Source organism: Pituophis catenifer, unplaced genomic scaffold (assembly GCF_029215685.1).
Source record: "Pituophis catenifer annectens isolate HBS135680 unplaced genomic scaffold, rPitCat1.0.hap2 SCAF_7, whole genome shotgun sequence".
NCBI classification, from domain to species: Eukaryota; Metazoa; Chordata; class Lepidosauria; order Squamata; family Colubridae; genus Pituophis; species Pituophis catenifer.
Window position 1 is genome coordinate 14207620 of NW_027256887.1, and position 144179 is coordinate 14351798.

The window sequence follows — 144179 nt, forward strand, 5'->3', positions numbered from 1 at the left end:
CAGATAGAAATCATATTCAATGTTCCATTCTAGATGCTCCTGCAGGATTGGCCTAAGAAATACAAAAGCTGTTTTTCTCCAACCTACATACTGCATGCTATTTTCACACTTATATTAAATCTTAAAATGATACTGTGCCATTCCTGCATTCTGAAATTTGTTTTATCTCCGGTGTTAACATTTAGACGACTGGAAAAAAAAAATAAAAACCTAAACAAGACAGGACCTAGCAAATACAGGTAGTCCTCAACTTACGACCACAATTGAGTCCAAAATTTATGTTGTTAAGTGGGAAATTTATGAAGTGAGTTTTGCCACATTTGTTAAGTGAATCACTGCAGTTGTTAAATTAGGAACACGGTTGTTAATTGAATCCGGTTTCCCCGTTGACTTTGCTTGTCAGGTCACAAAAGGTGATCGCATAACTCTGGGACACCAGAAGTGTCATAAATGTGAGTTAATTGTCAAACATCCGGATGTAATTCAGGTAACATTACAATGGCCGTGTGAAAAATGGTCATAAGCCGCTTTTTCCAGTGACGTAACTTTGAACGGTCGGTCACTAAATGAATCGTTGTAATCAATAAAGGAAAATGTTTGTAACTCAGGGTTGAAATGAGATGTCCTTCTTGCTGAGTTTACTTGTTTTCTTGCAGACGTTTCATTACCCTAACTAGGTAACATCATCAGTGCTAGTGAGTGCTGTTTGCTGTCAGTATATATATATGTATGTATGTGTGTATATATATATATATATTAACTTTAATCTGAGGCTTCCTCACGGCCTCCCATCCAAGTACAGGTAGTCCTATAATTTACAGCAGAATATACAGAATATATATATTCTGTTGTAAATTATAGGACTACCTGTACTTGGATGGGAAGCCGTGAGGAAGCCTCAGATTAAAGTTAATAAAAATAAACCAAAAAACAAAAAAAAACTAAAGAGGTAACAAACCAATTCTGTCCAGAGGACGGTAGGGTTTATTTCAAGACCAATTCAAGGGAGCAAATTCTGCGCTACTATTTTATTTTATTTTTTTATTTATTTTCTATTTTTGGTCAAGCATGTATTTTATGACAGATAACAAGTGTAAACATAATTATAAATACATGAAAAGGATACGAATAAAAGAAAACATTAGGACAGGGAGGCACGCCGGTGCGTTTAAACAACATTAATTAAGTTCCTGTTTAATTAATTTAAATATATATTTTTTTTATTCCTTGCGCAAACGATCTGGTTCGATTAACCCGCGGAGAGTTCGGTCCGAATCGCGACGATTCATCCTTCCTTCCTCCGCGCCCTCCTCCTGAGGGGAGCGCGGGCAAAACGAAGCCCGTCCGCCCTCCCTCACAGACGGCCGGCGGGCCCAAAAGAAGCGTCTCTCCTCCGTCCTTTCCCCCGCCGGGGACTCCCGGACGGCTCCCGGCTCGAAAAAAGCCTTGCCCATCAAAATGGAAACAGGCGGAGCTGAGCGGCTTCGGAGGCCGGCCCCTTTGCGCGCTTCGGATGCTGCCGACGCCGGCGATTGAAGGAAGGCGAGAGCGGTGACGGCAGCGGCGGCTGCGCAGGGTTTCTCGTCACCGGCCTTGGCTGAGGCGTTCAGGCGGGCGGGCAAGGCAGGCAGGCAGGCAGGCGGGCGGGGGGGGGAGGAGGGGGGGTTGCCTGGAGGCCGGAGCACCTGCTGCTGCTGCTGCTGCTGCTGCCGGCCCCGCCGAGGCTTTGGGAGTCCGGCGTTGAAAACGAAAAGCGGAAAAAAAGCCGGTGGCGCAATCCGGCCGAAGCTGCGGCAACGAAGGGATTCCCGGGGCATCGCGACGGTGGAAGAAAGGGAGGTGAGCGAGGGCATCGCCGGCTTGGCAGCGTGGATGAAAGTTTGGTCTGAATTCCGTGCAGGGTAAGGAACAAAGCCTGCTGCCGTCCCCGCCATCCCCACGCCCGCCCTTGTCGCCCGCCTCTTCCTCCTCCTCGTGGCCCACGGAGAAGCGCGGGAGCCCCTTCCCCGCACAACGACTCTCTTCCAGCTTCGCTTCCCTTCGCCTTCGCTTTGGGCCTCGGCCATCCTCTCCCCCCACCCCATTCCCCGATGGAGAAAGGACTTCCTTCCCTCTCCGTCCCGTCTCGGATCCCCTTTTTGCTTAAAACTTGACCCACTCCTTCCCCCCCCCCTTTTTTTTGTTGCCTGCTTGGAGAGAGTTGTCCCCCGCCCTCCACTGGGATTTTTGGAAAGCAGCCCCCCCCCCGCTCCGCAACCCACCTCTGCCCCTCCCCCCCTTCAAGAAATTGCAATAACCTTTTTTTTTCTTTCCTTTTCTTTTTTTTTGGGAAGTTCCTTGGACGTTTTGGACACCTTTCACCCCCCCATACCCCCCCATCAACCCAGGGGGCTTATTCCCAGCTGCCACTTCGGATCCTTTGAAGTTTCTCAGCTTCAGGAACAGTAACAAGTGTTGGACCTTGGAGGTCATCTAGTCGGGGTGGGGGGTGGGTGGGGGTCGGCAACCTTTCGGACCTCAGGGACCACTAAATTCATAATTTGAAATCCCGCGGACCACGAATAAGAATTTTTTTAAAAAAGAGAAATAGTATTTAGTGCAATATAAAAAAATGCAAATAATTTTTTTCTGCGGGCCACCAAAATTTTCTCACGGACCGCCGGTTGGTGACCGCTGATCTGGTCCAACCCCTTGCTCACGCAAGAGACCTATACTAGGGATTCGAACCACCGAACTGCTGACTTTTCTGATGGACAAGCTAGCCAGTCACCTTCCTTGGCTCCTGTTTGGCACACTCCCTAATCCCGTGCGGTGATCTTCTCCTATGCCCCTCCCCCCCGGAAAGGAAGACACCCCCCCCACCCTCCCCAAATCCTGAATGTCTTTGCCAACTGGAAGGAATGGAGGCTGAGCAGCAGCAAGTTCCAGGGATTCCTTGGGAGGAAAATGTTACTTTTGGGGCCTCTTTTTCACCTCATTTTATTCTCCACGGGTAACCTTCCTTCTCTTAGTTGTTGTTTCTCCACCGCCCACAAAATATTGAGGGACAAAACTTGCCCCTGAACTTTCTGACCCTGAAATGATTGCTCTGTCTTGCATTTCTTCCTCATGCTGCGGCATTCTTTCATAAATAGAGGAAATTGTTTCCTTGCTTGTGTGCCCTGATTTGACCCGAACTTGTGATAATTATAGGTAGGCATCAAGGTAGTTTTCTTGGCGACAGCATGGAAATAGTTTGTCATTTACCTTCTCCGAAGGTGTGTGCTTGATTTTCCAGTCTCCTTAACAGACAGAAGGATTTCCTGGTGGTGTCCTATCCAAGGACTAATCGGATCAAATCAGCCAAGGTCAGCTACTGATTGCTGTGAGTTGCTTTCCCATAGGTTAATATTAAGGTTCTTTTGGAAGAGGTGGCTAGAAGTGTGAAAAAGTGAGTTTCTTTTAAATATTGTCCTTGGGACTGGTGAATAAATAGAGCTATTGAGGAGGCTGTTTACTTTTTGGAAAGTTTTGTATGTTTTAGGTTTGGTGGGGCTCTGACGGCTTGTTATTTAAGCTCGGCTGCTGGAAGAACCAAACTACCTCTTATTTGTTTTCTCTCACTGAAACATGTCTTCAGTTATAATTTGTAGTACCCTCAACCTACAACCATTCATTTGAAGTTACAACAGCACTGGGGAAGACAGGATCATCATGGTTGGCAGATGTGGTAGCAGAATTTTATTTATTAGCTAGTAGAGTTGGGCTGTGCTTTCACATTCTGTCTTGGAGTATATACGAAGTGCCTTTCTCTAATAAAGTGGCTGCACCTTGAAAAGAGGCACCTAGGCTTTAATCTGTTGCATAGAACAATTAATCAGTGGAATAACTCGCCTCCAGAAGTTGTGAATGCTCCAACACTGGAAGTTTTTAAGAAGATGTTGGATAACCATTTGTCTGAAGTGGTGTAGGGTTTCCTCCCTAAGCAGAGGGTTGGACTAGAAGACCTCCAAGATCCCTTCCAACTCTGTTATTCTATTCTATTCATACAAGTCCTCTGCTATGAAGAAACTTTCGGAGACTCAATCTAAAGCATTGCCCTGACTTTTAAATAGTGTGTGTGATGTTTGGATCTAAAATGTGCTGGCAAAGTGTTGGCAACTCCTCAAAGAAGCCACACCCTTTTCTGGGCGTGTGTGTGTGTGTGTGTTCAAAGATCTTATGAAGGCATGACAGAATGCGATCACATGTCATTCCCTGTTGTTGTCTCCTGAATTCCAACGTGTATTTTCCTAAACCTAGAAGGACCTGCTTACAGGTACAGCAAGGATACCCCATGCTACAACCGAAGCATTCTTGCTTGCTTTAGATTTTAATACTGCAGATTGCTAGGCTCTACCTTTAAACTAATAGATGTCTTACATTTGCTTCAGAAACCAGTGGTATGAAGTGGAAGATTGCAATTGTTTTATTTTAGTCATGAGAGACAGTTCCTGAGAGCTGGCTGTTAACAAAAACATTGGAGACTTCTGGTATCAATGGTAAACAGAACAGCATTCTCCAATCTGGTTTGCAGATATGATAGACTTTATTATCAGCAGGGCAAAAGAACAAACATTGGATAGACAAATGTTGAAATGCAACCCTCAGCATCTCAAGATAGAAGGAAAAATTATAACTACAGTCTATTGCCCAGGTGTCTGCAATACTGGTTTGATGGGCCAGTAATCTGATTCAGTGGCTTGGTGCAAACAGCATCCCAAATCATCATGTGGTTTCTTAATGTGTTGGATTAACTTGCCAGATGTAGAGTAGTCAAAAAACGGTAGATTAAATAAATGCAGTGTTGTTTTTCTGGAAGGCACCAGATTATGGGATTTGGTATAGTATTTGGTCTGCTTTTTCTTCTGCCATTGTCCCTTGAGAATGGAGTTTTTCTGGTTTATTTACCGTGTTTCCCCAAAAATAAGACCTTGTCTTATATTTTTTTGAACCCTGAAATAAGCACTTGGCCTTATTTTTGAGGAGGTCTTATTATTTTGGGGTGCGTGGAGCAAGACGGGGCTCCTCTTGCCGTCTTACCTGATTTCCAGCTCTGTCTCCCTAACCCTAACCAGAGGAAATGGCAGGGACTGGCTGCGCATGTGTTTAAATATTTTCAGGGAGGGCTTATTTTTTGGGGAGGGTTTATTTTCAGGGGAGGGCTTATTATCCAGGGAGGTCTTATTTTCAGGGAAACACGGTAGAAAAACTCAGCTCAGATCTGAAGAAGAATGAGTTAGACAGATGTGGTATTGGTTTGCCAAACTTATTTTATTGTCGCAATGATGTTTTAGTCTCCTTGGAAGCAAGTTGGAATAATCATGCAATAAATGCTTATTATTAATCCCTGTCTGATTTATTACTCTTGTTGAATGTATTGGTATGATTATAGACAAAACAATTCATTTCTTTTACATTGCTGGAGAGAATTTGATTTTAACTTTGTAGTAGGAATGGATGACATCATTTGTAATGTCTTTTTCTTAGACTAGTGTAATGGTGTGCTTAATGCACTTTAGAGATTAGCATAATATTCTTAACAGATTTCCATTAAGCTTTGATGGTAATAATTTCCATAATAACCACTGTCTGCAGCAAGTTCTTGTCAAACACAGAATCATCACCCACCCTTATCTAAGCTTTGCTTTTTGAAAAAGCATTTAGGCAGGTTGTTTACAGTGTTTGTGGAAGGCCTATGAAACCAAAATTAGACTCATTCACCTGTACAGCTAAAATGAAATATTATCATACACTTTTGTTCAGGTAGTAAGAAGAAGTGAAAAGCTTGTTAAAAGAAGCAAATAAATTCCTTTGAAGTCATACTTCAAGTTGGACTTCATGTCCATTCGGGAAGAACCTACTTGCTTCTTTCATATCACATGTCTTATGCATCTCTTTAGCAGGGAAAGATGAAGAACAGAGGAAAAACCCTTTGATGGAGATCGAATGGGAGGAGGGGGATGGGATATAAATGTAACAAAGAAATTGGGCCAAAGCTCCATCATGTTCTGTGTTCTGGCCACTAGTTGCTTCTGGGAAACCCATATGCAAGCTTGAAAGTGAGAGAAACAGCTCTGCAGATTTGTGTATTTCACTATAATTCAGCGTAACCAAAAATAGAATCAGAATGAACTTTTACTTTCCTTCTACCCAGTGGTGGGATCCTGCTGGTTTAACAACTGGTTTGGTGATTGCGCACTTTGTGCGCGCACTGCACATGTGTGCACAGTTTTACAAAAACTTGCCTTCCGTGTTACTGCTGGGGAGTAACACAGCTGAGGTGCGGCAATTCGCTCTGCCGCTTGAATCAGCTGTGAAGTTATAGGTCAGTAAAATGCAGGGGAGGGTGGACAGGCCCACTTGATCGTCGGAGTGAACTGGTTCGCTCCCAGCTGATCATCGGAGCTACCGGTTTGCCCGAACCGGTCTGAACCGGTAGAATCCCACCCCTGCTTCTACCTGCTATTTGTAATGTACCCCCTTGCATGCCCCTCAAAGATAAAAAAGGATCATTGCCATGAAAACATGATGTTGCTCTGAAGTACAGAAATCCTGGTGGATTTGGTCTCAAATTGTTAAGGACCATCCTGGCAAAGATTTTCTTCAAGTGAAAATCGGTGATTCTGTATCACCCTTAGAGATATGTTGATTCTGCAGATTGTGTAACCTCAACCTTCATTATTGTGTAGTAAGGTAAAGGTAAAGGTTCCCCTCGCACATATGTGCTAGTCATTCCCAACTCTAGGGGCTGGTGCTCATCTCCATTTCAAAGCCGAAGAGCCAGCGCTGTCCAAAGACGTCTCCGTGGTCATGTGGCCGGCATGACTAAATGCCAAAGGCGCACGGAACGCTGTTATCTTCCCACCAAAGGTGGTCCCTATTTTTCTACTTGCATTTTTTTTATGTGCTTTCGAACTGCTAGGTTGGCAGAAGCTGGGACAAATAACGGGAGCTCACCCCGTTATGCGGCACTAGGGATTTGAACCGCTGAACTGCCGACCTTTCAATCGACAAGCTCAGCATCTTAGCCACTGAGCCACCATGTTCCTATATTGTGTAGTAATATAATGGTATTGTGCATGTATCCAATGTGAAACACCTATGATTCCCATCGCATAGGTTCTTTTTGTGCTATAAACCGAGAGGGAATCTGGGAGGTTGATCGAAGGATGGTCTAAAACTCTTGTGTACAAAAAGCATGAAGAAACCTTGATTGAAGCTGGCCTGGAAGTCTCCGCTGCCTCTCACTTGTTTGTTTATCCTGACTCTTGTCTTTCACAGGCCTCATCATGTGAGGTTTCTTGCTGCTGTTAGCATTCCTTGCTGTCCTTTCGTTTGAGCTTCTGTTCTTGTTAGAAGTCAAGGAGAAATGGACACTTACATAAGAGCCTGGTAGAGATGCATGCAGACGAAAGAGAGAAACTGCAACCTGATCCAATCAGAGAGATATTGACTGTTGCAGGAATTAAGGGATGAAGGGGGGGTGGGGTGGGGTGGGAATAAAGACATCTGTCTTTATTGATGCCTGTTGAGATATTGCAAGTTTGTGACAATGAATGTCCAGATGCATTGTTTTTGTTTCAAATGCAACAGTACAGTTGAGATGAGTGAAGCACCCCGGAGTTCTCCCCTTGGAACAATTTTCACGAAGTCGCCTTATTTCAAACCATTATTACGTCTGTATTATAGAATAGGGACGTGGTGGCTCAGTGGCTAAGACCCTGAGCTTGGCAATCGAGAGGTCGGTAGTTCAGCGGTTCGAATCCGTAGTACCACGTAACAGGGTGAGCTCCCATTACTTGTCCCAGCTTCTGCCAACCTTAGCAGTTAGAAAACATGTAAAAAATGCAAGTAGAAAAATAGGGGGCACCTTTGGTGGGAAGGTAACAGTGTTCCATGCGCCTTTGGCGTTTAGTCATGCTGGCCACATGACCACGGAGAAGTCTTCGGACAGAGCTGGCTCTTCTGCTTTGAAACGAAGATGAGCATCACCCCCTAGAGTCAGGAACCACTAGCACATATGTGCTTTACCTTTACCTTTTTACCATGGATCAAGAATAGTGAACAGAGAGAGAAATGGAGCAAAGAAGAATACAGCGTTTTGCTGTATGTGAATTGCATGCAGTAAATTCCATCTTTGAGTCTCAGTATCTGGAGCTTCTTATTTTTCTTTGAAGATGTCTCGCTTCTCATCCAAGAAGCTTCTTCAACTCTTCAAAGGAAAAAAAAAAACACCTCTCCAAAGAAAAACAAGGAAGTCCAGTTGCCTCTTGAAAAAAGCACCTTTGGGGAAATCATGACCTGGATGACTAAGAATCTCCATAGACATTTAGAGAAGAGGTAATTAAAAGAGGACCCACGCTTGTTTTTTCAAAGTGAAAAAAGAGATGTGTCCGTTTCTCACAAAAGGTAATTGAGGCCAGGCTGCTTTTCTGTCTGTTACATAAAACACTTATCTTTTGTCCCATGGTAAATTTAAATGGCTTTTGCATCTGTACATGCTTTTACAGTAAAATGAATGCTTTGGCAGCTGATACAGAAGCAAGCCCTACAACCACTTTACATCCTGGGTAATCACATCAGTTGTAGAAGCATTGTTTTGTACATCACCGATACTCTTTCCATTTTATTATGAATGGCAGCCTCACAGAAAATTGAGGCCAGCGTTTAATCATTTTGCTTGTGACTGGTCAATCCAGATGAATTTTGGCTGGTCATGTCTCAGGCCAGCCCATCTCTCAGGGTTGTTTTTGTGGGAAAAATAGGAGGAGGAAGATACGTTAGTCCATCTTCTTTTATGTATAAAATAATAAAGATGGGATAATAAATAAATAAAAATACAGCCCAGCACCCAGGCTTTCAATTCCTTTGTAGCAATAGCAATGAAACTTATAAATCACTTTTCAGTGCTTTATAGCCCTCTCTAAGTGGTTTATAGAGTCAGCATATGGCCCCCAACAATTTAGGTCCTTATTTTACCCACCTCAGAAGGATGGAAGGCTGAGTCAACCTTGAGCTGGTCAGAATCGAACACCTGAAGTGAGCAGTGAGTTAGCCTGCAGTACTGCATTCTAACCACTACAACACCACGGCTCTTGTATCTTCAATAGCCCTTCCAGATAATTTTAAGTTTGATGAGTTGCATTCAGTTTGATAGAGTGTTTTTGTGTGTGTGTGTGTGTGTGTGACAAGTACTAGAATTGGATTAGATTTTCTTGTTCTTTTAGGGGGGCTTCCGATTGAACTATTTGATCAACTCTCGTACCAATTCCTTCATGCCATTTTGTATTAAGTAGTAAGCAGTTTGTTCTTCTATGAGCTATTTGTAATTATGGGTAGATTTCTAAGCATGTAAATAATTTGCATTTCTACAATCAAATGCTTGACGTCTGTCTATTAAAAGGCATGAATCCATTTCATTGAGAAGCATAGTATTTGAAGTCAAACTGGTTGAAACAAAAGCTCCATCCATGTGTTTAGATTGATGGTTTAGAGATAATCATATGAAATTGTAGGGATTAAGTGCTTTATAGCACTTATATATAAATTTTCATTACTTAATCCCTATACATATATATATTTCAAGCTTCAGACAGTGTTACATACTGCTACTGTTGAAAATTGGGACACAAGTGTGATGAGGATTTTTAGGACTTGGCATTGTTGACTCATTTTATAATTGTCAGCAAGTGGCAGACTTGTTCAGAGGAATAGTTTCATTTCTGCCAACAAAGGTGCACAGACAGTGTGCAGCTCTTAGATGAAGAAGATGAGAAGGAAGAGTTAAAAATCAGTGGCAGAAGCTGTTATTCAGATGGTACTACTGAAGTTACTTTCCTGACCTATGAACATTTGGATTGTTTAAGACAATGCTTCTTAAAAGTGGGACAGAGGGCTTCAGGAGGCCTTCAAGACCCCCTCAGGGATCCACAAAATAGCAATTACCAATAGCATTTAGACTTATATACCGATTCACAGTGCTTTATATCGGGGTGAAATTTACTTCCCTTCCCTACCGGTTCGCCAATGTGTGTGTGAAGTGCGCGAGCGGAGCGCGTGCACGTTGTCCACACATGTGCAAAGCCTTCTGCACATGCACAGAGGCTTAAAATGTTGGAAAAAAATGATGTCTGCACAGGTGGGCGGAGCCTCCTGCAGCTGCTGCTATCGGTTTGCCCGAGCCGGATAGAACCAGCTGGATTTCATCCCTGCTTTACATCCCTCTCTAAGCGGTTTTACAGAATCAGCATCTTGCCCCCAACAATCTGGATCTTCATTTTACCCATCTTGGAAGGATGGAAGGCTGAGTCAGCCTTGAGCCTGGTGAGATTTGAACTGCCAAATTGCAGGCAGGCAGAAGTAGCCTGCAGTACTGCACTCTAACCACTGCGCCACCCAGGCTCATAAAATCAAAATTGTTTGCCAATCTACATTGAAAAATACATTACAATTTTACAATAATTTGCAATAAGTGGAATATTAAAATCCCACCAAACAAATTGTGAGACATAGCAGCAGGGAATGCACCAATTTTAATTTTGAATACAGTAAACATCAATAAATATAACCCATATAGACAAAAGCTCTTTTAGGGGCCTCCATAATCTTTAAAAGTGGGACGATTCTTGAGAGAAAAAAAGTTTTAAGTAACATTCTTTCCCCAGTTCAGTTCAAAATGCCAGTATGGGCTTCCAACCTCATGAGAGTTAGAACCTGAATGCTGAGCCTTGTGGTTTCTTGTCTGATCCTAGGATGGATATATGTGTAGGTAGGTGTGTGTTGGCCGAGGAATTCTGGGAGTGGAAGTCTGCACATTTCAAACTCACCAAAACTGAGAAACAGTGATCATTACTCTAGAGTAGTGTTTCTCAGCTTTGGTGAGTTTAAGATGTGTGGATCTCAAGAAAGAGCCTGGTGGCGCAGCAGACTAATAGCCTGTTATTAACATCCAGCTGCCTGCAATTACTGCATGTTCCAATCTCCCCAGGCTCAAGGTTGACTCAGCCTTCCATCCTTTCTAAGGTAGGTAAATTGAGGACCCAGTTTGTGGGGGCAATAGGCTGACTTTGTATAAATATACAAAAGTATGAAGGCTATTGCTTAACTCATTGTAAGCCGCCCTGAGTCTCCGGGGAAGAGCGGCATATAAATCAAATTAAAAAAAAAAAAAGTCCCAGAATTCCCTAGCCACATGTCTTAAAGTCGCTTTTGCGGTTGTGAAACACACCGCTGTAGGACATAATGTGACAGAGGTTTGGAGATACTATTGAAAGGGGCATTTTTTAAAAAGTTAAGTAGTCATTTAGTTTGGAGGAATATTCAAGTGCGCACTTTTTAAAAAAGAGAGGGCAATTATGTATTCGTTTTTGTGTTATGTTTGTCTATAAATGACACAATGGATGTGAATTTGAGAAAACTCCAGAAAACAGTGGAGGACGGGAGTGGGGGCGGCTGGTGTGCTATGGTCCATGGAGTCATGAAGAGTCAGACATGACTTAGCGACTGAACAATGACAACTTTGTATAAATATACAAAAGTATGAAGGCTATTGCTTAATGCATTGTAAGCCGCCCTGAGTCTCCGGAGAAGGGTGGCATATAAATCAAATTAAAAAAAAAAACATCCTTAAATGGCTGTACTTTAAAATTATACTTTGTTATCTTCAGTGAACTGAAGGAATGATGATATTTTGCTCCCTGAGGGAACCCTTAAGTTTAGCTTTCCTCCCATTTGGAACTGGTTGTTTACCTTTTCTTATTGATCGTTGCTTAACAATGGGCCTACCTGGATCAGACTTAAATCTTCACAGAGGTAGATATCTCCTAAAGAATTGTATGTGATGTCAGTGTATGTGATTTGTGCAAATATATTGCTCCATGTTCCTCTTCCTTTAACAAAGAAGGCCAAGAAATTGGTTTGGCGTGATCTCTCTTGTGTAAAATAGCTTAAAGGCTGAGCCAGAACAATTCACATGATGTTTGCAAGGCAGCTAATATTTTAAGTAGGTAGATAGGAGATTGACTACAAGCTTGGCCAACAAACAAGAGTGCTATTTTAATTTTAATTGGATGGGTCAGATGTCACCCATATTTATATCCAATTAAAAGGGGGGAAGAGTTGCACTGCTGGATTTGTTAGTAATTTACTTAGTTTTGTGTGTTTGTGTGTTAGTATTCATTTTTAGTTTTATTAACAAATAAAAATTAGAGTCATGAATCTCAATTTGTAGAAAGAGCTTTCAATATAAAGCTAAGTAGTGAAGAACACAATGGAAGGAAAGAGGATAATGTTTCATTTGGGGATGAAGACTAGAGGATTCAACTTTAGCCCAATGGGGGAAAGTTCTTGAGAGCTTCAGCCAAAATACTTTCCCCCTCCTCCTACATCTCCTATGGGTTGCTCTAGAAAGGATTATGGCTAGAGCAGAGGTCCCCAAACGCTTCAGCTCATTGACCCCTTTATAAAGTTTCAGATTCTTTATCAGCCCTCAATTTATTATATGAAAATAATGTAATAAATATCACTTTAACTAATGAGGAGGAGGATAGAGAGACAATTCAAGGCTGCTCTTGCTGCTGGATGACTATCCAACTTTGGATACTACCAGCTACCTCATCTTTCGGACCTAGAGACTAACCTGCAGCTCTGCAGAGACCCCTAAGCTTAATTGACCCCAATCGACTTTCCATCATTTATCAACTATCTATTGACCCCCACTCCCAGCCATTTACTGACCCCCTTCAAATCCCCAGACATTTTTCGACCCTTTGTATACTTCCATCGACCCTTGGAAGTTGATATTGACCATTATAAGAAACTCTGGGCTCGAGGAATGACGTTAATGGCCTTCATTTTGTTTGTTGCCTTGAGTGTTTCTGCATATGAATATAACTAATAAATGGGTACATGAATAATTAAATGTAGCATGAAACAGGAGACAGGGCTGATCTTTTCTACTGAGACATGAATACCTGTGGGTGATCATGGAAAGTCAATTTAGAGTTAAGTTTTTTGTGACCGTGTCTAAACCAATAAAGAGAAATCTATTCTAGAGTAGGGCCTTCAATTTATAATTCCAATGCCATTTAGAGTTTCCAAACCTTTTAAAGGCTTCCAGTGCCGCCTCTGACTATTTTTTGCTGAAAATGGACAGTCCACTGTTTCATCATTTTGAGTCTTAAAAACAAAGGCCTCTCCCCCCCCCCCCCAAATTCCCAACTGTGCATTTGACGGAGTTGTCACAGTTCCCGCCCACACTGTAATTCTTGCCTCCCCAAATATTAAATTTGACCTTTGGCCGTCCAAAAATTGCAGGCTTCTTTTCTAAAAAGGAGTCAGGGTGTTCTTATTTTATAATTTATCTTTCTACAGCAAAATGGTGTTAAGATACCCTGCTGTGTTGTTGTTCTTTTGTTCTGTGCTGTAATGTAGGAGCTGGGAAGAACTGTTGTTTTATCGGCTACAGCTGTTCCATATGGCATGGGTTTTTTGTTTTCTTTCACCAAATGGTGTTATTGGCTGTAACATCCCAATTGTTGGTTTTTAGCATCCAGTTATAGTTCCCCATCCTTTGAGGTGTAGGAAACCAGTGCCAAGAAACCAGAAGTGCTAAAATCTTTCCAAAAAAGTGCTTTTAAACCTAGAGTCCCATTGTGACCAAAATAACAGAAGTGTGTAATTGTTTAGTTTCTGCTGCCATATCTCCTTCCCGGGTAGCATTTTTCTTAATAACTTCAAGCCCTGCATATTGTATTGTTGGAAGAAATATCCATCTGGTTCAGTTCCAGGCTGGGAGAAGGACATTGGAAACGTGGAGGCTGATTGGAAAGATGGTTTAATGATGAAGCAGAACCACATGTAATTCTGGGCAGCTGACCACATTTATACCTTCTTCTGGGGTTTGCACTTTTTTTTTTAATTTGATTTATATGCCGCCCTTCTCCGGAGACTCAGGGCGGCTTACAGTGCGTTAAGCAATAGCCTTCATACTTTTGTATATTTATACAAAGTCAGCTTATTGCCCCCACAAACTGGGTCCTCAATTTACCTACCTTAGAAAGGATGGAAGGCTGAGTCAACCTTGAGCCTGGCAAGATTCGAACTTACATTAATTGCAGACAGCTGGTGTTAAATTACAGTGCCTTTGTCTGCAGAGCTATCCAGGCTCCTTGAGCTTCCTGTTCAAGAACATGTATTCTAATGGCTGTTGTCAGACTCCCATGGTGCCATGTACAAATCCTAGGAGTTTGTCTGAGCTGAGTTTGGTTGAAGTTTGGGCTGATGCAATGAAGGGACGTTGAGCAATTCCTATTGTGGCTGAGGGTTAATCCTACCTTTGTTCAGACCTTGTCACCTTGTGTGACCAACCATATGCTAAATAAATAAATCAGACCTTGCTGCAGGGAATCTGCTTATGAATAGAGCTATCTATCTCTTTATCTCTTAAATGCTGACATCAGCTGAGGGCTATTAAGAAAGTTGGGGTCTGCTTTCCAAGCATGTTTCTCCATTTCTCATCCAGGGAAATATAATATTCTGCCTTTTTAATATTTCTCAAAATATTTCATTCTTCTAGGAGAGAGGGTGGGTGCTACAGTATATTGGACAAAAGAAAGAGACACGTAAAGAGACACATAGAGTCTAGTCTTGTAATAGTAAGCCCTTCCTTCTCACTTTGTTTTAATTTCTCCATTTTATAATGTTGTTTTAGGTTTGTTTTAATCTCTCCATTTGATAATGTTGCAAAAAAACCCCAAACCCCTAGGTAGAAGCTTGGTTTAATACACAGCCTGCAAATAAGAACAATTTAGATAAATTCTTCTGAAATAGTTTTGCATTGCATCAATAATTAAATCCACTTCCACTGTGCTTGGACAAATTTCAGGCGGGTGGAATCTATTTAATTTTTTTTATTACAATCCAGTGTCTAGAAGCCTCAGGTAAAAGACCTACATGTAACCAGCAGAAAATTCTGATTCTAGGAGTTGGGGTCCAAGAATCAGATGAAACCACTGATTCACAAGCATGCAGAGATACCAAAATAGTCTTCATTTCACTAATACCGTTTTGAATGTTTTGGAACAGTGCTTATGTTCTAAAGCTAAAAACAAATAGACTTCAACATCCTTTGGGGTTTTTTCGGTTTTTTGTTTTGCAAATCAAATGCAGGCTTTTTTTTTCTGCACTAAAATCAACCTTCTGCCCTTGGTAGGTTTGCATAAACACAAATGAAGTACAAAAAGTTGTCATGTATGTACCCTAATGTTCAGCCAAAATGTTGGAGATGTGAATGTTTGGATGCTACGTATTATCATGTTTGGTGGACCTGTAGGAAAGTTAAGGCTTTTTGGATAAAAATTTGGTGGGTCATGCAGAATGTTTTGAAGAAAAAAATTCAATTTTCTCCACAACTGTTTTTATTGGGTATAGTTAAGGGTTTTACATTGGGTGAAACAAAATTGATATTGTATATGATAACAGCAGCAAGACTGTTGATAGGTAAATACTGGAAGAATGAAGCCTTGCCCACTATTGAGGAATGGACTTTGAAGATGGCCAGTTTTGCAGAGATGGCGAAGATTTCAGCATATTTAAAAGATTGTTCACAAGAGACTTATGAATGGGAATGGAAAAGGTGGATAGAATATGTTCAGAACAAATATCAAATTAGAAAGTATCAAATAGCTTTTATTTGAAAATAATGTATTAGAAATTTTTTAATGTAATGAGATGAAGAGAAAAATTATACAGGGGAGGGAGGGGTTCAGGTTTACATATAAGTGTTATATTAGGGTTCTTTATGAGTATGAGTATATTATAGGGAAGTCTGGGGGGAGGGGAGGGTTAGGGAGGGTTAGGGAGGTTGGGAAGTTTGGGGGGGGGCGGTGGGGGGGGGGAAAAGGGGTGAAAATGTAATTGTAAAACTTTTGCAATAAAAAAAAAACAAATGAAGTAGAAAATGGCTTGGCTGCAATTGATGTGGCACAAGTCTTGCAGTGTCCCTCTTTCTAGACTGATTATCATGTGTGTTCTCAGTGTTCTGATGGTGCACAGAAGAAACTTGTGTGGGATGCAGCTCATTTCCTGGAATCCATACCTGCAGAGAATAAGGCCAAAGCAACTATCTCTTGCATTGAGAAATTGGCTTGTTGATCACGGTCCTGTAATTGCAGTGGGTGAGAACTAGCCTATGCCCTTATTGTTTTTTGAAGAGAGAGGCAAGATAGGGGCTTAGGACATTCAATCTAGAGTTTGAGTAGTTGTTGGGGTAGAGCAGAGGTATCAAACTCAAGGCCCGCGAACCAGATCTGGGCCACGGGGTGCTTAGATCTGGCCCACGGGGCCGCCCTGGAAACAGCGAAGGACCGGCCGGCAGTGCCAGTGAAAAGTAGGGCCAGTAGGGCCACGCACAGTCCTCTCGACCTTAGTTTTTGGCTGTGACAGCCTCCTGCAACCACAGGTGCCCCCAACACGAGTGACATCGAGCTGGCCACACCTATCCTGGCCATGCCCACCACCCCGAGGTCAAACACAATCATGATGTGGCCCTCAATGAAATTGAGTTTGACACCCCTGGGATAGAGCATTACCAGATTTTCTTTATTAGACAACACATGCATTGTAATATATTGCTCTAGTGCAAAGAGCAATTTGTACTGAGTAAAGCAAAAACTTAATTGCACCAAATTACTCTATGGAGATTTGGGATTTCTTTTAAATAAGACAACCATCTCATTGTATTACTTCATTGCAGTTTACTACAGGATAGCATTCAGTTACTTTCGATTGAGATGCTAATGAGATAAATGCAACCACAGGCTTCTCACAAACAAACTTGTATTAGCATATTGCAGTTTTCTGGTATGAAGTCATTACTACATTTTCTTCTTATAGCCATAAAAGTTATTCTTGATGGTATTAAGTACTGGTTTGTTGGTTTGTTTATTGATTATTAAATTTATTTGCTGCCCATCGATTTTGGGTGGTTTACAGCGTAAAAACATTAAAATAATCAAAAATAAATATTCCTAACCCCATAAAAATAACAATACAATCCAAATAAAATCATTGTCCCACGATGGAGGAAACTGGATGTATGAGGGGGGAGGGGGGATTAGCTCTTAATTAATCAACCATCTCCAGTGAGATGTTCTCCCATTGGGGCTTCAAACGAACTGGCAGAACCAGCTTTTAAAGGCTCTGGCAGAAGGTCAGAACTGTGGGAGCCAATTTTACCTCAGAGGGAAAGAGCCAAAGGACAAGAGCCACATCAGAATAAGCTCTTTTCCTGTACCCCACCAGTTGAAATTCCTTAAGTGACAGGATCTGTGTAATCCCCCCTTTACCAGTGTGGGTGGGGCGGTTGTGTCCCATTTGGGCAGGGGTGAAATTCAGCAGGTTCTGGAAAACCGGTAGCGTAAATTTTGAGTAGTTCGGACAACCGGTAAATACCACCTCTCGCTGGCCCCAGAGTGGGATGGGAATGGAGATTTTGCAATATCCTTCCCCCAGGACTGGGTGTTGTGGTCCGCCAGCAGCCTGCGGAGCTGGCAGCGGAGTCGGACAACGATGAGGCTGAGGAAGAACATGGGCCAGTCCTTGAGGCTGGAGAAGGCCCGGATGAGGGCTCTGCGTCAGAGGCAGAGATGAGGCCAGGGCCATTGGGGAGTGAGGTGCGGACTCCAGAGCCTCCAGAGACTGATAGGAGTGAGGCAGAGGAACAGGAGGAGCCTGTTCCTAATGCACGGATGAGAAGAGCTGCCAGAAGGCAAGAGCAGCTCAAGAAAAGAGGACAACTCGGGAGTAGGGCCAAGAGATGATTGGCCCCTCCCATAAGGCTTAAAACAGACCAGCCACGGCGTTTGGGCTTTGCCGGAAAACAATGTTGGTAGCTTCGTCTTCTTCTTCGTCTACATCTTGTATTTATTTTTGTATCTGTGACTTCTGAACGTTTGCTAAGAAAGGCCTTTGGCAGTTTGCCTAATTGGACCAAGATTTGCGATAGGACTGAGGAATTTGTGTTGGAGGAATTTGCTTTAATTTAACGACGGTGGGAATGAAGTAATTCTCAGCTGTTTGAATGAAGTTTGTTTTTTCACTGACTGATTTTCCTACTACTTACTTGGGCCTGGGTCACAACACTGGGAATGGAGATTTTGCAGTATCCTTCCCCTGCCACGCCCACCAAACCACATCACACCCAAGAAGCCACGCCCACAGAACTGGTAATAAATTTTTTTGAATTTCACCGCTGCATCAGGTTGAGATGTTTCCTCAAATAACCTGGACCCATGCCATACAGGGCTTTAAAGGTGTTAACCAACATCTTGAACTGTACACCAAAGTGAACTGGCAACCAGTGCAGCCCTCAAAACAGTGGTGTAACATGGGCCACTTCAAGAGCCCTAAGATCTGGCTCCACCACAGAACTGCTTGTCTGTCCAGCTGCAGCTTCCGAATGCTCTTCTGGGGTAGCCCCACGTGGAACCCATTGCAGTAACCCAAATGTGAGATGACCAGAGCTTGAGGGACTGAGCGCGTGGACTCCTGATCCAGGAAAGGTTGCACCTGGAGCACAAGACAACTGCGACTGCCACCTGCTCTTTGAGCAGAAGTCACAAGGCCAAGAGAACCCTTAGGTTGAGGATCTGTCTAAGGTAGTGCCACCCATCCAGAACTAAGGATGGATTAAAGTCCCAGATCTTAAAGCTCCATGCTCCTAAAGCCACTTAATTGTTCTCACCGGCAGGACATTTCTCCTTAGTTCTAAGTTGGCTCTCCTTGATTAGTTTTCATCCATTGCTTCTTGTCCTCACTCAGGTGCTTTGGAGAATAAATTTACCCCCTCTTCTTTGCCTCATCTATCGTTTTTCATTAGATAGACATACCCAGTTCTCACAACTATTACACAATCATAGTCAAGGATACAGCCTCTTTCACTTATATATGTCCATTTCTATATTCTCAGTGACAACCTTGTCTAAACATTCAATATAGCCATGTGAACCCAATGCATGTCACCGCATTGACGAACCATCACAAATTATCGTTTATGAAATCATTTCTGCCAATAGAATTTGCTGCCTCGATGCTCTTCAGTCTGTTGCTGAGTTTCATGTTTCAACTCTGAACGGAAGACTGCTGCTTACCCTTTTTTTCATCTACATGCTGAACTTTATCAGATTTATTTCTTTTGCCCTTTTCTTTCCTATGCTTTTTCTGTAGCAGATGTTTCATCTCCATGTTCTGAGTCACCCTTCTTTCACCCACACTATGTTCCATGTCAACCTTTCCCAAGCTTAGCACTGTCAAGTTGCCTGTTTAGAAGTCCATCTGTAATATAATTGGGAGATAGGAGTGAAGAAATGTCTTGCAAGATTTTCCTAGACAGGAAACACTGCCTGATGAGTTAATTCTACTTTATTCTTGATGAACGTATCTTTTCTTTTATGTACACTGTGAGCATATGCACCAAGACAAATTCCTTGTGTGTCCAATCACACTTGGCCACTTGAATATAAAAAATTATATTCTATCTATTCTATTCTACTTTATTGTAAGGCTACATTTACAGAATCTTGCAAATCTCCCATCAAGAGTCGCGGTGGCGCAGTGGTTAAGAGTGCAGTACTGCAGGCTACTTCTGCTGATCATCGGCTACCAGCAGTTTGGCAGATCGAATCTCACCAGGCTCAAGGTTGACTCAGCCTTCCATCCTTCTTTTTTTTTTTTTATTGCAAAAGTTTTACAATTACATTTTCACCCCTTTTTTCACCCCCCCACCTCCCTCCCCAAACTTCCCATCCTCCCTAACCCTCCCTAACCCCCCCCCCAGACTTCCCTATTACATACTCATAACTAATAACACTAATATATAAACCTGAACCCATCCCTCCCCCTATATAATTTTTCCTCTTTGTCTCTTTACATTAAAATATTTCTAATACATTATTTTCAAATAAAAGCTATTTGATACTTTCTAGTTTGGTATTTGTTCTGAACATATTCTATCCACCTTTTCCATTCCCATTCATAAGTCTCTTGTGAACAATCTTTTAAATACGCTGAAATCTTCGCCATCTCTGCAAAACTGGCCATCTTCAAAGTCCATTCCTCGATAGTAGGCAAAGCTTCATTCTTCCAATATTTACCTATCAACAATCTTGCTGCTGTTATCATATACAATATTAGTTTTATTTCACCCCGTGTAAAACCCTTAACTATACCCAATAAAAACAATTGTGGAGAAAATTGAATTTTTTTCTTCAAAACATTCTGCATGACCCACCAAATTTTTATCCAAAAAGCCTTAACTTTCCTACAGGTCCACCATACATGATAATACGTAGCATCCAAACATTCACATCTCCAACATTTTGGCTGAACATTAGGGTACATACATGACAACTTTTTAGGATCCAAATGCCATCTATAAAACATTTTATAAAAATTTTCCCTCAAATTCTGCGACTGTGTGAACTTAACATTCTGAACCCAAATTTTTTCCCATGTTTCCAACATCACTGGTTCTTCAAAATTTTATGCCCACTTAATCATACAATCTTTAACTAATTCAGTTTCTGAATCCCTTTCTAACAAAACATTATAAAGCCTTTTAATATGCATTGGACCTTTCTCTCTTATATGTCTAACTAATTCTTCCTCATGCAGTATAATACCAATTTTTTGGTCCTCTTTCCATCTCATTTGTAATTGATTATATTGTAACCAGGTTAAATTAATCCCTTCGTCCAACAGTGTCTGCAATGTCTTCAGCTGCCATCTGCCCGCATCTGTAAAAAGAACCTCTTTGTATAAAAACCCCCCGAGTGACATTATATTTGTATTCCACAAGGTATGACCAAGATCCAGCCATAGCGGTATTTTATAATCCCATTTGAGTCGGTGCTTCTTCCAAACTCTCATCAAAGAATCTCTGAGTATATGACTTTTAAATACTTTATCAACTTTATCATCATAAAATAAGTAAGCATGCCATCCTAATTCAAGATCAAAACTTTCTGCATTCAATATTCCAGCCTTTTTATTTCCAAACCAATCACTTGTTAAAGTTAAAGCTGCTGCATCATAATATAACTGTAGGTTTGGGAGTTTAAGGCCTCCTCTTTCCGGAACATCTTGCATAATTTTCAATTTCACTCTCGGCTTTTTCTCGTTCCAGACAAACTTATTCACACCAGACTGCCAGACTTTCAGTTGTTTATCACTTTTAAGCACCGGAATCATTTGAAACAAAAACAGAAATCTTGGCAAAATATTCATCTTAACTGCTGCTATTCTTCCAAGTAAAGACAGTTGCAGCTTTTTCCAAGTCTCCATGTCTTTCTGAACCTCTCGCCACAACACCTCATAATTATTTTGAAACAATTTCATATTTGATTCTGCAACCTGAACTCCAAGATATTTTACCTTAGGTACAATTTCAAAACCTGCCCTCCTTTCAAGCTCATGTTTACGATCTTGTGTCATATTCTTAACTATCATTTTAGTCTTTTTTGAGTTCAGTTTAAAACCTGAAACTCTACCATAGTCTTGTATAATGTCGTTCATCAGGATTATTGATTCCATTGGTTGTGATAGGGTAACAACCAGATCATCTGCAAATGCCTTTATTCTGTAATCCTCTTGCCTTATCACTATACCTTTCAAAATTTTTGAGTCCCGTATTGTATTTAGCAAGACTTCCAATGTTAAAATAAATAAAAGTGGGGACAACGGACATCCCTGTCTTGTTCCTTTTTCAATTTTAAACTCTGTCGTCAAACTTCCATTAATAATAATCTGTGCTTTTTGCTCTTGATAAATTGCTGAAATCGCCTGTATAAATTGGTCCCCAAAGCCCATCTTTTTTAAAGTCTTTAGTAGAAAGTTCCAATCCACTCTATCAAAGGCCTTCTCCGCATCCAAAAAAACCAGCACTGCAGAAATCTGTTTATTCTTATCAAGATATTCCAATAAGTCTATTACTTGCCTTACATTGTCCTTCATGTGTCTGCCCTCAATAAATCCCGCTTGGTCCTCATGAATCACTTTTTGGATTACTGGCATCAACCTGTTGGCTAATACCTTCGCATAAATTTTATAATCTGTGTTCAAAAGAGATATTGGTCTGTAGTTCTCTGGTTTTTTAGGACCAACTTGTTCCTTTGGTATCAAAGATATATAAGCAGTTGTCCAAGATGGGGGTATTTTACCCCCTTGTTGAATATTGCAAAATAAATCTCTAAGTTGTCCCACCATTTCAGCTTGTAAAGTTTTGTAATACACTGCAGTCAAACCATCCGTGCCAGGAGCTTTGGCTGTTTTTAGCTGCTTAATTGCTGCTATTATCTCCTCCTCTGTTATAGGATAATTCATTCTTTCTTTTTGTTGATCAGTAATTTTTGTAACTCTCTTATCCTTCAAATATTTTTCTATAAGTCCATTCTGCACCTCTTCTTTGGCATATAATTTAGTATAGTAATCCACAAAAGCTTCTTTAATTAATTTTTGTTGAAAGATTTCTTTCCCTCCAATGTCAATACTATCAATAGTCCGTATACTTTGTTTTTTCCTCAGTGTGTAAGCCAACCATCTGCCCGGTTTGTTAGCATTGCAAAATGTATTATGCTTCGCGTATTGTAAACTTGTTGCAACTTGTTCCGCCATAAGCATTTGAAATTGGTCTTTCAAGAGTTTTATAGCACTTCGTATTCTTTCATCTGTTGGGTTTTTAATAAGTAACTGTTCTTTATTCTTTATTTCCATTTCCAACTCAAATCTTTTCTTTTGTCGGAACAGTCTATGTTTAGAATTCATGTAGATAAGTACCCCTCTCATATAAGCTTTACTAGCGTCCCAAACAATTTCAATTGGGGTACCTTTATTCAAATTTATTTCAAAAAATTCTTTCAAATGCTTTTTAAGTTCTATTGTATTTTTTTCATATCTAAACAAGTTCTCATTTAATCTCCAAGAACGTCTCTCAACCTTATCCATCTCAATTTCTATCCATACAGGGCTATGGTCAGTCAAAGTTCTTGGAAAAATCTTTGTTCTTTTTGTCTTAACAAGTAGATCATTTGACAACAGGATAAAATCAATCCTAGAAAAAGATCTATGTCTATCGGAAAAGAAAGTGTAATCCAATTCATTTGGATTATGTATTCTCCAAACATCTTTTAGTTCCATATCTTCTTTCATATCAAAAAAGGTCTGCGGTAGTCTAATTCTAGACTTTGCCAAGCTCTTTTTGTCTAATTTAGAATCAATTACTCCATTCCAATCTCCCATAAATAAAATAGATCTATAGTCCCATTGCAATATTTTAGTATGTAACATCTTGTAAAAATAATCCTGTTGTTGGTTGGGAGCATAAATTCCAATCAAAAGAATTTGACCATTTGCTGTGAGCAATTCAATTGCTACAAACCTACCATCTTGATCTACTTCTATAACTTTTGCTGTTAATTTTTTATTTACATAAATAACCACACCATTCTTTTTCTGCGAAGTTGAAGATATATAATGTACTCCTAATTTTGGATTTATCAAATATTTCTGATCTTGAGTTGTAATATGCGTTTCTTGTAAACATATTATATCATTATTAAATTGTTTCAAATATGTAAATAGTTTCTTCCTTTTCTGTGCTGAATTCAACCCATTAACATTCCAAGATAGACACTTAAGGGTCATCAGCCTGTTTCTGGAGCGCAGAGCAAAATATTTGAAGTTCATCCAAGAGCTTCGATCTTGCTCCTCCCATAGCTCCACTCTCTTGTGGGGTACTCTTAGCTGCCTTCTTGTCTTGTCTTTCCTGTTGTTGTTGTTGCTTTTGTTTAAGTAGCTTGGATTGAGCTCTAGTTATACGTTGATCTTTAACTTCAGTCAACTGAATCAAATCCAAAATTGGAGAAGAATCCAGCAAGGGCTCACTCAGAAAACCTCCTTCTGCACCTTGCACATTTTCTAATTCCTGCTTAGACTGTTCTTCCAATTGCCTCTCTTCACTCTCCTTAATCTCCAAAACTGTAGATGTACGTGGAGATGGTATTCTTTCCTTAAGAATAGTACTATAAAAATGTTGTGCCTTCTCCACGGTATTCAATCGATATCCTTCTCCCTTATATCTAAAAATTATCCCAGCTGGTGCATCCCACCGGAAGGGTACCTGTAAATCTTTCAATTCCTTAACAAGAAAACCAAATTCTTTTCTAGCTTTCAACATTTTAGGAGGTAATTCTTTAAAAATTACAAGTCGTGAGCCCCCCACTTGTACAGAGGTGTGAAAAGATTTTTGGAGGATTTCATTTCTAATTTCTCTCTCAGTAAAGTATATGACCACATCTCTAGGCAGTTGTCTTTGTCTGGCCACCCAAGAGTTCACTCTGTAAATTTTATCTATTTTGTGAAATACCAAATCAGGATTAACTTGTAAAATCTTAGCCAGGGCTTCAGAGCAAACTTGTCTCAAGTCCTGTCTCTCCTCCTCTCGAATTCCCCGAAGCCGTATGGCAAATTCCATCGCCCGGAATTGTATCATGACAATCTCATCTTCAATTCTCTGCATTTTATTGTCAGCTTCTTCAATTTTATAGTCATTATCTTTCATCCTAACATTAACTTCTAATTTGAGTTCTTCAACTTTAAAATCAACTTTCCCAATAAAATTTGCCAGGCCAGACGCCACTTCTGATATTTTTTTGGTCACCATATTTTGATTCTGTTTCACCATATCTTTAACTTCATTAATTTCCTGCAAAAATTCCTCATGTGATTTTTGAAGTTTATGATCTATTTCCTGTTGAGATTCTTGAAATTTTTCATCCAAAGTTTTAGAAATAAATTCTTTTAAATCTCCCACATCAAGTTCTTTTTTCTGAGTTTGTAGCTGTTGAGCAGGGGGAAGTTGCGTTTGATATTTGTGTGTGGGGGATCCCCCCCCTGATGCCTTCCCTTCCTGCTTCTTTGAAGCCATCGTGCCACGTAAGCTAGTTTTTCTAAAGAGGGAAGTTCTTTTTCCTTTCCCTCTTCCACAGAAGCTTCTAAAAAAGTCCCCCAGATTTGATCAAGTAAAACTGAAATAAAGCAAAGTCAAATTTTAGCAAGAAAAATTTTTTTCCTTTAGGTAGAACAACTTTGTAGCAACTTTTCAACTTTGTAGCAAAGCAGAGAGGCTTCGCAAATCACTTTCACTAGCTCGTTCACTAGCTCGTTAACTCAAGTGCTGGACGCCATATTTTTTCAAATCACTTTCACTCGCTCACTTTCTCTTTGATTTAAAAAGTCAATAAAGCACTAATACTTGCAATTTTCAGGTTTCTGGATTCAAGTTGATATTTCCGCTATTTATTAGAATTAGTTCCTCTCACTTTAAAAGTTTGCTGCTATCGACTTGTTCTGCTGAAGGCAGAATCGTCCCACGCCGCCCGGAGTCTCCGCAGGTTGGAAGGGAGCCGCTCCTGTTTTCACCCCCAGAAGCGATTCCCTGGGGGGGTTACAGGGGCTCAACCTGTACCCTGCTGTCTCTGCTCCTGCAATCTTCAAGATTTCGGAGTTTTCGAGCCGCTCCTCGTTCGCGGGGCGGCTCTACAGGCGGCGGGGCTGGCGGTCTTTAGAAAATCACCGCCGTCGCCGAAGCTCGCAAACCGGAAGTCAGCCTTCCATCCTTCTGAGGTGGGTAAAATGAGGACCCAGATTGTTGGGAGCAATAAGCTGACTCTAAACCGCTTAGAGAGGGCTGTAAAGCGGTATATAAGTCTAAGTGCTATTGCTATCTTTTTTACAACTTGAAGACTAGGCAAGTTCTTTTCTGACTCTTTCTCTGCCCAATATGCAGCTGTAGGCTGTGCCCTCTCTTATCCAATTCTTGTCTAGGCAGCATCTCTTCTCCCATCTTCCAAGGTCATTCCATCACACCATCACACTTGTCTGTAGTGCGATGCCGTTTTGATAAATTAGTATGGGGTTTGGGTCACATTTTTTCCCAGTTTCTTGCTGAAGGGGAATGATAAATTATCTCCAAGATATACAAAGGGTGTGCCCACATGTAGAATACACATGCAGAGTGCTTTATCAGAATTTGCTTAATACTTTCAGTTACAAAAAAAAGCAATCTGCAAAAAAAAAAGGCCTTATGTTTTCAATTATGGAAAACAACGTTATGCACTAAAGCATTTTTTTAAATAGCAATTGCACTTTTACTGTTTAGAAAGTCTTTGGTAATTCACTTACATCACTTTTTAATAACCTCAGACTCACCATTTTGTGTAGACTTCTAAGACCATGTTAAAAGATAATGTCAATGTTTGTTTAATTTAAATTAAGGAGGTACGATCTTTTCAAGTTTTTTTGCAACATTCGTAGATTGGGAGATTTGCTCATAGTCACTCATGCCCTCGATGTCTCTCACCTAGACTATTGCAATGCACTCAACATGGATCTGCCCTTGAAGAGCATTCAGTAGCTTCAACATGTGCAGAATGTGACTACACAGGTAGTAAAAGTGTGTTGGGTATTTGACATATGTAACATCATTCCTTCATGAGCCAGTGTGTTTCCAGATACAATTCAAAGTGGTGGTTATAACCCTTAAAGCCTTACATGGCTTGAGGCTGGGTTAGCTAAAGGATTGTCTTCTCCAAGTTGTTTCTACTCATCCAATTTGTTCAGGCAGGTTGGGTGTGTTGCAAGCCCATCTGCCAAGGAATGTCGGCTGGCAGAAAGGTGTCTTCCCTGTCGTAGTCCTTGCCTCTGAAATATTCTCCCTTCAGATATCAGGATGATCCCAACCTATTGACCTTTCACAAGGCTGTGGAAACTTGGTTGTATGCCAATGCCTGGGACCCAATCACATTAAGGGCCCCACTTCCTGGCTGTATCCATACTATCATTTTTACTCGGTGCCAATACATTTATTTTGTACTGTTTAAAATTGCTTAAATTGTTTTTATATTTTAGGATATACATTGCCCAGAGTCAGTTGTTGAGATGGGTGGCTGTATTGCAGCGATTCAAGATTAAGAATTAATCTTATTATCAGCCCCTTGCTTAACCTGGCTGATCTCAAAAGGCTAAACAATGCCAGTTAATACTTGAATGGGACACCTCCAGAGAGTGCCTGATAGGCGAGACTGGAAAATAAAACAAAATATCTTAGAAGACGTCAATAACAAACCAATTTTGTATTGCTTTCTATAGGCACGACTGTGTTAGTCCCAATGATCAACCCAGCTCAGTTTTGCTCTTTGCATCATGCCCTTGGTTGGTTGGTTCCAAGTAGAACCAACCTTCCTTCCTTCCTTCCTTCCTTCCTTCCTTCCTTCCTTCCTTCCTTCCTTCCTTCCTTCCTTCCTTCCTTCCTTCCTTCCTTCCTTCCTTGCCCGCTTGCTTGCTTGCTTGCTTGCTTGCTTGCTTGCTTGCTTGCTTGCTTGCTTCAGTTAGCCTTGTTTTGGAGCTGTGCTGGCATTGGGTTTTTAATTTTAATTCTAATTTTCACTCTTTTTTTTTTAACTGAACATTTCCCTTACTGTTACCTTATTAGCTCATAAAAGAAGTACATGGACACACAATAAGCTCCTCCCCTTGAAGCAATTAAGCAAGTAATTAAGCAAACTTATGGATGCTGATCTAAAGCATAGTAGGCACAATCCATCCACGTCCCTAGACAGCTTTTAACAGACAGGATCATTAAGCACTAAAATTAATTTAATCAGGATTTAAACATCAGGTAACACAGCATTGAATTCAGTATTGTTTACATCTGAGTAGATATACTTAGGAGTGCCACGTGTTTCATGTTTGATTTTTGATTGGCGAAAAGTTAATATGCACCTGGTTTTATGATGACTTTACTAAGTTATCCAGTGGTGTTGGGGGCAACCAATAGTTTCTTATGCCGAATTAATCACTCTCTGTAGTGCCTTCTTGTCCGCTGCTGTTAAACCAGCATACCAATTCATACCAATATTATTTATGTATTTATTTTGCTCTGGGCATTTTGAGAGAGTTGTTTCTGACAGGCATGCATACACAATTATACGCCTATGTATTCAAGTGTCTTATACGCACTTGTGGAAAGAGGAGAATCCCCCCATCTGCCTTGCCTGGTTTGCTTAGGAGGGAAAGATCTTGATATTCATCATTTTGCTGGCTTGCGAAAAGCACATTTTAATGCTGCTTTAACCTAGATGAAAGAGAAACATTTTTGGTTATAGCTATGCCAATTAAATGACATTTGCATGAGTTGCTGTCATCCTGCTTATGGCATTGCAAGGCAGGATGGAAAGAAGCCCTTTAATCTGACCCATTATTGCTGTTTGGTGTTCTTAAATTTAGAACCTGTGTGTTATTTTGCATGACCTTTACAGCTAAAAGTAAAGGTAAAAAGTACCGTATATAGTAAAAGTTACTGTTTCTGAATACCAGTGGTGGTAGACCCTCAATGTAAACAGTACATTTGTTCTAAATAATAGAATAGAATAATATCTTTATTGTCACTTTGAATGTACACTAACCAGCATACGTTAAAATGAAATTTTGTTGCATACAACTCTCAAAGGTTGACTACCTCCAATATGTACTACATAAACATGAATGAATAAATAAATACATACATACAGTACATACATACAAAATTATGTATATACCCACATATAACATATGACACAGAGAAACAACACAGTCTGGTTCGGATGTATACATGTACATGGCGAGAAAAACGAATCATGTGAGTTTACCAGGCGGATGGCATAGGGAACAAAGCTGTTACAGAATCTGGTATTTCTGTTACTAGAAATACTTCGAAACTTCCTCCCAGAGGGGAGCAACTGAAACAGACCGTAAAGTGGGTGTGTGGGGTCTCTAACAATGCTTTGAGCTCTAAGCACATAGCACTTATAAGCAGTATCCTGGATAACAGGAAGAGAGCTTCCTATAATCTTCTCGGCTGTCCTTACCACTCTCTGTATGGACTTTCTATCTGAGGCACTGCTGCCACCAAACCAAACAGTGATGCCGTTTGTTAAAATGCTCTCAATCGTGCCTCTGTAAAAAGTCGCCAGGACAGAAAGAGAAAGATGTGCTCTTCTCATCTGACACAGGAAATGCAGACGCTGGTTTGCACGCTTTACTAAGAATGACGCATGGAGAGACCAGTTCAGGTTGTTAGTTATCTGCACCCCCAGATAAGAGTTTGCTGCTGGCTGAGAACAGGATGCTGGACCAGGCCAATCTTTTTCTTGATTCTTGGTATTAGTTTTAGGAGGTCCTCTGAAAGAAGAAAGGTTACCCAAGGCTCTGTTTTGGGTTAATCTGTAGATCTCTTATCTCCTAAACGTTCTGGTGGCTTTCTCTTCATAGGTTTTCTACAGAAAGGCATGCAGATGGTTTTAAGGTGGCAGGAAAGGTGGTATGTGTGATTTACAGAAACTCACTATTCTTTCCTTTTGAAAGAATTATTGCCAATATGATACCTTCTAGATGTATTAGACATCTGGCCACACTGGAGATGGTGAGAATGATAGTGCAGCGTATTCTAAGGCCAGCAAGTGTGTTCCAAGTCTTCAGATACATTTCTTTGTGAGCTTACTGTATTTAATATGCAACTGCTGTTTGTAAATCCTTTTTTTAAATGAGTCTGGCATGCCTTGTGCCTTGTCTAAATCATATGCCCAACAACTTATCTGGGTATTTCTAAGTGTTGGCATTCATTTGGGTTGCCCAGCAGTGGCAAAGTGAGATACTGGCATGTGATTCAGCGACTCCAATAGAAGTCTGTGCTTCCTATGGTTAATATAGCAGAGCATGCTGTTATCTGTAAAAAGGTAAATGATTTTTTCTTGGCTTGACTCAGAGAACATAATAGCTGTGGGAATGACTGCTGAAATCCCAAGAGCCAACCAGTGATAGTACCCTTCTAATTTTGATAGACTTCTGCAGGCCCAGCTCTTATCTTGTGGTCAGCATTCATCGTAATTCATGAATTATGAATTCTATGAATTCTTAAGAATCCAGCACACGCATGTGAGCTCAGAAAAAAAAAAATCTTGAAAAGCCGAAACATTTATTTTAGGGCCGAGACTTCAGTACAGCTGCATTAAATTGTTGCATATGTAAGGATTTGTCTCATGTTTTGAAACTGGGGAAGGGAGCAATTTAAGGATAATGACAGGAGACAGTGACAGGGCCTAAAGGAGAGAACCAGTTTGGTCTAATGTGTTAAAGGTGTTGGTCCAGAAACACAGTGTTTGTGAGTTCTAGTCCTGCTTTTGGCATGAAAACTGGCTGGGTGACTGGGCCAATTCCCTCTCTCTCAACCCATAGCATCAGGCTCAGGCGACAAGCTGGTTGGTCAATTCCTTTCACAACCAATGAATCAACATTCAATTGATTTAAAAAAAGTAGACCGGGGTGTCAAACTCAATGCCTGGGGGCCGGATCTGGCCCACTGGGTGCTTAGATCTGGCCTGCAGGGCTGACCTGGAAACAGCGAAGGACCGGACTGTGGTGCCTCTGTCAGCGAAAACAGAGCATGTGGCGCTTCCAAACTCCGTTTTCACTGGCAGAGGGTTGCAGGAAGCCGTCGCATCCGAAAACAGACCTCAGGAGCCTGTTTTCGCTGGCAGAGCACTCGGGCCACCACAGGTACCCCCGACACGAGTGATGTCAAGCTGCCCCCCCCCCCCAAGGTCAAACACTATCCTTATGCGGCCCTTAATGAAATCGAGTTTGATACCCCTGAAATAGATTGGGCACTTGGGGGAAAAATGCTAGGAAAAAAAAAAGAAATATTAAAATATAAAAGAAATATTAAAAGAGCCTGGTGGCGCAACAGACTAATAGCCTGTTATTATCATCCAGCTGCCTGCAATTACTGCTAGTTCGAATCTCCCCAGGCTCAAGGTTGACTCAGCCTTCCATCCTTTCTAAGGTAGGTAAATTGAGGACCCAGTTTGTGGGGGCAATAAACTGACCTTGTATAAATATACAAAAGTATGAAGGCTATTGCTTAGCGCATTGTAAGCCGCCCTGAGTCTCTGGAGAAGGGCGGCATATAAATCAAATTAAAAAATAAAAATAAAAATATATCCCTAAAGTATAGGGATTCTGATTTTTCAGCGGGGAGAAGATATTCATGACTTTCTGAAATGAGGAGTTTTGTGTTAGCTCGTGTAAATATTTATTTTTGAGATTGATAATGATTGAGTCAGTTTAATTCAATAAAGCGTTAATGCCAAGAGGTCCATGTTGTCAATTTTTTTTAGGAAGACTATTGCACAACAGTATGTTTCCAGTAACTAACAAGAAAGGGAGTTATCATCTTCAGGAAGAGCAAATATTCTTGTCCCAGCCAAGACCTTGAATTTGTTGCATGGACAACTCTGCGTTGTAGACAAATGATGCAGAGCCTAAATACTTGGGTGGCTTCCTATGAATCGTTTATGTAATTGGGATGTTTACTAATAATGTGTATATGAAAACCAAAATAGACTCTGTGTAGGTAGCTGGTGGGAAGACATAAGATAATTTAAAAAAAAAAAATTGAAATGCCACAGTTTTTGTTTTTCTCTTTGTGCTGACAAAAACTGTAGAAGCTGCTCCAGAAAGAGTTTTCTTTTTTAATTAATGTTATTCCTTTGCATTAAAAAAAACCCAGAAATAAGAACATGGTCATAGAGGCTCAAATAGGGCTTTTTTTTGCAGATCTGCTAGTATGCCACTGTTAACCTTCATTCTGTTGTTTTTATAAGGCATTACATCAGGTTTTCTTAATATTAGAAAGGGGAATGTTCATTTCTTTACACAGCCTAAGTTAGAAAAATATATAACAATTGTAAATATCTATATGAGCTTGAGGAATAGAAATGTCCTCCATATTTAGTATATTGATCCAAGATGATAGTTTTACAAACAAGGGTAATCTATTATGGAAAATATCAATACAGCTAATAAAAGGTGACCAAATTTGATTAAATTTATTCTTCATTGTAAGTTTATTTCTAACTTGGTTGTGTTAGGTTTTTTAAAAAAATATAATTTGTCACCATACCATGGTATGGTAATACCATGAAAGTAATGAGATATATGTTCCAGTTTTTCAATGAATCTAACAGTCCACACTAACAAAGAATCAGTTTCTTAATTGTTGAATCAGTTCATATGCATTAGGGAGATATGGGCTATGAACTGATACTGGATTTATTGTAAAAGATTGGTAGAAAAAATTTCCCAAGTTCTTCAAGAATCTTTTCAATCAAAGAAGCAGTTCATTCAATAATAGAATGAACTATTAATAGAACAATCAATCAGTGGAACAACTTGCCTCCAGAAGTTGTGAATGCTCCAACACTGGAAGTTTTTAAGAAGATGTTGGATAACCATTTGTCTGAAGTGGTGTAGGGTTTCCTGCCTGGGCAGGGGGATGGACTAGAAGACCTCCAAAGATCCCTTCCAATTCTGTTATTCAATATGTAGCAATTTCTTTATCATTTTTTTTTTGAAAGAAATAACAAAGCAATTTAAGTTAAAATATGGACAAGAAAAAGGATTTTTTAGCATTTTAGGGGTTTTGTTTGGATAATTTTTTTAAAAAATTTTTTAAACAAACAAAACAAAAAATCTTTTCAAAACGAAGCTTTTGCTCCGGTCACAAATTAAAACAAATCATTAACAAATCTTATTTTCAATTAACACTACTCAATATTTTAAACAAATATTTCCCTCATATCTATCTATATAACTATGCCATTATCCCCAAAAACCCGTTACTTAAATCTTAAATCCTAACTGATTTTTTAGCATTTTAGTTGATGTTTCTATCAACCATTATTTATGGTCACAGACCAGAATTAAAAAATTAAAACATTAAAATAGAACAGAACAAGACATAATAGTATATTACAGTTAGTGGTGAGGTCATTGATGGACACCAATGTTTTTTGGAATTATTTTGCACCACCAATAAATTTTCAGTCTCCCTTCCCATTTTCCTTTCCCCTTCTTTTCTTTTCTTAAAAATAAATTTTATTGTTATATTGTCTGTTTAATTTATGTATGTAATTTTGGTTCCAGTTAGCTGATACAATAAATAATTAAATATACATAATAAATACAATGAACATATGGATACAAACAGGTTATACAGTAAACTGTTTAAGAGGCTATTGTAAGGATTGAAGGAGAAAATCTAGACCGGAGTAAAATCCTTAGAAAACAGATAAATGTGTAGTTTATGACAAAAATATTTTCCTAACCTTCATGGAGAGTTTGTTCCATGGGGTGAATATCACTAGAGAAAATGCTACTTCTGTTCTAGAGTTTAATGAGCACCAGTAATTTATGATATAGTTAAGTAGACATTCTCTTCAGTGACATAAAAAAAATCAATATTAGTTGGCTCTTTTTTCATCCTCTCAATATCTTTATGCTGGCTGACTCCCTTCAGGCCTGCCATTTTTATTTAGATGCTCTGGGGTTGTTGTTTTTTCCCCCATTTTTTAAATGTATCTTCTGGCTGCTGGCAGCCAGATATCATCCATCCTCTTCATAGTTGTTTACCCTAGAACAGTGATGGCTAACCTTTTTGCCGTCGCGTGCCAAAAGCGGGGGAAGTTTGGGGGGTTGCGTGTGCACGTGGCCACACCTATAATTCAATGTGCCCCATCCCCCCACACATGCATGTGCGACCCCCAACACTCACCCCGCTTTTGGCATGTGATGACCCTGTGGGCCTGGTAGGCCCATTTTTTCGCCCTCCCCAGGCTCCAGAGCCTTTCTAGGAACCTGCGGAAGGTGAAAACGACTTTCCCTATCCCCCGGAGGCCCTCTGGAAGCCGGAAACAGACTGTTTCCCACGTGCCGGAGCTGAGATAGGGCAACGCTCGCGTGCCCACCGATATGGCTACGCGTGCCACCTGTGGCACACGTGCCATAGGTTTGCCGTCACGGCCCTAGAATCACAGATAGCCCTCAACTTACAACAGTTCATTTAGTGACTGTTTGAAGCAGTAGTGGGTTTCAAAACCCGTTGCTACTGGTTCGCTCGTGGGCACGTGCGACACTTCTACGCATGCACAGAAGCGTTCGGGTGGGTGGGCAGAGCCGCCCACCACCTTCGCTACCGGTTCGCCCGATCTGGAGTGAACCGGTAGCAACCAACCACTGGTTTGAAGTTACTGGAAAAAAATGATTTACTGCTTTTCACACTTACGACCATTGCAACATCAAGTGATGAAAATGCAGTTGCTTGGCAACAGACTCCTATTTATGATGGTTGCAATATCCCGGAGTCACGTGATCCCCTTTTACAACCTTCCGACAAGCCAATGGGGAAGCCAGATCCACTTAACAACTCTGTTATTAACTTAACAACCGCAGTGATTCATTTGTGGCAAGACCGGTCGTAAAATGGGGCAAAATTTACTTAACAACTGTCTCACTAAGCAACAGAAATTTGGGCACATTTGTGATTGTAAGTCAAGGTCTACGTGCATATTCTCCTAGTAGGTTTTCAGTAAGATATTGTGTGCACATCAGACTGCTTTGTTGTCTAGGTTTGACTTTCCTGCTTTTTCTTTTGTAATCTCCTCCTACAGCTTTGTGTTATTATAATGGGTGGTGTTAGTATCACCATATGTGTAAGTGCCAAAAATCTCATGCCGCCTTCTAGGGCGCCCATGGGACAAAAGAGCAGTGTTGCATTTTTTACATAGTTTTCTTATCCTCCAGTGTGACTTAGGCTGCCCTTTGGCAGAGTAGCTGCTCTTCCCCATTTTTGGTTATGTTTTTACTCAGTGTAAGTCAGTTGCATACAGTCTAGCTAATCAGATTTGAAATTATTGCCTGTACAGGATAGTCCTTGACTTACAACAGTTGCTTTAGCGACTGTTCAAAGTTTGTTTGTTTGTTTGTTTGTTTATTTATTTATTTATTTATTTATTTATTTATTTATTTATTTATTGCGATTTATATGCCGCCTTTCTCCCTAGGGACTCAAGGCGGCTTACAAAATGACAACTTCAATACAAATCACAATACAATACCAAATTAAAATCGGTAACCCAATTAAAAACGATTTAAAATTATACCAGTGTACCCCCAAACGGATCAGTTTAATTGGCGGAAAAGTTACAATGGCATGGGAAAAAGCAATTTATGACTGTTTTTCACAGTTACGACCTTTGCATCATCCCCATGATCATGTGATCAAAATTCAGACGCTTGGTAACTGGGTCATATTTATGACCATTGCGGTGTCCTGAGGTCATGTGATCACCTTTTGCGAACTTCTGACAAGCAAAGTCAACGGGGAAGCCAGATTCACTTAGCAACTGGATTACTAACTTATCAGCTGCAGTGATTCGCTTAACAACTGAGTCAAGAAAGGTTGTAAAATGGGGCAAAACTCACTTAACAAATGTCCTGCTTAGCAAATAAATTTTGGGTTCAGTTGTGGTCGTAAGTCAAGTAGAGGATGTTCAAGGTGACAAATGAAATAGAGAAATCTATGCAAGTTCCTATGATTGATGAGGAGGAGGAGGAAAGGAAGCTATCCAGTAGAAGCTTTTCGGCTTCTGTAATTTTATTTTTTATTTTATTAGTCATATTTCTATGCCGCCCACTCTCTGAGGACTTTGGGCGGCTTACACCAAAGACAGTATACTAAATAGCATATTGCCCCCAACAATCTGGGTCCTCATTTTACCCACCTTGGAAGGATGGAAGGCTGAGTCAACCTTGAGCCGGTGAGATTTGATCCACTGATCTGCTGAACTAGCAGTCAGCTGAAGTAGCTGCAGTACTGCACTCTAACCACTGCGCCACCTCGGCGCTTTTTCTTAGGAACTTTTCCAGAAGGAACTTTACCTCTTATTACATGTGATGCTTAGGAAACTTAAGCAGGTTCCAGCCCTTTGGATTGGTAGATTTTCTGTCTGTGAGCTGGTCATGTCATGTCAGGAATCCATTCATTGTTAAGAAACTTTCCGTTAATTCCATAAAATTAATATCTTCTACATTAGCGGTGTCAAACTCACATTGTCACGGTGGCATGATGACTTTTTTCCCCTTCACTAAACCAGGATTGGGGGTGGCCAGCACTTGAGGCATCCGGCCCATGGGCCGCGAGTTTGACAGTCCTGTTCTACATCTTCTAGATGTAGAATAAAGCCTTTCCATGATCTTATCTTTCTATCCAACTCTTCCCTTTTAACATAAAGGTAAAGATTCCCCTCACACATATGTGCTAGTCATTCCCGACTCTAGGGGGCAGTGCTCATCTCCGTTTCATAGCCGAAGAGCCAGCATTATCCGAAGACGTCTCCGTGGTCATGTGGCTGGCATGACTAAATGCCAAAGGTGCACGGAACGCTGTTACCTTCCCACCAAAGGTGGTCCCTATTTTTCTACTTGCATTTTTTACGTGCTTTCAAACTGCTAGGTTGGCTGAAGCTGGGACAAGTAACGGGAGCTCACCCTGTTCCATGGCACTAGGGATTCAAACCGCTGAATTGCCGACCTTTTGATCGACAAGCTCAAATATTTAACATATTTGACCCTTAATCGGGATCATTAGATATTCTTCTCTTCACTCATTCACTTGCTTAATGAGTTAGTTTGGTTAGTTACAATTAAGGGCTATTTGTCTCCACATGACACTAGGCCCTTAAGACTTTGAAACTTTTAAAAACACAAGATAAATAAAATTAAACAATAAAATCAAATCAAAGATCATACACACCCAGAAAGAAGCAGTACAATATATGATAGTCAAACAAAGGGTCATCGCCTTGTTTGTTTTCCCAAAGATCCAATGCAGCTTTTGCACTTCTTTTAGGATTGAAATATGGATAAGTTCAATGAAAATCAGTGTTATAATTAAAGAAACTGAGCCTTTATTATTGCAGCAAAAGCATATTTTAAAATTCACAGCAAGTTCATTGGGAGCAAAAGAAGCATTAAGAGATACTCTTATTTTAATAAACCAACGTTTAATACGTCTTAAGTATATTAATATTGTTGGTGATTGAAAAATTAAATTAGAGGGAGGTTAATCAATGTGTCTTGTGCTGAAGGATAAAGGCATGCCAAGACCTGTATTAATTTTACTAATTTATTTCATCAACTGTACGTTAATGTTAATAAGAAAAGTCTCTCTTTTAAAAAGGGTAGCATGTTCCACCTTCTCTGGTTGTTCAGAAATGATTTTTTTTGCAGTCCCTTTTATCACTTAGCTTCTTTGTGCATATGAAAAACATAGCTTGAGGGTGGGTGAGGCGGAAAGCGATTTATCTTATTTATAATGTCTGTAATCTTGGTTGTCAAGTCATGGGAACCGCCTGAAGTTTAAAAGTATGGAAAATGGTGGCTGGCCTGTTTTTACTTTCAGAGCTGCCCTTTTAAAGCAGGAGGAACATTTGGGGGGTGGGTGGGCTGTTTCCTTTTTTAGTGGCACCTCTAAATCTGTTCTGATGGTATCACTGAATTTGATGGTATGATTTCTGACAAGATTTTCTGTCATTTTAAGTGGGTGCTACATTAACACAGGAGTGTCAAACTGCCAGCCCGCGGTCTGGATGCGTCACGTACAGGCCACACCCATCTCCGTGACAGCAATGTGACACCGTGAGTTTGACACCTGTGCATTAACACTTCAAACCTGAAAATAGTTGACAAGCCCTCACCATCCAGCATGGCAGGATTGGGGAGGGGGAAGCAATTGTGGGGAGAATGAGGTACCTTAGTGGGTTGGGGAAGTCCTTAGGTGGTCTGTTCCATCACTAGCCCCTCCCCCACCCTGAGATACCTCATTCACTTAACAACCTATGCATTCGATTAGTGAATGTGTGGGCGAAAGCAGGGATTTTTCACTTTCATTTTATGTGATTCACTCCAATGAATCCTCAGGTTATGAATGTAATTGGCAGGCTCTATTACATTTGTAACTCAGGATTACCTGTATTCAGGGGTGGTATTCACTTACCTTCCCTACCCTACTGGTTCGCAAATGTTCCATCTTCCATCTTCCGTGCATGCGCAAGGCCTTCTGCGCATGCAAAGAGCCTCAAAAACGTGCAAAAATGGCACATCATAATGTCCGCATGGGTGGGCGGGGCTTCCTGCAGTCGCCCCTACCGGTTCGTCTGAACCGGATGGAACCAGTTGAATACCACCACTGCCTGTATTACTTTTTATGATAATAATTGTAATTTTTTATAAAATCACTACCTAAAAAAATTAAGGGTAGTCCACAGCTATTAAAAGGTTCCTTATTCCTGTTTTTGAGTTCCCACGACTCGAATGGCTGATGGGATGATGGGCATTATAAGTAAGATAAACGTTGGCCCACTTTTAACACTTAGCTGGGAGAAAAATGTTTGAAGCTGTAAAAAAATAAACAGGCACAGGAAAAAAAAAAAGAGTTTTAGGAAGAGCCTGTAGTACATTGGACTAAAGCACTGTTATTAACATCTGCTGCTTGCAATTACTGCAAGTTCAAATCTCAGCAGGCTCAAGGTTGACTCAGCCTTCCATCCTTTCAAAGGTAGGTGAAATGAGGACCCAGTTTGTGGGGGCAATAAGCTGACTTTGTATAAATATACAAAAGTATGAAGGCTATTGCTTAATGCATTGTAAGCTGCCCTGAGTCTCCGGAGAAGGGCGGCATATAAATTAAAGCAAAAATTAAATTAAATTTAAAAAAAAAATTAAAGTCCCCAATAAACCTCATTTATTCTGAAAACTGAAGATAGTTTATAAGTGATTGAAGCAACTGGTGCTTCCCACACTCTTTCCTAATTGAGACCATTGATATTTGCAGCAATATTGATTGAGCTATCTGGAAATTATGTGAGTGCTTCAGACTGAGCCAGCTGAATAGACCTATTGCTTGTAACAAGTTTTTTTCCCCCTTCAACTCTTCCCTTGTTTAATAGTGCCAGCTGGAGCTGTTCTGTTCCTTGTTAGTGGCAGTGTTTTCCTTACAGCTCCTACTGAAATGTGTTTATAAAGCGGCTGTGTGGCCTTTAGACTTTTTGTATGAACTAACTGAAGTATGTAATCACAAGCCTTGAATTCCTGCGCACTGGCAGTCTTGCAATCTGGATATGGTTTCCGATTTTGAAAACAGAAATAAAACCTGGAGGCTAATGAAACTTGCATGGAAGTGAACAATACTAACTATGAATAGATAGGAGAAATTTTCCCATCTGTTGGCTTTTATGTTTTTCAATATGAAATGCGCATGGTTTTTTGTTTTTGTTTTTGGCTTTTGTGTAAGTTTTACAAGCCAGTCTTCCCAAACCTGTTACTTGCAGTTGGTAAAGGTAAAGTTTCCCCTCGCAAATATGTGCTAGTCGATCCTGACTCTAGGGGGCAGTGCTCATCTCCGTTTCAAAGCCGAAGAGCCAGTGCTGTCCAAAGACGTCTTTGTGGTCATGTGGCCGGCATGACTAAATGCCAAAGGCGCACGGAATGCTGTTACCTTCCCACCAAAGGTGGTCCCTATTTTTCTACTTGCATTTTTTACGTGTTTTCGATGTGGCAGACACTGGAGCAAGTAACGGGAGCTCACCCCGTTATACCCCGCTGAACTGCCGACCTTTCGATCAACAAGCTCAGCGTCCCTCCTTCAGTTGTTAAGCAAGATCTTATTATAGTTTGTGATTTTGTAAAAAAAAATTTATTAAAGTCTTAAGTATTTACTGCTGATCCTTTGAACTGGTGCTGTGCTGAAAAATTCCTTGCATTTTTATCATTCATCATCATTAGGGATGCTGGAAACAAAACGGCTTCGGATTATTTTTCCCAAAAGAAAATAAAAATTTGATGAGATTCTCATGGGTGAGAGAGATGTAGGGAGATATGCCCGTTTTTTGTTACGTCATTCTGTCTTGGCTTTCAACAGCCACCTTCCCTGACTTTCCATTGTTTTCCATTCAGTTTCAAGGGAAATTGTCAACAATAGTTTTTATTTAAATCGTAATAAAAGATAATATGAACTACAAACATACAGTATACAAGAATACAATAAAAGAGCTCTTCCAGAGGGTATTTGCTGGAGTGATAGCCAACTTAGTGCCCTCTGCTACCTTAAAATAATAAAGTAAGCTCAGTAAAGTATCAGAAGAATTACATCTCAAACCTAATACTACCCTGTTTCCCCCAAAATAAAACATCCCCTGATAATAAGCCCAATCAGGCTTTTGAGTGCATGGCAATAAGGCCAAGCGCTTATTGCAGGGTTCAAAAAAATATAAGACAGGGTCTTATTTTTGGGGAAACACGGTAATACAATAATAGCAATAAATTATGATGGATTTAAAAGAGCCTACATTTATTCAAAACCAAAAGAGGGAGAAATAAATCAATAAATCTTAGAATTATAGGGCTGGAAGGGACCTTGGAGGTTTTCTAATCCAACCCCCTGCCCAAGGCATAAAAACCTAGACCATCCCAGACAAATGATTGTCCAATCTCTTCTTGAAAACCTTCAGAAATGTAGCACCACAACTCCAGGAGGCAAGCCATTCCATTGATTAATTGTTCTCACTGTCAGGGAATTGCTCCTCATTTCAAGGTTGAATATCTCTCTGATGAGCTTCCATCCTTCCATCCTTTCCTTCTGCTCAGGTTGATCCCCTCTTGACCCCTCTCTTCCCTGTGACAGCCCTCAAGTCTTCCCTGAGCCTTATCTTCATCAGGCTAAACATACTTAGTTCCCTCAGCTGTTCATCATAAGATGTAGTGACCCAACCCCTTATCGTCTATGTTGTCTTCTGTGCACTCTTTCTAGGGTCTCTCAACATCTTTTTTGTATCATGGTGACCAGAACTGGATGCAGTATTCCAAGTGTGGCCTTGAAAAAAGGTGGCCATTTCCACCCTTGAAAATGACCGAATCAGTATGGACTATATAGGAAGAACAGAAGCTTCCAGATTTCCCAGGAAATTGCCGATACTGTTAGTGCAGTATTTTGACATTTTCAAGCAAAAGGCACTTAAAGAATCTAATAGTGGGTGCCTAAATTACTTTTTGGGGTAGGGGAAAAATATGTATCACTAGAAAAAAAAGCCCATGATGAAGTACATGCACTTATAAAGATCTTAATGATTTAAAAGATCTATAACTATTAGCTTAGTAACCAATAGTACATAACGGGTCAAAAAGAATGGAATCAGGTTTATAGCTTGTACTTAGATTTTCTGAGACTTAAAAAAGAACTTCAAAAAAGAACATAATAAACATTTATATTTTATTTCACTAATATGTGTATCTTAATTTTGATGGTACATTATTAATGGTACAAGAAAAAACTTTTTACAATGATCTGGATGAAGCATGCAATATATATGAAATGTAATAAGTTATGCAGTTCAGAAACTTTTTTCCTATAGAAGTCATTTCAAAATGTTTCCCAAACTTTAATCCAGAAGGACAGTTTATATTGAAGAGAAAGAAGTAAAAGCATAGTAGTGCATTTGTTAGAGAGCCAGCCCCACTATGTTTAGGAAAAGCTACTTCTAAATATCCATAGATTTTCTTTTTTAGCCTATATGGATTTGTGATTACAATTACTTCAAACTACCTGGTTTAGACAGCTTGAATGTTGGAATATATCTATATCTATATCTATATATCTATATATCTATATCTATATCTATATCTATATCTATATCTATATCTATATCTATATCTATATCTATATCTATATCTATATCTATATCTATATATTACATTTCTGAAGTTCCCACCTGCCTCGAAGAATTCTCCTTCAAACTTTTATGTCATGTAAGGATATAAAAAGGTAAAGGTAAAGGTTCCTCTCGCACATATGTGCTAGTCGTTCCCGACTCTAGGGGGCAGTGTTCATCTCCGTTTCAAAGCCGAAGAGCCAGCGCTGTCCAAAGACATCTCCGTGCTCATGTGGCCGGCATGACTAAATGCCAAAGGCACATGGAATGCTGTTACCTTCCCACCAAAGGTGGTCCCTATTTTTCTACTTGCATTTTTTATGTGCTTTCGAACTGCTAGGTTGGCAGAAGCTGGGACAAGTAACGGGAGCTCACCCCATTACGCGGCACTAGGGATTCGAACCGCTGAACTGCCGACCTTTCGATCGACAAGCTCAGTGTCTTAGCCACTGAGCCACCGTGTAAGGATATACTGGCCTCTTAAATGTTGGCAGCTAAAGAAAATCTTCATAGTTTACAAGATATTGGGGTGTGCGTTTCTGTGAACCAGTGGCTGCTTTGTAAATGCACGAGCTTAAAAGTATATATGTGGAAATCAAAATAATGAGAAAAGAACTCTTAAATGGACAAAGTTGGAAGTTGATTTTTGTTTTTGTTTCCTTTTATAAAATAAAACTATAACCACCATCTTTCTAAAAACCTTTTTTATGCCTTTGCTTTTTTTATTTTAGGCTCATCTGCTATGGCATGGGTTGGCTAAAAGATAGATGTTGCTTAGCTCCTCTGTGGGCCAAGCAAATGGGCGGTAGTGAGACGCATGATGGAATGGTAGCGTTTTTGATATTTTCACTGATCTTGAGGTCTACTCATGAGCCGAGGTGGCGCAGTGGTTAGAGTGTAATACTGCAGGTACTTCAGCTAACTGCTAGTTCAGCAGATCAGCAGATCAAATCTCAGCGGCTCAAGGTTGACTCAGCCTTCCATCCTTCCGAGGTAGGTAAAATGAGGACCCAGATTGTTGGGGGCAATAAGCCAACTTTGTATAGAACAACACCGCTTAGGGGGGACCGAAAGCCCCAATAAGCAGATATTATTTTATTATAAATATAATAAGCAATTATATTTTATAATTGAATTTGCTGGATCGCTTCTGCCTAACAAGTTTCTTTAGTCGGCTCCATAGACTTTCAATTGGGTTAAGGTCTGGGCTATTGCCAGACCATTCCAGGAATATGATTATCTTCAAATTCCAAAAACAACAACAACAAAAAAGTGTTATTAGCCATCAAACCTCAAAAATACACTTTTCCCAAAATATTTCCACAATTTTGGCCACTACTGTATCTATGGCTGTGTTTATGTGAATAGGAGAATGCCATAAAAGAAGAGTCAGCGACACAGAATATGTTATCCCTAGGAATGCAGATCTGTATATTTTATGGCTTGTTTTAAGTGTTTGAGCTGTTTTTGCTCTTAAGCAATTTCTAAGATTGCAGATATGAGGATTTTCCTCTTCTAATTCGTACAGCATGTTCCCAGCTGTAGATTTTTTTCAGTTCAAATCATACTTTGGTTTGAGGTCATAAGCATGGGACAAGAGCATTATGTTCTAGTATGGTAGTATTGGGGGGTCTGCTACTGTCTTTGATGTTACAGCCTGTGAGTTTCTTCTGCAAATATTGTCTATGGAGGACACTTTTAACGTGGTTCTCCTTCCTGAGCAGATTGTTACAGATGATGGCAGTGGGGCTAGTAGGAGTGGGTGAGTCTGTGGTTTCTCTTTTGTAGACTGCCATAGGGCTCAACTCTCTCCCCTACCCTAATATCCACATGAAGCCAATGAGAAAGTAATCTGATGAGATGTGTGAGGTTTCATCAATATGCTTAGATAGTATATATCTCCAAATAAGAGTTGCATTTAAGCTTTTGTTCCCGTGACTGTCAATCTTGGAATGGGGAGAAACAGGTTTAACTTCAATCCCAGCAAGATGGGCAGCTGTCAGTATGGAAGCTTATGGATTCCAGCAGGATTTCATCTTTGATCCTGGATACGTTTATGCTTATTTTGCTGCGTGAAGGACTGACTGTGTATTACTGTGATTCTTTTCGTTTGTTAGGTAAATAATTGTGAATTTCTTGTATTTTAATCTTATTGGAATGTTGAATGTAAGCCAATCAAAGTTACTGCACACAAATCTTAAAAAAAAAAGTAAATTAACATATCTGGGCTATTTTTTCCCCTCTGTTGGCCTTTTTTGGCATTTTTGTATGCCAAATAAAACGGTAATAGTTATATTTTTCTTTGGTATATTTCTTAATTTTGCACTGATGCTAGCTTATTAGTATTGCTTCTATTAATAATATTAGCAATATTAATACTTTTATCTCTGTACCATGCTGGGGCCAAGGATAAGTTTCCCTAAACTTATGAGAATGAAACCTAGAATTTCTTAGCTCATACTGCACACTTAGAAACAATACATTTCCAGATCTTCATAATGAATGATATATATTCATATTCTATTAAGTCAACTAAAATTTTATATTGGTGTAATGTATGTTTAATTAGATAAAATACACACACTTTGACCCAACAGTCATTTTCATTATGTGTCTAGGGGAAAGGAACGTGGTTTTGATATAGATTTATTTAGTACTGACTTATTGAAATCAGTATAAGTAGCTGATCTAATATATCCCATTGATTTAGTGTATCAGGTCCAAATATGACTGAATCAGAATGCAGTCTGAAAAAAAGCCTCCAAACAGAGGTTCAGAAAAAAAAGCCTCAGAAACAGAGCTTCAGAGGCTTTTTTTCTGAAGCTCTGTTTCGGAGGCTTTCAGAGGCAGAAAAAAAAGTTTTTCCCTGAAACAGAGTTTCAGAAGTTTCAGAGACAGAAAAAAAAGCAAGGCACAGAGCTCACAACCAACAAATCTTTTGCTAAAATTCACCTCAGGGAACAGCTGATTGGGGGTATTCCAGGAGACTGATCCACCCGCCAATCAGCTTTTTTCTTATTTTCCTCCCCAAAAAACTAAGGTGCGTCTTATACTCCGAAAAATACAGTATGTTAAATACATGTCCTGATAATAATCTTATGCTTTCCTTTCCTTTTCCCCTTTGTGTTCTTCAGGGACTCCAACCGTCATGTTAAGATAAAGCAGAAAGGTGCAGTGCTGAACATGCTAAAGAGGCTGGACAAAATAAGGTTCAGAGGACATAGGAGAGATGAGTTCCCGGACTTAGCAGAATCTCCCAATGCTTCAGATACTGAATGTGGAGATGAAATCCCTATGAAAATACCTCGTACATCAGGTTACGATGAGCTGAGAGACCCTGTAAGTATTTAAGATGTTTGCACGTTTTATTGCTGTTGCCTATTTTGAAGAAACCAGCCTGAGCAATCTGAATGGATGGAGAACCTGTGGCAGAAGAAGTACACATTCAAAACTTTACTAGGCCTATAGCTGTGATGGTGAACCTATGGCATACGTGCCCGAGGTGGTACACAGAGCCATCTTTTCGGACATGCGAGCTGTTGGCCAACTCACCTGCAGCTGCGCATGTGCGCGTGCCCCAGCTAGTGTTCGGGCCTCCAGTGCGCATGCGTGCAATTCAGGGGACCCAGCTGGTCTTTGGAGCTCTCCTGCAGGTGCGCGCATTTGCACATGCGTGCGAGAATACTGGCGCACAGTGCACATGAGCAGATGGAGTACCTGTTCGACACTCGGTGAGTAAAAGGTTCACCACCACTGGCCTATAGCATGGAAAGCAAAGATGGATGGAGCATTTTTGCCTTGTCACCTTTCAGCGGCATTCATTTTTGGAGGGAAGAAGGAATTTATTAAATATTCTTTCCATTAATTCTCAGGATAGCTGGGTGTAATATGAGTGCTTTGGAACTGATGGATACGAGGTTTTTTTGACTAAGGAAAGCCATTTCAGATGGCTTCCTTTTAGTGCTATGAAAAACAGCAGTGATGGATTTTTTTCACTGAAACTATGACATACATTTCAAGGGCAGAATATTTTCCTTCTTGACTTATAAAAATGGAACCCACCAAAATCCTATGGCTCCTTGTGCATCCTCCCTGAGGCCATAAAATTAAATCCTTACAAAATAATTTAAACTAAAATTGTGTTTCCTAGTTTAGTTTTTCTTGTTGGTCCCCAACTATACATTATGCTTAGCTATGTTTTGTTTTCCTGAAGAATTCATGAATTGATTGCCCATCCAATATTAGTTGATATTATTGGGAATTATATTTCAGTATATCTGGAAATTTTCTTACAGAGGGATATATTGCACTCAGACTAGGCTATGTCTATATCTTTTGATTTAATTTGGTTTTTTAAAAAATAATTATTGATGTACTCACAAATTGTGAGGTGGTTTTATAAATTTCACAAATAAATAAAACAAAACAAACTAAAAAATTGGGCTGCATACTCTATGCATGCAGTAATATATTCATTTGTATCTAAATATAGTTATAAAGAATTTGGAATTTGATGCAAACAGTTGTTAGGAGGAGGATGGCATATTTTATCTTTCTTGCTGCCTATATACTGATGAGATCTGGAGATCCCCTGAAAATCAAAAATGTAAATGTAAAGGGAAGTGACTTTGGTCTTTCCATATCTCATCTTTCTGAGATAGGAATCTATATTGAAAGTCTGTATTGGATCTTGAGAGAAGAGTTTCTTTGCCAGAGAGATTACAGCCAAACCTGATTTTTTTTTCTAATTTCAGGTTTGAAGAATAATGAAATGTAAAAACATATCTTTATTATGTTTAAAGATCATTATTATTATATTTATGTTTTAGTAAAAACGTAATATCTTTACTTTAAAATAAAGTAATATCTTCATTTTATTTGAACCAACATGGACTTTTAAGTCTGGAGCAGCCAAAGGCAGCTAAATTGTACTAATAGGATACAGGTTTTTACATTCAAAGCACGGTGAAAGTAACGAGATCTTTCTAGTGGCTGTTCTAAAATGTTGTGGACTTGCTTGTTCCAAACTCCTTAGTTAAAAATAACTTGCTCTCTGCCATGTCATGAAAAGAAAAGTGGATAGATGAGCTCTTATATTGACTCCAATGAGGTGACCTTGAAAGGTGAGTTGGAAGGTTCATCAAAGCAAAGCATTCTCAAAGCTGGTATTGTTATTGGTATTAAGTTTGTTTTCCCTGTTGGTTTTCTCACAAAACTAAAAACATTTTATTTCTTTCTGTTTCTTTTGTATGTGTTTTAGGTTCATGTTTTATTTTTATTTGTTAGCTTTGAGATTAGTTAAAATTCTTGAGTGGTTTTTTCCCCCTTCCCTAAAGCTTTATTGCAAAAACTTTATGGGTGTTAAAATGTTTCTTTAAATGACCCTGTTCACAGAGCTCCCTACATTTTTATTGAATAAGCCACAACTGCTGGGTTCGCATATCACCATATCTCATAAACCAGGTTTACCAAACACAGTGTCTGAATTTATTTAATGATTAAGCCAAAACCAGACAACTCATGACAGACCCAAAGCACTGAACACAGGAAATATTTTATTTATTATATTTATATTCCACCATTCATCCAGGACGTTTAGAAAGTGCTATATTATTTTTTTCTCATTTTCCCCTACAATAATAACCCTTTGAAAAAGGTTCATCTGAATTAATGACTGGCTCAAAGTAATCAAGTGGGCTTCCAGACATTTGATTGAATGTGAGTCTTATTTGTATCACTCCAGCATCTTAATCATCACGTGTCAGAAGCTTTTTTTTTTTTTTTTTTTACATTTCTGGTATAATCAGATCTGTTCTTAACTTTCAAATCTCTTTGTGGCTAAGCCTCTGCGTATCTCCAGAACCAGTTCTCTTATTTTCAGCACTCATTTCTCTTATTCTCTGCATCCATCTCAAGAAGGTAAAAGCCAGGCTGGGCTATCAATATAAAGATTTTAATTGGTTTTAAATGGGATTTTAAATTCGGGGTTTCATAAATCGGGCCTATTATTTAATAATTTTAATTATTTTTAAATATTGTCTGTCTTTGTGTTTTTAATTAGGCTGTACACCGCCCTGAGTCCTTCAGGAGAAGGGCGGTATAGAAATAAAATAAATAAATAAATAAATAATAAATAAATAAATAAAAAGTCCCACCTATTTGAGATGAGGCTCTGAAAGCATTCCTTCCCAATAGTGGCCTGAAAGAGTGTTCTATAGTTTTGTAGTTTCTGGAAACTGCATATTCCATTAAAAATTTGGTGTTGATGGGGGATTCAGGTTAACTCTGTTATATTTTGGGGATTTGTTGCGTTGGGGATTTTTGTTTGTGTGGGAATTGTTATTTTAATGGCCCCAAGTCTCTGAGGTAGGTGGTATAAAAAGTTTGTATGTGTGTATAAACAAATATATGTAAAAGTAGATACAGATACAGATTAATAGCAGACACTATGCCGTTTCTGACAGATGGCTGTCCAGTCTCTTCTTGAAAGCTTCCAGTGATGAAGCTCCCACAACTTCTGAAGGCAAACTGTTCCATTGGTTGATTGTTCTCACTGTTAGAAAATGTCTCCTTATTTCTAGTTTGAATCTCTCCTTGATCAATTTCCATCCATTATTCCTTGTCTGGCCTTCAGGTGTCTCGGAAAATAGGTTGTTCCCCTCCTCTCTGTGGCAGCCTTTCAAATATTGGAAGACTGCTATCATGTCACCCCTGGTCCTTCTCCCCACTAGACTAGCCATGCCCAGTTCCTGCAACCATTCATCATATGTTTTAGCCTCCAGTCCCCTAATCATCTTGGTTGCTCTTCTCTGCACTCTTTCTAGAGTCTCAACATCTTTTTTTATAGTGTGGTGACCAAAACTGGATGCAGTACTCTAGGTGTGATCTTACTAAGGCTTTATACAGTGGTATTAGTACCTCACTTGATCTTGATTGTATCCCTCTGTTAATGCAATTTAGGATTTCAAGTATTTCAAGGAACATTGCTTTTGTTGTCATATCTGGATGCTAGTAAGATAGCTACATATCAGTGAAATGAGTGAAATTTCTCTTGCAGCTTTTCTGACTCCCCCATTTTTGCAGTCTGACTGTTGAGAATCATTGCATAATACGGTGGGTGGATGTAACTGGAGAAAAAGATTTTTGCACCAAATATAGAATAGAGGCTTGTTAGGTATAGAAGCTTTCCAACATTTTGCTGAAGTTTAATTAATGTTGGTGTTGCTAGATTTAATTGTTCCTCTGTCTCTTAAAACTAGGTGTTGCATAATTTCCTCTCTGACAATTTTTAACTGAAGGATAGAATATTAATTGTTGAAACACTTCTCTTTTGCCTTATAGCACATGAAGTGCTAAAAAAAGCTCCCCAATCAGAAAAAGACTGAAATTTATAAAACAGTGACAGTTGCAGGGTTAACTTCTACGGCAGTATGTCACTTGGACTTGAGGGACAAAAGGGCATTTGGGTAACATATCAGGATGTTAATTTAGCGCTTGCAGACAGTTCATTAAAGCAGCTGCATCTTTTCTTGGGATTTTCCTCTGCAGTTGAAGCAGTGTCAGGAAAAGACACGTCCACGGTGTTGTGAATAGTAGAGGTCCATATGCATCCTGGCATGCTTGGAAGAATGTTTTTTGTTTTTAATTCCAAATGCTAATCAGCCCTACCAACTTCTGATTTGAGCTGCTGTTGGGAAACACTCAGCCAGGAAAGGGGGAGGCCTCAAGTGCAGAATTAGTTTTGAGTCTTTAGGTAAAGGTTCCTCTCGGACATATGTGCTAGTCGTTCCTAACTCATCTCTGTTTCAAAGCTGGTGGTTTTTGTTTATCTCTGTTTCAAAGCTGGTGGCTTGGTGGGCGTGGCTTGGGCATGGCAAAGGAAGGATACGGTAAAAACTCCATTCCCACCCCACTCCAGGGGAAGGTTACTGCAAAATCCCCATTCCCTCCCGATCAGCTGGGATTTGGGAGGCAGAGAATAGATGGGGGCGGGGCCAGTCAGAATTTTTACTACTGGTTCTCTGAACTACTCAAAATTTCCACTACCAGTTCTCCAGAACTAGTCAGAACCTGCTGAAACCCACCTCTGGTGTGGTTGCTTTGGCCCAACAGCTGTGTTAAGTGTAGACAATAAAGAGAAATGTAGAGAATAAAGTGTAGAGCCTTACAGAGAGGGGAGATCCATTACAAAGGCAACAAGCAAACATTGCTTAAGCCTAAACAACGAAGAAAGTATGTGTAAACATCTTAGACGTATGTCCCCCTAATTCACATGAGTATAACGAAGAGAAGAAATAAAACAGTCAGACTTGGATGATTCTGTTTCTATAGCCAATCTTAATAAAAAAGCCATTTTAGTCTTAATGTGGATTTGATTTATCGAACTGATCTACATCCTGAGGCTGACATTTTTTTTCAATTATTTATTCATTACAGCATTAAGATTCCTGTTCCATTCCAGTTCAAACTGGTTTTGACCAGCATACAAGAAACCACACGCAATGCATTAAAAATGAACGAAACATAACATAAATAATATAGTAATAGTGCCGTCTGTCAGGGACAGGCCCAAACCAATCCCAAGGGCTTGAAGAGACCTTGGAGGTCTTCTAGTTGAACCCTCCCATGCTCAAGGCAGGAGATCCTAGATGATCTTGGACAAATGGTTGTCTAGTCTATTCTTGAAAACCTCCAGTAATGAGCACCCACAACTCCTGGAATCAACTTGTTCCATTGATTGTCCTCACTATCAAGACATTTCTCCTTAGAAAGTTCTAAGTTTCATATTTTTTTAACAAGCTTCCACCCATTAGTTCTTGTCCTGCCCTCAGGTGCCTTGGAGAACAAGTTGACCCTCTTTTCTCTGTGTTAGCCTCTTCTCTTTGATAGGCTAGACCTACCTAGTTCCCTTAACCATTCATCATATGTTTTAACCTCCAGATGCCTTTTCATCTTTGTTGCTCTTCTCTGTGACCTCACTTGTGCAGTATAAAACAGTATTATCACTCCTCATGATCAAGACGCTATCCTTGTGTTGATACAGCCTAGAACTGCATTGTATTTTTTGGCAGCTGCAGCACATTGCTGGCTCATACTAGGTGGTTCACTAAAACACCTAGATCCCTCTCTCAGTTACTACTGTTGAGTCAGTTACTGCCTATTCTATACCTATGCATTTCATTTTTCATGCCTAGGTGCAGGACCACTGAACTGCATCTTGTTGCCCAGTGTTTTAAGTTTGTTAGGTTCTTTCTGAATCTTGAGTTTATCTTGTTAGCAAGATAAGAGCCTTGGTAGTACAGTGGTCTAAAGCACCCTGTTATTAAGACCAGCTGCCTGCAATTACTGCAGGTTCGAATCTCACCAGGCTCAAGGTTGACTCAGCCTTCCATCCTTTCTAAGGTAGGTAAATTGAGGACCCAGTTTGTGGGGGCAATAAGCTGACTTTGTATAAATATACAAAAGGATGAGGGCCATTGCTTAGCATATTGTAAGCCGCCCTGAGTCTCCGGAGAAGGGCGGCATATAAATCAAATGAAAAAAAAAATGTCGCTACCTCCCCAGCTTAGAGATTTCTGCAAATTTGATGAATTTGCTTTATAGCTCCTCATCTAGATCATTTATGATAATGTTGAAGAGCACCGGGCCCATGAAGCTTGAGGTGCCCATGCTTTCCCCCTATAGGTATGGTTCCATCGAGGCCTACATGTTGGGTGTGGGTCAACCAACTGCAAATCTATCTCTTGGTGGTTCTGTCTATTCCACATTGTTCTCTCACCAAGAAGTAGGCTCTGGTCTTTTTTGTCAAATGCCTAACTGAAGTCCAAATATACTACATATGTCCACAGCATTTCCCTGATCCAATAATTTAGTCAAAGAAGGCAATAACATTTGTCTGGCATGATCTGCTTTTAACTAACCCATTTGTTCTTCTTGTAATTGCCTCACAAATTCTCCACTTGATTATTTTTTCCCAGGATTTTCCTAGGTTTTGATATCAAGCTGACTAGTTTTTTTTTTTTTTTTTTTTAATTTGATTTATATGCCGCCCTTCTCTGGAGACTCAGGGCGGCTTACAGTGCGTTAAGCAATAGCCTTCATACTTTTGTATATTTTTATACAAAGTCAGCTTATTGCCCCCACAAACTGGGTCCTCAATTTACCTACCTTAGAAAGGATGGAAGGCTGAGTCAACCTTGAGCTTGGCGAGATTCGATCTTACTTTAATTGCAGACAGCTGGTGTTGATGGTTTCCAGGATCCATTTCCCCTCTTTTAGTAGATTAGAGCAATATCAAGTACCAGAGTTTTCTGGTAGTTCCTCTGTTCTACAAGAGCTTTGAAAGATTATATTCTTTCAACTATATGTAGCTCCGAGATGACATCTTCCAGGCCCTTAGACCCCTGGAATGTAAACCATTATTTTTTGGGCCGACCTCAACAAATGAATAATCTAAGTGTTGCCTTGGTAGTGGCCCATTCCTTCTACCTCTCAAAGCCATTCCCAATACCCATTACCTCATCTCACAACAATCGATTAAAGCAATAGAATAAAAACAGAGCAATCCTTTTCACCAGGCATCAGACCAACCAAACTATTAACCTTCTGACTCAACCCCCCATTTTAGCCTAATGCTTATGTAATGAGCCTGGTCCTCATGGCTTCTGAAAGGCTAGAAGGGTGAGGACTCCCTTAAATTTCAGATGGAAGGCTATTTCAAAAGGCTGGGACAGCTAAATGGAAAGGGCACCTCCAAGGCCCCGTTTGGGTCCTGATAGATAACATTGTTTACGTAATAGGAACCCATAATAGATCAACTCCGCCAGCACTTACAGGCTTGGGAGAAACCATAGGTTTAATTACATAAAGCTTTATGTAGGGCTTGCATTGCAGTTTTTATGTGATTCCTTTCTCAAATTATTAATAAATTGTGCAGTTTTCAAAATTAGAAGAGAGAAGGTGACTCTGGAGGAACGGATTGTTCCTGTTAAATAGTCTGGCTCAGAATTAAGCTTGACTGAGTTCCTTGAGTCCTACTCCTAGATAAATCAATATAAAATTCTAGCTTGGGAAGGCACCGAACCCAGGATACTTACTTCTGAACAGGCATGCTAAATGTCCTTTTCCTCAGTCATTATGTGAAACCCTTGCCTTCATTTATAATTTAAAGTCATTTCTGCTTCACCTTCTAAGAACTGTGCGTTGACATGTCTAAAATACTGTGCAGTTAGATTAATATCTTATGGGGACAAAGATAAGTGCTAAGCAAGTGTGACTTTCCATTTGTGCGGCCGGGTGTGTTAATAAGAAAATCAGACTGATGGGAACATAGGAATTTGGGGTTAAAATAAAAGCCCAAAATACAACTTGTTTCATCATTTTTATTATTAAATCATTGCCTCTTGTAGTTAATAGGGGACTGTGGAATTATTCTGTTATATTGAGTCTAGATTATTTTGATAGTGCCTCAATCTGCGTACTTTTAACCCTGATTTTAGTGGCAGAAATACTTGTGATTCCTAGTGGCTGCTTTTGAAGTATCGCCATTTCTCAGAACACAGTAAAAGCATTGAAGCAGATAATGGAGTGCAATTTTAGCCTTTCAAAATGACACTAACCTACCCGCCTATTTACTGTTAGGTCAGCTCTTGATGACACAATGTGATTTTCCACAGATGGTTGCATAGCTAATCTTCCAGAAAACAAGAAAAAAGACAAAAACAGGAGTGATTTTGATTTTCTTTTTAACATACAGATGCAAATAAAAGGATTGCATAGGAATTCATATTCCTACAAAGTTGGGGGGGGGAAGGGATCAATTTCTAGATATATGTATATTGAATGCATCGAAAGAAAATACCTCACTATAAAATTAAAAGCTCTTAAATTTGAAGTTTTTGCATTGCATCTGAGATAAGCTTCACTATACTTAAATATATGCTATTCCAGGGGTGAAATGCTCCCGGTTCGGACCGGATCCCCCGATCCCCCCCCATGCCCAGCTGAGCCACGCAATCATCAGAGGCTTTTTTTAATTTATTTTTTAAAAAATAAAACCTCTACATCCTCTTCAGCCGAAAAAATGCTTTTAAAAGTAAAAAAAGCCTCTGATGATTGCACGGCTCAGCTGGGATCGTCAGAGGATTTTAAAAGCATTTTTTTTACAACCAGAATTACAGATTAACAGAGTTGGAAGGGACCTCGTAAGTCATCTAGTCCAACCAAATGGTGTAGGTCTACACCATTGGTCTACAGAAATGGTTTACACCAGGAGTCCCCAACCGTTCGGACTTCAGGGACCACTAAATTCATAATTTAAAATCCCGCGGACCACTAATATGATCTGCCTAATGACAGGCTGGGTGGGCATGGCTAGGTGGTCATGTGACTGCGTGGTCATGGCCAACTCAATGTCACTCGCGTCGAGGGGTGCCTCGCCGGCCTCTGCTCCCCCTCCCATCCCAGCCACTCCTCGCCTGCCCACCTGGGCTCCTTAAGGCCCCAACAGGAAGCAGTTGTTGGAGCTAAGTAGCCACCAGGAGAAAGAATTGGCAAAACAGCTGGCTCAGTTCAAATCGGATCTGACCGAGAAGGAGGCTCAGCAGAAGCACCTCACTGAGGACTACGAGCATAGGCTTTCCAAACAGAGGGAAGACCTGCAGGAGTGCAAGGCCAGGTACCGGCACCTGGAGGCTCAGCGGGCTGAGATGGTCAGCCAGTTCCAGGCCATGATGCAGTCCCACTGGAACAAGGGTCTCAGGCTCTTCGCCACCAGCGGCACTTCCCTCCAGCCTTTGCCCAAAGCCCCGCACCAGGAGGCAGAAGCAGACCCCAAATCAGAATTTCTTCCGCCCTCCGACCCACACAAGAAGACCCCGAAGGGGGAGACTCTCTGCAGCAACACAAACATTCATTGCAGATATCTAGCCCAGAGGCCATAGTTTGAGAACCCCTGATTTTAGGGCAAGCTTTTCCATCGGTTGATTGTTCTCACTGTCAGAAAATTTCTCCTTATTTCCAGGTTGAATCTATCCTTGTTCAGTTTCCAGCCATTATTCTTTCTCTGGCCTTCAGGTGCTTTGGAAAATAGCTTGACCCTCCTCCTCTCTGTGGCAGCCTCTCAAATATTGGAAGACTGCTATCATGTCTCCCCTGGTCCTTCTCTTCACTAAGACTAGCCATGCCCAGTTCCTGCAACCGTATAGCTTCTGTCTTGCTTGGAAATTGATGCACACACAAACACGGGTGTTAATTTATATTAACACCCCAATAATTTATTTTTATTTGTTCCCAAATTTACATGAGCATATAAATCTCTTTGCAATGCTGCATTATCTGTCCTATTCTCTCTCTCTACGTATCTTTTTTTTTAAGTTAATCTCTCAAGGATATTACAGTGGTAGGAATCTTAAACCTTACAAGTTTTTTTCCCCCTCTCCTCACCCTCCCTGCTCCCCTTTCTCTTCTTCCTTGCCCTGTGCTGCAAACTCTTCTTGCATATGCATGAGAAAGGATTTATCCTGAGTGCCTGCACACTTCAGTTTACAGACTTCGTAATTGTTTAAATGGCCCTTTTGAAACCATGGCCCATAATTGACTCTGAAGGATCCTTATTTGGAGCAGGCTTCTAGCCAATCAGAACGGAGTTTAGATAATGACGTTTCGTGCTGCAGAAATCAAAGCATTTGCTGTAGAGATCTGAGCAGGCGCAATGATGCGAGACACGCTATGAGAGAAATACAGTTCCTTTCATAAGCTTCCATTGATTCATGTCAGCAGCCTAATGCTGTGCAAAAGGTTTGTGGCTCTGCCCGGCTCTTGTAACTAGTAAATAAAAATAACCATTGCTTATGTACTCCTTTATATTTTCATTTTGGAGTGTGTGTGAGAGGGTTGTGTGGATGCTCTTGCTTTTTTTTTTATTTCCTTCAGAGATTAGTTTCTGAGCTGCCAGCATCTCCTCTCTTTTCTTATAACCCCCTCCCCTTCCTCCCTCCCTCCGTAGGCTGGTCCTGGGACTGTCATCATGGCTACAGGAGTTCCTGATTACAACAGAACAGAGTCTGACAGATTAAATGAGATCAAAGGCCACTTGGAAATTGCCTTGCTGGAAAAGCACTTTCTCCGTAAGTACAAAGAAATTGAGTTTGTTTGTTTTCCCTCTCTCCCTCCCCCCCTCTCTCCCTCCCTCCCTCCCCCCCTCTCTCTCATATCTATCTCTCATCTATCTCTCTATCTCTCTATCTCTCTATCTATCTATCTATCTATCTATCTATCTATCTATCTATCTATCATTATTAGTTGACACTATGTTTTTAATTGACATGATCCTGTCATTCTGGCTAAGGTATATATTTTAAGTTTCCCTATTTATAATTTGAAGTCATGATTAGAAAGAAGTTTTCAAGAATAGCTCAGGAGAGAAGATTACTTTGCTTAGTCAGAAGTAGGCACACAATAATCTCCAAACTAGTTTGCTTTCCATTCAGTATAAGTTCAGAATATTTTAATGATTGAATAGAAGCAGGAATTGGGTTATGATTAAAAAAGCCCATTTTTAGAATTTGTTATTAACATAGTTCTTTTAGTAAGGGTAGTAAGGGTTTTTGTGTAATGGTTTAAGCGTTGGGGCTTAAGACTAGTTTGGCTTTGTTTAGATTGTGCATTTAATTTCTATTTATCAAATTTATTGGTCCTGGCACACACAATGAATTCATGTATTTGATATATTTTCAAGTATACTCTTTTAATTATGTACAGTATAAAATTAAGCTATAAGTATTAAAAGACAGAAAAGGACTGCACTAAATATCTAAAACTGCTTGCAAGACAAGTAACACAAGGAGATGCTATATTGCTATAACATTTTGGATAACTAAGCGAATTGCAACTGAATTAAGTAAAAACTCTTTGAAGCCAAAGCAGGATATTTTTGGAACGTTCTCCCAAACACCATAAATCTCTGGTTCCAATGTACAAATAAACAAGGAATGGCATCTAAGTAATTATTGTTGAAACTGGAAAGGGATAGAGCATTAGTTTGTTTAACTATTTTGTGGCAAGATATAATTGATGTAAGGAAAAAATGAAAAGTGTACAAATCTGCTAAATAGAAGGAATAGCAGGATTGATATATTTGATTCCATTGTATCCCTGAAAGTAACATCTACAGTATACTAAGAACTCCAAAATTTATAAAATTTTGCTGCTGGATAAAAATCCAGCAGCAATCCTTTATCTGCCCATTTGTTGTGAAGAAGGGATAGTGCGTCGGCCCTTCGAGGTAGTTCAAACGGGAAACCCAACCCATCTTCTTCTTCTTCCTAGCATATTCCCACAGGTGCAGGGTCCGCTTTTTGGATCATTGAGCGTCACTTTGCACAGTCAGCTGTGTCTCCAGGGCGCAGTCCTGCAGTTTGCATATCTTTGTTAATGGCGTCTTGCCATCTCTGTTTTGGACGCTCATGAGGTCGCTGGCCATTGACTTCTAGTTGGTAGGCAGTCTTGGCAATGGTGGGAGATGCTGTTATCTGGATGGGAAACTCAACACATGAGTACTAATATTACATTTATTGTAAATTTACAGCAGGGTGGATTTGATTCAAATCAAGTTGATTTAAATCATGATTTAAATCACTAGTAAAAAGGCTTGATTTAAATTTAAACTTGACAAGCTCAGCATCTTAGCCACTAAGCCACCGCATCCCTATAAGAAGGAGGGGGAGGTAAAACACAATCAGACTTGGAAGATTCGGTTACTATAGCCAGCTTCAATTTAGCCTTCCTCTGGAGCTGTTTTCTTGGTCTACATAGCAGGGTTGACATCATTATTCTTTATAAAGAGCTACAGTGGCACTTAATCTAACACACACGATTGTTTTATGAGACAACACCTTGTTACTGAATATGGCACCTTGAAGAATGAATCAAAAAGACTCCTTTGTATCAGAACTTTAGGAAACATTGTGGAGAAAGTAACACAGGCAGTCTTCTACTTAAGACCACAATTAGCCCCAGAATTTATGTTGCTAAGTGAGAAGTTTGTTAAGTGAGCTTTGTCCCATTTTATGACTTTTCTTACCACATTTTTTATTATTATTATTATTATTATTATTATTATTATTATTATTATTATTATTATTATTATTATTTATATGCTGCCCTATCTCCAGCCGGACTCAGGGCGGCTCACAACAGTTAAGAAACATCTAATAAAAAGTTAAAAAATTAAATCCAAATCTCATAATTTAACAGTTAAAAGTACAATTAAGACTAACAAGTTAAAATTAAATTAGAATTAAAACCCCATCAGTCCAGGCCAGCCAAATGAAACAGCCACGTTTTCAGGTCGCGGCGGAAAGAGCGGAGGTCGGGGGTCACCCGGAGCTCCAGGGGCAGTTGATTCCAAAGGGTAGGTGCGTCATTTGTTAAGTGAAACACTGCAATTGATAAATTAGTAAGATGGTTGTTCAGTGAATCTGGCTTCTCCGTTGTCTTTGCTTGTCAGAAGATTGCCAAAAGGGATCACACTGCAACCGTCATAAATTTGAGTCAGTTGTCAAGCATCCAAATGTAAATCATGCGATCATGGAGCTGCTGCAACGGTCATAAATGTGAAAAACAGTCATAAGTCATTTTTTTTCACCGCTATAGTACGGTCACTAAATGGTCTGTTGTAAGTTGAGGACCACCTCTAGTCCTTGGCCAGGTTAGAGGATAGAGAAAAGGGTTATGTTGTAGACAAAATAACGGACTGGGCAAGCTCTCCAATGCAGGAAAAAGTTTATTGTGCACGGTTCAAACAGTCCAAAGACAAGAAAAGGGTCTGAACGCCGATGGCTTCTTCTGGCCATGTATTTATACAGTTTAAAGGCAAAATTATTACAGAGAGTGATGCATTTCACACGTAGAAGCTACCCTTTAATCTATCTCTAGGAAAGACATAACAGCCCTGTTCCCACAGGCTCAGGTTTTCAGCTCCGGAGCTCAAGACATAACAAAAGGAGATAAGAAGCTAGAAGACGCCTCAAGGGCAATAAGGAAGCAGCACCCCTTATCCAGGGATATGCATGACATTTGGGATGCAATAAACATTAAACAACAGAATGTATCTGTTTAGGGTCAGTTTGCCCTTTTACAATTCTGTACCTACGTCAAATACCGTTTGTCATCTCAGCACCTTGGCACGGAAGAGGCACTTCTGTCTTGACCAAAGATTTGGATTTCTAATATTTGAGTTTTATCCCAATATCGAATCTTAGCCTGGCTCAGTTAGGTAATTAATTTTTCCCAGGGGATCACAATGAGAAACTTGGACTCTTGTGAAGGGCTGCTGTTGCCCCACTCTGATGCTGCACTGCCTCCTTGCCCTCTGCTGTCCTGCCTCATCCTCTGCTGCTGATACCCCATCTAATGCTGCATGCCGGCCTGGGACAACCTGTGGGCAAGATGTGGCCCATGAGATATAAAATGTCCAGGTCTGGGTCAGAGTATTATTCAACCGATAAGTTGTGATACTTGGGTTCATGGCTTTCAGCTTCCCAAATGCTTCATGCTCTGCATTCCAGGGGTGAAATCTAAATTTTTTTGCTACCGGTTCTGTGGGCGTGGATTAATTAGTGGGCGGAGCTTGGTGGTAAGGTGACTGGGTGGGCGTGGCCAAGTCAGTGTCACTTCTTTGGCCTTTTTTAACCTACAAAACACAACACAACACAATTGGCTCACCCACAATGTAAAAGCGGCTGTGCTAGACCCAAAATGGCCCCTGCAACAAGCAGGAACCTCACATAGCCACAAAAAGCCCCAAAACACAACTTTCACACTTTACACACACACAACACAACACAACACAACTGGCTCACCCACAATGTAAAAGCAGCTGTGCTAGACCCAAAATGGCCCCTGCAACGAGCAGGAACCTCACATAGCCACAAAAAGCCCAAAAAACCAACTTTCACACTTCACACACACAAAATTCCACATACAGCTTTGTGAGATTTTGTGTGATTGTGTAGTTAGAGTAAAACACTACAGAAACACACTAAATCTCAGAAAGCTGCACAAATATTATTTTATTTTATTTTATTTTTATTTTTATATAAAAGCAGCTAAATTTAAAACTTCCTAAACTTTAAATGGCTAGGTCTAAAAAAAGAACAATTAAAAAAAAACCCAATTAACTATTTTTTTTAAAGCTCCCAAAGGGGAAAAAAACTTACCCAATAGAACAGGGGTCTCCACCCTTGGCAACTTTAAGACTTGTGGACTTCAACTCCCAGAATTCCTCAGCCAGCTTTGCTGGGAGTTGAAGTCCACAAGTCTTAAAGTTGCCAAGGTTGGAGACCCCTGCAATAGAAGGTACAAGGAAGGCAGGCAGGCAGATAGAGCTGCTCACCGATGAGCTTGATTGCAGGCAGGGAGATTCAGTTGCTTGCTGATGCAATGGATTGCAGGTATTACAGCAGGCGAAGCAAGGCAGGCGTTGCGACCAGCAGCTAAGGTAAGCAAGCTGGAGGCGGGGGGGGGGGGGATTTTTGCTAGCGTTTAGCAGGCAATTCAGCTTGGATAGTCAGAGCTTGGCTCGTCAGAGCCATTTAAAAGAAAAAAAAGGCTCTGATGATCGCACAGCTCAGCTGGGCATGGGGGGCGGGGGGCAGCGATTTTTGCTACCGGTTCTCCAAACTGCCTGCCGCCATCGCTACCTACTCACCCGAGCCGGTCCGAACTGGGAGCATTTCATCCCTGCTGCACTCCCATGAGTATTCTCAGTTCTTATCTCAGTGAGTTATTGCAAAATTTGGAAGAGAATGACTTCTCAAGATTTTGAATATTTTATAAAGTTTGAGTCTCCTCTTGCTAGAACTGACTTGGTTCAAGCAAGATGTTTTTAGATCGTTGAATCAAAACCTTTGTCCAGGTACAGTATGCTGATAAAGATTTTAGAACCTACCACAAGTTGCAAACTTAACTGTTTTGATCCAGCCTTAGCAAGTAATGATTAAGCCGCTTACTTGTGAGTAAAAACAAACCCCTTTTCAAACAAGGTAAGAAATGTCTTTATGTTCACATGGATAAACAAAAAGCAAACGTAATTAGTTCCAACAGACCTGGCCAAGAAATCCGAATTGCTTGCTTTATCCTAAAAGTAAATGGTTGTCTGCGACAATCAGCTTCTCCCAACCAGGGAGGGGCTGGCTAGTGTCTACGTCTGCTTTTCCTTGCGGGCCGGCTTATTGTTTTCCTTTGCTCTCCTCTCCTTTCCTCTCTGCGCATACGTGCATCGGGGATGGGCCCCATCTGTTCCTGCAAGTCTGAAGGTGCAAATTTCCTTCTATTACTTTTAACCACTAGATCTATTACGGTGAGTCCTTCCTAAGTTTTTTTTTTCTCTGATAGTTAAGCCTCGGGCATCTGTTGTGGCCCGCCGGCAGCCAGCAGAGCTGGCAGCAGAGTCAGACAGTGAGGAGGTTGGGGAGGAACATGGGCCAGTCCTGAGGGCTGGGGAAAGCTCGGATGAGGGATATGTGTTGGAGGCAGAGAGGGAGATAGACAGCAGTGAGGCAGAGGAACAGCTGGAGCCTGTTCTCAGTGTGCACATCTGCAGAGCTGCCAGAGGACAAGAACAACTCAGAAAGCAGGGTCGACTTAGGAGTAAAGCCACACCTTGGAGGTGATTGGCCCCCTCCCATAGGAAACAAAAGAGGAGCGAACGGTGAGGGGGCTTTTGCAGGAAACCATTCATTTGGTAGTTCCAAGAGTACTGTTTGTGACTCTGTGCCAAGTTTTGCCTTACTCTGCATTTGGAAACAAGTTACATGGCAGCTTGCCAAGCGAGATAAGGTGTATTGAGAAATATCCCTTGGAAAAACTGTTTGGACAAACCTTGCTGACTGTGAATGAAAGGAATTCACAGTCGTGTAAATAAAAGAGGTTTTGCCGGGACCAATTCCTGCTTCCTGCTTTTTAAGGGAGCCTGTTCTAGGTCAGAGCAGTGTCTCCTGTCTCTCATGTCTGATTCCAAGGCAGCAGTGCCTAGGATGCCCAAGGTCACCCGTACATTCCATTGCACATATATAACAGTAGGAGAGTTGGAAGGGACCCTGGAGGTCATCTAGCCCAACCTCCTGCTCACGCAGGAGACCTATACTAGGGATTCGAACCGCTGAACTGCTGATCTTTCTGATCAACAAGCTCAGCATCTTAGCCACTGAGCCACCTACATTAACATTCTTTGCATAAGAGGAAAAGTTTGTGTTATTTGGGGGAAATCAGATGCGTTCAAGGTGCTTGGAAATATCTACCTTGATATAGATTGAATAAGTAGCCTCATATTGAAAAGTTTCTGCAAAAGTTTCTCCTCAGTTGGTTTTGAGATGGCTAGTTCATGAAGGAAGCATGACTAGCTCCCACACTGCCTTGTTTTTAATGACAAGTGAAGATGTGTTTGTTCACCCAGCCATTTGCAGGGTGACAGCTTCTCTAGGATTAGTCTTTTCAACTGCCTTTTAAAAATAACTTTTATTTTAATTGTATATTTTTGTTTTTCATGGCCGCAGAAGCAGTTTATTGAAAGGATTTTTATTATCCCGTTGGTGTAATGCACTGCATTCCTTGGGAGGCAGAACAGTATAAAATAAAAATAAAACCCAATATCAATATTAATAGTAATAGCACCTAGACCAGTGATGGCGAACCTTTTCGGCATCGAGGGCCAAAAGGTTGTGCAGAAATGTCGCACGTGTGCATGCTTGTTGGGGCCGCGCTCTGGAAAAGCTGAACTTCTGGGTTCTGGCACGCATGAGCACCCGACAATCAGCTGGCCGGCACACATGCGCACACCGGTTTTCGGCACTGCCGCGTGTGCGAAGGACAGTTGATTGTTGCGCACATATGCACACCAGAAACCCAGAAGAAAAACAGGCAAGCCCGTGCATGCCGGGTGACATGGCTTCACGTGCCACTTTGGGCATGCGGTGCCATAGGTTCACCATCACGGACCTAGACTTATATACCGCTTCACAGGGCTTTACAGCCCTCTCTAAGCGGTTCACAGTGTCAGCATATTGCCCCCCAACAATCTGGGTCCCCATTTTACTGACCTCGGAACAGGGTGGATTTGATTTAAATCGAGTTGATTTAAATCACAATTTAAATCATGATTTAAATCACTAGTAAAAAGGCTTGATTTAAATCAACTCGATTTAAATCATAATTTTTAAAGAGCAACTGTCATCTCTGCTACTCCTTTGACCGACTGTTGACTCACCGATAGTCCCAGTGTTGCAGAATATACAGCCTCATGCTACATAACTAAGCTCCATTTCATGCTGAGTAAACTGAATTATTTATGTATCTTAAATAGAAAACTATCTTACGATAGATTTTTACCCCAAAAGTTTTTTATTAAAATAAATTTGATAAAAATAAAAAAAAATCTGATTTAAATCAAAAAAATCCGATTTAAATAAAAAAAATCTGATTTTTTTGATTTTTTTAAAAAAATCATTGATTTTTATCCACCCTGCCTCAGAAGGATAGAAGGCTGAGTCAACCTTGAGCCCCCGTGGGGATCGAGCTCCATGTCAAAGGCAATCTCCCAAAGTTGTTGAAATTCTTTCCACGTTGAACTTAATATATCAACAGATTTATTTGCTTGTTTTACACTTTTTGATATATATGTTTCTTTTTCATTTTCTTTAATTATAAGCTAAATTAAATGAAGATTATGATTAAATTAAATGAAGATTGGAACAAAGATTATTAAAGAGATATCCTGCAACTAAGGAGGAATTTCCCGACACTGACAACAATTACAGTGAAACAGCTTGCTTACTGGTATTATGGGTGTTGTATTGCTCGAGGTTTTCAAGAAATGATTGGACAACCAGCCTTGGATATATGCTTATGGGTGTTATTTTTAATTAGTGAGCTGAATGTTTGTAGAATGAAAAACAATTAAGCAAAGGTAGGACGGCTGTGTGGAATGCTGAAGAATATAGTAAAGAAAATTCAACATAATCTGCCAATTCCCTTTTCAGTTCCCCAATTGTGTGTGATAAGAGTAAACAAATCGCGTACGCTTTGGGAATTGTTCACCTCCCAGACATTGGCCCAACTCATCTGTATTTCCTCTCTAAGCCAGCTCATGCGATTCTTAATGTTCCCTGTCCTACAGATCACTCTGTTCAGATTGAATCCTGGATGGGTTGGTTTTTTTTTGTTTTGTTTTTTCATTTCTGCTGAGGCCACTTTCAATGGATCAGTTGACAGCTAATCATCTCAAATAGAGTGATCTGGCTTTGCTGACCTACATTACCTCGTTGGCTCTCTAATGCCTGGCACCTCATCAACTAGAGTTCGGCTACAGAGCTAGTGTGCTGTTATAATTACAGCACTCTGCTGTGCCCTTCTGCTTGAAGCTAATCAACTGTTTACTAGCAAAATATTTGAATTTGTTGGACTGTTTTCTAGAAACTAAAGATGGTATTATGCTTTTACCCAGCATGGCCTAACCAAAATAAGGATAGCACATGCTAAATAAAATGTGTCTCTTGGAAGCCTTGCTAGATTCCTTCCTTCCTTCCTTCCTTCCTTCCTTCCTTCCTTCCTTCCTTCCTTCCTTCCTTCCTTCCTTCCCGTTTCCATTCCTTTTTATTTCCATTCCTTCCTTCTTATTTCCATTCCTTCCTTCTCATCTTCCTTCCTTCCTTCCTTCCTTCCTTCCTTCCTTCCTTCCTTCTTTCCTTCTTTCCTTCTTTCCTTCCCATTTCCATTCCTTCTTATTTCCATTCCTTCCTTCTTATTTTCCCTCCTTCCTTCCCTCCTTCCTTCCTTCCTTCCTTCCTTCCTTCCTTCCTTCCTTCCTTCCTTCCTTCCCATTTCCATTCCTTATTTCCATTCCTTCCTTCCTTCCTTCCTTCCTTCCTTCCTTCCTTCCTTCCTTCCTTCCCGTTTCCATTCCTTTTTATTTCCATTCCTTCCTTCTTATTTCCATTCCTTCCTTCTCATCTTCCTTCCTTCCTTCCTTCCTTCCTTCCTTCCTTCCTTCCTTCCTTCCTTCCTTCTTTCCTTCTTTCCTTCTTTCCTTCTTTCCTTCCCATTTCCATTCCTTCTTATTTCCATTCCTTCCTTCTTATTTTCCCTCCTTCCTTCCCTCCTTCCTTCCTTCCTTCCTTCCTTCCTTCCTTCCTTCCTTCCTTCCTTCCCATTTCCATTCCTTATTTCCATTCCTTCCTTCTCATCTTCCTTCCTTCCTTCCTTCCTTCCTTCCTTCCTTCCTTCCTTCCTTCCTTCCTTCCTTCCTTCCTTCCTTCTTCCTTCCTTCCCAATTCTCCTTCCCTCCCTTCCCAATTCTCCTTTCCTTCCTCCCTCCCTTCCCTTCCCTTCCCCTTCCCCTCCCAGATCCCTTCCAACTCTATTATTCTACATTCTGTATTCTTTCTCAAATAAACCAACTTTATATTCCTTGCTTTCACTTCCAACAGTCTTGGTACATTCAAATGTCATAGTACTTGATTTCTTTTCATTTTTTTCATTGACTGTTTTCATGAGATTGTTTGAAACTTTAATAAGCCTCTTTTGTAAATTAAATTGTCCCTGTGACGCTCTTAGTTTATGTTTTTGATAGCTCTTTTAATTATTACTGTGAGACGTCAGTCAGTTTCTTTTGTATGTTCAGTGTAACATCTTTTTCCATGTCATTCTTGTAGCCATTTGTAAACCCACTTTCAGCTCAGTCTCAATCCTGGCAGGTAAAATTTGTTCCCCTTCCATAACATCTTTTAGAACCAATTTCTCCATAGAGACAGATGTCTCTGTTGATACTATTAGTTTCTGAGTCCATTTTTCAAAAAATGGACTATGCCCAATGTTAGAATATTTTGCTCCATTCTAGACTTGTAAGTTAAGTTTATATGCTCTTTTCCTTTAATTATAATCTTCAGTTCCCTCTAGTGTTCAATTTTTAAAATCTTAATTTTTTTAAAAAAAAAATCAGAACAAAATCATTTTTATGGAACTCATGTTTAAAATTGCTTTTTTAAAAATAGAGTATACTTTTAAAATACGTTTTGAACCAAAACTGGATATTAAGGTTTAGAGAAGTAGGTAAGTTGTATATATATCAAATTTGTATACTAATCCGAGAAAAATGGATTATTTCAGATTGCAATTCACAAAAGATTAACATTCAGATCTAGGTCTAGGTTTTACTAAATGATGCTCAAGGATCTATCTTGCTCATACTAGTTTCAAACATTCAGCAATTATTTTCTTCTAAACCCTTTCTAGAGGTAGTCCTCGATTTATGACTGTTCATTTAACAACAGTCCAGAAGTACGACAGCCTTAGAAACCATCCCATGGATCCTGATCTGGGTGCTTGGCAACTTGTTTGTACTTATGACCCATTGCCTAGTGCCCCATGATTATGTTTCCTCAGAAATCCAGGAAGGAAGGTTGCAAGCTACTGCTGCCTGCTAGAGTGGCTCCCTCTCATCTCTGTGGCTAGTAGAAAGAGCTGCCTACCGGGGGCTGCTGAAATCCTTTGGCAGGGTGCAGAAATGGAGCAGGGGATTTTAGCTCCATTCTTGTACCCTTTCAAGGAATTTCCTTTAGTGTACAGAGGCGAGCAGAAATCATTTGGCAGGCAGCACTTTCATCCAGCCCCCAGAGTTGAGAGGAAGCCAAAACCCATGCAGAAAGGCAGCACAGTAAAGTAAGGAGCAATGGATGCCTCAGGCAGGTGGGGAGGCCAAGCTGAAAATCCTGCTTGGATTTTGTCAGGAAGGATTTTCAGCTCCTGACCAGCATCTTGCTGGATTTCCCTCCCACCACCACCACCACCCCCCGACACCCCACACTCCTTACTCAAGACTGCCTGCTTAACAATCCATAAGTTTGCTTAATGACTGCAACCGAAGTGCTGAGATTGTGGTTGTTGAGCGAAGCGGTCACACGGGCAATCACATGACATCTTGACTAACTACTGTTTCACTCCGCAACCGGGATTCTGATTTGAATTTTGGTTGAGGACTATTTGTACACAATTCTGTCTTTCTGCATCCTGAACTGGGAACTTCGAGGTCTAGCTTTGGAAATCTATTCTAGATTTATATATTCAATTTAGTGTTGAACCATGAGTTAAATAATGCAATTTCACAAGACCTAGTTCTATATAGTTGTAGCTGGTAAATGAGATTGGAAAAATGTGCACCATATGATGTGTGGAATTCTTTCCTTCTCTGGGCACCAGAGGAAGAACAGAGGGATTTAGAAACAGAACAATTGCCCGCATTTCAAGTCACAGAGATACATTGGGGAGATTTTTTTCTCTGTAGCTGCTAGTCAAATCTGGCATATTTCTGGTCCTGCTGTGTTAGATTTCAAAGAGTTATTTGCTGACAGAGTCCTGACCTCCCTTACATAATTTCTTTGCAAAATTCCATTGGGTTGGAAAGAATAACAAGGCAAGGCAAGCATGCCAGGCATGACTTCTGGAATTATTTCTAACCTCTTTATCAGCCACCCCATAGATGCATCTATGTTAATAAAGCAATACATAGCATGTGTGTGCACATTTTTTCTTCAAGGACTGTTGTGTCTACTAAGTCTTGCCTCTGTGTAGGTGCGTATCAGTCAGGGTCTAGGGCCGTGATGGCGAACCCATGGCATGTGTGCCCAAAGTGGCATGCGAAGCCATGTCGCCCCGCACATGCAGCCTTGCCTGTTTGTCTTCCGGGTTTCTGGCACACATGCGCATGTGACAATCAGCTGTCCTTCATGCGTGCAGCAGTGCCAAAAACTGGCCTGCACATGCGCGCTGGCCAGCTGATCGTTGGGCACGCATGTGTGCTAGAACCCGGAAGTTTGGCTTTTCCAGAGCGCGGCCCTGACAAGCACGCATGCGCGCACGATGTTTCCAAGTGCCAAAAAGGTTTGCCATCACTGGTCTAGGTAGAGTAGTGGATATGTGTTATGTAAATAATATAGGGAGGGAGGGAGGGAGGCAAGGAAGGAAGGAAGGAAGGAAGGAAGGAAGGAAGGAAGGAAGGAAGGAAAGAAAGAAAGAAAGAAAGAAAGAAAGAAAGAAAGAAAGAAAGAAAGAAAGAAAGAAAGAAAGAAAGTGTTGTGGTCCGCCAGCAGCCTGTGGAGCTGGCAGCGGAGTTGGACAGTGAGTTGGACGACTCAGGAGTAAGGCCAGGAGATGATTGGCCCCTCCCAGAAGGCTTAAAAGAGCAGCAGTGGCTCTTGGGATCTTTGTAGGAAAGCAACATTGCTACATTTGTTTCTTGCCTTGCTATATTTGTTTATTTGGCAGGGTGCCAAAGTAGACAAAGGTTAGTAATAAGGCGGAAGGACTGTTTATGAAGAATTTGTTTTGGACTTAATTTGGACTAAGCTGAGAATGAAGTAATTCTCAGCTGTTCTGATAAAATACGTTTGTTTAGGACTGATTGTGTCTGGTAATAACTACTTGGGCCTAGGTCACAACAGAAAGGAAAGAAAGGGAGGGAGGGAGGAAAGGAAGGAAGGAAGGAAGGAAGGAAGGAAGGAAGGAAGGAAGGAAGGAAGGAAGGAAGGAAGGAAGGAAGGAATCCTGTGAGAAGTCCAGGAAATCCTGCATTTTGTTGGCTTTTCTTGCTGCATGAGATTTGGTCCCATTGTGGTTTCGGACAGTCATTCTGCTGGGGGATGGATGGACAGAGTCCTGAGACTGTTTATTTAATTCATTTCAAACAGTCCTCGTGGATGGAAAGAATAAAACTGCTCCAGAGTACTCATCCGTGATGATATCCCCTATCTGAAATGCATTGCAAGCCAGTTCTTTTTCATTGCCAAATGCCTATGCCTGGGTCTCCTATAAAACAAATGAATATCTGAGTAGCATCTGATTAAGACTTCATGCTAAAAAGGACAATTCGTGCCACAATAATGAACTGCTTTTACTGAAGCTTTAGAGAGGGTTCCCTCTGCGCTCCATAGTATGTTTCTGAATTATCTTAGACTGCCAACCTGTTTACAAATTATCCTTTTACTACACCAGAGACGTAGAAAATCATAGACCAGTGGATTACACAAGCTGTGCTTAATGAAAAGTATCTTTGTCCTTTTGCCTTCATGTTATTTTAATGACCTTTTAAGAATTGTTTGCTCAGCTGCTAAGCTTATAAAAACGCAGGTGGTAAATGGCAGAAACTAGTTCAGGCTATTTCTGAATCATCCCAGGCATATATTAGTTCTAAGATCTTCATTCTGATGCCATGCTGTCATTTGAAACTCCGGGCAAGCAACATTTTTAAGCAACATTTTTTTTTTTTAATATAGAAGGGAGTAAATGATGTCAAAGTTGCTTATGCACTGCAATTGTGCTTTTTAAATAGATTTTGTTTATCTGTTCCACTTCTTAGTGTATACCCAATAATTCTGGAATGCATCCTATAGATCAGGTGTGTCAAACTCAAGGCCCACAGGGCCACCCTGGAAACAGTGAAGGAATGGCCGCGGTGCCTCTGCCAGCGAAAACGGAGCTCGGGTTGGTGCCGCGCTGGCAGAGGGCTGCAGAAGACTGTCACAATCGAAAACAGAGCTCAGGAATCCATTTTCACTGGCAGAGCGTTCAGACCAGTGGTGAAATCTAAAATTTGTTACTACCGCTGATCAGGCAACTCAGCTTGGATCGTCAGAGGCTTTTAAAAGAAAAAAAAGCCTCTGATGATCGCGCGGCTCAGCTGGGCATGGGGGGGGGTGGCAGGGATTTTTGCTACTGGTTCTCCGAACTACCCGCCTCCATCGCTACCGGATTGGGCGATCCGGTCTGAACCGGGAGCATTTCACCCCTGGCTCAGACCACCACCACAGGCGCCCCCGACAGGAGTGACGTCGAGCTGATCACGCCCACCCTGGCCACACCCCACCCTGCCCCTCCAAGGTTAAACAAAATCCTGATGTGGCCCTCAATGAAATTGAGTTTGACACCCATACTATAGGTGCCCCCTTTATTGTTAGTCTTAGGTCAGGTTTTCTTGACCTAATATCAGCTATTGCTTAAAACGTGTTGAGCCTTTCTTATGAAATCAGAAGAAATCGATTGGACGTGAAATGTATCCTATTCCTAACCTGTGACACTGAGATAAACAATTCTGCCTGGAGGCTTTTCTTGTAATATTAATATTACAAGGGCCTGACTGCAGGTAGTCCTCAACTTACAACAGTTCACTTAGTGACCATTCGAAGTTGCAACGGCACTGAAAAAAAGTGACCTGTGACCCTTTTTCACACTTACGACCGTTGCAGCATCCCCGTGGCCATGTGATTTACATTCAGATGCTTGACACCTGGTTCATATTTATGACGGTTGCAGTGTCCCAGGGTCATGTAAATCCCCTTTGGTGGCCTTCTGACAAGCAAAGTCAGTGGGGAAGCCAGATTCACTTAACAACGGGGTTACTAATTTAACAACGGCAGTGATTCACTTAACAAATATGGCAAGAAAAGTCGTAAAATGGGGCCAAACTCACTTAACAAATTTCTCACTTAGTAACATAAATTTTGGGCTCAATTGTGGTGGTAAGTCGAGGACTACCTTTATCGGGGGGACTGTCTGTCTCCCATAGTCTCCACCCATCCAGCAGTATGATCCAACAGAATTGGCACACTCCGAATCCCATTCCTTAAAACAATTTTTATTTGATAAAGGGAGCCTTTTCCCTGTTGTAGCACTAGTCTTGTTGGAACAATGTTGCGGTAGGCCTTAAAATTTGGTAAATTCCTAAATATTACATGACGGTTACATGACGTTTTCCCAGGTCTTAAGGTTGGCAACCCAGGTTAAAAAAAAAACTATAGATGATGCCATTTGGCACAAAAACAGTGGCTACTTTGATTTCTGTATTAGGTAACTGTAATCCAGCCAGCCAGCCAGCCTTTAAAACCTGAATACAGTGATTCACCTTATTGACGTTATGTTTCAGTGTAAACCAAGTTTAGGAGTGTCTATATTCCTATTAATGGAACTCCAAGTTACCAGTTTCATTCAGATCCCAGTATTTTTACCCTCTGTTGTAAAATAGGGCAACACCATTAATAATTCAACAGCACTAATGTCTGTGACCTGATTCATAATTTCAGCAGCTACTTTAGTCGCCATGTGAATGACAGATTGTTAATACCTCTCACCCAATATTGACTATTGTGATTGGCAACCATAATCCAGAATATTATATAGATCTCCTTCCATTTCCTCTTACGTCTTCATTTATTGATTCATTTATTTCCTTAAGAGGGCAGAGAGTAATCCTTCTGGAAGCAAAGCAAGTAATTTAACCCTGAGTTATCACCCTGGATTCCCTTAAGATGACAAGAATCATCCAAGAATTGGGTCGGTTGTTAAAATGACAACCTAGGTGTAGCTTTACTCACGTTGTAACCCAAGGAGGCAGCCTGGTGTACTGGAATTGATGCAGAACATGGGTAGGTGATCTGGATTATGCAGCAATGCATGCAAAGCAATATTGTCTGTGTGTCAAATAATAATTTTGTTCTCCGAAGTGCTATGGATGCCTAATAATAGAGTTGTGAAGTCCAGAGTTTCATCCTTTTCCTGAATGCAGTGTGTATGAATATGTTTTGCAATTCATTTTTAATTCAATGATTCATGTGAAGGTTGATTCTATCCCTATTAGTTGGAAGAGCAGTGGCTCTTACATAGGACTTTTTATGATAGAATATTTTTGATAGCCCCAAAGAAACTTATGCCAGAAAGCTGTGGATCCACAGGTGTAGTGGTGAGGATTCCTGCTATGTGATTTATTTTGTTATGATATATTGTAATTAAAAAAAAAAGCTTTAATTATTCCATGGGAGAATTGTAAGCTGCCTGGTGTATTGATTGTTTAGAGTGGCACAAAAACCTTCACAAGTCTCTAATGAAAACATAATACCTGGATTATTTTTCTCCCCTTTTTAACAGAGGAGGAGCTAAGAAAACTGAGAGAAGAAACCAATGCTGAAACACTTAAACAAGAGTTAGAAAAAGAACGCTTGAGAAGGATAGAACTGGAACAAAAAGTCAGTGAAATTCTAAAAGCAAGGTAAGGAGGAATCTGACTGCAAGATAGAGGGTAATTTGAGTTTTGAAAGAGAAAAGTCTATTCCTGAAGGCAATGAATACATGTTTCTATCTACCCTCTTATTTTTGTATGATGCTTTGTAAGAGATTTCATTTCAAAAAGTGGGATATGAATGCAAGAAATTTGTCTTCTCTAACCCCCTATTTTTATTTTTATTTTATTTATTTTATTTTTTTTAATTTGATTTATATGCCGCCCTTCTCCGGAGACTCAGGGCGGCTTACAATGCGTTAAGCAATAGCCTTCATACTTTTGTATATTTTATACAAAGTCAGCTTATTGCCCCCACAAACTGGGTCCTCATTTCACCTACCTTAGAAAGGATGGAAGGCTGAGTCAACCTTGAGCCTTGGAGAGATTCGAACCAGCAGTAATTGCAGACAGCTGTGTTAATAACAGGGTGCTTAGACCACCCTATCTTTTTTTCTACCATGGAAATATAGAAAAGAAATACTAAATAATACACTAGTGTGAATTTTAGCGGCTTTTCTATGAGTTTGCATAAGGATTGCAATAAAATAGCATCTGCTTCTGGGAGGCATTTTGCCAAGGGAACAAGTGTCTAAATGATTTGAAATGGTCTGATCATCCGTTTGTCTAGTATAAATTACGTTCTGTCACTTCTTGTAGTTTACAAGCTGCAAGCAAGTTTTATCACATAACACAACTATAATTAATGCTAGCCGTGCCTTGCTGGCAAATTGAGGGCTGTAATTGTGTTTGTTATTTCCTATATGACCACACTTATTATATAGTCCACAATGGAACTAAATCTACATGGAGGGAAGCATGGAATGGGGTATCTGAAGGTTCTTTCTTGGGCCCATTGTTGTTCAACATCTTCAGAGATGGGGATTCACTTACTTTCACTACCGGTTTGCAAATGTGAGTGCACGCACATGCTCACTTCGCTCACACACGCCTCCTCTGCACATGCACACGGCCTTCCGCGCATGCTCTTTGCTCATGCATTACATCTGGGTGGGTGGGCGGGCGGAGCCTCCCGCAGTCACCATTACCGGTTTGCCCGAATCGGACAGAACCAGCTGAATCCCACCTCTGAACATCATCTTAAATGATTTAGATGAGGGGATAGAGGGAGAAGTCATGAAATTTGCAGCTGACGCCAAGCTGGGGGGAATTGCCAACACTTTAGAAGTTAGTGACAGTGACTAGCACTGACGATGTTACCTACTTTTGGTAATGAAGCATCGGCAAGAAAACAAGCAAGCTCAGAGAGCACCAAGGACATTTCAACCCTGAGCTACAAATGTTCTCCTTTATTTACTTCATGCACTTATGTACAGGACATATTTTAGACTAGCCTTCCCTAATTAGATGTGTTCTGGGTGGGTTTGATGGAAGCTATAGTCCACTGCTTCTTGATTACTAATCTCCATCTCTTATCAAATGTGTGAACCTCAGAAACCTAATAAAAAATCTTTTTAAATTAGACTGATGGCTACAAGAAAGAAAAAGCTAAGATGAATTCATCTGACTTGGTTTGTAGAAATGAATATTGCAAGATTACGTGCAACCCTAATTTGTACTCTTGATTACAGAGACACACACTTGCTAATACTGTAATAGTATTTTAATGATCTATTCCAAAAGGATAACCAGGCACGTACTTGGAACAAATTTTCCTTGTTGTATGGATATGGGGAACGCATGGATTCCCTCTCTGTTCCTAAACAATGCTACTGACTCAGAAGAGGAGGAAAGAGAACGAGGATGAATTGCTACACTTTCCTAGTCAGCTATTGGAGAACAGCAGATAATTTTACTTATTTTCAATATGCATTTCAATCCTTGTAACTCAAAATTTGCCTTTAGGAGTATTTAAATACTGAAGTACTTTTGGAACTGTTAACCACACTCAAATGTATTAATCAGTGGTGGGATTCAGCCAGTTCGGGCCGGTTCGGGCAAACCAGTAGTTAAATTGCTGACTGGCCCCTTCCAGGAGTCCCAACGCGCCCCCTTTTGGCTCCCAAGTAAGTGCAGGGAGGCCTCCTAGGTCCAAAACGGGTTATGGGGTACCCCCTCCCCCGGTGGCCCGTTTTCGCTCCCAGTAGGCTGCAGGAAGGCCTACTACAGTGGTGGGTTCCTCCCGGTTCGGTCCGGTTCGGCCGAGTCGGTAGCGGTGACGATATGACGTCACCAAACCAGTTCTCCCCCCTGCCCTCCCACCCATCCACGTTATTCTTACCTTTCATTTGGTCCCACCCCCAATCTATTGCTGCCTCCTGAGCCCCAGCTGATGACTAGAGGGAAAAAAACTGTTTTTCTGCGGGGCTTCAAAGGGCCGTCCTACAGCTGATCAGTGTTAAAAGCAAACAAATGAGTCGGGTCGTAAGTGCGAGGACTGGTCGTAAGTGCGAGGACCTTCCAGAAATGACTCTGACCAGCTACCCACGCCCACCTAGTCACATGACCTTCAAACCACACCCACAAAATAAGCCACGCCCACAGAACCAGTAGTAAAAAAATTTAGAATCCACCCCTGGCCTACTAGGCCCAAAACGGGGCGCGTGGCGTGTCCCCCCTACAGCCCGTTTTTGCTCCCAGGGGGTGCAGGAGGCTGAGTGCTGTCTGTCACACCCCCTGGCCATGCCCACCATGGCCACGCCCACCCAGCCGGTCATTAGGACAGAGAACCGGTTGTTAAATTTTTTGAATCCCAACACTGGTATTAATAGATATGGATAAACATATACATATATCCCATACATATACCCTCCTAGGTTCTTTCCAATTCTGTTATTCTGTTAAACTCTTTAATAGACAATCCAATGTTTTGGATATCTGCGTCTGTTGTGAGTACATCCCAAAACATTTGGGATAGGCTGGGCTTCCTCCTAGTATAAACTCAGCATTGCTTGTTGTGAAGGGGAGCAATATTAGAGAGTAAGTCTCTTGAGATGTCTGAAGTCTGAATATATAGGGTTTCAAACTGGGGGCCACTTTCAAGGTGCTCAGGGCCATTATTGGCTAGATTTCATGTTTAATTTTTGCACCACACTTGCTAGCTGTAGAAATAAATTAAAAAAAAGTTTGTTAATTCTTTGGCATTCAATCCTGCATATTTCTGAGGTGGAGATGGGTTTGGGACTGTAAACCTATACTTTGCTGCTGTGTAAAATTGTATGGCATGAGCCATTCATGGCCAATTGCATGCTATTCTAATTGCCGTGTGTCAAAACACACATTAACTTGCTATTGCCACCAATAACTTTCTAGAAATCAGTTACAAGAAAATAAAAATGTTAAAACAGACACAGTATCATTCTACAAGAGGTATCTTGTATAGAATTTGGGATAACGTGATATCATACTGCATAGGTTCTTGGCTAGGCTGCTCCGAAGGTATTTCAGCTCATATATTTTAATATTATTAATCATTAATGCAATCAAGTAGCTTTCTTGAGTGCCTCCCTGATTAAAACTTTCACTTCTATGCATGATTTCAAAGAAGATGGTATCTCATTTCAGGCATGCTGCAATCACTCAAATGTTTACTTGAAGAGGGTAATTACTTTTTGCATGTTGCAACTTTCCAGGACAAACCTGCAAAGAGCTGTACACAACTGTATCATATCTTGGAAGAGTGAAACACTTATTTATTCAATTTATATAGATGCCCATCTTGATATAATGACTCTAGGTGATAATAAGACACATAACACAACAAAAAGCACCCAATGTACAAAATTTATACTGACCACCAAAGTAAAAACCCAATCTAGCTACCTCCTTACCCTGCCTGAGTCTTTAAGGAGTTGGGGTTGATTTTGTAAATCCATCTTGTTCAGGGCTGATCTAATCTCAGGGAGTATGGTGCTCTGTAAATACATTAACAGATTAATAGAGTTGGAAGGACCTTGTAGGTCATCTAGTCCAAGCCCCACTTTTGGGGGTTCAGTAAGACAACATCAGCATAAGGAAGGCTGAGCGCCAAAGAATTGAGGCCTTTGAACTATGGTGCTGGAGAAGACTCCTGCGAGTCCCTTGGACTGCAAGGCGATCAAACCGGTCAGTCCTAGAGGAGATCAACCCTGACTGCTCTTTAGAAGGCCAGATCCTGAAGATGAAACTCAAATACTTTGGCCACCTCATGAGAAGGAAGGACTCACGGGAGAAGAGCCTAATGCTGGGAAAGATTGAGGGCAAAAGAAGAAGGGGACGACAGAGAATGAGGTGGCTGGATGGAGTCACTGAAGCAGTAGGCGTGAGTTTAAATGGACTCCAGAGGATGGTAGAGGACAGGAAGGCCTGGAGGAACGTTGTCCATGCGGTTGCAATGGGTTGGACACAACTTCGCAACTAACAACAACAACAAAGACAATCCTTTAATTAATGGGACCTGCAGCATGCATCTCCTTGCCAGACCTAATGGGATGGGTGGAATCAGCCGGGGAGAGGTGACGCTGCAAATATGCCAGCACCAAGCTAAGAAGGGTTTTATCTGTGACAACCAGTACTTTCAATTGCACCCAGAAGTATATTAGGAGATGCCGCATCTCGCAGAGCAGTGGCAACACAAGTACATTGAGATATGCTGCCCATAACTTCCTGCATGCAAAGGTTTATTCTGTTGGAACTTCCAGATGTTCTTCAAGGGCTCCTCCATATAGAACCCATTGCTGTAATCAATTTAGAAGATGAACAAGCCATGCATGATCATGAGCCTTAGATACACCTAAGCATTTTAGTCGTTTCACAATTTCAGAATACAGAATTAAATTTAGACAGGAAAGCCAGTGAGGTGACTCGATTATTATTGACGTCCTGTCATCTACTATTCTTTGTTTTAATTCTGTTTTTATAGTTTTCACATTTTTAAAAATAATTATTAATGATAATGGTTTTAGATGGTTATTGTTTCAGTTTTGTTGTACACTGCCCAGAGTTGCTTGTTTGTGACATGGGTAGGGTACATAAATTAGATATATAAATACATTTTTAAAAAATAAAATACATTTCATTCTAGTACTTTTGGTAGGTGGTAAATCTAGAGATTGTTGAAAAGAGGCATTCACAACAGAACATGTTGGCATAAATCAGGAATCGGCAATCCGCGGCTCTGGAGCCGTGTGTGGCTCTTTCATCCCTCTGCTGCGGCTCCCTGTTGCCAGTCGGCTCCACAATTGATAGAGCTTTCGGTTAGGACAGATAAAGGAAAAAGGATGCCACGCTATGAGGAGACTCTATGGTGGGGGAACTGGTCTTCTGGTCGGCTCCAGAATTGAATGGGGAGCTTTGTGGCTCTTTGAGTGTTTAAGATTGCCGACCCCTGGCATAAATGAAGCAGCTCTCTCAAGTTGGAAAGCAGCCATTGACTTAAAAGTCTTACAGGTTGTCCAGCTTGGCTGTTCAAAGCAGCTGCTTTGATTCATCTTTGTTGTGGAAATTTTAAGAATCCTCTCTCTGTTCCTTTTAAATATTGACATTTTATTTTGTTTTGTTTTGTTCAATGAATGTATTCTAAATTGCACTTGTTTTCTTAATTTGTTTTAGAGCAGACGAATCGCCTCCATCTACCCAGCAGCCCCCCAAAGCACAGAATGGAACAGGTATATCTGGCTCCTTACTAAAACGGTTAATAATTACAGACGGGCTTTACTTTAATTGTAGGAGTGTGGAAGAGCAACAAGATCGAGAATGTCCCTGCTTAAAGTATTTATTTTATTTATTTATTTATTTTTGTCAAGAATGTATTTGGTAATAAGTATAAGCATGGATTAGATACATAAAATAGATACAAATAGAAGAAACATTAGGACAGGGACGGTAGGCACCCTGGTGCTCTTATGCACGCCCCTTACAAACCTCTTAGGAATGGGTTGAGGTCAACAGTAGACAGTCTTAGGTTAAAATTTTGGGGGTTTGCGGATGAAACCACAGAGTCAGGTAGTGTATTCCAGGCATTGACCACTCTGTTGCTAAAGTCATATTTTCTGCAATCGAGTTTGGTGCGGTTTACCTTAAGTTTGTATCTATTGTGTGCTCGTGTATTGTTGTGGTTGAAGCTGAAGTAGTCATTGACAGGTAGGACATTGTAGCAGATAATTTTATGAGCTACACTTAGGTCATACCGAAGGCGGCCTAGTTCTAGGTTGTCCAAGCCCAAAATTTCAAGTCTGGTGGCATAAGGTAAGTAGTAGTAGAGTTTTATAAATGAAATATCTAGCAGAATGTGCATCTCTCTGCTTTAACACATTCTGTTATGTAGAAATTGCAGTCCCTTTCTACACTGAAAGTGAATAAAAATAAAAGCTGGCTTTTAGAAAAATCTAAATTTGATTAGCTAAATTTAAATTGGATTTTTTTTTTTTTTGAAAAGGATAAAGACGAACTCAGCAAATCCATATCCTCAGCTCAACATAAAAAAAAAAAGGAGGCTGAGAGCTAGTTAAATCAGCCATTGTGTTCTCTGTCCCGTGGACAACTGAATAATTGTCCAGCTTTATGTCTGTCCCTCCATCATGAGCATTTGGGGCGGGCTGAAAGGATACTCTTTGTTGGAGTAAGAAATAATTATTCCAAGCAGAACATGGGAAAGAGAAAAACAAATTTTTTTGTAGTGTAAAAGTCTATGTGTTCCCAGGTATAACATATTCTCTTTGGCAATGCTCATTAAAAATATATTACAAAAAATTATGGACTCACAACAATCAACAGATCCTGATGAAATGTTTGAGGATGATGCAATATGAGTCCTGTCACATCTGGAAATTATCAGATTGGCAATTGTAAAGGACTTCCCTCAGTGGTGAAATCCATTTTTTTTACTACCGGCTTGGTGGGCGTGGCTTGGTGGGCGTGGCAGGGGAAGGATACTGCAAAATCTCCATTCCCACCCCACTCCAGGGGAAGGATATTGCAAAATCCCCATTCCCTCCCCACTCCTGGGGGAAGGATATTGCAAAATCTCCATTCCCACCCCTCTCGGGCCAGCCAGAGGTGGTATTTGCCAGTTCTCCGAACTGTTCAAAATTTCCGCTACCGGTTCTCCAGAACCTGTCAGAACCTGCTGGATTTCACCCCTCTGCAAAAGAAAAGCAGAGAAAATGAGTACACTGATTTATCTCAATCAAGCTTTACCAAAATCTTTTACCAAATCTATTGCTTAGCGCATTGTAAGCCGCCCTGAGTCTCCGGAGAAGGGCGGCATATAAATTAAAGGCCCCCCCCCAAAAAAAATCTACCTTGCAGATCAGGCCCGTTCCCCAAGAATCCTAGAAATAAGACAGAACTTCCTTTGCTGAAATTTATAAAGGGTTGTTACCTTACCTGAAGATGGGGATTACATCATGGAGGAGATGGCGTTCTTTGTTGCCTCAAAAGAAATAAATACTACAAGAATGAAACCAAAATAGTTTACAGTGGTTTTAGCCTAACAAGTTCTCTTTGTAAAATACATAATAAATATAAATTTTCAGAAGTAGTTAAATTCATAATTGGTTGCTTTGGGAATGAATGAATGCATCAGCGGTTGGTTTCAGAAATGCTTACCACCGATTCACACACACATCCCGCGCACGCTCGCTTCGTGCTCGCTTGCCTTCCGTGCATGCGCCCGGCCTTCCACACATGTGCTTTGCTCATGCACATGCCTTCCGCGCATTCGTCTGGCCTCAAAAATGTGGCTAAATAGGACGGTATTACGTCCGGGTGGGTGGGCAGGGCAGGCTCACCCACAGTCACCGCTACCGGTTCGCCTAAACTGGTACGAACCGGAAGAATACCACCTCTGGAATGAATACAGTATTTCTTGAAACAGAGGACTTGAAATAATAATATTTATGGGCGTTCTCATTCATGCATATGAGCTCTTTTGCAAAGCTGTTTTATTTAGTATTTTATTAAATTCTCACTTGTAAACACCTGGTTACTTATATGAGCCACAACTGAAACCCTTGTTTCTGTCTTACGACCTTTTATGTAAACTTCTCTCTCTTTAGAGCATCAGCCCCCAACCTTTTGGGTACCGGGGATTCAGTGCATTCAGACATGGATGGACCTCGATTCCAATCTGAGAATTCCTGGCGAGCCCTTTTGTCAATGAACAAGTTTAGTTTCCTGAATGTTATAGAGCAGTAGGTTCTGTTAATATTAATTATCCTGCCATCTTAAGGTTTTCTGGTTGTGGTTCAGAATAATTGCTTCTGTAAGTAGTTTTGAACTGATTGTTTTGGAAGTCACTGAAAAATGCGATGTGTTTTTGATTATTAGATAAACGCAGCCACATGGTGTGTTCAAGAGTTCAGAAGTGGATTTATGATAAATTTGGAGAATATATTGAAGACTTTCGATTTCAGCCAGAAGAAAACACAGTGGAAACTGAAGAGCCGCTCAGTGCTAGACGGTAAATTATATTGGAAAGCTATTTTCTTATGTAAAGACAATAAACGTAAAAGTCTCTTGGATCAATGTACATAGATAACAAACAATATTAATTAAAGGCTTCTTAATTCTATCATAATTTGATATTGGCTTATATTCTATATGGTACAGTTCTTAATTGTTACTTTTATATTTGATTTATAATGAAATGGAATTTTAAAACTACTAATTTTTGTCAAATGTATTTCTCTTTGTTTCTTTCTCTCTCATTTGTTTACGTGTGTGTATATGCAAGTGTGTGTCTTTGTGTTTCTGTAATCCGCAACAGAGTGTATTACAGCTCCATACTTTTAATCTAACTCTGAGCTTGTGAAGATTTTCTATCTTATCTTTAAAGACATATGCATATCATTTGAGAATCAAGTCTGCAATAGATGCGCTAATAACAAACAGAAATGCATTAATTTTCGAAGGGGCTTCTATACATGTTTATTGTTTACTTTCAGGCTAACAGAAAATATGAGAAGATTAAGTAAGTATTTAACCATGTTTATATTGTTTATATATCTGTAATGGGCTGACATACCAAAAGCAGATGAGTGACATTTCAGTAGATCTTGTTCATTCTGAATGTGAGAATGGAGATTGGCTAGATCTAGAATATGCATTGCAAGCAAATGATAGATTTTGTACATTCCTTTGCTGTCTCTTATACTAAGAGAGGCAGTGTAGTATTTAGTGGTTAAAGATTACTAGCAGGAAAAGTTAGGTTTTAGGCTACTAGGTTTTAGACTTTGGGCCAGTATTATTCTGTCTCTGAATAAGTTTACTTGATAGAATTTTTACAGAGGGAAAATAAGGAGAGCTATGTATGCCACAGAACAAGCAAACAAATTAGATTTAGGATGCTAAATGATTAGCATGATTTGGGAATAAGTTCAGATGAACATGCTCATTGTTATGAACTTCAAGAGGCAATTTGCATGTGTGAAGTGGATCATAACAAGAGCAAAACCCCTTTATCATTTCTCTGTTTCATTGGAGGCCTTTTTTTTGTACATTAATTTGTAGTTAAATCAATCAAGTGATATAAATCAGTCGATTATTCAGTTCTTAGCATCTGGACTTTCAAAAAATCACAGATAGTTTTGCTCAAATACGAAGTAGAGGAGATTGTGGATACAAAGATCATACAAATGGGTGACTATGGATTATCTGTAAAAAAAAATCTGAATGAGATTTAATTTGATTTTTAAAAATTAACTGTCTCTACTTTTAGTCTTTGTATGCTTTTCTTGTGCCATTGTCAATTGTACTTGTAAACCACACACCTAAATAGTTAAAGTTGTATCTATATTTTTTGTTCTGCCTAGAGAGAGGTGCCAAACCTGTTACAAATTTTGTGAAGAATCTTTCTGCCTTATCCGACTGGTTTTCTGTCTACACTTCTGCTATTGCCTTTATTGTAAGTTGTTCTTTCTTAATTGAGCAACACACAATTTGACCAGAATAATATTTTGTTATTTAAATTTTGTTTTTAGAAAAGAAAGTGATGAAAATCACTAACAATTCTACCCAATATTTGCAATTGTTCATGAATTCTTTGAAAATGTGGCTTAGTATCAGTCTGATCTGCTACATTTAGTGCATTGACGTGGTCCTTAATTTATGACTGTAATAGAGCCCAAAATTACAGCTACAAGGCATTGCAAGTCGACTGGACCAGATTTTTGTTATTTTTTTGTGGTTGTTAAGCAAATGCCATGCCCATTAAGCAAACACAGTAGTTGTTAAGTGAAGCCATTTTCCCAATGGGCAATTTTTATCAGAAACTGGAAGTAAATGCCAGAAACTTGCAAAAAAAGCCATTGAGAATTGTCACAAAACCATGTTCGGTGAGATGGGTCACTGTATAAATTTGTTAAACTAACAAACAATCATACAAATAAATATTGTATGGTTCTTTTTAATTTTAAGAAACCTGCAACCATGCCTAAAAAGATACTGCATGTATGCTGCCATGAGCTTCTGAACAAAGACTGGGTAGAAATTTAAGAAATACATGACATTAGGAATGCTTCTTTTAAATTTACATAGTGACAATAATGTGATTAATATTTAATTCAAGGTATGTAGGGTTGCAATGAAAGTTTCCTGTCCATTGCTGTTAATATGTTTTAACATAATAATTGCATGTAAAGATAACGTGGTTTATTTGTTCTTTTTTTTTCTTTTTCTTTTTTTTGTAGATCTACATGAATGCTGTATGGCATGGCTGGGCCATTCCTATGTTCTTATTTTTAGCAATTTTGAGGTTGTCGCTAAATTACCTCATAGCCAGGTAATCACTCTTTAATATGTTGTCAATAATAGGTATGCCTCAAATACTGTAGTATATATACTGCTAGAATTTATGCAATTTAAGGTGGTGTATGAGCTTGTCTAAATAAATCAATAAATAATGCATTTTTATATTGTCTTCCTTTTTAATGCAGTTAATTTAAAAATTGGTAACAAAATAGGAAATTCCAGACTTTGGTGCTCTTGTGCTTTAAAAATTTTGTACTGATCATGGAAATATCTGGTTTCTAGCTTATTGACTGTCTCAGTGGATGGCAGCATCTGGCAAAGGGTCTAGGACAACTCACCATGGCCGACTCACGGTGGCCATCTCACCACATCCAACTTGCCACAGCTATCTTGCTGCCGCCAACCCAATGTGGCCATTTTGCCACAGCCAACTCACTGCAGGAGAATTCCACATGGGGTAACTCAACGTGATAAATGTTACCTGCTTCTGTTTCCTCACCATTATTTCCATTTTTGTTAATGGAAATAATGTCAAAAAACCAGTGGCAGACAACATTTATTGAGTCGAGTTATTCCACATAGACTTGTCGGCAAGTTGTCTGAGGTAATTGCCTGTTCCGCCTGGCCAGCCACATCAATGCTGGGAAGCTAAACAGTGTTGGGCTTAATTCATACGTGGGTGAGAGACCACCAGGAAAATATCAGGTTTTTCTCTAGACAGGAGAGATGAGAAACTCTTGGAAGAAGGTGGTGGTAAGCTATTACCATCCTGTTGGTCTTCAGGATTTAGTGACTGTGATCTAGGGCAGAGGTCTCCAACCTTGGCAACTTTAAGACTTGTGGACTTCAATTCCCAGAATTCTGGGAGTTGAAGTCCACAAGTCTTAAAGTTGCCAAGGTTGGAGACCCCTGATCTAGGGAACAAAGTTCCTGATGTTTCTCCAGAAATTGTGGTTGGCATAATCAGAAGCAAGGTGGCCTATTATACAGACCACAGGCAACTGAGCAGGATTGACTGGGTTTCTGTATTCATTAACTGGGTGTCCTGATTATGTTTAGCCAAGCTGGTTCCCAATTGTTCTGGTTGGTGAGGACTAGTCTTTCAACCTGTTGCCAACCAAACTGCATACATGTCCCATCTAGTTAACTGAAGTATTGCCTTGAGGGAGTTTTACCTATAGTACTTAATATTAAAGATTACCTCCATGCCAGAAATATGTTACTTAAGAACTAGTATCTGGTAGTGCTAGTTCATCAAGGAAAAAATCTTCTTTCAAGGGCCGTTCAGAAACTCAGGAACTCCCAACCCTCCCTAAAGAGTAAGAGAACCTGAAATATTCTCTATTACATAGATTAAATAAAGTGGGTTTGATCTTGGCTTTCATCCAGGATTTTATTTTACTTCTACAGTACTACGACAGATGTAATGCACTGTACATACTTATCAACACATTTCGATTATACTTGCAAACAAAATGTGATTTCTGTTTCACCCTCTGTGATACGTTTAAATGGAAAAGAAGACAAATCAGCTAAATTGCCTTTCAGATGTTCAGGAAATATGAAATTCAACACAATTGTAGCTTCTTTACAAATTATAATAAGAGGAGAAAGTAAACAAGAAATCATAGAATTTGAATTGTGGGCGTGTTAGTAAATCCTTCCCTAACCCTTCTCCTTCATCACATTTTCATGTGCCAAATTTATTCCTAATATTATTATTACTTCTACTGTCCCTGCATTTCTTGTAATGGAATGGCTTAGACTCAGTCAGCAAGTGTGTTCCGTTGAGTTGTGTAGAGTCTACTCAGATTCATTGCCTGCAAAATTGCTGCCATTGTCTTTATAGCAAACAGCCACACATTGAGAATAACTAATGTGAGAAGCGATCACATCCTGTAATCAGGAACTGACTGACAGATTCATGTGGCTTTCCAGAAAAGATAAACTTTGAAATATGGCCCCATTTCCACTTGTATTTATGGAGATCCTTTTACACAATAAATGTATGGGGAGGGGGGGTGGGTTTCAATTTCATGTTTTCAGGAAAGTTGAAAGATAAATATTTATTTACTATATTTTTATTCAGTGATGGAATATTTTATTGTTCATAATTAGCGTGATGTTAAATCCCAATTGCATAGTCAAATAATCTAACATGGAATAAATACTTTACGTGCAAGAACATTGTTGTAATAGCCTAATTATTTCTTTTATTTCTTTTTTTAAAAAATGTTAGCTATGCATTTTATTATGCATATGCATACGATGCATTCTACATTCAGGACTACAAGATCCCTTTAAGACAAATGTCAGGACTATATTAAAGAAAATTTTTAAAATTTGAAAAGATATATTTTGTTGCCTTCATGAGTTGCTTTTTAAAAGGATTTCTCCTGTTTCATTGTTATGAAGCCTCATAGAAAACCAGTGTTCCTGTTTAATGCAAATTCCTTTTTTTTTTTAGAGGGTGGAGAATACAGTGGAGCATTGTGCCTGAAGTTTCTGAGCCTATTGTAAGTCCAAATGATGTTGAGATAACTTTTGAAATGTTTATATCAGGGTTGTCAAACTCAATTTCATTGAGGGCCACATCAGGGCTGTGGTTGACCTTCGGGGGGGGGGGGTGTAGCTGGAGGGGCGTGGCTGACTGGGTGGGTGTGGCCAACTGGGTGGGAGAATATTTTTCCTTTCTTTTAAGTTTAAAACCACACACTCATGGTTTGATGACAAATTAGACTTACTGTTTTAGGAACCTCCCAAAGAAGACTTAACGGTGTCAGAAAAGTTCCAGCTTGTTCTGGATGTGGCACAAAAAGCACAGGTATGAAACATTTGGCATCTCCATTTAGCAGTTGCAGGTAGAAATCTGTGAGAAATCTGCGTGTGAAAAATGATTCCTGGAGAGTATAGCCTACTCTGGACTAGAACGTTTATGGAAGGCAGCTTGGATTAGTCACACTTGATTTTCCCACCTCATTTGAGAAATAGCAGAAGAGTGGTGTGGTGGTCTAGAGGTGGAGCTCTCACCTCACAATCAGGAGGCTGTGAGTTCGATCCTAGGTAGAGGCAGATATTTCTCTCTCTGGGTGCACTGAGAATATATTTGTATATAATTATATACAAATTATATAATATATAATATATAACTCGGCATTGGTGTCCGGAAGAGTCATCTGGCCATTAAAACACTCTGCTAGCTCCATTCAGTTGCCCAGACTCAACCCCGCAAGGGATTATGGGGTCATTAAACGACGATGATTTGAGAAATAGCAGAACATAGTAAATGTATAGGGTTTGATTTAAAAAGTAAACTTGTTAAACAACTTCTTGTTTTTTCATATACGCAGACATGTATTCCAATCTAATACTCCGTTCCTTTCTTGATTACAGAATTTATTTGGGAAAATGTCAGATATACTAGAAAAAATTAAAAAGTAAGTTTCTATGTATTTCTCTTCCTAGCAACAAATTTTTCATCAGGTCTGAATGGTGACATATTTAAATGCTGCCTATTTACCTTTATTTTCTGTTCTTTCTCTCTCTCTCCAGTTTGTTCATGTGGGTCCAGCCTGAAGTAACGCAGAAACTATATATTGCTTTATGGGCAGCTTTTATTGCATCCTGCTGCATTCCTTACAGGATCGTTGGGCTTGCAATAGGTAAAACTATTATATTTTCACATTGCGTGCTTTCTTAAACGTTAGAATTCCACATCCTGCTAAAAAAAAAAAAAAGAGCAATTGGTTTGGCTTTAAAATCACCTATGCAGTTTATTTTTTAACATCTCACTATCTGGAGATGGCTATTCCATTTATCTGTTCTCAGCTGTCAGCAATGTCCTTTTTATTTCTCTTTATTTTTGAGTTGGTTTACCATATTCAGATGCAGGTTGCTGAATCAGGTACAAAACTAATTAATATAACAACAATAGTAATTGCTCACTTGAGTCAATGGTGAGTCAACGTAGCAGCAGAAATATAAAGACATTCAAGAGGCAATACTATAAATGAAAAATATAGTTCCTTATCAAACTAGAAGATTTGAAGCTTATCTGAGCTATTTAAAGTAAAGTATATCATCTGCCCAAGGCCTAAAATTGAACAAATTGTTGTTAGCATTGTCACAAAACAAAACACAAAACAAAACAAAACAAAACAAAACAAAACAAAACAAAACAAAACAAAACAAAACAAAACAAAACAGATGTCAGCAACTTGCAGCTCTGGAGCCGCATGTGGCTCTTTCATCCCTCTACTGCAGCTCCCTATTGCTCAAAATATGCGTCACAACCGCCAATGTGATACCCACCGGGCATGTGATTTTCGACCCCTGGTAGGCCAACCATTTATGAATCCAAGAAAAGAAAAGTTTCAGAAGAAAACAGAACGTTTAATACATATGCTAGTTTTGTGTTCGCTCAGGAAATAGTCAGCACAGGAAAGGTTTTGTGGCTCCCGGTGTTTTCTTTTCTGTGGGAAACGGGTCCAAATGGCTCTTTGAGTGTTTATGGTTGCTGACCCCTGGTCTAGATGTCTAATAAAGGAAGCGAGATGAGTAGCTTTTCTTCAACTGGTACATCTTGGAGGAGAACAGAGATTACAGTGACATGTAGGTCCCTAGAAAAGTTGCAGTATAATAAAAGCTGGGCCACACCCTAAATTGCCTGGGAGTTACCAGGAAATAAACATTCCAAAACAAGGACCTTATAATGTTTGTGTTCAATAAAAGTGTCAAGGACAACGATAAATTAGGCATTATTTTCAAAGCCTGAAATTGTGTATTCAGCAGTACTTACAAGTCGAATAGTTCTACTTGTAAATGTTCTTAGGTGGTTTTCCTAATCATGATTTTTTTGTAGGGTGGCTCTCTTGATACAATCCTGCTGTACAGCAGGTTTAGACGCTCACAAAAGTTCTTACTTGACCATTTTGTTGCAATAAAGTTTGAAACTCCTTTTTTTAAAAAATAGTGGCCAGAGGTGGGCTTCAAAAATTTTAGCAAGGAGTTCTCTGCCCGATTGCTGGGTGGGTGTGGCCATGGTGGGCGTGGCCTAGTCGGCCTCCTGCACCATGGCAGTGGGGGGCATTTTTGCCCTTCCCGGACTCCGGAGGCTTTCCTTGAGCCTCCGGGATGGCGAAAACAGCCTCCCCAGGCTCCAGAGGCCCTCTGGAGGCCAGAAACCGGCCTTCCTGAACTTCCAGTAGGCCCCTTTCTCCCCCGCCCGAGCCTCCGCTCGCGCCCTGCACTTACCTGCATCCAAAATGGGCCACGTGGGGATTCCGGGGAGGGGAGGGGAGGGGTGGGCGGGGCCAGCCAGGAGTGGGATTCGGGGGTTCTCCGAACTGCACAGAATCTTAGCTAGAGGTTCTCCCGAACCCCCGCGAACCCCATGCACCCACCCCTGATAGTGGCTATTTATCAAGTTCAAGTGAGTCACTATATCTGAGCCACTTTCACTTTACAAGCTTGCTTTCAGGATGAATTTGGGTGAGGGAGACACTGAAACTATGCGGAGATACTTCCTGACAAGCTATGTAAGCCTGGAAAAAGAGGCAGCTGCTTTAATGATCCAGAGAAAGCATCTTGAGATATACGCCCCTGCATATTGTTAAAGATCTCTTTCTTAGTACAGGTAGCCCTCGATTTACAACAGTTCATTTAGTGACCGCTCAAAGTTACAACGGCACTGAAAAAAGTGCCTTATGACCATTTTTCATATTTACAATCATGGAGCATCCCCATGGTCACATGATCAAAATTTGGATGCTTGGCAACCCCGGCCGTGTCGTGGGGTCATGTAAATCCCCCTTTGAGACCTTCTGAGAAGCAAAGTCAGTGGAGAAACCAGATTCACTTAACAGCCCTGTTTAACAACTGCAGTGATCCACTTAACAAATGTGACAAGAAAGGTCGTAAAATTGGACAAAGCTCACTTATAAAATTTCTCACTTAGCAATATAAATTTTGATTGTAAGTTGAGGATTATCCTGTATTTGCAAATTAGTATTTATAGTATAATTTTGTTTCCACGCTTCAGTCATGAAACTTTCCTCATTCCAACCTTTGACTTTCTAATTATGCAGGACTTTATGCAGGAATTAAATTTTTTCTGATTGATTTTGTCTTCAAACGGTGTCCAAGACTACGGGCAAAGTACGATTCTCCTTATATCATATGGTTGAACTTGCCTACGGATCCTCAACTCAAAGAAAGGGCTAATGCTACAGTATCGAGACGGGTAACTCTTTTTTTTCTTTCTTTCTTTCTCTATAACACAACAACATCTGTGTAGCCTCAGTGAGCAGAGCACATAGAGGGCTAGTTGTTCGTGCTTCAAATCCAATATTTACATTCCCATGCACTTACTTAGCTTACTGCTCCTGTCTGCCCACCTCTTTCTAAAATCTTCAGGCATAGGAATATGATGCTTTTAAAGTAAGAGGTTGTCCAATGGAAAAAGGACTTTTTAAAACAATTGTGCCTAAATTTGTTTGCTTTTTATTAAAAAGAAAACGCTTTCCTCTAAAACGTTTTGACGGCATCTGAAGTATTGTAATATGTTCTTAACAATATTTGAATTCATAGAAAGAAAGGAAAGTAGATTTGGGATATACGAGTAAAGTCCAACTAAGAACTTGACTCTGCTAGTGCCATTGTTCGATATAAACTAATCATTAACTTTGCTCACTTGCAACTGTAATAATTGCATATATCTGGTGTAATGATCAACTTGGCTACGTTTATGGAATTAAAATGCAGCAATTAGCCAGATTAGCACTCGGGCTGTGCGTTTAATCCATGTGACTTGTTAAGAAACCAACAATTGCTTCTTTGTGCTTCACTCCTAAAGCTATAGTCATTGTTAAGACATTGAATACATAGTTAAGAGCTAAAAGATAAAGAGTTCCTCCTCTATGTCCCGAACAAATGTTAGGTTTGTCTGCAATCAGGTAACATATACCGTTAGTAAAAGTGGAAATTTCTTTCTTTTTTTAAAGTAATAAAATACTTCTAGCCTTAAATCAGGGGTGAATAATTGGTGTCTCTGTTACTGTTTCTTTTCACCCTCCAAATGACATTACAATAAAATATATATTTTTTGCTATCTTGAAGTGAGAGCATGTATATAAAATATGCAATTAAATCCTAAATTATATTTTATCTGACTCTTTCTCCTGAATGTTTAAAGTGGCTCCTACTTACTTCACAATGGATCTCCTGATAGATATTTCAATCCTTGTTATTAGTATAAGATATGGGTGTCAAACTTGTGGCGTCACGTTGCTGTCACGTGATGTTTCGTGACGCTTTCCCCCTTTGTGGAGCTGGGGTGGACGTGGCCTGCATGTGATGCATCTGGCCCGCGGGCCGCCAGTTTAACACCCCTGGTATAAGAGATCCACTAATGCCCCCATCAGCATCTTCCGCAGTTTGCTTCATTTAGCTATTGCCAAATGATTAAAGAAGTGAAAAAGCAAAGTTAAAGTCATTCTAATCGTCACCCCTTTCAAAATAATTTCTCTTTAAAAAAAACCACAGAAACTACAGAACTCTCAAATATTTTCTTGAATCAATTTTAGCTAAATCATCATTAGAGAAATTATTAAACATCACCAACTTATGCAAAGTAAGTCAGGAATCAGAGATGGGAACATCCAGCCAGGCATCCATAGTTTTAATAAAATTCAAAAACTGTGCTCTATCCATTAATAATAGGGACGTGGTGGCTCAGTGGCTAAGACACCGAGCTTGTCGATCAGAAGGTCGGCAGTTCAGCGGTTCAAATCCCTAGTGCTGTGTAACGGGGTGACTTCCCGTTACTTGTCCCAGCTTCTGCCAACCTAGCAGTTCGAAAGCACGTAAAAAATGCAAGTAGAAAATAGGGACCACTTGGTGGGAAGGTAACACCATTCCGTGCGCCTTTGGCATTTAATCATGCTAGCCACATGACCACGGAGACATCTTCTGACAGCGCTGGCTCTTCAGCTTTGAAACGGAGATGAGCACCGCCCCCTAAAGTCCGGAACGACTAGCACGCATATGCAGGGGAACCTTTACCTTTATCCATTGATATCTTTCAGGGATTTAAAAAAAATATTGGGTGTAGTCTTTTGGTATGCAAAAAAATCTTGCCAATTCACTCAGTTCGTATTTTTATTCTGCATATGATGCAATTAAATAGGATTTGCTTTTTTTCTTTTGTCATCATCACATTGTGTTTGTTTGTTTGTTTTTTCCCTCCTGCTAGCTGTCAAGTCATGAAAAGGTATGGATCTTAGAGTGGAATATCTTCTGTCTTTCAGATGATCATTTGTGTTCAGAATGAGCAGCAATTTTTTTTTCTTTCTTTCTCCCGCTATCTCTCCCCACCTCTGTTGTTTATACAAACGTGTTTAAGTGTAATGTTTACATTTGTATTAATTACAGTAATTGGTCTTCATTTGAATCCAAAGACCCAGACATGTAGAAACTGTTCTTTACTATTAACGGATCAATTTTGCATTGTGTTCAATATTTCCCTATTCAGCTGAAGACATGGTTTGATAAACTTGATGTGGCAGAGCGTTCATATAGCTATTGCTTTATTTAATTTTACTTTGCTTGATTAGTAGAGAAGCAAACTCTAGAAGCATACAACAGTATTAACAATATGATATACCTTCAAAATTAATAGTCGTGAAAATCCTCTTGCTTGTAATGATTTACATATCACAATACTTTGAAAAATGGTTGATGCAGAAATGAAAGATGCCTTCGTTTAAATGTTGAGATAGACCAATCTAGTTGCCTGGGCAGCTGGGAATGTTGGCAATTGTAATTCATCCGTAAGACTATGTGTTTCTTAGCCCAAATTTAAACCTGTGTATATTGGTATCCCTCTGAATATATTTGCTGGGTAAATGGCCACTTGATGCAAAACAGCAAATTAAGCTTTGGAGTCCATGGGTCGAAATGAAAAAAAAATATATGTTTTTCTGCCCCACCATTTCCCTCTTACAATGCCAAGGAATAGGAAAGTATTGGTATAAGTAGTTCTTGACTTAAAATCGCAATTGGGGCCAGAACTTCCAGTGCTAAGCAAAGGAGTTGTTACGTGAGTTATACCCAACTGTATGACCCTTTCCGCTACAGTTGTTAAAGTGAATCACCCTCGGTGTTAAATGAATCACATAGTTGTTAAATGAAACCAGCTTCCCTCATTAACTTTGCTTGTGGGAAGACTGCAAATGAAATCACATGGCCCCAGGACACTGCAACTGACATAAATACATGTTGGTTGCCAATCACAAATTTTGGTTACATGACCACGGGGATGCTGCGATGGACCGATTGTAAGTCACTTTTTTCAGTGCCGTTGTAAGTTTGAAAAATTCCTAAATGAATGGTTCTAAGTCAAGGACTACTTGTATATATTCAACATTCCTGAATCAGTGTTGAGCTTATGCTTATTCAAAGATGGATACAATAGCTGGATGTGAATGGGACTTCCCGCCTAAAAAGCATCTACTGTATTAAGCTTATGAGGTGGCTTGTGGTAAAATTTTGTCACCCATTTTCCCCATCTTGTAATAGCCCCGCTAATCAATTTTTGCTGGACAAATAACATGCCAAGTGAATCGCTTGTTTTTATGACTTTGATGAGATCCTACTTGTGGCTTTTGGGTGCTTTGGGAACATATGTAGCTACAGTGTTTTAAATTGCACCATAGCAGATTGATTCTTTATTGGTGGCAGGTCCTGCAACCTCATGGAAAGCTCCTGTCTGAAGTTCTAATAGTTGAGATTGGCTTTTTTTTTTAATGGAAAACGCATTTTCTTACCCCTCAAAAGGATGTCAAAAAAAAAAAAAAAAGCATCAGGGACATGCCCTGTTTTGGGTCACAACACAGATTAGTTACATCAGGGCTGTCCAACTCGTGGCCCACTGGCCAGATGCGTCACGCACTGTCACGCCCGGTTTAGCGAAGAGGAAAAAAGTCACGATACATCATGTGACACCACCGTGATGACGCGAGTTTGACACCTCTATGTTACATGATATACAGCCCTGTGGAGGATTCATTTGAAGGAGTTGCCCAATTGCTCTGCATGGCAGCCTTCAGAAAAGATCCTATGTCAAGTAAAACTGCACAATGTCACACGATGAGTCTGAGCATCCTTTATTAATTGTAACTCACAGCCTGATGAGTGATGGAATCCTTCACAAGTTGATCAACCCTGGATTATTTTGGAGAGGGATTGCGGCTGCATCAGACATGGGGTTTCTAGCACTGAAGCAGGACATTTCCTGAGGACAAGGGAAGATAACATAACTGAAGCTTGTGTTGATTTCCGCAAGTGTTTAGTAAACCAGGTTTATGTTGTTTCAGCCTCAAACAGCAGCATCCCGAAGCTATGTAGGTTCAAACACCTCAACAGGAGTGAATCGAGATGAGGAAACCAGTCGCTTTCACAATACAAAGAGAGGAAACTTCCATGAAGTATTTAACTTGCCAGAACATGAGCGTCCATTGGCAGGTATTCACACAACTTGGGAGGTGGAAATTACGTAATGAGATTTTTTTAAAGGCCCATAAAGTAACATTATTAATAAATGATTGACATCATAATGTAATCTGCTGTTGAATTCCATGGACAGCAGATCAATATTTTGCAGTCAACAGATTCTCTGTGCAAGTGGGATGGCTGATTTGACCTCTTGTTGAAATATAAATTTGAGGAAATGGAGCATACACTTGTCAGAGAATTTTAACTTTACCTTGGCTTGAAACATTTACTTCAGTGTCTAGAAGGGTTTGTATGCATTTTCAGAATTTAGGTTCTGTTGTTTTGGTGACTTTTAAAAAGAAAACTTACCACATAAATCAAAGTTTATTGAAGATTTCACTCCTTTATGAACATGTTTTCTTTGTAGGAGCTTGTTTGCCAACTCTGTATATAGAACTTTTAGCTGTATCTGAAATATACAAATATTACAGCTGTTTACTATGTAAAAGTAAAATGGAATAATTGTACTATTTTATAGTGTGTGAAAATGGCTGGCGCTGCTGCTTGATAAACAGAGATAGGAAGATAACCACTGATTACATTAGGAATGGCGTTCTCTATGTTACTGAAAAGTAAGTGTTTGCATTATTTACAGCAGAATGTTAAAACTAGGGGCCACTAGATCTGGGCTGCAAAAAATTGGATGATCACTGGCTGGCAATAGGGAGTTATTTTTCTCCCACCTCCTAATGTTGTCCATATTTTTGCCACCCTGACTTGATGACTCCATTTAAGGGGAGGGGGGAGGAGTTAAGTGTTTTTGTGAACTACAAAAAAAAGTATTTTAAAGAAAATAACTTTCAGAAGTTTTTTTGTGAATCTATAAAAGTGTTATTGAAGAGGTTGAAGATGCTTGCCATAAGTTTCGTAAGACTGAGCTATAACATAAAGGTTAATGGAAAAGAACACTATAGAAAGCTCCAATAAAAGAGTGAAATTGTTTTCAGTGGGGTTTCCTTAGAAGAGATCTTCATTGTTTTGCACAAGGACAAATCCACAGTTAATATGTGATCAAGGGAGAAAGCCACTTCGGTATAGCGATTAAGGCATCTGGCTATAGAAACTGGGAGACTGTGAGTTCTAGTCTTGCTTTAGATACAAAGCCGTCTGCATGATTGTGGGCCAGTTTTTCTCTCTCAGCCCTAGAAAGGAGAAAACAAGGGCAAAACACTTCAGGAAAACCTTGCCAAAAAATCATGCAGGAACTAAGCCAGGCAGGCGTCAGGAGTAAGAAACCACCTCAAAGGCAAAGAGGAAAAAAAGTGATAAGAGCATGCCATGAAATGGTAAGAACGCCAGAAAATATATAGTTTGGATTAGTTGGATAAAACAAAAGGTACCCAGCTTTAGCATATAAATACTAAAATTAAATTGATATGCTTCCCATCTTACTATCCAAAGCGACTCTGAGCGGCTTACAATATGATACATATATATAATCATTAGGTTTTAAAATTTGAAGTTATCTTGTTTTACATGTTGATATTATCTCTTCGAGGGAGATGGGCGGTCTAGAAATGTGAAATATAAATAAATAAATATAAATAACTCAATGGCAGTGTTTTAAATCATTTAGGATTTTTTTACTTTTTTAAAATTTATATTCTTTCTTTCCTTGCCTTTAGTTACTTATGCTTTGAAAGTTCCAAATCTGGTTCATCTAAAAGAAATAAAGTTATAAAACTTGCAGATATAACAGATATTCAAAAGGTAAGCACTTGCTTTTTCTTCAGTGTTTTGCTTTTGACTTCTTTTATGTTGAAGAAGCTTATCTATCATGTCGTGGTAAAAAATTTTTTTAACGCTGCATCAAATAGCAAATGGATGCAGTGAAATAAATATAATCCCAGATTTACTAACACTGATTAGGACTAAAAAGCACATCCACTCACAGCTGCCCCTGGACATGAAGTTTCAAAAATCTATGACCCATTTAGCATTAGCTGTAGGATTAATGTAGGAATACAGCATTAGTTGTAGGGCTGTTCATGCTTCAAATATAAGTTGGAGGGAATACTTTAGACCAAACTTGGTCCCCAAACTTGGCAGCTTTAAGACTTGCGGACTTCAACTCACAGAATTCTCCCAGAATTCTGGGACTTGAAGTCCACAAGTCTTAAAGTTGCCAAGTTTGAAGACCTCTGCTTTAGACTTTCACCTCTGTGCTATTCTTTAATCAAACTGTTATTTTCCCCCCAGATTTCTATGCAAGCCTAAAAAAAGTTGTAGTTGCCGTAAAGAGATAAATTACAACTTTTTTGCCAAAGATTTTTCAAGATTCCAAAGAACCTTGAAAGCAAAGAACTGTTTTAGTGACTATTAGTGATTTGCTATGCTTATATGCTCAAATGAGGCCTGAAGTATATCTTCCAACTGATTGCTAAAATATGTACAGCCATACATATTACTTTTTCTGCTGATCAAAAGTCTCTTTTTCTTCCTAGGATTAAATTTAATTCAAGATTGTCTATATTGGAATATAGACAGCAATAGCATTAATAATAGCAATAGCACTTAGATTTATATACCACTTTACAACGGTCTTTCTAAGTGGTTTACAGAGTCAACATATTGCCCCCAACAATTTGGCTCCTCATTTTACCAACCTCGGAAAGATGAAAGACTGAGTCAACCTTGGGCCGGTATGAATCGAACTGCTGACATTCGGCAGAATTAGCCTGCAATACTGCATTCTAACCACTGCGCCACCATGGAGACCTGGCTCTGGAGACCTCCATTCTTTAGCTCTTGATGAGGTAGCATTTCCCCCAGACTGATTTGTTGCAATTATCTTAGAGTCCTCAGATTCATGGTGCATGTGACATCAGTGCTGCACAAGCTGTACTATTTCCCAGTAGTCTTTTAGGTGCAATTCAAAGTGTTGATTACCACCTTTAAAGCCTTGTATGGCACAGGGCCAGGTTACTTGGAGGACTGTGTATCTCCAGTGGGCTTCAGCTCATTCTATCAGATCTGGCAGGGCAGGCATGTTCTGAGCCGCTTCTCTGAAACAAGATCACATAGCAAGACCCAGGAGATGTGCTTTTTCTGTCACAGCTACTGACCTTTGAAACAGCTTTCCCTCCAAGGTCTGGAAGATGAGAAAGCTGACTGTCTCTTCAGATATTAGGGCGGGACATTAATGGAGCCCAATATGTTTGCTGTGTTAGGATAATATTATTGATGATCCATGGTGGTACAATGGTTAAAATGCAGTAAAAAGGTAAAGTAAAGGTTCCCCTCGCACATATGTGCTACTCATTCCTGACTCTAGAGGGCGGTGTTCATCTCCGTTTCAAAGCCAAAGAGCCAGCGCTGTCCAAAGACGTCTCCGTGGTCATATGGCCGGCATGACTCAACGCCAAAGGCGCACGGAACGCTGTTATCTTCCCACCAAAGGTGGTCCCTATTTTTCTACTTGCATTTTTTACGTGCTTTCGAACTGCTAGGTTGGCAGAAGCTGGGACAAGTAACGGGAGCTCACCCCATTATGTGGCACTAGGGATTCGAACCGCTGAACTGCTGATCTTTCGATTGACAAGCTCAGCGTTTTAGTCACTGAGCCACCTGCTGGCTGCCAGCAGTTCGGCAGTTCGAGTCTCATCGGCTCAAGGTTGACTCAACCTCAATCAAGGTTGACTCAGCCTTCCATCCTTCTGAGGCCAGTAAAATGAGGAGCCAGATTGTTGGGGGGCAATATGCTGACTCTGTAAACTGCTTAGAAAGGGCTGTAAAGCACTGTGAAGCGATATCTAAGTCTAAGTGCTATTCTGTGAATTATTATTATTCTAAATTATATTCCATATTATGTTGTTTTTATTGTCATTTTAATGCACCATTTGATAGGTGTCCAGGGTTACTTGTTTAAGATAGGCAATCATATACACTTTCTACAGAAGGAAATGTCAAAATCACAGAATTGTGCAGTTGAAAGGGAACACAAAGATGAGATAGTCCTACACTCCAGCCACAAATCTTTTCTTTAAACACCTTTTCACTGAAGGATCTTTATGATTATAGAATGTTGGTCAAGCCTCCAAACATCATTCATTTTATCAATGAATGACTTGGTTTCTGGAAATGCTAAATTCCATGCTTACATTGTAGTTACTTTGTTGTATGTACCAGGAATGGCTGGCGTCGATACACTCTTTATAAATTTTTAACTACCAGAGAAAAAATGATTTTGTTTCTGTTTCGGTAACAAAGCATATTGAATATCTGGGGTTAGTGTTTTCCATCATATGTGGTATTTGATAAATCCTGATTCACTGAACCAGTGGGACGAGTTAGTCATGATTAGCCTATGTCCAATTATTTTGATGGATTTGTTCTATGCATAAGTACATCTGACACAACCATTTGGTTTAAATAATAGTTTCAGGTTACCATTAGCTGTGTAAGAATAAATCAAGCACGGAGGTTTCAAAAAATGGTAGGATCAGGCTGCTTTGATCGGTACTCAGTTATTATTTTTTTAAAAGAATCTTTATACAGTCCAGTGGTTGGATTTTACCTCTGTGCGGAACATGATTTAGAGCAGCGGCCCCCAACCTTTTGGGCATCAGGGACTGATTCTATGGAGAGAGGTTTTTCCGTGGACTGGATGGGGCAGTCTGCCTGCATGCAGTGTGCGGAGCTGGCAGCGGAGTTGGACAGTGAGGAGGCTGGGGAGGAACATGGACCAGTCCTGGAGTCTGGGGAAGGCCCGGACGAGGGCTCTGCGTCAAAGGCAGAGATTAGGCCAGGACCATCTGGGAATGATGCGCGGACTCCGGAGCCCCCAGAGTCGGACAGCAGAGAAGCAGAGGAACAGGAAGAGCCTGTTCCTAGTGCACGCATGCACAGAGCTGCCAGAAGGCAAGAGCAGCTAAAGCAAAAGGGACGACTCGGGAGCAAGGCCAGGAGATGATTGGCCCCTCCCATAAGGCTTAAAAGAGAAACAGAGGCACTTGGGCCTTTTGCAGGAAAGCAACGTTGCTAATTCTGTTTCCAGTTGGCATCTCTTGTTTGTTTCTGAACTTTGTGGGGCTTTGCCAAGTAAGGCCTTTGGCAGGGTGTCAAAGAAGATAAAGGTTGGTGATTATCCCGAAGGATTTCTTCTGAAGGACTTGTTTTGCAATTAATTGGGACTCAGGTGGGAATGAACGTAATTCTCAGCTGTTACAATAAAATAGGTTGGTTTGGGACTAATTGTGTATTGTAATTACTCAGTAAGCCTAGGTCACAACACGTGCATCCCGCGGATGGGGCTTCGCTTGTTTGTGCGGACCGGTTTCTGGCATGCCGTGGACCGGTGCCGGTCCACAGACCAGAGGTTGGGGACCCCTGCTGTAGAGCACATCTGTTTGACAAGAAAATAGTGATTCTCCTTGCTCCTTTTCCTCCACTGCGAAAGCAACATTCAGAAACACCTCAAATATGGGCTTTATAATACACTATTTTAAGAACTTTGGATATCTAGATAAGATACTGTTGTTTAAATTTCTGCACTGGTTAAATCTACTTTTTCTGTTGCATGTGAAAGTATTTGTTATGTAAATCTTTTTTTTTAATGTTTATTTTAGTACAAAGTACTTTCCGTTCTCCCAGGATCTGGGATGGGTATTGCAGTATCCACACCATCTACACAAAAAGTAAGTAGTCAAATCTGAAGCATATACATCAGTGGTGAAATCCAATTTTTTTTTACTACTGGTTCTGTGGGCGTGGCTTGGTGGGCTTGGTGTGACTTGGTGGGTGTGGCTTGGTGGGCATGGCAGGGGAAGGATACTGCAAAATCTCCATTCCCTCCCCACTCCAGGGGAAGGATACTGCAAAATCTCCATTCCCTCCCTACTCCAGGGGAAGGATACTGCAAAATCCCTCCCCACTCCAGGGGAAGGATATTGCAAAATGTCCATTCCCACCCCATTCTGGGACCAGCCAGAGGTGGCATTTGCCAGTTCCCCGAACTACTCAAAATTTCCGCTACCAGTTCTCCAGAACTTGTCAGAACCTGCTGGATTTCACCCCTGATATATATATTTCATTTGCATGCTGGTTACCATCACTTGACAATTTTGCTTGTCTGGAATACTGATTCTATCTCTTTTTGGAGCACTTCTTAGTTTGACAAATATGAATCATTTTATTAATAAAATGATTCATATTTGTCAAATTAAGAAGTTTGACCAATGCTTTTCCTCTTCTCTCTTCTTCCATTTTTTCCCCTTTTCTGTAACTCTTATAGTTTTAAGTTTGAATGATGGGAAGGCTGGCTTGTTATTTGCTACTGAGAAGAGTAGATAAGGCATGTACATCAGTGGTGGGGTTGCTCCCGATTCTGTCCGGTTCTTAAGAACCGGTAGTAAAAGTGGCAGGAGGCTCCGCCCACCCACCCGGACGTCATAAGGTACAATCTGCGCACGCATAAAAGTGTGCACACTCCCATTGCGAACCGGTAGTAAAGGTAAGTAGAACCCACCCCTGATGTACATGCAAAATTTTTCAATTCAGGGGCATAATATTGAGAAGAACTCTGGAGTGTTCTGTTCCTTTTCTAGACCATGGCAAAACATTCCGGAGTATGCTCCTCCAAAATCAGTTCAGTAGTTTCTTGAAGGAAATGCTCCAAAGTGGAAGCCTGTTTTGACCCTAGATCAGCAGTGTCAAACTCTGTTTCATTGTGGGCTGCATCAGGGTTGTGTTTGGCCAGGGGAGGCGTGGCCAGATCGACGTCACTCATGTCGGGGGAGCCTGTGGTGGCCCAAGCGCTCTGCCAGAGAAAACGGGCTCCCGAGCTCCGTTTTCGGCTGTGACGGTGTCTTGCAACCCTCTGCCAGCGAAAACGGAGCTCGGGAGGGCTGCACGTAAGCCGGTCCTTCGCTGTTTCCAGAGCGGCCCCGCAGGCCAGATCTAAACACCCCACAGACAGGATCCGGCCTGTGGGCTTGACTTTGACATTCCTGCCCTAGATCACAATGCTTCTATTTCATGAACATTTGCTTTCAGAAATCACCAGACTAGCCCCAAACTGAATAGCATTTCGAGGCAAGGGAAGGATTTAAAGTTCTGTGGACCTAAATTGGGGAGTTCTGCGTATAACCCAGTAGGCCTATTTTAAATAAGTTTAAAATTGAGATGAACATCTTTTTGGGTACTGTATAGGATTCTGCTATTATTAATGTATTGGAATGCTCACGTTTTAGTCATTCTTTTATTGAACTTCTTTGGGTTTTTTTTTTTTTTCTTTCTTTCCTCCTGAAAGCCGCTCGTGTTTGGTGCCATGGTACACAGAGACGAAGCTTTTGAGACTATTTTCAGCCAGTATGTGAAGATAACCTCTGCAGCATCTGCCAGTGAAAGCTAGTATATCATCCTTGCCGGTTATTATAGGAAACATCATGAATTTTACTCACCCAGTAGTGAATAAAAAGGTGGAACATCCTTCAATCATCAGTCCTGCAATAATTTTCTTTGTTGCATATGTCTTATGTTACAGAAGTGCATTTTTTACATGCCTTCCATGGTTTCTGTTGGTTTTTATTTACTGTTGTTGGTTTTTTGTTTTTTGTTTTGGTAATAAAATAAAAGAACAGTGAAAATGCTATCGGCACTGTTAGCCTTGCACATTAAGCACTTTCAATGTTTGTTCACTGACATTAAAAAGCTTAGGAGGATTCTTAGCAAAACTAGCTTGAGGGGTAGGCCTTGTCTTAATAAGACATACCCTGAACTCTGCAGTTCATCCGATATTTCTTTCGCTACGGGTTCTGCACACTTCCACTGCACAAATTCCATTGATTTAAGTGGCATTACTATATATACACAAATGGGGTGCAAGTTTGCGATTGAACTTAGCAAAAACTGTCAAGGACGTGATTTTGAAGGGTCTTGGTTTTCCTAAATGAGGTGTAAATAATAATAATATTCGAAGGTATGAGTATTTGAAGCTGTGCTTCCAGAAAACTTTCATACTGACTTCTGTATCTTTTCAAAAGGCATTTCTAGTTTTAGAGACAGTTGGGAGATGCAATTAAATCTTCAGAGAGTTGGTATGCTCATTTCTTATCGGCCTACCTTACACATCTTGCTTTGTCATTTGTCTTATGTCCCTCTGTTGACATAACAAATGTTCCCAGTGTTTTCGATAGAGAAGCAACTTTTTAGAATTATTTGGCATGCTGCATTATCCTGTATTTTCCTTAAAATATTGGATAAACATGAAGTTGAAAGTTATCAAAAATGTGTCCATTGGAATGGAAGAGGAATAATGGAAATAGTGTTGTATCAATGTACTACAAGCTCTTCACCCTTTGTAGTATTTTGAGACATGCAAAAAAAGGAGAGCTACACCATTGAATCGACATAATTTTGATGAAACCCTGGGATCTTGCTGTTACCCCTGTACATGTCCATAATTCTTTTTCTTTGGTATTCCTATTGGTAAATTTGGTATTGCACGAACGTTAATTTGCATTGGTTGATATTTTAGCTTCTTGAGAGCTGCAGCTATGCTTTTTGTAGCAATTAACTTTGCATGCGGTAGCCTTTTAATCTTGAAAAGAAATTGAGTAGATGGCTAAAATTCCACATGCCAATTTAATATTTCATAAAGATGGCTATGATACATTAATTTTGGTTTCTTTTATTTCAAAGTCAGCTTTTGAAGATTGGATGGTTCTTAACAGAGAAGCAGCAGATCCTGGAATCTATTCTGTACTCCAAGTGATCCCCTCAGTTGCTTTTTATTGAGTACATAGAGTCAATTGTTTACAAATACGATTGGAACCATCAAATAGGAAAATTGAGAGGCTGCTTCTGTGCTATGAACTAGTCTATCCCAAACCAACCCCTTGCTTTGAATTCTATTGTTGACTCTGTTACATGCATTTGCATGTAACATGTCACTACTGCTCAATTAAGCTTAATTATTATATGTTCAGATGTCATAAGAAGATGGACTAAAAAAAAAGTCAAGCATGACTAAAATTGTAGGCAATAAATGCTAGAAAAGTTTAGCAAACTGATTTATGTGTGGAGAAAACCTTGTTTCTTAAAAAGGATTAAAACACACGTTAATTATTGGTCTAGAATCAGGATCTGAAAGGCTCATATATTTTCTATAAGGTAATACGGAGTTTCAACTCAGTGCTAATGTGAGCCCCTAAAATGTTAAATGAATTTTCTGTATGTGATTCTCCATGATGAATTAAACTCATGATTTCAATGGACTTAGGGTAGGGCAAAAATATACCACTGATTTTTTAATAATTAAGATGCAATTCACATAGAAATGCAATCCATATAGAATTAAAACATGAGAAAATACTGCAACTTTATAACATAAAACCTTTTCACTGGAAATAAATAGTAAAGCTATCAAACCATAATTTTAATGGGAAGAATACACTTGTTTTCTTCTTTATGACCCTTGAAATCTGGATTTCATTTTTGAGATAGTTGCTCTCATATTTTGTTCCATATTTATTTTGGATTAACATTTGCCTTTTATAGCAGCAACTGGTTAAAAAAAAATCAATCCTAACTTTGCTGTTGGCGTGATCAGGCAGAGTGCAAGCAACATCTTAATGTGATCTTGATTTGCATACTCAAAACATTTGCAGCATCCCACAGAATTGCTGATGACTGCCTGGGGCTTGTGACCCACAGTTTGAGATCAACCACTGTAACGGGGGAAAAGTTAGTGATGGTAAAATGTCAGCTTTTTTAGTAATGCATTTCTATATTAACATTTTGTGGTTTATATAAGATGTTAAGCTGGTAGGCTTCAGAAAACTTTGAACAAATAAGGATTTTGCCAGGCATAATCCCAGCAAGTAAATGTAAAGATGGGGATATAAGCATTATGTCAGATTAACATTTTTACCAACCTAAATCAGAATTGTATTACACAGAATTGGTGTTTCCCCCCCTTCTTTCTAAAAAGCTATCCCTTGGATAGTCATGTTAATATATTTAATCTTATTAATATTTATTAAACCCAACATGTGTTTGTTAAAATAGATCATACTAGATAAACCTTACTGGCTTCTTTGACAAAGTGACTAAATTAGTGAATCAGGGAAATGCTGAGGACGTAGCATTTGATAAAGGAGACCCAGCCTGCTTCTTGGCAAGAGAAAAAATGTGGGATAGACAGCATCACTATCAGATGGTTTTGTAACTGGTTGACCAACCACACTCAACATGCAGTCTTCAATGGAACTACATCTACATGGAGAAGAGCATGCAGTGGGATACTTCAAGGTTCTGCCTTGGGCCCACTGCTCTTCAACATCTTCATAAAAGAAGGAAAAGAAGGGATTCTCATCAAATTTGGAGATGATACCAAGCTGGGGGGGAATAGTCAACACTTTAGAAGGTAGGCTCAAGATCCAGAAGGGATCTTGGGCCCCATTAAACAAAATTAAATTCAGTAGTGAGAAAAGTAGGATTTTATATTTAGGCAAGAAAAACCAAATGCAAACGTGTAGAATAGATGATCCTAGCTCAACAGCAGTGTCTGTGAGAGAGATCTAGGTGTCCTAGTTGACAATCAACTTAAGTATGAGCCAGAAGTGTGCTGCAGCTGCCAAAACAGCCAATACAGTTCTAGGCTGCATCAACAGAGGGATAGTACCAAATTGATGTGAAGTGAGAATACCCTTTATACTGCACTACAGGTCGTTCTCCGTTTTACAACCTTCCTTTCCACAGTTGTTAAGTGATTCATTTGCAGTTGTTAAATTAGTAACATGGTTGTTAAATGAATCTGGCTTCCCCATTTACTTTGCTTGTCAAAAGGTCGCAAAAGGGAATCGCATAACCCTGGGACACGGCAAGCATTGTAAATACGAACTCGTTGCCAGGCATCTGAATTTTGATCACAAAGTGACCATGAAGATGCTGTCATGGTGGTATGTGTGAAGAAACAGTCATAAGTCACTTTTTTTTGTTTTACTTTTGTAATTTCAAATGGTCACTAAATGAACTGTTGTAATTCGAGGACCACCTGTGTATTACTGAGGGCAGGATGAAGTAATGGGTGGAAAATCATTAAAGAGAGATCCAACCTAGAATTAAGGATAAATTTCCTGACAGTGGGGACAATTTAATCAGTGGAACCGTTTGCCTCTAGAACAGTGTTTCTGTGAGATTTTTTTTGTGAGGAAAAAAAGGATAGATTATATTGTTTACCAAGCAAGCTATTTTTCTTTTCTTTTTTTCCCCTTTTGTATCATTTTCAAGTGTACTTTTTAACCTTCAATCTGTTTCTAAAATTACTGGTTCTGTTGAAAATCAGATAACAGGATTTTTAAAAAAATATTTTTTTTTATCTCCGTTCTAGACACCCAAAGACTTGTTCTAGAACAGTGTATTTCAACCTGGCAACTTCAAGATGTCTGGATTTTAGTTCCCAGAATTCCCCAGTTCTGGAAGTTGAAGTCTACACATCTTAAAGCTAATGGAAGTTGAAAACTACCATTCTAGAAGAGGGTTGCTTCAAATCTATTTGTGAGATATGGTTATGCCACAATAATAATCTTTGATTTTTATATTTTCAGAATGAAACAGTATACGTAAATGGCTTTCAATTTTTCCCTATTCTTCTGTGTTCTTACAAGAATGTACAAAATAAGCTGTACTTTTAAAAGTGCATCCCTTAAAGAAAAGAGACTAGAATAGAACATGTATTCAAATGAGAATGCGAAGACCATTAATGTCTGTATTGTGTACATGAAAAAAACCCCAGGTATTTAGGAATTAGATAAATCTTATCGTGCAACATTTAGCTCAGTGTCCAATCCTTAATTTTATCCCAGCCTATTTCTGCACGAGGATATAAATTCTCCCACCGAAATTAGAAAAATGTCTCAATTTGTGCGCATATTTTCCTGACCTCTCCTGTACACAGTTCACCACTTCAGTGGTGAAATGTATAATTTTGTAGACTTTTGATGACAATTCGTTTGTGAAAAATACATACAGATATCCACCCATACACTAAAATGTGTAGGAGATGTGAAATGTACATTTTGCCATTGAAATACAGTCTTCATTTAGTCAAGCATTTGGGGAATTAGGTAAATATGCATTAAAATGGGAACTATTTTATTTTTTTCCCCTTCCTTGCTGAAGCCATGCACATTTTCCTACTGAAAGGACTAATGCATAATTAACTACTGTTCTTTGTGATAGGGGATATTTGATCTCATGCCCTAAAAATAATTTTGGTGTGCTGGGCCATCTCAGTGCTTTTCTTTTTCTTATATCCTGAAATGCTGAATATTTGTCAGTTTATTCTGTAAACTGCAACCACTCCTAGGTTTGATTTAAATTCATCTCTTTCTATGGGATTTTCATTCTCTACTTACTGAATGTAGCTCCATTAGTGCTACTAATACAAAGTGTTACCTTAACGTAGCATTTTTAAAAACCATTTTATAAATTTGTTGTGCTGATATGTAGAGTAGTATCTCCTGTGGCTCATGATGACTTTTTAAAAAAAATTAGTTGAATAAGCTGTTTTATTAGAAACATAGTGGTCATGTTGGAGACTTTTTCTCATTATAAAAGGAAATGAAAACTGATCACAACTTATGTTCCCTTCCTAAACTGCCAGAATCAGAAATTTTATTACATTAACATATTAATTTTGCAGGATTTGACTCTAGGCAAATCATGTAGCACCATAATGCAAAACTCTTGCAAAGCCAATGGATATGCTGTGTAAAGTGAGGGGGGGGGATTATTGAAGAAGTATGGGAGTGTTTGACCTGCAAAAGCAAATCCGGTAGTTTATAACTAATTATGTACATTTCGGCAGACATTTTTTTCTGCTACTAATCATTAAAAAGAATGGATGTGAAATACTTTTTATGTCTGAAAATTCAGTCTATATTTTGAAGTTGTAAATAATACATTAGCAGTGTAACTTTTGTTCAAACAGGAGCGTTGTACTGTATGAAAAACTGAACTGAAACAATTTGCCCTGTACATTTTTTAAGAGAACTTTCTTTGTTTTAAAAAAAGTGGGGGGATAGGGTATCTTGGTATAAATTATAATTTTTATTTAAATAAACCCTAAAAATGCTTTCTGCTCTTGGTTGTTTTTCTTCATGGGAATTTATTTGTTTAAAATGTTTATATAGCCACCCATCTCATAAATAGCTCTAGGCGTTTAACACAGCAACAGTTAAAAAAAAACCCTAACAGTCTAAACTAAACATATAATGTAAACATATAAAATAGAACCTAAGAAAGTGAGAGAACAAACATCACTTAATCTCATACAACCACCTTGTAGCTGTTCCTGGGACTCCAATGCTAGTGAAAAAAACAAATTTTAAGGGTCATCTAGAAGGCTAATGGAATGGGGCTACCCTCACCTTGGGGAATAATGGGCCATGGAGTTGGGGCCACAGCAGAATAGGTGCACCACTTGATTTCTCTTACATGAAGCTCCTTCGAGGACGGGATCTGCAGCACGTCGCCTCCTACCTGACCTGGTGGATGGATGGGCAGATATAATTGGGAAGAATAAATAAAATGCCCACCTCCCCTGCTTTAAAGATCAAGATGAGCCTCTTAAATTACACATGGAAGCAAACAGGGAATCAATGCAAGAAAGATGTAATAACTATTAGCACAGATGCATTTTGCATCAGCTGAAGATACTCGTCAAGGGCAGCCTCATGTAGAGCCTGCTACAGTAATTCATTCTGCATGTGAGCAGAGCATGAGCTACTCATGGTCCAGGAAGGCACACAACACAACACTATGAAAAGGCTCTCCTAGCCATGGCAGTTGCACAACAAGTCTGTCCTCCTAGAACACGGGTGTCTCGCAGCCCGCGGCCCGGATGTGTCACGCACTGGCCATCCCCACCCCCAGTTTAGCGAAGGAAGAAAAGTCACAATACGTCACGTGACAATGTGATGCCGCAAGTTTGACACCCAGACCTAAAAGGAGCCCCCAAGTTGCACAAGTCTGGGACAGTGCCACACCAGAGATGGTAAAATACTAGAATCAGAAGACCCCAAAACCCAGATCCACTCAGTCTTGCCAGGTTCAGCTGAAGCCTGGTTGTTCCATATCTGAAACTCTATAGCCTCCGTGCACCAGGAGAAGTGGTTAACTCCATTCCTTTTGCCAGGGATCACCAGCAGCTTCAGAAATTTTCCTCTAAGGGGACTCAAGGTTAGCAATTTCTTGGGGGGGGGGGAACAGAACTGGTTTGAAGCATAAAATACCACCCAAATTTTTATCCCACCCTCCATTTTTGCACTTGGATTGAAATATTTTACAAACACCCTCGCCTTGCATGCTTACTACTGGCGCCAGGAATTTTCCTCCTGGTGAACACAACTGGATGTTCCCCAAAAGTAAATGCAGAACCGTTGCTAAAATTTCACCCCAGATCTCATCCCGCCCACCATTTTTCCATTCAGGTTGAAATATTTTTTAATGCCACTCTCAACCCAAGAACCTACTGGAATTATTTTTACAGGGACTTAAAACTTGCTGTTATTGAAAAGAGAAACCAGAACTGCATCTAAGCATAAGGTTCATTTTTATATTTGGGTGGAACTATTTTCAACCCCCCCCCCAACCAATCAGTTATTGACGGCATCAGGAAATTTGCAATTAAGGACCTAAAATCAGTTGTTGTTGAAAAGAATCAGGATCCTATTCTAAGCATTAAATTCCTCCACCCTGACTCTAATCCCATTCTCCATTTTTGCATTCAAGTCTGAACCTTTTTTGAATCCCGCTGCCCATTGCTCATAATTCCAGCATCAGGAATTTTCGTCCTATGGACACAAAATCGGCAGTTCTCAAAAAAGAGAATCCAGAATGGGTTTAAAGCATAAAATTATACCCCAAATTGAATTGATATACTCCATTTTTCCATTCAACTTGAACAATTTTTCAGCCCTGCGCCGTTCACCTATCGGTGGTATCAAAAATTTTCATTCGAGAATACCAAAATCAGTGATTTTGGAAAAGAAACTCCAGAAACATTTCTAAAAATCCAACCCAAATCTCATCCTACTGTCAGTTTCTGAATTTGAGTCAAAATGGGTTTTAATCCATCTGCACTGTGCATTTATCACCGGCATCAGGAATTTTCCTTTCAAAGTGTCAATTTTTGAAAAGATACCCCAGAACTGATTCTATGCATAAACTTCTACTCTGAGTCTCAACCCATCCTCCTGTTTTTTTACCATCCCAGCCTGATCTACTACTACCAGCATCAGAAATTTTCATATCAGAGACCCAAAATCAGCTGTTTTTCAAAATCAGCTGTTTTTCTAGTGGCATTTTGGTAGTTGGATTCTACATGCAATTAATGGACTTAACAAATTGATGTAAACCACATTAGAAAACACTTGCTGGGGAAAAGTTCTGTGTTACTGATGAAAGCCATAGTTCTGATTTAGCCAACTCAATGCTTTCCAGATTTGTTAGGACTATATTTCCAGCACTGGTGAACAGATTTCTAATACATGCATAGGTACCAGATTATGGACCACCACCATAGACTATGAATCAAATACTGAAGCATTTGTGTTGGAAATTAAGTAAATTAAACATGTTATGATATTTCTGTGATAATTCATTACTTTGAATTCATGTACAAATTCAATATGGTAATGGCTATATTTTATTTTATATATATATATTTGCTCCTAGAAGCACGAAGCCGAAGACACCAGCCTGAAGATGACGAATGAGACTTCGTCGAAACGTTGCCAAGAAACCTCCAATTTTACGCGGGAGAAAACCCGAATAACCAAAGACCTATATGTATGTATGTATGTATGTATGTATGTATGTATGTATGTATGTATGTATATGTATGTATCAAATTAAATGAATTGATTTGGGATTTGCTTTATGTAGAAATAATTAGATTAGCAATTGTATGAAGGCATTTTTGGCTATGCCACTTTTTGTAGATGTTAGTAATACTGTATAGCAATAATATTAATTCCCATTATCTCTTGTTCGGCTTCAATGGCATCAAACTCACTGCATTGGAATTATGCATACCCAGCAAATATTTTTTCATTTGTGATGTAATTACTAGTTTCAGCATGAATGGAATGGAATGGAATGGAATGGAATGGAATGGAATAGAATAGAATAGAATAGAATAGAATAGAATAGAATAGAATAGAATAGAATAGAATAGAATAGAATAGAATAGAATAGAATCATAGGGCTGGAAGGGACCTAGGAGGTCTTCTAGTCAAACCTCCTGCTGAAGGCAAGAGACCTTATACCCGCGATGGCGAACCCATGGCACGCGGAGCCATATCTATGGGCACGCAAGCCATTGCCCTAGCTCAGTTCCAGCGTGCATGCGCATGCCGGCCTCCCCTCCCAGGAGTCTCCACGCAGCCCGTTATGGATGCCAGGTAAATACAGGGCTTGCACGGAGGCTCTGGGATTGGCCTACTGGGCCCACCGGTAACCTTTTTGCCGTTGCTTGCCAAAAGTGGGGGTCGCGTGGGGGGTCGTGTGAGCATGCGTGGGGGGGGCAGGGCATGGGGGTATTGAATTATGGGTGTGGGCATGCATGCACGCAACCCCCCTGCGCTCCCCCCACTTTTGGCACGCGACGGCAAAAAGGTTAGCCATCACTGCCTTATATCATTCCAGACAAATGATTGTCCAATCTATTCTTGAAAACCTTCAGCAACGAAAGGCAAGCATTTCCATTGGTTAATGTCCTCACTTTCAGGAAATTTCTCCCTAGTTCTACAGTAGATTGGATCTCTCTTTTAACAAGCGTCCATCCATTGCTTCCTATCCTAATCTCAGGTGCTTTGTGGAATAAATTGACTCCTTCTTTGTAACAGCCCTTCAAGTATTGGAAGACTACTATCAGATCTCCCATAAGTCTTCTCCTCCTTAGACTAGACATAGCCAGTTCTCTTACCTGTTCAACATACTGTTTAGCCACCAGTCTCCTAGTCATCTTTGTTGCTCTTTTCCTTCTAGGGTCTCAAAATCTTTTTTGAGAAGAAGTTTTCCTTTTGAGAAGCAAGAACTTTGGGGGAATTTTCCAGTTCATAAGACTGGCAACCCTCCATCTTTTGTATATCTAAATAATGATGTACCATTTATTGCCAGTAAGACACAGATTCCTTTTATTCCACTTAAAGGTAGAACTTGTGCAACGTTGAGTGCACTATCACGCAGAATCACTTGATGGCAGTAGCTCTCCAAAAATTTTTAACTAGGTGGACAATGTAGCTGAAAAAAAGAATTTTTACCAAGCACAATTTATAACAGGAGAAATTATAAGAAAGTTATTTTCTGTATTCATTATTATTATTGGACCTTTAGAAGACATATTGCATCTCCTCAAGAGATGTAACAAAGAACTTAACGGGTGCTTCTGTTCCAGGAAGAACAACAGTATCAGACAGAAGCAAATGCCCCTTTGTTTGAAAGAAAATTGCAAACGGATGAACTATAAATCTGTTTCTTTGAGAAATCTCAACCATTTAATCCATTTCCTTTCAAATGAAGTTGATGTTGTTTTGTGCAATTGATTGCTTCTAATTTATATGCAGGCAAATAATGGTTTTGCAGGTGGGGACTTCATTTCTTCCAGAACTTTTTGATGCAGAAATAGGAAATTTAAAGTTTTTACGAATGAATAGCTTAAACAGTAAAGCCATTTTGTAATGCTGAAAAGAGGTTTCTCTAAGGCCATGCTGAGACATTAAATTCAATTTGGCAAGCTGTTGAAATATTTTTAGCTGTTCTAAGAGTAGAATTAAAGGCCGAAGTCTGATTAAAACAAGACATACTACAACATTCCATTGTAGTATGTTGTTTGTTATTTAGAAAGTTAAATGTCAGGGAAAGAGTTTTCTCTCTTTATTTAATTGGAGAAAACTTTTCTTTTAAAATGCGAAGGCTTTCATTACACGAGATCGCTTGCATCTGTTTGGGTCTTCAGACTTAGTTTTACTCTTAGGAGACATGTATTATTAGAAAACTTATAGCATAAACAAACACAAGAAAGCCTGAAAAAAGAAATAAGAGATGGTGTACATTTAGATGCTTGCCATTCAATCTTCTAAGGTGAAAATTTACTACTTGAAGGTCCTGCAAGGGTAATTCTCATCTAAGAGCAGATTGTTCATAGATTTGATAGCTTATTAGTAACCTTGACTATCACTAAGTGTTGTATCTTTTTTATTCTTGATGAATGTATTTTATTCTCCTTATGTACACTGAGAGCATATACACCTAAGAGAAATTCCTTGTGTGTCCAATCACACTTGGCCAATAAAGAATTCTATTCTATAACAACTTTCTGGTAGGTGGGCTGGCCGTCAATTTTTGTGTTTTGGGTCATGGGTAGCAGTTGATGGCAAGTAGACAAGGGTCCATAAAGTTCTGGTGGTTAAGGTCCTTCACATGAAGCCCACAACCTGGTGAATCAAAAAAATAGGGCTCAAGTAGAGACAGTGACAAGTCAGTGTTTAATAGAAATTGATTATTGTAGACCACTTAAAAAATATCATTATTATGCCCTAGCAGCCTACTTAGCAATTTTTAAATTCAAGGTTTCTTCCAACCTGTACCCACACACCAGAGATGGTATTCAGCAGGTTCTGACCGGTTCTGGAGAACCGGTAGCGGAAATTTTGAGTAGTTTGGAGAACCTCTGACTGGCCCCACCCACATCTATTCTCTGCCCCCAGAGTCCCAGCTGATCGGAAGGAAATGGGGATTTTGCAATAACCTTCCCCTGCCACGCCCACCAAGCCACATCCACCAAGCCATGCCATGCCCACCAAGCCACGCCCACAGAACTGGTAGTAAAAAAAAATTAAATCCCACCACTGCCACGCACTAAAGAGATGTTGAGGCTAACTAGCTTTCTCGAGTGTAAGGTTGGCTTTTATAAATGGAGTCCTAGATGGTGCGACAGGATCAATCCAAGTCTGTTTACTGTCATTGCATAATAGTTACTCTAATTGCTGGGCAGTTTGATTATGTTGAACATATATTGTGTGTTAACTCCCAGGTTTGCAGGATGTGATTTAAAGTTTCAGGAGTCCAGAAGATGCTTCCGCATAATTTGTTTGTACCCATGTACAAACCTCATGTATGTCTTGACATTAGGGCACCTATAAATTGAATTCCTCTCAAGTAGAGGGGCAGAAAAACCCAGAGTGGGTTCAATAGCTGTTCATGGCTGACTGAATCAGCACAAGAGACATTCAGCTCCCGCCCATTGATTGATTGTGCCAATAGATTTTTCTGTTCCGTTCTCACTTCTGCCTTGGTGGAAACAGTGAGATAATTGAGTTTACAAGACTTATTAATAGATTTTTCTAATGTGTGAAAGGCCCTTTGATCCTTGATGTCCAAAATTAAATTAGATTTCAAAACAATTCTTTAGAAAAGTGAGCTTTTTGCATGAATGGGATAGATATTGAAAAACAAGGGACGGGAATACGAGCATCCCTGATAACAGATCATATAATTCAACCTTTCAAAGTGTGCTCATTCAGAATGAGAATTTCCTAACACCAAGGACTAGCTCACCCTAGTTATCGGTGATATTATTCATAAATCAATGCCAGACAGAGCGTTTGACTTGGGCAGGGATCGAATTGTCTTCTTGACCTAGACTTAGTCTTGTTAGCTGAAAAATGCCATCGCCCCTTTTTCCACAGTTGATCTATCTGAGCTCCTCAGCAGCCCTAAAAATAATAAAATAACGTAACAGAATGTGTTTAGTGCATGGAAACTGATAGGACTAGATCAGGGGTGGGCAACTATGGCCCTTTTACAACCTGTGGAGTTCAACTCCCAGAATTCAGCTTGGCTGTCTCAGGAATTCTGGGAATTGAAGTCCACAGGTTGTAAAAGGGTCACAGTTGCCCACCCCTGGACTAGATTCCAGCAGTATATTGCAGCAACAGTATGCTAACTCTTAGATTTTAAATGTTTGTATAATAGAGACTTAGATTGTTGAAATAAGGAATCCTAAGTTGTTTTGATTAAATAGTGTATTGGTAATACAAGAAGGATATGTGGCTAGAAAAAAACCTAGTATCTTTTAATAGCAATAGCACTTAGACTTATATACCGCTTTACAGTGCTTTACAGCCCTCTTAAGTGGTTTACAGAGTCAGCATATTGCCCCCAACAATCTGGATCCTCATTTTAACGACCTCGGAAGGATGAGTCAACCTTGAGCCGGTGAGAATCGAACCGCCAAACTGCAGGCAGCCAGCAGTCAGCAGAAGTAGCCTGCAGCACGTAAAATATAAAGCATTATTGTAATTATTGCACATTCCTTCAAACTATCCAGGAATACCAAGCTGTTTCAAGGCAGCTACTCCAAACTTCAAGCTTTGAATTTGGCTATTTAAAGCCATTGACTTCAAGGGGTGAAATCCAGCAGGTTCTGATAGCTTCTGGAGAATTGGTAGCAGAAATTTTGAGTTGTTCGGAGAACCGGCAAATACCATCTCTGGCTAGCCCTAGAGTGTGGTGGGAATGGAGATTTTACAGTATCCTTCCCCTGCCATGCCCATCAAGCCACGCCCACCAAGCCAAACCACACCCACCAAGCCACGCCCGCAGAACCGGTAGTAAAAAAAATTGAATTTCACCAATGTTTCAAGCCTGTACAGTGCAGAAAATAACAGAGTTACAAGAGACCTTGGAGGTCTTTTAATCCAACTTGTTACTCAAGCAGGAAACCCTATACCATTTCAGACAAATGGTTGTCCAATCTTGTCTTTAAAAAAGCTAGTTTTTGCTAGTTTTACTTTCTTAAAAACCTCTAGATAACTGAGAGATGGGAAACTCAAGGCAAGGAATTAAGCAATCAGAGACCATTGATAATTTTGAAGAAAAACTGAAACTAATCCTACTGAAATTTGTGACAGAGAATATATGGAAGAAGTCAATTGAAATATCTGTGGAGATTCTCAGTCGTCCAAGTCATAGTTGTTTCAAAGATGCTTTTTTCAAAGGGCAACTGGACTGTGGGTTTTTTTTTTTTGTTTTTTTTTTGAGGAAAACGTTTTGTTTCTCATCCGGCAAAGATTCTTGGATGAGAATGAAATATTTTCCTCAAGGAAAAAACAGTCCTGTTACCTTAAAGAAAAAAACACTTTTGAGAAGTCAATTGAAAAAAAAGCAACCTAAAATAATCTAGAGACTAAATCGTATTTTCTGCGGCAAAGTAAACATTTCACCATTGTCTCAATTATTTTGTTCCTATTTATATATATAGCTCAAAATGGGGAGCATACCTGATGCTCCCTCCTCCTCCTATTTCCCCACAACAACAACCCTGTGAGGGAGAGCGACTGGCCCAAAGTCACTCAGCCGGCTTTCATGCTTAAAATGGGACCAGAACTCTTAATTTCTATAATGTGCTTAGGTTTTTCCTCGAGATGTAAGAAATTCAAGCAAGATAATCCTTCATCATTGTTTTAAAAAAACATGCAGTGCTGTTTACTCTTTACTCTTCCAATTTCTGTGTGAGGCAGATGTTCATCTATCTTTCTTTTTGGCCTAATATGCAGAGTGGGTTTGATGAACATATTGATGCTCAGATAGTGAACTTGCCTAGTTTTTGAAGGTTGGATGCAATGCCTTTATTGTGCTCAATCTGTATATTTATAAATAAGCCCAAATATTGAAAAATGATAAATTAAGCATCCGATAACAGCACTGTATGTTTTTTTAAAACAATGATGACGTGTTATCTTACTTGAATTTCTCACGTCTTGAGGAGAAACCTAAGTGTGTTATAGAGATTAAGAGTTATGGTCCCATTTTAAGCATGAAAGCCAGCTGGGTGACTTTGGGCCAATCACTCTCTCTCAGCTCTGCCCACCTCACAGGGTTGTTGTTGTGAGGAAATAGGAGGAGGAGAAAGCATCAGGTATGTTCGCCATCTTGAATTATTTATAAAAATAGGAATAAAAGAATAAATAAATAAATAATACATACTTACATACCCTGTTTCCCCCAAAATAAGACATCCCCTGATAATAAGCCCAATCGGGCTTTAAAGTGCATGGCAATAAGGCCAAGCGCTTATTTCAGGTTTCAAAAAAATATAAGACAGGGTCTTATTTTCAGGGAAATACGGTACATACATACATACATACATACATACATACATACATACACACATACACACACACACACACACAGAGTAGAAATGAAGGGTACATTACATTTTTTGTAAATTGCACAAAGATCTCTGGCAGTTTTGGGATAAAAAAATAAATTATATATAGTTTGCTGACAGTAGTTTTTCACCAGGCTAGAAACTGGGAGACGGTGAGTTCTAGTTCTGTCTTAAATATTAAGCCAGCTGAGTGACCTTGGGCCAGTCATTCTGTATCAGCCCTGTATCAGAGGTAATGGCAAACCGCTTCTGAAAAAGCTGTTAAGAAAACTGCAGGGACTTGTCTAGGCAGTCCCACCAGGAGTCAGTACTGACTTAAATGCACTAAAAAGAATAGTTGATTATTTATAAAGTCTATTAAAACACGATTTTGTCTTGGAAGAATATGTTGGTTGAAACTGACATGTGCTTCACAATGTCAGCTGCTGCTGAATAAGTTCATATTCTGAAGAAAGTATTAAAAATGCTGAGGACAGCTTCATTGTGACATTTGGTGCTTTAGGCATTCTTAGGTCACTACCGATGCTTTCAGACTCTTAAAAGTATATTTTGGAGTTGCTGTCACTCAAATATGTGAATTCCAGATTCAGAATGCACCTTCTTGTGTAGCAGCTTGTGATGGCAACCGAAAGTTCATGCTATCTAACTTTCACACAATCTATTTTGAGAACTGTGTACTCTGAGTCAGATGTCCTTTTGATATGTGGAGAAATTAGGATATACTGTAGCTCATATGTATTTTCAGTTCATTCACAGCCACCCATTTTTTGAAGAATGTGCAAGGCGCAGAAACAGAAGCTGTATGCGTGATGGGTGAATTTGATTCAGAATCAGGATAAAGGCCTTCAGCTAGAAAGAAGAAACATTCCTTACTTATTTGACAGAACCTAAGAAAAGCTATATCCACTCCAAAATACCTGAAGGCATTACAGAAGTGAAAAGACCAGACACATTTAGTATTTTCTAAACATCTTTGGTTGATCTGCCAGATCTGATTATTGTTGACTGGACATTTCCCAGCCAATATTTTTTTTTATTTGTTCTCCTGAGAAATCCTCAAACATTTTAAATTTGATTTAAAGAACTTTCCAGGAGAAAATTGAACATACTGCAGAGAGCAGTTTAGTTTCATGGTCAATTCGCAGTCAATAAAGAACAATAAAAGTAATTTCATTTGGTGACACTATCCTTGTATATTTATGTTTCAGGTGGATTTTTGTAGTTGGGTCACAACTTCTAAAGATGTTGGGAACTTTTGTTTAGCATTAGTTCATGAACTATTTGTTTCAACTAAGTCTCCTGAAATGAAAATATAAAAGTGGCTTTATATTTATATTTATTTATTGATTAGCCTATAGGCCATATCAATGTACAGGTTCAAACACATAGTACCAATAAAATTCTAAACAAATAAATTAAAATGAGAGTATGGTAAAATACAATAGTTATAGGATAAAATACAATAATTTAATATATAAATATGTAAAATAAAATAAAATGACATAAAATTATACTTCTGTATCCCCTCTGCAATTTATTGAACCTAGGTATGATTATGCTACATAATGTGAAGTAGCCATATCACATTAAGTCAGCTTGTTTACTGCGTATCTACCCAATGGATTGGATTTCAACTCCCATAACACTTTACCAACAATCCAGGGGTGAAATCCAGCAGGTTCTGACAGGTTCTGGAGAACTGGTAGCGGAAATTTTGAGTAGTTCAAAGAACCAGTAGCGGAAATTTTGAATAGTTTGGAGAATCAGCAAATGCCACCTCTGGCTGGCCCCAGAGTGGGGTGGGAATGGAGATTTTGCAAAATCCTTTTCCCAGGATTGGGAGGGAATGGAGATTTTGCAGTATCCTTCCCCTGCCACGCCACCAAGCCACACCCACCAAGCCACACCATGCCCACCAAGCCACGCCCACAGAACCGGTAGTAAAAAAATTTGGATTTCACCACTGCAACAATCCATAGTTGTGAAAACTGGATGAAATCCAAGAATTGCATGCCTGTGGCTTCAAAAGTTGAACCTGACAAGTGAAGAGAATTATTGTGAGCTGTTTAGTACTGATAGGTTTCTGGCCCAAAAGTAAAATTTTATTTGTAGAGGTTTTTGAAGAAACATGGAATAAAAATATGCTGGTGGCTATTAAATCTACAACTGTTCAAAGAAACTGTCCTTTCTTTTTCTTGATAGGATGCTGGGATGACATCAATTTTTGCAGGATTAACTATAAAGCTAGAGATGTAAAAGAAATCTCTGAAGGATTTCTTTTTGTGCTAAATATTGCTTGCCAAAGCAGGGCCTGTTTTATTATAGACACCAGTACAGAATGAATCCATTTGTATCTGTTTGTCAAAAAATAAACCTCATTGGGATATGAAATATGCATCTCAAAAGAATGTGGGTTTCTAAGAATTGCCCAAAGAGATTACAGGAGGGAAATGTACATTACAAAGAGTGAACCAATTAATGTTTTTTAAAGAAGAGTTTCTTGGGAAATGCTTAAAGCTATGTAAATCAGTTGTTTAAAGAGACTGAATGTTAGGGAAGACTTGCAAACATAAACAGTTGGAAATTTTGTATATCCCTAGCCCTTAAAAATGAAAATCCCCAAACACCACAACCTAAAACATCAACAGCTTGTAATATCTAACATTAATAGTATGTAGGTTGTATTTTTAATTATCTGCCTATTCCTACATGTGGTAGATTTTTTTAAACCTGGTTCCTTGATTTGCTCTTAGAATACAGGAAATTGTTAACTTTCTGATTCAATTAATGTGGTTGAGCCTCCCTCCAGATCTAAATGATCTCCAGAACTTCAAGTCATAGAATTCTCTAACTTGTTTGGTCCATCTGTGACCATCTGTTAAAAGGAGCCCTCTACCGTAGACCTCTCCTGGATTATTTTTCATCTAAAGGAGAAGCAGAAGTAGAAAAACTAACAATGATCTCCTGCAGTTGCAAGCTTTCTGTGAAGATACAGGAAGTTTTGTGGATGGAAGAGTCACCTCCCATCCTAGAAGAAAGTTGCTCTGCATTACCCTGTTCCCCTCTGTTGGTCCATGGCAACCCTTAGAACTAGAGCCACCAAAACTTTGTTGGCTCTATCTACCTAGTAGGTTTTGGATGAACAGAATGAGAGCTGAACTTCAAAAGTGAACAGGGCCAGGGCCTATTTAAGGAAGTCATTTCAGGACTATCTTGAAATATATTGTACCTGAATTGAGATGAAACTTGCTGCTGGGTGTCATGCTGTGATTTTATGACTGTGTTGTTGTTGTTGTTGTTATTGTTATTATTATTATTATTAATGTTATTTTACTATTATGCTGAATATATTTTTATTATTATTAATATATAGTCCTGATACTTTTTATTGTAACATATTTGTATATATTGTATGTTATGCAATAAGCTAGTTAGAGTTGTATGATTGAAGCAAAATTGAGCATTTATAATTCCTCTTAAAACCCTCCATTCTTTTCTGGAAAGGGCTCAAATGTTTGATTCCATTCACTCTGAAGACTAAAATGCCATAGTTCCCCCCACCCCCCCCCAATCACTGACTTTATACATAGCAGGAGGAGAAGCTTTGTTATATTTCAAAACAGTGAATTTTGTAAGAAAAGAATTATTTGTGAAAGAATTGTTAATAGCGTTGGCAGGTCTAAAATTCTCTTTTAATTGCAGTTACGGTCTTTCAAAGAAATCTTTTTCTCTTGTGTATGTTTTTAACGTAATTCTGTTTTTTTTTCCAGTAGAAAATAAGCTTGGCTCCCCAGAAATCGCCACATAGTATAATATTTGTACTTTACATAAATTGTGTGAAAGAATGAGTGAAATGATTCCTTCTGTGTAAAGAGGAAGTCCAAATACTTGATTGGTTGTGAAATTTGGGTTGCAGCCATTTTAGGTATTAGTGCATTCGGAGTATGTTGTGTTAACATAAAAACAACCCTCAAAAGTTTCTGAACTTCTGCAGAGTTGAATGTAGAGCTATCTGAGTGCAGAGTTTGAAGATGTAGCATGTGTGAGAAATAAAGATTTTTAGGAAGGGATGACTGGAAGAATTTTATGTATAATAAGATTCCTGGATATTTCTGGTTATGATCAATAGTGCTTGCACATCCAAATACAGAACAAAATAACAGAATTGGAAAGGGCCTTGGAGATCTTCTGGTCTAGCCCCCTGCTCAAGCAGGAGACCCTATACCAGTCACGTGGAAACATTGCATGCATGCGTGCCCCCTCATCGGGGCTGCGCTCCAGAAAAGCCAAACTTCCGGGTTCTAGCGCACATGCATTCCTGATGATCAGCCGGCTGGCACGCATGCACAGGCCGGTTTTCAGCACAGCCGGTGAGTGATGGGATCGAGCTGCGGAAAAGCTGAACTTCTGGGTACTGGCACACATGTGCACCTGACAATCAGCTAGCCGGCACGTATGCACACACTGGTTTTATATATAGGACTTTCATGGCATAACACTTGAGCTCTCCTACCCTGAAAAATTGCCTCAAAATGTCATAGATATAACGTAAAGGTGAAATGATCAGTATAACTGCACCTGTTCTCCCTTCCTAATTCTGAGGCTGCAGAAAAATGAACTGCACTCAAGTTCCTCTTGAATGCCAACTTACTATGCTATTTCTGTATTCTTATGATATTAATGATCAGATGTTAGTATTTGCTCAAAGTCTCGGTAATATTCTGGGAGACTTACAGTCGGGCCTTATATTTTACCCCAAAGTACCAGGATCCTCTACATCAGGGGTATCAAACTCACGGTAACACGTCATCGTCATGTGACATAGCGCAACTTCCCCCGTCACTAAAATGGGGTGGGCGTGGCCAGTGTGTGATGCATCTGGCTTGCGGCCCGTGAGTTTGACACCCCTGCTCTACATGATGCAGTACATTCCTCCCATGTTTGCTTGAAGATTTCTTACATCGTATCTACCAAGCCTACAGTTTAACTCTGTTTTTTTTAAAAAAATATTTAGTAATAAAACAATGTTAAAAAGGAAGCTAAAACATTGCAAACAGGTACAGTATTAGCCAAGAACATGCTTGGGTTCAATATTGTTCCCCTAGGCATTTTTACAAAATAAAAGCAGTGAGTGAATGCCACACAGTCTGATCTTTTATAAATATGTCCAGCTATCCAGAAAAATAGCGAAAAATGAATTGGGACTATTCTGTGGGGGAAGGGCACTAGACATGATGTGGGACTAGAGATAATGGCAAAGCAGTTTTAGAAGCTAGTGACTTAGATTTGACTGCTGGTGACTGTATATATAAATACTTCTTATCTGCATTTATCTTTTGCAGTAACTGTTTTCCAAGGACATTCCAGTAATCTCTTTGATTCAATCCATCCTCTATAATCACTTGTCTTATTTCTTCAAGATGTCCAGGCACAATTGTTTCCTGGACTACTATCTACTTCTTCATATGTCATATATGTGATTTCTTTTTAGCCTAGATCAGTGATGGCTAACTTTTTCCAGACCAAGTGGCCAAAGTGTGCACATGTGCACGAATGTACGCATGTAAATGTGCATGCTCCCAAACCCCCAAAATGCAATGCATGCATGGCCCCTGCACAAGTGTGTGCAGCCCCCCATGCATGCACACCTGGCCCCCTGCATATACCCCTCCCCCAGCATATGTGTGCAACCCCCCGCATGTGCCCCACCCCTCGCACACACATGGCAGAGACCCGAAGACCAGCTGACTGGCGGGAGGCGTGTGCGCATGCACAGCAGGGCTGAACTGGGGTGATGGCTCGCATGCCATCAGAGAGGGCGCTGTGTGCCACCTCTGGCACGCGTGTCATAGGTTCGCCATCACAGGCCTAGATGAATAGTCATGGATTGATTGATCTCTTCTTCTTTAACTCTGTGATAGTAACTGTCTCTAAACTTATTCTTCCCTCCAGATTAATTCACCCAAGCGATTAGTGATTTGACAGGATGGGAAGCTTCAGTGTCTATAGTTCCCATGAGAAGCTCTGGAGTAATTTTCCTCCCAGTATGGGTACCCTTGCTAGGAAGATCAAAAAGGGAGTGAGGCAGTGGTGGTATTCAACCGGTTCTATCCGGTTTGGGCAAACCGGTTGGGGTGACTGCGGGATGCCCCGCCCACCCATGCGTATGTCATGATGTCCCATTTTTTCATGTTTTTGAGGCTCTGCACATGCACAGAAGGCCTTGCGCATGCATGGAAGATGTGCGTGCGAACATTTGCAAACCGGTAGGGAAGGTAAGTGAAAACCACCCCTGGAGTGAGAGCCACTAGAACTTTGCCTGTATGAAATAAAGCTAATCAAATAAAATAAAGCTAAAGCTAATAAAGGGGTTCCCACTGAAAGAGGGAACCCCAAACTCAAACAGGAGAGAAGGTGGGGAAAACACTTCTGTATTGTTGCCAAGAACTCTGTATAGTTTGCGTTTTGTTATATTCATCTCCTTTTAATAATCCCATAATTCCTTGCGGGGTGGAGTCTGAATGAAGCTGAGTGTTTCCTGGCCAGATGCCTTTCCTGTCACCATTGTGGAATTTTGCTCAGCAGATATATTCTCATTGTGCCCAGAGCAGGGGTGGGTTCTATCTACCTTTACTACCGGTTTGCAATGGGGCCGTGCACGCACACTTGCTTCGCTCACACGCTCTTCTGCACATGCACAGAAGAATTCTGATGATGTCGGGGTCGGTGGGCGGAGCCTCCTACCAGTTTTACTACTGGTTCTATAGAACCGGTCCGAACCGGGGCAACCCACCACTGGCCCAGAGAGAGAAAAATCTGCCTCTACCTAGGATCGAACTCACAGCCTCTTCCGACCACCACACCACTCTTTGCGTTTTGGTATATTGACGTCTTGTAATTTACAACATCCATTGTGGCAGCCTTTGCGAAGAAGCAGATGCTCACCTCCCAAAAAAGGTGGAGGTGAGGTTTATTTTGGGCAAGACCAGAAGGAAGAAGCCTGAAACTAGATTAGTTCATTTACACTAACAAGGGACAGATAGAGATCCCTCCTCCTGTCTAAAGTAGAAGGCCTCTAGGGCTATTGCACTGCACTGGTGGGAGAAAGCAGTAGAAATCACTACAAATCAAGCTTTCTTAATGGTCTCCCTGGGTGTTGCAATAAACCTGCTGTTTATTACACATCTGTGCCCTGGGATACTTCTCTATGCAACTTCCAGTTCTAATTCCAACCGAGAGAAGCCTGAGAGTTGGAGGAGAAGATCCTTACTCAGAGTAAAGGAAAAGGAGGGGTGAGCATCACTGCTGACATTAAAGCCATTCCTCCCCAAATCCACTAAATTCAAACTGTGAGAACAGTTATATCTTTGGAACCTTATGCTTCTGTTTTGGTTCTTTTTGGTTAAATTGATTATCTCTGCTAAGAGATTTTTTTTTTTAAAAAAAAGGGAAAAAACATGACTGATGACAAAAGGACAATGAGGATGTCTCAATGCTGCTGAAGCAAGTTTAATGAATTGTGCACCTTTCCCTTTTAAAGGTCTGCCTGGAAACCGTGGAAGAGTCAATCGATCAATTTTATTTACAGGCAAAAGGCCCAAAAGCAAGTTACAAGTATAATCTGAACTTAGTATTGGATAAAACAGTTCAACAAGTAAATAAATATTACATAACAGACTTTGATTGACTAGCTCATTGATTTGTTATTTGTTACTAAAAGCCATGTATGTATGTATGTATGTATGTATGTATGTATGTATGTATGTATGTATTGATTTATTTAACACATCTTTTATTTTATGTACACTGAGAGCATATGCACCAAGACAAATTCCTTGCGTGTCCAATCACATTTGGCCAATAAAAATTCTATTCTATTCTATTCTATTCTATTCTATTCTATTCTATTCTATTCTATTCTATTCTATTCTATTCTATTCTATTCATTTATTTATTTGACAAACACGTATAAAATAACAGTTATAAGTATAAACATGATTATGAATACAGGAAATCGATATGAAGAAATGGGGACAGTAGGACAGGGATGGTAGGCATGTTGATGCACTTATGCACGCCCCTTACAGACCTCTTAGGAATGGGGTGAGGTCAACAATAGACAGTCTAAGGTTAAAGTTATGGGGGTTTAGGTTTGCATTTTTATAGCCATAGTTAAAAATCTGGCTGCAATCTCAGGATTTTCATCTACGAGTTAAATTTTTACATATGCAGAAATGTTTTTCCTGGTTTAGGTTTTAAAATAGAGCAGATAATTTACTCTTAGAATAAATTGGGGTGGGTGGGGAGAGCAGAAGTTCTGAATGAGTGAAGCTTTCAGAAAAGTTAGTTGTAAAAAATGTTGGCCTCTGTCTTTCTTGTAACAGATGTAAGGCTCATGTTCAAGTTGAAATTTTTGAGAAAGGAGTCTGATAAATGGAGGCAAATAGTGGTGACAAGACATGAAATTCTAGTCATTCCTCAGAGACTGAAAACAAATCACCAGAGCCAACAGCTTCTAGCCAAGAATTATTTAAAAAAAGAATGAAATGGCTGACACCCCTCCCCAAATTTAGCATCTGCCTAAGGCTCTCTGTCATATCACAGGAGTCTAACGTGGTCAGTCAAACTCCCAAATTTAGACAACAGAAATTCTTCATCCTACTGTTTTCCCACAGGTGCACTTTTCAGATGAACGAATGCTATTTCACAGTTTTGGGAATTTGGGGATGAGTCAGGTAGTGCATTCCAGGCATTGATCACTCTGTTGCTGAAGTCCTATTTTCTGCAATTGAATTTGGAGCGGTTTACCTTAAGTTTGCATCTATTGTGTGCTCATGTATTGTTATGGTTGAAGCTGAAGGAGTCATTGACAAGTAGGACATTGTAGTGGATAATTTTATGTACTACGCTTAGGTCAGACTGAAGGCGACGTAGCTCTAAGTTGTCTAACATTTCAAGTCTGGTGGCATAAGGGATTCTGTTGCGAGCAGAGGAGTGGAGGACTCTTCTCGTGAAATATTTCTGGACTCGCTCAATTGTATTAATGTCCGATATGCAGTGCAGGTTCCAGACAGATGAGCTGCATTCGAGAATTGGTCTAGCAAATGTTTTGTATGCTCTAGTTAGTAGTACAATATTACCAGAGAAGAAGCTACGCAAGATTAGGTTTACAACTCTTAATGCCTTTTTGGCAATGTAGTTATAGTGGGCTCTGGTACTTAGATCTTTAGAGATGAGTACTCCAAGGTAGTGGTGAAATGTAAAATTTGTTACTACCGATTCTGTGGGCGTGGCTTGGTGGTGGTGGGGTAATGTGACTGGGTGGGCATGGCCAACTTTTTTTTTTTTTTACTTTTAAAAGCATTTTTTCTACAACCTTAAGAGGTTGTTGAAAAAATTGCTTTTAAAAGCCTCTGACGATCCCAGTTGAGCCGCGCAATCAACAGAGCCTTTTTTAAAAAACTTTTAAAAGCATTTTTTCGGCCGAAGAGGTTGTAGAAAAAATGCTTTTAAAAGTAAAAAAAAAAGCCTCTGATGATCGCGCGGTTCAACTGGGCATGGGGAGGGGTGCAGGGATGTTTGCTACCAGTTCTCCGTACCACCTGCCGCCATCGCTACCGGATCAGGCGATCCGGTCTGAACTGGGAGCATTTCACCCCTGCCCCAAGGTCCTTGACAGAGTGAGGGTATTTTGCATTTATTCTTGTATGCACTATTTTCTTAATGACATTGTCACTTTGCATATGGATTCTAAGTAACAGAAGGAACATTTTTCTTCACTAGATCTTTGCCGCTGACCTCGATGGTGGAAGTACCCAGTTGAGACATAAACTGAATCGGCTAAGATGGTTATTCCAAGTCTGGACACAAGTACTCAAACCTTTGACAAAACCCCACTGGTTGACAGTGATGTCAGTGATACCATGGAGGCTCTCATTGAGAATCTGCTCAAAAATTTTCATGGTGTGTGATAAGTGGCAGATTGGTTAGTAGTTGGACCAGGCTACCAGGTTGTTTTTGCTTTTGAGGAAGAAACTGTGATACTTGTCGCCCAGTCAGCAGCACATGGCCAGAGTTCACAATGGCACTGAAGAAGATTATCAGCCAGTCAGCTACTTTACCCAGTTGTTTCAACTTTCAGATATCTCTGAGCCAGATACTTTCACATTCTTCATGGTAACTTCTTCAGTCGTAATGCACAGGTCTGGACCAGCATTAGCTGAGCTGTCAGAAACAGGCAGGTATGGAAATTTGATTTTAGAAACATTCCCTAATTCATAATAGTGCTGCTGCCAGTGCTTCATGATTTTGACCTTATCTTGCAGGATTTTTTTTTTTGTCCTTTACATACTGTGTTTCAGGGGTGAAATCCAGCAGGTTCTGGCAGGTTCTGGAGAACTGGTAGTGGAAATTTTGAGTAGTTTGGAGAACCAGCAAATACTACCTCTGGCTGGCCCCAGAGTGAGGTGGGAATGGAGATTTTGCAATATCCTTCCCCCAGGAGTGGAGAGGAAATGGGAATTTTGCAGTATTCTTCCCCTGGAGGGGGTGGGAATGGAGATTTTGAAGTATCCTTCCTCTGCTATGCCCATCAAGCCAGACCACACCCACCAAGCCACGCCCACAGAACCAGTAGTAAAAAAAAATTGGATTTCACCACTGCCATGTTTCCCCAAAAATAAGACATACCCTGATAATAAGCCCAATTGAGTTTTTGAGCGCATGAGCTAAAATAAGCCCCCCACCAAAAATAAGCCTGCTCCAAAAATATTTAAACGCATGCACAGCCGGTCCCCGCCATTTCCTCTGGTTAGGATTAGGGAGACAGAGCTGGGAATCAGGTAAGATGGCAAGAAGAGCCCCATCTTGCTCCATGCACCCCAAAATAATAAGACCTCCCCAAAATAAGGACAAGCGCTTATTTCGGGGTTCAAAAAAAATATAAGACAGGGTCTTATTTTGGGGAAAATACGGTATATGTATGCTGATGACCGAGCGAAGGCGGCGTAGGGAAAAAACATCTGAGGAGGTAGAACAATGTCTGACTGAAGCCATGGTAAAGCTGGACCAATATTACTCTGATAACCAGTTAAAATCAAAACTCAGGTGTGTGCCTTCCATATTCACAGTCAGCAGGCTGCTAGGAAGCTGCATGGTATATGAAAAGGGATGTTACTGCCACATTGCCACAGCCCTAAATATTTAGGGGGTCACTCTAGATAGGGCCCTAACATATAAGCAGCACTGAAGGTTGGTGGAAGGAATAACATCCTCAGGAAATTACTGAGCTCTACCAGGGATGGCAAATCAAGGTTCCTTATGATGACAGCTTTAGCTCTTTGCTACTCGCCTGCCCAGTCTGGTATAAATCAGCACATGCTGTGAAAATAGATGTTGCTCTAAATGAAGCCAGCAGAAGTATTACTGGATGACTTAATGCTACCCCTTTAGTTAAGATTTACCATATCGTTGGCATCGCCCTGCCTGTTGTTTGCAGAGAAGTAGCATCATACAGAGAAAGGCTCAAATGATCAGTATCTACACAACACCCTCTCAATGGTCTACAACAGGGGTGTCCAACTTGATTTCATTGAGGGCCACATCAGGGTTGTGTTCCCAATAAGAATATCTTCACCACTAAAGGGCAGGACAGGAAGCAACGGGTGGAAGCATGTTCAAGAGAGTTCCAACCTGGAACTAAGAAGAAATTTCCTAACAGTGAGAACAATTTATTAGTGGAACAGCTTGCCTCCCAGAGTTGAAGATGCTCCACCGCTGGAGGTTTTCAAGAATAGAGTGCACAATTTGACCAGGATACTATGTTTTACGCTCTATATTACAAAAATAAATATGCTGAATTACAAGCGCCATCACTTCTTCTATCGGAAGTAAATTGTTTTCCCTTTTACTTTGACATATGTATACAGTTCCCAGCTATACCATATTCACAGTTCATAGTTTGATGCAGGGGTGGGTTCTACTTACCTTTACTACCGCAAAGGGATTGCTTCACTCGCGCGCGCACCTTGCTTCTACATGCACGCCTTGCTTCTGCGCATGCGCCTTGCTTCTGCACATGCGCAGATCACTGATGACAACATCCGGGGCAGTGGGCAGGGCCTCCCTCCAGTTTTACTATGAAGTGAACGCACTCGCGATCCCGTTGCGAACCGGTAGTAAAGGTAAGTAGAACCCAACCCTGGGCGGGGCCAGTCAAAGGTCGTATTTACCGAACTACTCAAAATTTCCACTACTGGTTCTCCAGAATCTGCTGAATATCACCTCTGAAATGGACTCCAGGTGATGGACTCCAGGAAGACCTGCAGGAACATTGTCCATGGGGTCGCAATGGGTCACACACGACTTTGTGATTAACAACAACAAAACAGGTCATATTTGGTTTAGCTTTTTTGAGTTCCGCTGTATGCTACTCCACTCACTGTGACATTCTCCAGTGATGCCTGAAATTATAAAAGCCACTGTTAAGATGTCGTTCTTACTTCAGCCAAATTGTTAGTCAAAAACAATGTTTACATTCCTATCTTTTAAATCCTGCTTTTCGCAATTTAATCCCAACTCTCTCTTTTAGTTGGGAAAATAACAGCAGGGGGAAAAAATGATATAACAACGTTGAGAAAAATGGTAGGGACCTCAGAAATGAGGATGAGAAAATAAGACTTCCCCCAAAATAAGTCGAAGCTCTTATTTCGGGGTTCAAAAAATATAAAACAGGGAATTATTTTCAGGAAAACACGGTACATGTAGTGTACAATTTCTTTTTCCATCTCGGCATATATTTTTTCTAGTTGATAAAGATTTTTTCTTGCTTTTCTTTGTGTCTGGTTGTTTATATAAATCCCAGCAGTGATTGGCTTTGGCACCTGTGACAGCTTGCTTTGCCATTCTCTGGCAGAGACATACTTTTGCCAGTTTTTTGTTGGTCTTCTCACATCCTATAAACCATCTTCTTTTCCCATTCTTTTGGATGCACTTGCTCTGTCCAAAACCAGCTGCTTGTTGGCTTGATGACAATCTGGTCTCGTAGTGCCTAGGGTTATTCTCACAGCAGTGGTAATGGAACGTGGAGAGCAATCCATGTGGCATCAATTGAGCCTGTGAGAAATGTGATGCAGTTACTGATGCCACCTTGTGGTCTCCTAGAGTCTACCACTTGATTTTCTCTGGACCTGTCATGCTTCTGCCACTCTTTGTATGCTTGCTGATCTTCGTATTGACAATGGGCACCTTATGTTGCAAGGCAAAGGAATATATTTCTTGAGGTTTATTTTTATGGGTTGAGAACATGGTGTCCGTTGTACTTCAGAATTACTTACCCCTCCCATAATCTCAAAGTTGCCTTTAGAGAAATTCATTGTCTCCAGCAGATCATTCTGCCCCTGAACCCCTGCTTTTGGATACATAGAGTAGCACTAGATGTGAGAAGAAGCAGTTCCGCATAGATCTGATGTAACTTAAGACTCATATTTATCTCCTAACTGCATCTGCAAATCAGTCTGTTCTTTCAAATGGAAATCAACAGCTATACTCTTAGCGATTTCAAAGATCAGAAGTATTAGGAAAGTGAGCATTCAGTTTACAGAACAAGGTAGAGGGGGGATTTATTATCTTCCTTTGATATCTCTTTCTCCAGCAACTAGATCTCTCCTGAACTTTATTTTCCATTAACTCTAAAAATGAGCAAGAAAGTGAGAAATAGGACCCATAACTTAAGTACAAGTTGTCAAGGTGTTAATTTAAGAGCTGACCAGCTGATGCAATGAGGGGAATGAGTCAGCAGGGTCTTTGGCTGTTATCCCTTTAAAAGCCTTTATAATAAGAAGAGGCCCTGCTAGAGTGTTCATTGGTTTGTCGAGTTTCTTCCCTGCTGTAATTGCACTTTGTTGAGATATTGCTTGTAGCACGTGTATGTATAATATTCCTATATTCTTATTGTAGATAAAAACCACTATTTGATACAAATCACTGTTGGCTATACTTGTTCCTGGGTTGATACACGTGATTGACCTGTGCACACTCTGATACAAGTCATAGAAAAAAAAGGGTCTAATATCGTGTTTTCCTGAAAATAAGACCCTGCCTTATATTTTTTGAACCCCAAAATAAGCGTTTGGCCTTATTTTTGGGGAGGTCTTATAATTTTGGGGCATGTGGAGCAAGATGGAGGTCCTCTTGCCATTTTACCTGATTTCCAGCTCTGCGTTTAAATATTTTCAGGGAGGGCTTATTTTTGGGGAGAGGCTTATTTTAGCGCATGCGCTCAAAAGCCCGATTGGGCTTATTGTCAGAGGATGTCTTATTTTCGGGGAAACAGGGTATGTTTTATAGCCTACTTTTCTGTATTAAACATCTGATAATTGGCAAGAATTCTCACATCTTCCACTCACTTTACAAAAGACCATCTTTTGGCCAGCTGAAAAGCAGTTTCTATTACTGTTGTTAAGGGGAGATAAACGTTAGAATAATAATAAAAAACTGGCTCTTTTTCTAACAGAATGTAGAGATAATTTTGAGCTTGGTCCTGTGTATTCACACATTTACTGAAATTTGGCAAATGCCTGGATAATGTGTCTGTACCATCTGATCCCCAAGATTAGTTTCACCCAAAATTTTAAAAAAAGCCCAGTTTGGTTTCATACACATTATCCAAATTACTGTTCTTCATCTACACTAATTGAATTGTATCAGTGATATTTACATATTCAGAAATAAGATATTAACTGCCAGTCCTAGAGAAATTATTTTTAAAAAACATTTTTAAAGGAGGATGAAATTAAACTCAAGCAAGACTGAGTTGCTGTATGTTCATTGAGGTTGTTTGTTCCTATATTGAACTTTCAAGAGGTTAGCACTAGAGATTTGGATTTCAAAGTCTTCCTGGATGTGTGGATAGACAGATGGAAGCTGTGGCAGAATGTCAGACCTCTGAGGTAATTCAGGCAAGAAACCAAAACTATGAATACTAACATTACTTTTATTGTCGGGGTTCAGAATTTTCTAAGGCTGAAAGCACTTCTCCCCTCTTTACTTTTCAAAGAACTAGGGGGCGAATCTTACTTACACCAAATGATAACCCAAAAGAATTTTATAGAAAGATACACAACAAAATAAGAGAATTAGAATATGAAAATATATGTTTAATTGGAGACTTTAACGCAATTATGGACATTAAAAAAGATTACAAAAGCAATAAGAAAAATAAGACAAAAAAAAAGGACTTTACCAGATACATTCCATGAAATGACGCAAGGACTATGATTACACAATTCATGGAGAGAAATAAACAAGGGGAAAAAAACAATATACTTTCTATTCAAATCCACATCAATCGTGGTCTAGGATTGATATGGTAGGGATGACACCAGAACAGAGGTGGGTTTCAGCAGGTTCTGACCAGTTCTGGAGAACCGGTAGCGGAAATTTTGAGTGGTTCAGAGAACCAGTAGTAAAAATTCTGACTGGCCCCGTTCCCATCTATTCTCTGTCTCCCAAGTCCCAGCTGATCTGGAGGAAATGGGGATTTTGCAGTAAGCATCCCCTGGATTGGGGAGGGAATGGAGATTTTACAGTATCCTTCCCCTGCCATGCCCACCAAGCCACGCCCACCAATTCACACCACGCCCACAGAACCAGTAGTAAAAAATTTTGAAACCCACCAATGCACCAGAGCTCAGAAAAGAAACAGAAGAGGTGGAAATATCTGGGTGAATCATAATCCATTAAGGGTGATGTGGAAAGGCCAGAAGAAAAGAAAGAGATGGATGATGAACAAAGAAATATTAAAAGAGAAAGGGTCAACTTATTTTCCAAAACACCAGAAGGCAAGACAAAAAATAATTGATAAAAACTTAATCAAGGAGAGAAGCAAGCTGGAATTAAGGAGAAACTTCCCAACAGTGAGGACAATTAACCAATGGAATAGCTTGGTGTCAGAAGTTGTGGGTGCTTCATCACTGGAGGTTTTTAAGAAGAGATGGACAGTCACTTGTCTGAAATGGTATAAAGCAGGGGTGAAATGCTCAAGGTTCAGACCGGATTGCCTGATCCGGTAGCGATGGCGGCGGGTGGTTCGGAGAACCGGTAGCAAAAATCTCTGCGCCCCCCCCACCATGTCCATGCATGAGCCGCACGATCATCAGAGGCTTTTTTTTATTTTACTTTTAAAAGCATTTTTCTACAACCTCTTCCGAAGAAAAAATGCTTTTAAAAGTAAAAAAAAAAAAAAGCCTCTGATGATCACGCGGCTCAGCTGGGATCATCAGAGGCTTTTCAAAGCATTTTTTTCTGCAACCTCTTGGCTGAAGAGGTGGTAAAAAAAAATGCTTTGAAAAGTCTCTGGCAACTCACAGCTGAGTTGCCTGATGGGCAGAGAGGTATTTTTTAAAATGCCTCTCTGACGATCCCAGCTGAGTTGCCTGATCGGCAGAGGCTTTTCAAAGCATTAGAAAAAATGCTTTGAAAAGTTAAAAAAAAAAAAAGTTGGCCACGCCCACCCAGTCACATTAACCCCCCTCACCAAGCCACGCCCACAGAACCAGTAGCAACAAATTTTACATTTCACCCCTGGTATAAAGCAGGGGATGGTACTAGAAGACCTCCAAGGTCCCTTCCAGCTCTATTTTGATTGATTGATTGAGTTCATAGCCCATTACATGGAAAGATCTTTGCCCAACTTTAGCTGCTGTGTCCTACATGGAGTGGAAGCTTTCAAACTGTGAATTCTTATCACTACTTGGTCCTTAAGGACCACTCAGAAATAATAGTGGATACAAAATGCAGCAGCCTGCCTATTAATTAGCACAACATGTCTGGAACAGATGACAAGCCCTGGATTGATGTGTCTCCAGGTTTCCAGATAAAAATTAAAAGTTTAGTTTTTAAATCCTATAAAGCTGTGTGTATCTTGGCACCAAGATACTTTCAGGACCACTGTCTCCATCTGTAGTAGTAACAGTAATTTAGTCAATAACCATTTAATAACCAGCGGATTTAAAAGAACAAAAAGCAAAATGAAGCAAATTAATCCAGTATTTATATACAGAAAGACAGTCACGTAATGATATTATGTTCACACTTCTACTGCTGTGTTACCCAGTGGTGGGTTGCCCCCAGTTGCCCCCGGTTCGCACCGGTTCTATAGAACCAGTAGTAAAACCAGCAGGAGGCTCCGCCCACTGACCCTGATGTCATCAAAACGCTTCTTCGAAACGTGTGCGCGCAGAAGAGCGCGCACGTGCGGCCCTGTTGCAAACCAGTAGTAAAGATAAGTAGAACCCACCCCGTTACCTACCCAAGTAATAATAATTGAAAAATTGAAAAACTATAATATAAAGTATCTCCTAGTCATTTATTAATTAAAAAAAACTTTCTGAAAATAATATTAGGGGTAAAGGGTGAGAACTTCTTAAACCAATTACTTCTTTAACCATTTTGACATCTTCATCGCAGCAACACAAAATTTGGCTCCTCCATGGGTAATAGCGGATTTTAAACCCTGGATAAGATAATTCAGATAATATTTGTCTGATCTCCCTGGGAATTAATCTGTTAGGGGCAAAATATAAATGGACCTTATTTCCCTATGAATTTACAAAATATGTGTAAAATGGTTTGAACTTCTGTATCGCCACACAGACATATGCATTCTGCTATGGGCATTTTATTACCTTGGAATAGTGCTGATGGAAGAACATTATATCTGGATTTAAGATGCTATTCACTTAGAGAAAGTTAGGTTTTTCAGATAATGTTTCCGTGCACCCCTATTTATTCACTTCTATCATGTACTGATTATTGTTGCCTATTATTTATTACTGTCAACCATGGGCATTTTATTATTTCTACTGTGGATGTTTTATATGAAGTACTGCTGAGAGTCCTTTGTTGCAGTCAGGGGTGGGCTTCAAAAATTTTAGCAAGGGGTTCTCTGCCTGGTTGCTGGGTGGGCGTGCCATGGTGGGTGTGGCATAGTCGGCTTCCTGCACCATGGTGTGGGTGGGGCATATTTGCCCTCCCCGGGCTCTAGAGTCTTTCCTTGAGCCTCTGGGAGGGCGAAAATGGCCTCCCTAGGCTACAGAAGCCCTCTGAAGGCCGGAAACGGGCCTGTTCCCCCCTGAACTTCCAGTAGGCCTGTTTTTTGCCCTCCCCAAGCCTCTGCGTACACCCTGCACTTACCTGCATCCAAAACAGGCCGCCTGGGGACTCCTGGCGGGGAGGGGTGGGCGGGGCCAGCCAGGAGTGGGATTTGGGGATTATCCAAACTGCACAGAATCTTAGCTAGAGGTACTCCCGAACCCCTGTGAACCCCCAGCAGCCCACCCCTGGTTGCAGTACTGAAATTTAATAAATAAATAATGATACAGAAGGATGTATTTTGATAGACAGAGGCAGAGAAAGAGAAAGCTGAGTTGGAAAGGAATCTTGAGTCTCCCCTGACTCAAGTGATGGCCTACTTAGCGTTTTCTCTGGAATGTGTGAATTTGGATTCCCGCACTAATCTGGGGGTTGATCTTGATGTCCAGAGATTCTTTCCAACTGAATGAGACTAGGGCAATGTCCCAAAGGTGCTTTTTCAAGGTGTTGTAGAAAGTCAGCGCCTGCCCCTCCTAGAAGAATGAAATATTTTGGGAGATATTAAAAAAAACCATAATATTACATTTCCCCAAAGGGAGAAATAGAGAAACATGGGTTGGTTTTTTTTGAGGCAGAAAGCAGCTCCCACTTTCCTTAATAGGCCACAGCAGATGTCAGCACTTAAGAGATAAAGAGCTTATTGAAAGAGGAAGACAAATATCTAGATAGCTCTATTCATAGGCAAAGCAAATACTGCAGGCAGAAATCCATTCAAGACAGGATATTTTGAAAATACCTGCAGCAAAGTCTGAACAAAGGCAGAATGGTAGGATTAGATCAAGATCCAACACAGGGCGAAAGCCATTAAGCCACAATAGGAATTGCCCAACACCCTTTCAGAAGACAAGCCCCTTCATTGCACCATTCCAGAGCAGTCCAAACTTCACCTAGGAGCTCAGATAAACAATAGGCCAGAGACTGACCAGATTAGCTCAGACAAGCACCTAGGATTTGCATTTCCTCTTTTGCCTATAGAGCCAGCTATGACTCCTTCATAACCCCTACATGACCTCATAGGAATCTGACAACAGCCAATAGAAAATTAAAAGCCATATTCTTGCATAGGAAGAGGAAGCTCAAATACAAAGCCCAAAGAAGATAACCCCCCCCCCCCCGCCTCCACTCTCAACTCCATTTTGTCAGTAAAGTAAACACTGGTAGTTCTGTTCATCGTTAAACCATCTTTCTAATCAGCTTCCATGTTTCCAGTGTCTTTCTCCCAGCTTGGAACTGAACCAGATGGATTATTTCTTTCAACAAGGCAACTGGACTTTCTTGTTTTTCTTTGAAGACATTTTGCTTCTCATCCAAGAAGCTTCTTCAGCTCTGACTTGGTCATGGATGACTAAGAATCTCCATAGACGACTAGTGCCACAATTCTGTGTGTCTTAAGATTAGAGTGGATGAATCACCCTTACTAATATCAGTGCTTCAGTTCCTGCTACTATGGCTATATTTGTGCTTTTCAGCACAAATTTCTAGAGTTCTGCTGCAGGTTGACGGGTTCTCCTGAAAGAGAGAAGAGGCATTATTGTCCGTTTCAGATCAAAAGGGAGTAGCTTTTCTTCTTGTGAAATGCCTGTACTGTACCACTGTGATTAGAAAAGTTGCTTTTGGAAATCCACTGCTATAATTACTTCTAACCATCGCTTCTAGTATTTTAATTCTGGTGCTTTTGAATGTATTCGGAGATAAAATAAAAATCACAGGGGTGATTGAAAGCTGACTTAAGTTAAAATGTAGGGTCTCTGATCATAAAGGCATGATTAAGTAGTTGATTTTTTTTCCCTCTGCCCTTTTTTCCCCTCTTCTTAATTTAGAACACACGTGTTTGAACTGAATTTCAAAGCCTTGCTTTGTGTAATGCATCCCTAATCACCCTACCAGGAGAAAAACGATGAATTTCCCTAATACTCTTAGGTAGCTAAAGTAGGGGGGGGGGTGAGGAAAAAGAAAAAAAGAAGAGAAGGATTTGGGAATTTATTTGATGTAATCTAGTGGGGAAACAGCAACCTGATGTCTTCTGTCAATCAAAAGATTGTTTTAGTACCCTGTAGGTCAGAGTAATAACCTTAAATAAATAGATCTTTTGTATTTACTTTGTAATAACTGTGCTTTTACAAGATTGGTTGCCTGGTGGGACTGTCTGTGCAAATTTCACCATCATCCAAGGAGGCAATGGGAATTGCTTGGTGCGCTGGTGAAAGGTACTTTTGGTGACACGCTATGAATAAATCGCACCTCTTGAGGCTGGAGGAGGATAATCACAGGAAAAACTGAAGTACTGAAGTGACTCAGAGAGTGCCAATAAGCTGTCACAGAATCTGGCCACTTTTATACAATGAAGAAGAGTTAGAGCAAGTATCAGCCTGAAAGAGGCCGTGATAGTTTTATGCATCCATCCTCATGGACCAGTTGGGTGAGAAATAGATTCTCCTACCAACTCCCTTGACCGCTTCTTCTTCTCTGAAAAATAATTCTCTTTTTACCTTGATTGCTCTTTTCTCATCCTCATTTCTGAGGTCCCTACCATTTTTCTCAACGTTGTTATATCATTTTTTCCCCCTGCTGTTATTTTCCCAACTAAAAGAGAGAGTTGGGATTAAATTTAAAAGGATTTAAAAGATAGGAATGTAAACATTGTTTTTGACTAACAATTTGGCTGAAGTAAGAAAGACATCTTAGCAGTGGCTTTTATAATTTCAGGCGTCACTGGAGAATGTCACAGCGGAACTCAAAAAAGCTAAACCAAGTATGATCTGTTTTGTTGTTGTTAATCACAAAGTCGTGTGTGACCCATTGCGACCCCATGGACAATGTTCCTGCAGGTCTTCCTGGAGTCCATCACCTGGAGTCCATTTCAGAGGTGATATTCAGCAGATTCTGGAGAACCAGTAGCGGAAATTTTGAGTAGTTCGGTAAATACCACCTTTGACTGGCCCTGCCCAGGGTTGGGTTCTACTTACCTTTACTACCGGTTCGCAACGGGATCGCGAGTGCGTTCACTTCGTAGTAAAACCGGAGGGAGGCCCTGCCCACTGCCCCGGATGTTGTCATCAGTGATCTGCGCATGTGCAGAAGCAAGGCGCATGCGCAGAAGCAAGGCGAACGCACAGAAGCAAGGCGTGCATGCAGAAGCAAGGTGCGCGTGCGAGCGAAGCAATCCCTTTGCGGTAGTAAAGGTAAGTAGAACCCACCCCTGCATCAAACTATGAACTGTGAATACGGTATAGCTGGGAACTGTATACATATGTCAAAGTAAAAGGGAAAACAATTTACTTCCGATAGAAGAAGTGATGGCGCTTGTAATTCAGCATATTTATTTTTGTAATATAGAACATAAAACATAATATCCTGGTCAAATTGTGCACTCTATTCTTGAAAACCTCCAGCGGTGGAGCATCTTCAACTCTGGGAGGCAAGCTGTTCCACTAATAAATTGTTCTCACTGTTAGGAAATTTCTTCTTAGTTCCAGGTTGGAACTCTCTTGAACATGCTTCCACCCGTTGCTTCCTATCCTGCCCTTTAGTGGTGAAGATATTCTTATTGGGAACACAACCCTGATGTGGCCCTCAATGAAATCAAGTTGGACACCCCTGTTGTAGACCATTGAGAGGGTGTTGTCTAGATACTGATCATTTGAGCCTTTCTCTGTATGATGCTACTTCTCTGCAAACAACAGGCAGGGCGATGCCAACGATATGGTAAATCTTAACTAAAGGGGTAGCATTAAGTCATCCAGTAATACTTCTGCTGGCTTCATTTAGAGCAACATCTATTTTCACAGCATGTGCTGATTTATACCAGACTGGGCAGGCGAGTAGCAAAGAGGTAAAGCTGTTATCATAAGGAACCTTGGTTTGCCATCCCTGGTAGAGCTCAGTAATTTCCTGAGGATGTTATTCCTTCCACCAACCTTCAGTGCTGCTTATATGTTAGGGCCCTATCTAGAGTGACCCCCTAAATATTTAGGGCTGTGGCAATGTGGCAGTAACATCCCTTTTCATATACCATGCAGCTTCCTAGCAGCCTGCTGACTGTGAATATGGAAGGCACACACCTGAGTTTTGATTTTAACTGGTTATCACAGTAATATTGGTCCAGCTTTACCATGGCTTCAATCAGACATTGTTCTACCTCCTCAGATGTTTTTTCCCTACGCCGCCTTTGCTCGGTCATCAGAATACATATACCATGTTTGCCCCAAAATAAGACCCTGTCTTATATTTTTTTTGAACCCCGAAATAAGTGCTTGTCCTTATTTTTGGGGAGGTCTTATTATTTTGGGGTGCATGGAGCAAGACGGGGCTCCTCTTGTCATCTTACCTGATTCCCAGCTCTTTCTCCCTAATCCTAACCAGAGGAAATGGTGGGGACCGGCTATGCATGCATTTATAACGGATTTGAAAATGGATAACCGATTTGAAAATGGATAAAGACTACTGGCAGGCATTTTCATACAGGATGGATTTTCTAAAATTTTCTGAGCTTTGCTGCAATTTGGAGAGAATATTGATTCGTAATTCCTCCTTCAATTATTGTGATTATTATGAGAACCTGCACAGGCTGACCAGGACATTTTATGTGAAGTACAAAGCTTTACTTTGCTTTTAAAGGATCATTAATTTTCATTTAACGAACTTCATTATTACGGTCTGCGACCAACACCGAGTACAATTTTAAGACAATTAGAATAAAAATAAAATATACAGTGAACTAATTTACTGACTTATTAAGGTTGTTGAACAAATTACAAAGTATTAAAAATAGGAGCATGTAAAATTTTAAATTTTAATTCAGTCATGACGTACAATTTTATGCTACTTAAGTGATAGCTCTAGGAAGATAAACATGAATAATGAATAAAAGTTTGTTACTCAATATTATAGAATCATAAAATGACTGTTTTGCAATTCTGCCCTGAGGAGACACCAGATTCTGAACAGGGGAACTAAACTATGACTTGATTATTAGCAATGGTGACTGAGCAGAATTCAATTACATTGCTGGAGGTCATCTCATAGGTGTCTGCTAAAAGGAGAAGAATAAGATTGGCATCTATTTTTCTCCATCTGGTTGTTAAAGGGGATGTAATTAAGTCTGGACCAATTTAAGTAAAAGGGGCAATGAAGAAGGACATGTGCCATTGATTCAATTTCTTCCAAGGGAGTTAGGAATAAATAGTCATGTATAGGTACTGTATGCGGTCAAATCTTTCTTCCTTGAGAGCTAGCTAATGTACAAGCTCTTCTTGCGTTAGGCACAAAACTTTAGCAATGTGTTGCGCTGCTCTGAAAAGTATCCCTAGCATGCCTAAGTTGTAGAATAAACCTTAGGTCCAGGGATGAAATCCAGCTGGTTCTGACAGGTTCTGGAGAACCGGTAGCGGAAATTTTGATTAGTTCGGAGAACTGGCAAATAGGACCTCTGGCTAGCCCCAGAGTGGGGTGGGAATAGAGATTTTGCAATATCCTTCCCCCAGGAGTGGGGTGGGAATGGAGATTTTGCAGTATCCTTTCCCTGCCACATCCACCAAGCCACACCCACAGAACCGGTAGTAAAAAATTTTGGATTTCACCACTGCTTGGGTCCTTTTGTAAGTCAGGGACAAAAATCCAATGATTTATTTCTGTTAGAGGCTTCCCATGATCCGTTGAGATAATATAGAAAATGCAGAGATTCTTAAATCAGATATTAAGATAAAGATAACCTCTATTGTCATTTTTTTTACTGTGAGCACACCGGCATATATTAAAAATGAAATTCTGTTGCTTGCTCTCAAAAGAAAATATATATATTAATATACTTACATAACACACATATACAAATATCTACACCAGTGGTGAAATCCAATTTTTTTTTACTACCGGTTCTGTGGGCGTGGCTTGGTGGGCGTGGTGTGGCTTGGTGGGCGTGGCAGGGGAAGGATAGTGCAAAATCTCCATTCCCACCCCACTCTGGGGCCAGCCAAGGTGGTATTTGCTGGTTCTCTGAACTACTCAAAATTTCCGCTACTGGTTCTCCGAACTACTCAAAATTTCCGCTCTCGGTTCTCCAGAACCTGTCAGAACCTGCTGGATTTCACCCCTGACCTACATCAATGTGTGTGTGTGTATGTGTGTATACACAGACACACACATACATATAGTATGTATGTATGTATATTAATCCCTGTTCATTTTGAATACATAGGAAAAGAGGAAATTTGGGAATTCACAAGGTTGATGCTGTATGGAACAAAACTGTGACTGAATCTGGATGTTCTGCTTCGGATGCCACGAAACCCCCTCCCAAACGGTAACAATCTCTAGCCAACAGATTTTGTTTGTGGAGATTAACTGCAATGGCAACTGGAATTTGAGAGCAGATCAGTTGATCCCTTTAAATACTGTATATATTCTCGTATAAACCAATCTGCGAATAAGCCAACTCTCATATTTTTTAACTAAAATACCACGAAAAATGTGCTTACTTGAGGATAAGCCAATCCACATTTTTCATGGTATTTTGGTTAAAAAAATTAAGAGTCTGCTTAACTGTAATGGGCTTATACAGAAATATATATGGAATATAAGGGTACTTTTAAAGTACTACTGTATACATTCACAGATAAGCTGATCCATGCATAAACCCAATCCAATTTTGGGATGGGGGTGTATTTTGGCACTTAAAATTCTTGGTTTATCCACAAGTATATAGAGGTTCATAGAATCATAGGGCTGGGAGGGACCACATGTTCTTGAACATCTCCAGCGATGGAGCACCCACAGCTGTTGCATTGATTAATTGTTCTCTCTGTCAGGAAACTTCTTAATTCCAGGTTGCATTGCTCTTTAACGAACTTCCACCCATTACTTTTTGTCATGACCTCCTGTGCTTTGGAAAGTAGGTTGACCCTTCCCCCTCCTTTCTGTGACTGCCCCTCAAGTACTGGAAGACAGTTATCATGTCACTCCAATCCATCTCTCCATTAGACTAGACCCGTGATGGCGAACCTATGGCACACGTGCCACAGGTGGCACGCGTAGCCATATTACTGGGCACATGAGCTCAGCTCCTGATTTTCAGGCCTTCTGGGCCCACCAGAAGTATGGAAATAGGATGTTTCCTGCCTCCAGAGGGCCTCAGTGGTGGGGAAGGCACATTTTTCTCTCTCACCAGGCTCCAGAGCCTTTCTAGGAGTCTGGGGAGGGTGAAAATGGCCTTCCCCACCCCTCTGGTGGGACTGGAAGTTGGCAAACGGGCCATTTCTGGCCTCCAGAGGGCCTCCGGGGAGTGGAGAAGGCCGTTTTCCCCCTCCCCAGACTCGAGAGGCTCTGGAGCCTGGTGAGAGAGAAAAACGGGCCTACTGGGCCATCACGTGCCAGGAATGGGGGGAACGGGGGGGGATCATGCACGCATGCACAGGGGTGGGGCACATAGAATTATGGGTGTGGGCACACGTGCGTGTGACCCCCCCCTCCGCTCCTGGCATGCAATGGCAAAAAGGTTAGCCATTACTTGGCTAGACATACCTGGTTCCTAGGCTGTTGTTCTGAGCTCTGAGCTTGGCAATTTGGTTGCAAACATTTCATCACCATTTGAGGAGACATCATCAGTTCGCATTGAATTGTGTTCAAACACAATTCAAAGCGCACTGATGATGATGTCTTCTTCTAAAATGTTGACTATTCCCCTAGCTTGGTGAGATCTGCAAAGTTAATGAGTTCCCCTTCTATCTCCTCATCAAGATAATTTATGAAGCTATTGAATAGGATTGGGCCTTAAGACAGAACCTTGAGGTACCCCACTGCATGCTTCCCATCCCTTATTTGTGTAATAAGGCCACTCGTGTTGTCATTTGTTTCCCTTGCTCCCTGCAGGGTCCTATGTTGGGAGCAGGCTTCTTTTCAAACAATTTTTCGTTAAAAACTGGATCTGGCAGCCTATAATGACATTCTGTGTTAAAATTATAATCCTCAGAATTGTCTGTGGCATTTAATGCAGATATTTCTTTGGCCTAGTATTTAATGCGTCAAAAGGCTGTCTTTTTGTGGCAGTATTATATACGATGTCAATTGTGGAAAACCTCCAATATCTGCATAGGTATTTAGTAATACTTCCAAATTTTATGCAGTTTTTTTTTTTTTGGTGTTTTCTGTTTTAATAGTGATACACAGAGCTGTCCTTAGTCTCATGTAAATATCCCAGCGGCCTAATCAATTAACGGCAACCCAAGTGTTACATAAAAACTGCAGTACTTAAAGCTGGTAGATCATTAAGCATCCTAATTAATATGCAAGCACAGCAAAACAAGAGAGGTGGTCAGATCATTAGTTGTAGTGAGTCTATGCATGTGTTGGGGTGAGGAACTAAAGGGACCATGACATATATTTGGGAGTCTTTCCTTTAGCGAATAAAGTTTTGTTGCTTGTTTGCCATATGTGCCCACTTTTCCCAATGGTTGTTGCTATGGAAGCAAACCCAGGGAAGGAGATCAAAGAGCCAATAACATTTCTGCAGTTGAGTCTGTTTCCAGGACTTGAAAAGTGCTGATTAGAAAAATTTAGCTGCAGACTTTCTTTCCCTCCCCCCCCCCGCCCCTTCTCACAACAGATTGCTGCAGTTGAGTCTGTCCTAATTCTGGCCATGTGTTCAGATCTGGATTTTGTGAAACTGAAAGGAGCATAAATAAAATTGTGTTTCAGTTTGATTTTAAATTTGGCCTATCATATGTGGGCAGCAAAGTATAGATGGCTACTAGGTAATAAAAAAAGGGATGCGGTGGCTCAGTGACGAAGAAGGTCGGCAGTTCAGCGGTTCAAATCCTTAGTGCCGCATAACGGGATGAGCTCCCGTTATTTGTCCCAGCTTCTGCCAACCTAGCAGTTCGAAAGCACGTAAAAAAATGCAAGTAGAAAAATAGGGACCACCTTTGGTGGGAAGGTAACAGCGTTCTGTGCGCCTTTGGTGTTTAGTCATGTTGGCCACATGATCAGGGAGACGTCTTCAGACAGCACTGGCTCTTCAGCTTTGAAACGGAGATGAGTACCACCCCCTAGAGTCGGGAACGACTAGCACACATGTGCGAGGGGAACTTTTACCTTTTAGGTAATAGAAAAGAGGATTGCCATCTGCAGTGGTCAGCTCTATGGGGTAGCCCAGGCATGAAGCACCAAAAGAGCCTTGGTGGCGCAGCAGACTAAAGTGCTGTTAAGTAGCACCAGCTGCCTGCAATTACTGCAAGTTCAAATCTCACCAGGCTCAAGGTTGACTCAGCCTTCCATCTTTTCTAGGTAGGTAAAATGAGGATCCGGTTTGTGGGGGCAATAAGCTGACTTTGTAGAAAAAAGAACACCGCTGGGGGGGGGGGGGCGAAAGCCCTACTAAGCAGGTATACACAAAAGTATGAAGACTATTGCTTAACACATTGTAAGCCGCCCTGAGTCTCCGGAGAAGGGCGGCATATAAATCGAACAAATAAATAAATAAATAAATAAATAAATAAATAAATAAATAAATAATTATGAATTGTAACATTATCTTTATTGTAAGGTCACAATAACAAAATCTTGCAAGTCTGAAAGGACCTTTCCCTTCCCTTTTACTCTTAAATAGGGGTCCCTAACCCTTGGTCCATGCACCAACATCAGTCTGCAGCATGCCAGAAACTGGGCCTCACAAATAAGCGAAGCCTCATCTGCGGGACGCAGACAGCATGCGAAACCATCCTCCCTCCAGTCAGTAGAAAAACCTCTCTCCATGGAACTAGTCCCTGGAGCCCAAAAGGTTGGGGGCTGCTACTCTTAAGAAAAGGGACCCTTCTGATGTGCTTTCTCTACCTCTCCACCCCTCCCTCAGGTTTTGTTTATCAAACTATTGTGTGGGCTGCAGCTCTTCCTCCTGACCCCTAAGTGTTGTGACCCAGGCCCAAGTAAGTAGTAGGAAAATCAGTCAGTGAAAAAACAAACAAACTTTATTCAAACAGCTGAGAATTATTTCATTCCCAGCGTCGTTCAACTAAATTAAAGCAAATTCCTCCCAACACAAATTCCTCAGTCCTATCGATCCAATTAGGCAAACTGCCAAAGGCTTTTCTTGGCAAACGTTCAGAAGTCACAGATACAAAAATAAATACAAGACGTAGACTAAGAAGAAGACAAAAGCTACCAACATTGTTTTCTGGCAAGCCCAAACGCCGTTACTGGTCTGTTTTAAGCCTTATGGGAGGGGCCAATCATCTCTTGGCCCTACTCCAGAGTTATCCTCTTTGCTTGAGCTGCTCTTGTCTTCTGGCAGCTCTTCTCATGCATGCATTAGGAACAGGGTCCTCCTGTTCCTCTGCCTCACTCCTATCAGTCTCTGGAGGCTCTGGAGTCCGCACATCACTCCCCAATGGCCCTGGCCTCATCTCTGCTCTGACGCAGAGCCCTCATACGGGCCTTCCCCAGCCTCCAGGACTGGCCCATGTTCTTCCTCAGCCTCATTGCTGTCCGACTCCACTGCAGGCTGTTGGCGGACCACAACACTAAGATTATCCCCACAAACCATTACAGTAGTTAGTATGATATGGTAATCCTATTCTGAATTTATTATTTATAATGAAAATTGCGAGATGGACAAATTAACAAAAGAAATTAAAGAAAAAGAAGAGACAGATTATTACATAATTTGGAACAAATGGTATGAATGGCTTGAGACTAGAAATAAAGAACAATAAATACAGGGGAGAATCTAAAAATGTTAAAATATGTATATAACAAATATATAGAAATGTGTAAAATTAAGGCTATTAGTGTTAGAAAATACAATGTAACCAAA

The 144179-nt window shown here is 40.2% G+C and overlaps 1 protein-coding gene and 1 long non-coding RNA gene across 5 annotated transcripts; one reads left to right on the forward strand and one right to left on the reverse strand.

Annotated features, from left to right (window-relative positions):
• The first annotated feature begins 1667 nt into the window (after positions 1-1667).
• Positions 1668-108810, forward strand: GRAMD4 (GRAM domain containing 4). Of its 4 annotated transcripts, XR_011600608.1 has the most exons (20): positions 1668-1901; positions 44846-45050; positions 55717-55837; positions 71679-71799; positions 77359-77414; positions 80077-80209; positions 80694-80719; positions 81561-81652; positions 82437-82528; positions 84965-85013; positions 85250-85321; positions 85891-85934; positions 86050-86159; positions 88584-88738; positions 92871-93018; positions 93527-93620; positions 94674-94758; positions 98616-98684; positions 100298-100466; positions 108730-108810. XR_011600608.1 is itself a non-coding variant. In XM_070946713.1 (19 exons), exons 1-19 carry the CDS (start codon positions 1873-1875, stop codon positions 100397-100399), a joined length of 1803 nt encoding a protein of 600 aa, XP_070802814.1. In that variant the 5' UTR covers positions 1668-1872; the 3' UTR covers positions 100400-100665. The 4 variants fall into 4 exon arrangements, 3 of the variants coding, with proteins under 3 accessions (XP_070802814.1, XP_070802815.1, XP_070802816.1); XM_070946713.1 differs by lacking the exon at positions 108730-108810 and having other exon boundaries at positions 100298-100665; XM_070946714.1 differs by lacking the exon at positions 108730-108810 and having other exon boundaries at positions 1668-1839; positions 100298-100665.
• Positions 92674-95756, reverse strand: LOC139319070 (uncharacterized). The gene is made up of 3 exons (XR_011600609.1): positions 95655-95756; positions 93358-93457; positions 92674-92788 (listed from the first exon to the last, which is right to left on the reverse strand). It is a non-coding gene; the product is annotated as an uncharacterized lncRNA (long non-coding RNA).
• Positions 108811-144179: the final 35369 nt, after the last annotated feature.

What these genes read in the sequence shown, in the direction of transcription:
- GRAMD4 (XM_070946713.1), top strand. Translation starts at nt 1,873, where the DNA reads ATGAAAGTTTGGTCTGAATTCCGTGCAGG. An exon ending in AGTGAAATTCTAAAAGCAAG is followed by an intron (nt 71,800 to 77,358) that starts GTAAGGAGGAAT and finishes AATTTGTTTTAG; the next exon opens with AGCAGACGAATCGCCTCCAT. An exon ending in CCACACCATCTACACAAAAA is followed by an intron (nt 98,685 to 100,297) that starts GTAAGTAGTCAA and finishes TCCTCCTGAAAG; the next exon opens with CCGCTCGTGTTTGGTGCCAT.